The sequence below is a fragment of the Talpa occidentalis genome, unplaced genomic scaffold, assembly GCF_014898055.3.
Source record: "Talpa occidentalis isolate TD23 unplaced genomic scaffold, MPIMG_talOcc4v2.1 talOcc4.10, whole genome shotgun sequence".
Classification (NCBI taxonomy): Eukaryota; Metazoa; Chordata; class Mammalia; order Eulipotyphla; family Talpidae; genus Talpa; species Talpa occidentalis.
Genome location: NW_023600993.1, coordinates 90538635 through 90682813, shown reverse-complemented (window position 1 = coordinate 90682813; position 144179 = coordinate 90538635). Strand labels below are relative to the sequence as shown.

The 144179-nt window shown below is 42.2% G+C and overlaps 2 protein-coding genes across 7 annotated transcripts in view; one reads left to right on the top strand and one right to left on the bottom strand.

The window, feature by feature from the left end:
• Positions 1-10969, bottom strand: part of ATRN (attractin) — a 112618-nt gene extending 101649 nt beyond the window's left edge. For 2 of the 3 annotated variants that reach the window (XM_037498292.2, XM_054697514.1), the window contains exon 1: positions 10527-10968. In XM_037498292.2, the coding sequence (XP_037354189.1) occupies positions 10527-10906 (380 nt within the window). In that variant the 5' untranslated portion in view covers positions 10907-10968. Of the gene's footprint in view, positions 1-10526 lie in introns of all 3 variants that reach the window. The other variant, XM_054697521.1, reaches the window with a different exon arrangement.
• A 30451-nt stretch (positions 10970-41420) lies between these two features.
• Positions 41421-142865, top strand: DNAAF9 (dynein axonemal assembly factor 9). Of its 4 annotated transcripts, XM_037498252.2 has the most exons (37): positions 44970-45263; positions 53850-53929; positions 56300-56419; positions 59993-60117; positions 60832-60928; positions 62495-62601; positions 65730-65807; positions 67914-68012; positions 72485-72540; positions 74407-74542; positions 78563-78644; positions 79626-79659; positions 82708-82795; positions 84264-84340; positions 84809-84853; positions 85246-85291; positions 86610-86721; positions 87722-87792; positions 88721-88771; positions 89137-89224; positions 97766-97869; positions 101710-101856; positions 102892-102980; positions 103398-103499; positions 103771-103888; positions 104759-104847; positions 106386-106544; positions 110343-110468; positions 120118-120155; positions 125802-125937; positions 129623-129709; positions 134577-134683; positions 135066-135140; positions 135602-135807; positions 137443-137508; positions 138612-138705; positions 139260-142865. In XM_037498252.2, the coding sequence occupies exons 1-37, from the start codon at positions 45127-45129 to the stop codon at positions 139370-139372; spliced, it is 3585 nt and encodes a 1194-aa protein (XP_037354149.1). In that variant the 5' UTR covers positions 44970-45126; the 3' UTR covers positions 139373-142865. The 4 variants fall into 4 exon arrangements, with proteins under 4 accessions (XP_054553477.1, XP_037354141.1, XP_037354129.1 ...); XM_054697502.1 differs by lacking the exons at positions 44970-45263; positions 139260-142865 and adding an exon at positions 41421-43683 and having other exon boundaries at positions 138612-139242; XM_037498244.2 differs by lacking the exon at positions 139260-142865 and having other exon boundaries at positions 44967-45263; positions 82711-82795; positions 138612-139242.
• The last annotated feature ends 1314 nt before the right edge of the window (positions 142866-144179 follow it).

Sequence of the window (144179 nt, the reverse complement as noted above, 5' to 3'; positions counted from 1 at the left end):
GATCCCAAAATAAAACGTAACTTTTTATTTGTTTCAAATCATGCTTTTCCTCACACAGTTAATTTAAAGTACATTAAATAGCATTTATCACATATTAAGTCGATAAGACATATATAAAGATAAAGATAAAATCTTTATAAATATCAATACAAATTATATTAAAATGGGGCCTCCCTGGTGGCACAAGGGGTTAGGATGCAACTTATGAAGCTATCCACAGCCACTGAAGCATGAGTTTGATCCCCTGCCTCGGAGCTACCCACATGGCGCAGCAGACCTCTCCTGACTTGCCCACTGCTCCCCTCAGCAGTGTATTGCAGTCAATCTGCCTGTTCTGTTCCCCACTCTGTCTCTGGTGAATCCTCTCACACCCCACACCTCTGGCCTGTACCCTAGTTCTTGTTTGCATAAATAAATAAATCTTTTTAAAAATTATATTAAAACATATGTTATGATCCTTACTAAGAAATTACACTTTATTTAAAATCATAGTATCGGGGCCTCCCCGGTGGCGCAGCGGTTGAGCGCTGGGTTGAGCGCTGGGTTGCGAAGCTGCCCGCAGCCTCTGCAGCGCCGGTTCGATCCCCGGCTGCTCCCCGGCCACCGGAGGAGGGTCCCACATGGCACGCAGACCTCTCCTGCCTGCCCGCTGCACCCCTCAGCAGTGTACTTTGGTCCTTCTGCCTGCTCTGCTCCCGCTCTGGCTCTGGTGAATTCTCTCACCCTCCCGCGCTTCTGACTGTACCCAGTGCTTGTATAAATAAATAAATAAATAAATCTTTTTATAAATAAATAAAATCATAGTATCAAAAATTGATAATTTTAAAAAGATTTTTTCAAATTCCTGAGAGTCTATAAGATCATACATTTTTGTGAAAGAATTTGTGAATCAAAAAATATAGGAAAGGGGCCTCCCCTGGTGGCACAGCAGTTGAGCGCTGGGCTGCGAAGCTGCCCGCAGCCTCTGCAGCGCAGGTTCGATCCCTGGTTCCCCGAGAGGGTCCCACATGGCGCGACAGACCTCTCCTTCCTCACCTACTGCTCCTCTCAGCAGTGTATTTCGTCAGTCTGCCTGTTCTGTTCCCCGCTCTGGTTCTGGTGAATTCTCTCACCCTCCAGCACTTCTGACTGTACCCAGTGCTTGTATAAATAAAGAAAGAAATCTCTTTAAAAAAAAAAAAATAGGGGCCTCCCCGGTGGCGCAGCGGTTGAGCGCTGGGTTGCGAAGCTGCCCGCGGCCTCTGCGGTGCCGGTTCGATCCCCGGCTGCTCCCCGGCCACCGGAGGAGGGTCCCACATGGCGCGCAGAACTCTCCTGCCGCCCGCTGCTCCCCTCAGCAGTGTGCTTCAGTCCTTCTGCCTGCTCTGCTCCCTGCTCTGGCTCTGGTGAATTCTCTCACCCTCCCACGCTTCTGACTGTACCCAGTGCATGTATAAACAAACAAATAAAATAAATAAATAAAACATGCCTCTAAAAAAAATAAATAAATAAATAAAAGGACAGACTTCTTTAAAAAAAAAAAAAATAGGAAAGGCAGCTTTTCTCCCTGCCCTTCTTTGAGTATTAGATGTCTCTTTTTTTCCTTTCTCCTTTTCCTAATAAACTTGTCCTTTTAAAATATTAAAATACACACACACACACACACACACACACACGAAACCCTGGTCAAGAGAGGTGGCTTTTGTGTTTCTTAACAGCATGTGACACAATTTCAGCCCTAATGCTTATAGGTATATTAATAAACAGATTAGAAAATTCTTAATTAAAATATAAAAAGTACCAAGAGAAATTAATTGGAAAATTAGTTCAACTCAATACACTACACTGCTAATACCAAATTCTAAAAAAGCAGGCAATTCAATCATGATTAAAATTAACTTCTACAGGTGAAAGACGGAATTGAGTAAACAAATAAATAGCTAGAATGCCTTCACTTAAAGAATTAAAAACTTAAAGTATGAACTCAAACCAGGGTCTCAAGTGCTAGAAGTGGTTAAAGGGATATGACCAATAAAATGAGAAGGAAGAAAAAAGCAAGATAAACAACAGTCACCACCCAAGAAGGAAAATTTAGAAAAAGTCTGGCTAATTAAATAAGGGGCTAGTTTGAAAAGTAGAGGGAGAAAAAGGCAAAAAGAAGGAAGAAACTAAGAAAATAAAGGATTGAAATAGTATATAATATAAAGTCAGGAGTCACTTCTGCTACAATGCATTTGGGAAATTACTAAAAATGACCTAACAGTGTAAATGGGGAACATGAGTGTAAGTTTCATAACAGGTTAGTTAGTGGCTGATAAATTTTCAGATACAATTATTTCAAAAAGTACAACCAGTTTCACTTCACTTTGAAAGACAAGATGGTGTGACAAAAGAAAAATCATGATTTCTTTTGAACCACAGTACCAGATACTTACTTCTATATTTATTATTTTTTAAATTTCATTTATTTATGTGCAGAAGAACTGGGGTGTAGGACAAAGGTGAGGTGGTTGAGAGGATTCACCAGAGACAGACAGAGTGAGGAGCAAACAGGCAGGTTTACTGAAATACACTCATAAGGGGAGCAGCGGGCAAGACAGGAGAGGTCTGCTTTGCCATGTGGGTAGCTCCCTGGCCTGCGGAAAATCAAACTCAGACCCTAGAGGTCTGAGTTTTATTAAATCAATAAAAATTGTCTTGATCATAAGCATATTGTCTTTCTCCTACATATTTATCTGTGCTCAATACTGTTATAAATAAAAAGCATTTGCCTATCTTGGGAAACTTTCTCAGAGGTAACATTTAAATATCAAATATTCGCTTTCAAATATACCATAACTTTTGCAATTATATTGACATTCACACTCAATTTTTCTTTTTACTTAATAAAATATTTTCCCCTTTCAAATAAGTAAACTCTATCTTCCAGGAATCAGTCAAAACCTTTCAATGTCTACTATGTATTTTATAAAAAGTTAAGTTTTCACTCAGTATAACCAATTTCACACAATATAAATATATATATATTGTTGCTTCCTCCTGTAATTCTGTTTCTGCCATTACAAACTTAGGGCATGGACAGCTGCCATCACTGGGCTCTGCTAGATGGAAACCCCACACAGCACAGTGCTCACTGCAGCAACCTCCAAGAGCCAGCAGAACGCATTTCCACAGTGGATCCCTCACAGCTCCTCATTAATGACTCAGTGAATTCCTGATAAACTGCCATTACTTGATAGAAAATTTTCCAGACCATTCCCAATTTTCATCATCAACACTTACTGAGTATTCACCAAAGGACAAGTTCCAGGAATATGCACTGATGTCACTGTTCACCTGCCTGGCACTGGCTCATTTCAGGTAATGTTACATGAGTTTTCTTTCTCCGTCCATTGCTCCGCCTTTCTCAGTCCCCACCATATAGGGGAGCTGAACCTTCCTCCCCCCAAGCTCCAGAGCACATGCTCTACTCAAGTCTGACCAATCAGAACATTCCCATGATCCCAGTCACAGCAATTGCTTCAATAAAACACAAGAGACCAGTGACAATCACCCCTCCTTATTTACTACAAGCTCCTAAGGAAGAGTCATTCTTTTCCAGCAGAGGATGCTAAGTCAGTTTGACTTCACTTCTGGAGAAACCACATGAAAAGATTCTGCCTGAGAGGGAAGCCAGTAAAGACATGGAGCAAAGCTATGAGACAGCAGGAGAGACTAGCTGGTCGCCTGGCTCAGACACCCACGAAACCAACAACCCCTTGACTTTTCTGTCACAGAAACAAATACATCTTTTCCACTTTTTTCACTTAAGCTTGTCTGAGTTGGGTGTCTATCACTAAAAGAACTGTGACAAAAATCATATCAATAGAATTTACAGATAGACTGACAATTAGTGAGCCCTCAAAGGTGAAGCTAACTAAAGAGAGCTAAAAAAACAGGCACTGAGAACAGTCTTATCCCTGCTAGAGGTTGACAATCCCAGTTAAGCAGTATCAAAGAAACAAGACTATTGCTAGTGGTAAACTTTGGGTTCAGATCATGTGCCCGTCAAGATCAAAACATTGGGAGACTTGGCAGGAACATGTCAGGAATTTAGAACATGTTATCAACTCTAAAACGATAAGGCCCAAACTTGCTGGTATGGAATATAAAGACTTCGATGATCAGGTTCTCCCTGCCTCTGCATATTAGGAACTGTTTTATATTACAAAGGACAGGAAATCCAGTCCTAACTGGCTTAAGAAGAATATGGATTGCCCTTACCTCACAAAACCAAAAAGTACAGTTTCAGGAAAGGCTTGATCCAGACATTCAGGAAAGTCATGTGATCTCCAGTTCTATTTTTCTGCCATCCTCCCTCTTCTAGGAGTAACTCTGACTTCAGGTGGGCTCTGATCACAGCAGCAATGCTAGCTCTAAGAATTCTAGGGCTTACGAGCTCACCACATAGACGAAAACCCACAGAAAAGTTACTGGAAGTGAAGGGGAAGGGGTAAGGCTTTTACCATCTTGCAGTCTCATATCCTACTATGCATCTCTCACAGGTTATGCTTAAGTTGTGGATTCAGTTATGTCCTCTAAAGAGAGATGCTGAAGTCCTAAGTTCCAGTGTCTGTGAATGTGACCCTATTTGAAAACAAGGTCTTTGCAGATATAATCAAAATGAGGTCATGCTCATATATTCAGCATGCTGGGTGTCCTTATGAGAAAAGAGACACACAGACACACGCAGAGTACTGTGTGAGATGGAAGTGATGGAAGCAGAGACTGGAGTGATGAATTTACAAGCCAAGGACTGCTGGAAATTCCAGAAGCTGAGAGAGAGGCATAGAACAGATTCTCCCTTAGAGTGTTTGAAGAGAATATGACCCTGCCAATACCTTGATTTTAGAACTCTGAACTCCAGAACTGAGAGAGATTAAATTTCTGTGTGGTAAGCTACCCACTTTGTGGTACTTTGCTACAATCACCCCAGGAATCTCATATACTAAGTACAATAACCTATGATTCTTTGCACAAGTTTTCTGCTCCTTTGGGAATACCCTTCTCCTCTCAGATTTGCCCAGTATTTTCTTCCCTGTGATACCTTCCACCAGAGCCCCCCAAAGTGTTACTCTCCACCATAATGAGTCTAGCACCTGTATTTTTATTAGTAAATCCTAATTGCCTGTACACATAGCTACCTTTCCTTCAGAATTATAAGCTCCCCAAGGGGAAAGCAGGTTCTGACTCTTGATTCCTATGCAGCTGCCTAACTTCAAATCAGGGCACACTATCTAACTTGTAATAATCGTTCAGACACTATCTGTGAAACGAATGGGTTGATGAATCAACTCGAAAGGAGATAACAAATATGATTTGGAAGAATTAGCTGTTGTCGATCACAGAGAAGTGAAATGAGCCGCAGGGTACTATCTATTGATAGATAAGTAGCAAGGAAAAGAAAGAAGAGCGGGCTGGAAGAAGCATGCTGAATTTAGCAAGTATGCAGAAAAACTATAAAATAGGAGGATTTGATTAGGGAAAAAAGGGATGGGTATGAGCAGTGGAAGCCTTCTGCTAAGGGTCATTTTACAGATAGTAATAGTGTTTTTAAATAGTTTCTAAGCAAGACAGGTGACACGCGTTTTCAGAGCATTTATATGACAAAGGGTAGCATGGACTCCGGATGCGGAAAAGACCAGTTAGGGAACAAAAAAGGCATCTCAGCAATGAGGTGAAAGGCCAGATGCACCAAGACAGCAACAGGAAGACTGAAAAGAGGCAAATTTATCAAGACTCTAGAGAAGAAAGAGTATCAGAAAGAGTCAAGGATTGTTCCTAAATTTTACCTTTGGTTATTTCAAGTACAATCTGCAACTGAAATTAGGAAGGACAAAGGAAAAGACTTTTTTTTTTTCAATGAAGATAAGAAGTTTGGTCTTAAACACGGCTCAATACAAGGCATCAGTAAAACACCCCAATGAATGTTTTATTCCAATAAACAGGCCAGTAAATGTCCAATAAATATGTACGGTAAGAAAAAAAAAAAGATGTATGGCAAACAAAAGACGTGACAGATATGAAGTCATTTAGATAAAGATGGCTTTTTAATGTCAAAACGTATTGCAGAATTTCATTCCTTTATTCCATAAATAGGTTTTGTGCACTCTGTCCCAGGCGCTGATGGAGGCTCTGGGAATACCACAGTGAACAAAACAGATAAAAATCCCTGCCCTCATGGAAATTATATTCTTCTGGGGAAAATACACAAGCCTAAATATGATTCATTAACATAAATTTAGGCTGACTCTGATTAGTAATTAATTCAGGTTAACCCTGCTTAGTACTTACTGTAAGAAAAATTTTTACCTTTTTCTATTTTTTGTTTTTCAGAATTTTCATTTTGCTAGTTAGGAATGTATTTATATATGCAGTCCAGCAGCCAGACAGGTTCAGGTGATTTGTTTTTTAATGCTAGCTTTCGTGTTGTAACAAACCTATTTTCCCTCCTTTGTTTCTCAGTGTTAGTTAGAATTAGGTCAGTCCTCCCAAAGAATGTTCATACAGGGTGATGAACTCAGAATAAATCTGAGGCAAATGGTACAATGAAAAACATGGGTTTGGGAATTAGATAAGGCCTGAGTTCAAACCCCAATTTTTAATAAGTATGGGACCTTGGGCAACTTATTCAGTATCTCCATGCTTCAGTTTACCTATCTGTGAAATGGGACTACTAGCTTCACTCTAAGGAGTAAAAGAGAGATTTCTAAAAGGTACTAGATGCAACACCTCCAAAAAATGGAGAAATGCTGGAAAAATGGTGGCAGCTGCTGCTATGATGAGGTCTACTATTATGGCTGCAAGCGGTGAGCACAAAACACACTCAAAAAAATGCCTGCTGCTTCACTAGGTTACTCTATTCTATCCTCCCAAAAGTTTTGTATAGCAGGAACTTAAAAGAATTATCAATAAATGCATATTAATTTCACAAATGGGCTTGGTATTATGTTTATTCTCTAACTTGGAATGTCTCTATCCTCCAAAGAAAAATTTCAGTGGTGATGTCACAAAGAGAAAAAAAAAAAAAATCACTAAATGAGGAAGCTTCACATCAAAATGAATGAAAGCAGCAGTTCATAAGAAATCATCCATCAAAGATTCTATAGTTATTTTTATTAAACTGATGCCATTAACCTTATCTTCTGTGTATCTATCATTTTGGATAGAATTAAGTGATTTTCAATCTACTACACAATAATGCAAATTTTATACAACATCCTTAGAGTTGTCCAAGATTAAATGGCACAATGTATATGAAAACGTTTGACCAGCTTCCTGGTATAGAGCACACAATCAGTGACAACTTTAGTGAAACCTGGTCCTACATTTCTTTCGATTAGTAAAAAGACCTATAGCAGCAATTATATAACACAGGATTTATGGAACCAAGAAGCTCTAAAAACACACTAATTTGGTGTTGTTTCAAACAAGAACGGTATTCACTCTAATGTCTCTTAGTTTAATAACAGAGAGGTCTGTGAATTAAATCAAGATACATATCACTATAATCAAAATCAACATTTGTCTTTCTCTACAAAATTCAACTAAAAATGTGATGAAACCTTTTTTTATTTTTAAAGACTAGAGAACATAAATTCCTCTTACTTTCATTTTTAGAAAAGAAAATTCCAGAAGCCCACAAAACAAAATTTCATCATCAGGACCAAAGTCATAACTGTTTGTCCAGGAAAGAGCACTGACACCAACTCAAACTGACTCATACGGAATGCTCACAATAACCAGGGGAGCCCCTTCACTGACTCGTGACACCATCTGAGACAACCAGTGTCAGGACTGCCTGTTCCCCGCAACAAGTGGCTCTTCTCCAATCCTCTGGCCTGGCCATGTGGACATGCAGACCTGCTTCTCTCTCCCTGGCACTCTCCCTCATATGTAGATGATGCCAACACTTAACACCTGTAGATACCCTGAAAGCATCCCAATTTCAAAGTGTACAAAATTAAATTTATCTCAGATCTGCTCCTTCTGTGTACCGGTGTCTGTTACTAGCATATGCATCCTTTCAATCACTCAAGATTGGATCTAGTTTTCTTTCTCTCATCAACCCTCTCTCTTCTCAACAGCACACCAGTTCAAAGAAAGAGCTGTCTAATCCCTCACAGTACTACCTAGAGTCTATCCCTACTTCCTGACCCATGCCAATAGTTCCCACGTACTTGCTTACCATCTCTCATATTTAATATGAGAGATGAGTCTAACTTCTCTGAATATCACAGACAGATTGATCTTGATATGAATGTTCTTCCCCAATTTATAGGCCCCCACTGCCTGCCACTGCATCCCACATTTTCAGAACTTGAAGGACTCTCTTCTGACTCAATCATCCATTCACTTGTTCTAAGAAACTCCTCAAATTCAAAATGCTTTGACCTCACCTTCAAGGCCATTCCTGCTCTGGCTCCAATCTATATAAGGAGATGTCGTGAAAAGAATAAACTATGTCATGCCACTGCTCATGGGCTAAAGGTCAAAATTCTCAGGTGTGGCCCCCTGCCTATATGTCTAGACTTGCCATGACTTTCTTTGCTCTCTCTGCTCCTGCCACCTGCCCTTCGACCCAGCCTGTCTACGCAGCCTGCCACAATCCTTCTCATCACCAAACCTCTGTAAATGTTGGCCCCTCAACACTCAATCCCTCAAGCAGGTAATGCCATTGCACCCCTCAAATCTCAACTCAAAAGTCACTTATTCAGTCACTAAACTTACTACTCCAAACTCAGTAAAGTCCCACTGTCTCCTGCTCTTCACCTCCACAGCATTAAGCAAAACCATACTAAACTGGTTATTGGGTTTCTTATATCCCAGCTAGAATATAAGGTTCACAAGAGCAGCACTGTGACTTGTTTATCACTCAACCTAACTAAGAATAACATTCAACAAATACATGTAGATTAATGTAACCTGTAAATCACCTAACACCCTAAGTGAGTTTCAAGACCAATCCCACTACACATCGGTCAAGAAATCCCTTGATTTCTCCATGCATAATAATAATAAGCTCATCTTAAAGTTCTCTGACCTCACTGACATTAGGAGGCATTAGGCATTAGGACATTAGAAGAATCTACAATTCTACCATTACAAAGGTCTCTCAAAAAACATTCTTCCATATATCCTGCCACTAGGAATACTTTACTTTCTGGTCTCCACGATTTGTTTGTGTCCTTCCTTCCATCTAGAATCCCCCACCCCCAACTCCACATTTCTAAATGCTGCTTAACCTCAACTGCTCAAATCCAATGTCACCTTTTCCTCACAGTCTTCCTGGCATCTCCCTAGCCAGTCACAACTTCTCTACCCCTGAAATCTCCACAGGTTCTCCGTTGCCTCGTTCAGGTCTCAGATCAAATGTCACTTCAAATGAGAAGCTTCTTCTAAAGTTACCCACAGGTTATAATTCTCTATCAGACTATTCCCTTTTACTTTCTTGATACCATTTACTATTTTCTGAAATTAACTTGCTCGTTTCTTTCACTTATTTACTTGGTAACTGCCAGCTTTCCCCACTAGAATGTAAGATCCATGAGAACAGAGACGCTGTCTGTCTTGCTCTTCATATTTCCCCCCTCCTCCATATCTGACATCAAAAGTACTCAGTAAATACCTGTCAAAGGCAAGAATGAATCTGTAGCCCTTATGACCAGGGTTATTTGTATGTGTATCTTTCTCTTGCTATATCCCAAACTCCTGGTGCACTAGGCCAAAGTCTGGCTAATCTGTTTGTATTATCTAGATATTCTTGCACAACTGAAGCAAATAACAGATAACTACTAATTAATTAATGAATGATCGCTCCAAGCACTGCCCTAAACCCGGCCAACTCAGAATTCCATATTCTCCAGAAACCAGAGCAATGAGAAAGCTCCTTCTATGCCCTGTCCACAACCCACCCTCTTCCAATCTGTCACCTCCACCGAGCAAAAGGCTAGTTTCTTCCATTTCCTTCAACCAACCACCACTGGTTTTTCTAGCTCCAAAATCTCACAATCCTAGCCTTTCCCTTCTTTCTCCACCCCACAAATCAATTCCAGGGCCTTGTTTCTTCAGAGCACCCACTATCTCCAGCAGATGGGGAAACTCACCAGGTCCTAGGGAATTAGTGGATGTTAAAACGAAGTGTTTAAGTAAGACTGGCTCGCTCCCCTTGCATACTTTTTAACCGAAATAGGCCTCGTTTCAGAGACTAGCCTTGATACTCTTTGGGACCCTAAGCTTTCTCCCCTTGCAGCCCACCGCACCCAAACACCGTTGGGTTGCCCCAACCCTTGCCTCGCACCTTTCCATCTTCCAGTACAATAAGACCCCAGGGCAGAGAGCGAATGGTCCTCGAACACTGGGGGGCGGCCCTACAACCCTCCCCCCACTTTCTGTCCGGCATTCGCCTCCGGCCTGGAGATGCCTCCAGCGCGGGGCGGCTTCTGCCTCCCCTGGGCCCGACCTCCCAGCACCCCCAGCACCCCAGCACCCCCCCCCCCCGCACGCACCTGAAGCGGCCCCCGCAGTGCTGGCACTGCTCGCCCACCCAGCCGGCGGGGCACACGCACTGGCCGGTGCCGGGGTTGCAGCGGCCGCCGTTGACACAGGGCCGGTCACATTCCTTGGCCTCGGCCGCAGCAGAGCCCGACACCACCGCAGCGGCCGCCGCGGCCTCGGCAGCCCAGGGCAGCAGCAGCGGCGACGGCAGCAGCAGCGGCAGCAGCAGCAGCGGCAGCAGCCGCGGGAGGCGCAGCCCGGACCCCAGCCCCAGCCTCCCCGCCCCGATCGCGCCCCGATCCCGGCGCCGCTCGCCGTTCCTGCCCGTGGGCGCTGCCGCCGCCGCCGACCTCCGCCTCAGCCTCGCCTCAGTCGCCGCCGCCGCCACCATCTTCCCGGGGCTGAGACGGCGCCCCGCGAACACATACACACACCGCACGGCCGGCTCCGCTTCGCCTGGCCGTGCGGGGCGGGGCTGTGCGGACGGTGGCTCGCGCGGTCAATCCTGGGGGCGGGGCCAGGCGGCGTGGGCGGGGCCACGGCTGCGTGCGTGGGCGGGGCGCGGCGCGGCGTGCAGGCCCGGGGGCGGGGCTCTGAGCCGGGTGGGGCCCGCTGAGGGCCCTGCTTAGGTACCCAGGCGCGGTAGCGCGATCAGGTTTTTTTGGTCTTGGGTTTTTTTTAAAGATTTATTTATTTATGCATACAAGAGATGGGGTACAGGCCAGAGATCCTGGGGGTGAGAGGATTCACCAGAGACAGAGCGGGGAGCAGAACAGGCAGACAGAAACGCACTGCTGAGGGGAGCAGTGGGCGCGGCAGGAGAGGTCTGCGTGCCATGTGGGTAGCTCCCTGGCCGGCCGGGGATCGAACTTGTGCTGCAGACGCTGTGGATTGTTCATAGTGCGGTGCTTAACCTCTTGCACCACCAGGGAGGCCCTGTAGCGCGATCGTTTTTGCTCTTGGTGGAGAACCTCAGCGACCAGGTAGCTGCTCTGACGCACCCTCTTCGGGTTGAGTGCCAGGAGCTGGTCAGCCTGCTGGCCACGCCGGCAGCTGTGGGGCAGAAGGGGCCTAAGAGGCTGCATAGTGTGGTGCTCTGTGCGGTCTGGAAGGGGTGTTGACTTCCAGACTCAGTTTTGCCCTGTAAAACAGATAACGAAATAATTAGTGTGTGGACCTGGTGCATAGGCTGTGCACAATAAATGTCTAATAGATCCTATGAAGATTGCCCTCCAATCTTCTATGAAGAAAGGGCTGCAGGGCCTCCCTGGTGGCGCAGCGGTTGAGCGCTGGGTTGCGGAGCTGCCCGCGGCCTCTGCAGCGCCGGTTCGATCCCCGGCTGCTCCCCGGCCACCGGAGGAGGGTCCCGCATGGCGCGCAGACCTCTCCTGCCGCCCGCAGCTCCCCCAGCAGTGTACTTCGGTCCTTCTGCCTGCTCTGCTCCCCGCTCTGGCTCTGGTGAATTCTCTCACCCTCCCGCGCTTCTGACTGTGCCCAGTGCATGTATAAACAAAACAAAATAAATAAATAAATAAATAAATAAATAAATAAATAAATAAATAAATAAATAAACATGCCTCTATAAAATTAAAAAAAAAAAAGAAAGAAAGAAAGGGCTGCATAAAACTTACGAATTGGAGGAGCATCCTCAGCCCACACAGGTCTGGTCCTAGAGCCCTTCTTTCCAAGCTTGTCACTGTGGTGGTCCCAGTGAAACCAGCCTTCAAGCAGTGTAGCCTTGTGTGGTCCTTGATGCTGGGACCTGGACCTGGACCTGTGGTTTAGCCAATAGAAGACTATGGTGGAAGCCGCCTAGGTATTCACCCAAAGGACACAATCATTAATAGCTATTTACAATAGCTAAGCTATGGAAACAACCCAAATGCCCCAAAATAGATGACTGTATCAAGAAAACGTGGTACATATATGCAATGGAATATTACTCAGCAATCAAAAGAGATAAACTCATGCAATTTGCAGCAACATGGATGGAGCTGGAAGGGATCATGCTCAGCGAAATAAGCCTGAAAGAAAAAGAAAAATACCGGATGGTCTCACCCATAGCAGGAATTTAGAAAACCTAAATAAGGGACCAGGAAAAAGACTAATTATAATAAAAAAAAAATCACAATCAACAAACAACTATAAACCAGAGACACACTGGGGGGGTAGGGGAGAAGGGAGTAGGATCAACACACAAGGGTGGTGGGAATTGTATGGGGACTATAACCAAGATGAAAATGCATACATTGTGCAAAAATGAAAAATGATGTAAAAAATATATAAAATAAAAAAATTCAAAACATGAAAAAAGAAGAATATGGTGGAAGCGATTATGTGTGGTGCCAGGTCTGAGCTTTAAAACTCGACTTTGAGCTGTTACTTGTCCTGTGGTGTAACCCCTTTTCCACCTTGCTATAGAGACCATATGCAGAAAAGACCACAATTATCTCATGAACCTGGTGGATCCAACCTAGCTGAGGGGCCGTCATTGGGGTAAGAAGCCAGATAAGTTTTTCCAGCCATCTATGCTGTTCCTCAGTACCTAAAAAAAAAAAAAAAAAAAAGTCTTTCCTACCAGTGCCTTATCCAAAATCCTGAGAACTGATAAAATAACTGCTGGTTTAAGCTTTTAAGTTTTAGACAGGTTTGTTACTGAGCAACAGATAACCAGAACATTGAGTGACATAAACCTTGAGCTGTGAGAAATATTCATTTGGCACCTGCCTCAAAGTTTAGGCACCTTGCAGTCCCTGGGAAACAAGGATGGCCCCTCATATCTCTGTGGAGCCTCTCAGCTTTACCTTAGAGCACAGAATTCTAAGATTCTAGGATACCTGGGTCCTGACCTCCTCCCTCTGCATGCCCTTCAAACCTAGTGAGCTGAACTGCACAAAAGCCTCACCCTCAGGTCTCCACCCACACGTGCCTCCTGTTCCCACATGAAGCCTATTGTTGAGCCTAGTCCCTAGCATTCTGGTTTGTGGGCTTTGTCTTGTTTGCTGTGTCCTAATGGGACTGTGTAGGATGAGTTGAAAATCGAAGCTTACTCTAGGCTGGAGGAGAGTAAGATGGAGCCTTGCTCTGGCTTCAGGAGATACTGCTCCCCCTTTTTCTCCGGACCGGAAATGGAACTGAGGCTGTGATTGTTCATATGATTTTATCATCACTTAGGGGTAACAGAAAATGGCAGACATAATAGAATTCCATCTACTCTAAGACTGTCATGCTGTAAGGAAGTTCAGTTCCCATCTGTTCCAGAATGCCAGCAATCTGTTGTCTTAAGGACATTTTGAGGAACCTCAAGATAAGAATTTACACAAAAGTACAGGTATTGCAGGTGAAGTCTGTCTTCAGTGTGCCTTGCTCTAAGTTCATACTCTACATAACAGTCTTCACCAACTGCATGACCAAGAGGTTAGTATCCACTCAGACTGAAGTTTGAAGTTACCTCTGTTAATTGCCTTCGTTTCCCCCAAGAAACACATCCTTTTGATAAAAATTTCTCTTATAGGTAACAACCTGTGTTAGTTTCCTATGACTATTGTAATAAATTGCCACATGGTGGCATAAAATAACAGATTTATTTTCACAGTTTTGGAGACCACAAGTCCACAGTCAGGATGTCATCAGGGCCACACTCCCTCTGGAGATGTTAGGGGATACTTCTTCCTTGCCTATTCCAGGTTCTGGTGGCTGATGGCATTTCCTGGCTTTAGCCATGTCACTTCAATCCGTGCCTCCATCATCACATTGCTACTATTCTATATGGTCTTCTCTGTGTCTTTTTTAAAAAAAAAAATTTATTTATACATACAAGAGTTGGGGTACAGGCCAGAGATGCGAGGGGTGAGAAGATCCACCAAAGACAGAGTGGGGGACAGAAACAGGCAGACTGAGTAAAATACACTGCTGAGGGGAGCAGTGGGCGACGCAGGAGAGGTCTGCTGTGCCATGTGGGTTTTTCCTGGCAGGCCAGGGATGGAACTCATGCTGCAGAGGCTGTGGATTGCTTCATAGTGCGGTGCTTAACCCTTGCACCACCAGGGAGGTCTCCTTTGTGTGTCGTTTATAGAAATACTCGTCATTGGATTTAGGGCCCACCTAGATAATCCAGCATGAGCTCCTCATCTCAGAGTCCTTAATTATACTTACAGAGACCCTTTCTCCAAGTTTGTGGTAACACTTAGGGTTCTGGGGATTATGCTATAGACATATTTTGGGAGGAGCCATTATTCAGCCCACTACAAAACCCTATATGGGAAATCAACCCATTTACTTTATGAAGCCACTATTTATTGAGTGGCTTCGATATGCCAGAGATGGATCTAGGCTCTGGGGAGGCATCATATAGAAATCCCTGCCTTTCCTCACACCCATTAAGATGGCTACTAGTTTGAAAATGACAATAAATGGTGAGAATATGAAGAAATTAGAACCCTTATACACTATGAGTGGGAATGTAAAATGGTGCAGTCTCTGTGGAAAACAGTTTGGCCCTTCCTTAAAACATTTTATATATATATAATCTCCACAAGTAGTATTGCTGGATCATATGATAATTCTATCATATATATGTATATACATACATACATACATACATGCACACACACATAGATGTATCCAAAATAATTAAAAGCAGGATCTTAAACTGACTTATGTATACCCATGTTCACAGCAACATTATTGACAATAGCCAAGAAGTAAAAAGCAACCTAAATGTCCATTTGTGGATGAATGGATAAGCAAAATGTTGTATACAAATACAGTGGGATATTATTCAGTCTTAAAACAGAAAGAAATTCTGACAGATACTACCACAGGGATGAAACTTGCTAAGTGAATTTTTGCTAAGTGAAATAAATGCCAGTCACAAATAGATACTGTATGATTCCATTTATATGAGCTAACTAAAGTAGTCAAGTTCATAAAAACAAAGTGTAGAATGGTGGTTGCCAGGAGCTGGGGAAAGGAGAAAATGGTTTCTTTAAAGAGTATAGAGTTTCAGTTTTGCAAGATGAAAAAGTTGTGAGATCTGCTATACAACAATGTGAATATACTTAACACTACTGAACTATATGCACTTAAAATGGTTCAGATGGTAAATGTTACATTTTTTTTTTACCACAATTAAAAAGGTTTTAATTATTTTTCTAAATTCCTGACTTCATGGAACAACTAGGTATATGTTGTTTTGAATTCTCTACAGTTCAATGAATTTTCAAAGTAAACACACTCTTATAACCAACACCCAGGTCAAGAAATAAAGCATGACAGGACCTCTCTTGGCCCCTCCACTTGTTTTCTCCACAAGGAAAATTCTCTCTTCACTTCTTACACTATAGATTAATTTTGCCAGTTTTTTAACCTTATATAAATGGAACCCTACATTCCATTTGTGTGTGTGTGTATGGACTCTTTTATGTCTGCTTCCCTTCACTCAGCAATATGTTTGTGAGATTTATTCACAGTGTTGTATATAGTAGGTCATTTATTTTATTTATTTCACTAAATAAATATATACATGCGCCATAATATGACACTATTATACAGCTGATCAACAATTGGGCAGTTTTTAGTTTGAGGTTTCTGTAAATGATGATGCCATGGGCAGTCTTGGACTCCAGCACAGGTCTCTTGTGAACACACATTCACATATTTCTTTGGGTATATCCCAGAAGCATGCTGGTAAATGTTTAACAACCAGTTCACCATGAGGGAAGAACTCTTATGTATAGCATTTGTTGATTTTTATGGCACAAATACTCCCACCATGACCTATTTTAAGCTACCAACATGATGTCACTGAGTGTGGAGCTGGGAAGAGAGGCAGAGAATCTGTTCTCACAAGCCTGTGGGAACCAGCTCCAGCACTGTGTATGCCTGGGAGGTCTCCCAAGAAACAGATGCCAAAACAGAATTTGACACGCAAGAGACTTATTAGGGGAAATGTCTGAGAAGGATAAAGAAAAGGACAGAGGGAAAGGCAGGGAAGCTTTCAGATTATAATAAAAATTTGAGCTCTGAAGGAAAGAGGGCTTAGGGACTATAGTCAATAATATCATATTGTAAATTTGAACATTGCTGACAAAAGATGTTAAACAGATAGATTGTGGTGATCATTTTGCAATGTATAAAATTATCAAATCATTATGTTGTGCACCTGGAACTAATACAATGTATGTCAATTACATTTGGATTTAAAAAAAGAGTCTCAGATGGAACACAGTTGCAAGAAAGGAGTCCTGGAGTCTAAGTTACTAATGGGAGCAGCCCTGTATCTGGGAAGAATGGGCTGTGCTAGCATAAGCAGTGGTGGCCAGAGGAGAAGCCACTGGACTGCCTGCCATTCAGACTCCTCACAGCAGGAGCTCTAAGCAGAGATTTTTCATGGCCTCCATATCTGACAATATGGCCCCTCCTCTCCAAGGAGAAGAGTCCTCTCTTTAAGTCTTTCTTTTCACAACTTAGATGCACAATCTTGGTTTGGCTGACTTGTTTAGAAGCTGTTTAGGATTGGTTGTAATTATTAAATAAAGAAATTGTTAAAGAAATAAGAGTTGACCATCTTATATCCCCAACTGATGCCAGGTATCTTATTGATTACATGGAAAGAATAAAAAAAAAAAAAAAAAGGGAGTAAGTCAGAGACAGAAGTTGGAAAAGATCTTATAATCCAAAGTATAGTTAGCAGGGTCTCCCTGATGGCCTAGGGGTTAAGTCTCAGCACTATTAGAGATTGATCCCGGCCAGGGAGCTGACCCACATGGCATGGCAGGCCTCTCCTGTCTTGTGCACTGCTCCCCTTAGCAGTGTATTTCAGTAAATCTGGCTGTTCTGCTCCCTACTCTGTCTCTGGTGAATCCTCTCACCCCCTGCACCTCTGGCCCTCACCAGTTCTTCTATGCAAAAATAATAAAAATAATAATAAATATAAAAAAACCAAAGTACAGTTAAACAACTGAGCTAAGAATGATACAGTGTTTTTTTTAAATGTTCACATATTTTTTTATAGTCCTTTAAAAGGTGGAATTTCATTCTCTTCCCAAGAATATCGTCCAGACTTAGTGAGTTGCTTCTAGTAAGTAGAATGTTAAACTGTACTCTGTGACCTCTGAGGTGAGGTCAGACAAAGGATCCCCCATTTCCTCCCCCTCGCTTTGGAGGAAGTCAGCCAAGTCACATGGACACTTTTAAGCAACTTGTAAAGAATCCCAGTTCGAGGTCTTCTGCCCACAGTCAGTACAAACTTCCCTGACCTGTGTGTGAGCCAACTTGGAAGTCTACCCTTCAGCTGTAGTCAAGCCTGCAGATGATGGCAGCCCCAACAAACATCTTGACTGAGATCTCATGAAAGCCCCTGAGCCAGAACTCCCTAATTATGCTGTCCTTGAATTTCTGACCAACGGAAACTATGAAAGTAAAAAAATGGTCATGGTGGTAAGCCAGTAAGTTTATAGTAATTTCTTTCACAGCAATAGAACACTAATAAAGGCAACCAGAATTTGGATGCCGCTCTCCTGCCCACCTGTACGATGCAGGTGCCCCCCTTTTTCTCCTTTTTCCTAATAAACCTGACAATTTAAAATGTAAACTAATAAGATGTCACTGAGACAATAGGGGAACTCATTGAAGATGTCAGTTTCCTTGCTTCCTGTTTTAATTCGTAGAGCACATGTCTCCTCTCTCGGTCTCCCTCTAGGTCTACTGTCCTGGTGCTCCCGGAAACAGCATGTATATTTCTAATGTTTGCCCAAGATACTGACAGCTTCCAGTGTTGTGATCAGGTTTCTGATGCCCATCTCAGGTTGCTGTCGAGCCACTGGTGCCAACTTCCACCATCTGAGAACCACTGGCAGCACTGCAGGTCACATTACAATGACACGGCTCTTACATTCACTTGTTCTGTGACTGTGGCATTTCCCTCATGGGGAAGGAATGGCAAGTAACCCTGTGTGCAGAGCCATTTGACCGAAAGTCTGGCCTGTGACTAGAGGTGTGGTCCAGATTGCAGTGTTTACCAAGTTAAACAGGCTGAAGCCATATCAGCATATCAAAAATGGCTCAAGGAACAGGAAGAGGTTAGTTATGCTCCCCAAGTCAGGGCCAAGGACACTGATTGTGAACAAGGTTCAACGAGGACAGAAAGAAGGCCTGCAAGAGATCCATGAGCCCAGCCCCAGATTCGGGGCAGCTTTGCAGTCTGCCTGTGGCTGTGATCTGAGTTCCCCATCCTCAAGCTGGCTTGAATCCATCAGGCCCATTCTCCCCTATGCATTCAAAGGCTATAGCTTTTTTCACATGGAAAATTCCTACAGCATTACCAGGGCTTGACTCTGACTGATATTAACAAGGAAGCCTGAGCAAGAGTATATTCATTTAGGTTCCTTCAAGAAGCAGACGGGACCCCAGGAAACAGGTGGGGGAAGAAGGAAATGAGACAGAGAAGCGAAGCTGCACCATGTGGGTAACTCCCTGGCCATGCAGAGGCTGCAGATAGCTTCACAGTGCTGTGCTTAACCCTTTGTGCCACCAGGGAGGCCCTGACCATGTTGTATACTTAATAATTTTAGTAACCAGAGATATTCACATCCTAGACTTATACTATCCAATGTAATTTTTCAGTATAGATAATTAGAAAATGATATTTGATTTTTTTTTAAGAAAATACACCGTAAGTTTATCCTAATGTCCCAAATTCAAACTTAGGACTACAAAATTTTGCTTAACTCCTTTGATTTTCTATTTGTATCTCTTCTTAACTGAGAATCTTGATTCCAGATGTCATCAACATAAGGGCTTATTTTCTCTCTTATGATACTTATAATAATTTCTGATTGAGCTGTGCCAATAATATATTATTAAATATTAAATATGTTGAGTACCACCCTCACTCTGAAACCTTCAAATTTTGTAAATAAATTGTTCTCTGCTTGCATTTCCTCATTTGGGGGAATTGCTACTCTGCTACTATGATTTTAGGCAACCTGTCAGTCCAGGAACTTGACATCCCCTTCTATAGTCATGGGAAAGATTCCCAGATCATATGGAAGTTGACACTCCATGGGTCAACTTTGGCCAGTGCAAGATAAAAGACAGGAAGGAACTAACAAATAATCTTCTTTCCCTTCTACCCCTCAGTGGACCATTCCAAGGCATGATTGGCTTGTACAACTGTTAAGAAGACTCCAATGTAACTAAGTAACCGGGTGTTTGCTTAACATTCAGTGAGTGCAGTAATATGCCACCTTGCATTTGCTTTCCTTCCTCTAACTCTTTTCTTTGTTGCTTGGGGATTGTGCCTTCCATTTAGATCCTACTGTGAAATCTTTGGCTCTTGCTCTGTTCTCTAGGGAATCTAGGGAATCTAGAGAAAAGCAGTTTTCCAGGAATGAAGGTCGAAGAGTGGTGCTGGGAATTTCTCAGAAGGGTGAAAAGCAGTGCTAGGGATTTAGGTATCTAATAAGCACTCCCAGACAGGTATGGCTGACACTACCTTAAAGCATCCTTAGGCCTAGATCTCACATCCACAGGAAATGAACTGCTAAAGCCACGTGGAATTCAGAAGGGGCATCCATTCCAGGAGCCCTTTGTTTTTTGTTTTTTTTTAAGATTGATTTATTTATTTATGCATACAAGAGCTGGGGCACAAGCCAGAGATGCAGGGGCCAGAGGATCTACTACAGACAGAGTGGGAAACAGAACAGACAGATCAACTGAAATACACTGCTGAGGGGAACAGCTGGGGAGACAGGAGAGGTCTGCCTTGCCATGTGGGTTTCTCTCTGGCAGGCCGGGGATGGAACTCTTGCTGCAGAGGCTGTGGACTGCTCCATAGTGTGGAGCTTAACCCTTTGTGCCACCAGGGAGGCCCTCCAGGAACCGTTTAGATGTTGCTGCAGGACAATGAACAAGGGGGATCCACAAGGAAGAAGCCCAGAGGCAGGAAACTTGGGCTGAGCAAGTTAACTGCTGCCAAGGCAAAAAAGCACTGCTGTTCCTGCCTCACGGGGCGCTGGTGTGTGCTGTGCCGAGGTGACGACTGATGTTGTTCTCAGCCATGCCTGACTTGTCTCAAATGTTTTTATTGAATGAGAATTTTCTACCTATTTTTCCTACAGTTGGGTTGTTTTTTGTTTTTGTTTTTGTTTTGGCTGTTTGTGGATTGTTTTTCTTTCTTGTTTTTGAGCGTGTTGTTTATATGTTGCTGAGCCACATGGAGCTACATCTGCACCTGAAGAAGAAAGCAGCTGGCTCAGCACTGGAGGAAACCACCATCCCCTGCCCTGACCGTGCCCTGTCGCAGCAGACCTGGCATGATTCCCGCTCTTCTGTTTGGGGAAGGGCATCTTCAGTTTTTCACTCCCTGCACAGTCTTCTGCCTCCTATTGCGTTGGCATTACACTAAGGGCCCTCACCATGGCCTCCAGCAGCACTAGGCGCCCCTCATCCTTCATGCTTTTAGACAGGAGAAAAAAAGGGTGATTTTTTTTTTCTTTACATTTAAAAGGAGTGGTTTATTCTCTGTTCCTCTACTTTGGGTGGAAGTGACTTCTCTTTGACTTCACAGCTGGAAGGTGACTCCCATTGGCCATATTCTCTTGACCACAGATTGTGTGGGGTGATCATGTGATCCAGTGAGAGCCATTGATTACGGGACTTTTTTGGCAGCTCTCCTGCCTGCCTGTGACCATGCGGGTGCTTCTCTTTTTCTTTCTCCCTTTCCTAATAAACCACTCCTTTTAACATGTAAAAATATAATAATAATAATAATAAATGAACTCTTTTTCCCTTGGTCTAAATGAACGAAGGATGAGGGTCGCCTAGGGCTGCTGGAGGCCATCATGAGGACCCTTAGTATAATGCCAAGGCAATAGGAGGCAGGAGACTGTGGAGGGAGTGAAATGAGCATTAGTTGGCATTACCGAAGCTCTTGGTTCAAGCTCCACTCAAAGGCAGTCCTACCTTACAATACACGTCTTTGATTATGCAGCGAATGTACTGAATTCTCTTTTTCTGTTCAAATCAGTTTGGGTTGGGTTTTATAACACAAACAAAAGAGTTAAGACAGGCACAATGATGGCAAGCCTGCAGCTGCAGAAAAATATATTGTTGCCATGGGAAGAGACCCTGGGTGACAATTAAATCTACACATAAAGAAAGAATTAGAACTAAGAGATGGAGGGAGGAAGAGAGCAAACAATTGCTGTGGGCAACATCTAAGCTCCAGGATTCTTCCTGAAGCCTATTACTCCTTTGAGTTCTCAATTATTTGAACCAACAAATTCCTTTTTGTTTTTGTTTCTGGTTTTTTTGTTTGTTTTTTTGTTTTTGCTTACAAGAATAAGAGTTAAGGGCCTCCCCGGTGGCGCAGCGGTTGAGCTCTGGGTTGCGAAGCTTCTCGCAGCCTCTGCAGCGCCGGTTCCATCCCCGACTGCCGGGTGAGGGTCCCACATGGCGTGCAGACCTCTCCCGCCACCCGCTGCTCCCCTCAGCAGTGTGCTTCAGTCCTTCTGCCTGTTTTGCTCCCTGCTCTGGCTCTGGTGAATTCTCTCACCCAACTGTGCTTCTGACTGTACCCAGTGCTTATATAAATAAATAAATAAATCTTAAAAAAAAAAAAAAGAGTTAAGCTTTATTGTTTCAAAGGAAAGAGTTCTGACTAACACACCCTTCATACCTTTTTCTCATTTTTCCTTTGAATCATTTTATTTTATTTTTTCCTTGTTGAGATGATGGTACTCTTTATATATTTTGGACATTGTCTTGCATTGTTTGCTACAAATAGTTTATTTTGCTCTACCAGTTGTCTTTTACTTTGTTTATACAATTTCTCATTGCTGAAAGGTTGTAATTTTAAGGGGTCTAGACCAACAAACTTCTATCATTTGGGGATTTATTAAGCATTCTTCTTCTGATTGAAAATGGTGGAAACTCAACTAACCTATTTCACATAAAAAGACAATTTGTTGGCTAACAAAGTTAAGAATTCTAGAGGCTTGTCCTAAGCCACAACTAGAATTATAACTCCAGCTACATCATCAGGACCATTTCTCTCAGTCTATCAGTTCTCTGGGCTTCTTTCCCGTTGAAGCTTCTTTACTTTGTTAGAAACATGGCCCATATTCTTACTTGTTTCTAACATTACTTTTGTATTTATCCATCTATATGTTAAGCTAAACATCAGTTTATATTAATTTTCTGTATTTATATTTTAAGACCCATTCATTGTGCTAGTTTTCCATCAAGACCTTTCCAAGTAGAAACACATGACCTTCAATTCTGAGCAATTGGATGATATCCTTGACAGCCTCCTCCCTCCATTTTCTCATCTCATCTTTTATTCTCTTTCTCTCTCTCTCTTCCTCTGCCCCGACCCTTGTCGGAATTTAACTGATATTTCAAGGGTGTGATGGGAAAGTGCCTGTTTGCTCACACACCTACCCCTGCTTATCCCTCCTCTGCTTATAGGATGCTGGTTCTCAGGCTCCCTGATCCTCTGGGAGACCCTGGCAGCTGGTAAGAAGAGTGGAAGCAGGGAGTTACTCCCTTATTCTCTCTGCTTTGGGTGGTGTCTCTGGCAGGGCTGAACTTGTGAACACTGATATTGGACCCTATTTAATTTGGGTAAGAAGGCTAGAAAAATTGCTCATGTGTGAGGAGCAGCACACCACAGGACCCAAGAAGCCTTGCTTCCCATAGGAAATAATGTTATTCCTGCTGTAAACTGAGGGGGAAGTCCGTTAGAGGTTATTTAGTGGGTTATTAGCCTTGAATTTTAGGAAGTGCAATGGGCCTCCAGAGGAATGTACTCTCCAGTCTGCCCTTTGGTCTGTTGTTTTTTCCCTGGATAAACCCTATTTGTTTGTGGTCAACAGCTTCCTGGGAGTAGCCCACACGACTTCATTCCTGCTAAAGGACTCCAGCTCCTAGATTCCTATAACATCACCTGATACCTTCTTCTTCCAGCCTAGGCCTAGTAGCAGCTTCTCGCCACAGCTGGGTAGTCTCACCTGGCTCTTGTAAATTTTTTGCTCCATTTTGTTGAATTCTTTAAATTAATTTTCTTCTCTGAACTAATTTGCCTGGGATCTGCTTTCCTGTCTGGACTTTGATCCAAAAGGAAGACAGGGGCCTCCCTGGTGGAGCAAGGGGTTAAGACACAATCTGTGAAGCAATCCGCAGCCTCTGCAGCACAAGTTGGATCCCCTGGTCAGGGAGCTACCCACATGGCACAGCAGACCTCTCCTGTCTCGCCCACTGCTGCCCTCAGCAGTGTATTTCAGTACATCTGCCTGTTCTGCTCCCCACTCTGTCTCTGGTGAATCTTCTCAACCCCCCTAACACACACACCTCTGGCTTGTACCCCAGTTCTTGTATGCATAAATAAATAAATCTCTTAAAAAAAAAAAAAGGAAGACAGGAATTAGACTTCTTGGACCCTTTTTTTAATTAATTTTTTTTAAGATTTTTTTTTTTTTAATTTATACAAGAGCTGGGGTACAGTCCAGAGTCGCAGGAGGGTGAGAGGATTCACCAGAGACAATGTTGGGAGCTGAACAGAAGGACGGACCCAAAGCACTGCTGAGGGGAGCAGCGGGCGAGACAAGAAAGGTCTGCCTCGCCATGTGGGATTCTCCCTGGCCAGCCGGGAATCAAATTGGCACTGCAGAGGCTGTGGACAGCTTCACAGCACTGCGCTCAACCCACTACGACACCTGGGAGGCCCTGGACCCTTCTAATTATTGTATATTTTTCTCCTGTCTTACCTCCTTATCATTTTATCCTTTCTAGAGAGATTATTTTCAGTATCACTTTCCAAATTTTTAATTTTTAAAAAAGATTTGGCTGTAACATTTTAATTTCTCAAGGTTCTTTTCATGCTTATTAAATGTTTCTTCTTTAAATATAACATCCTCATGTCATCTTATGATATAAAATCTTCTTTAATCTCTCCAGGAACATCAATTTTTGTATATTTATTTTTAAAAAAAAAAGATTTATTTATTTATGCATACAAGAACTGGGGTACAGGCCAGAGGTGCCGGGGTGAGAGGATTCACCAGAGACAGAGTGGGGAACAGAACAGGCAGATTGAAACACACTGCTGAGGGGAGCAGCGGGCAAGACAGGAGAGGTCTGCTGCGCCATGTGGGTTGCTCCTTGTCCGGCCAGGGAACGAACTTGTGCTGCAGAGGCTGCGGATTGCTTCATAGTGTGGTGCTTAACCCTTTGTGCCACCAAGGAGGCCCAATTTTAGTATATTTAAAAAGTATTTTTGTTTTCTCATTGTCTCTATTTCTTCAAGGCCCATTTTTTCTGTTTGTTTAGGTTTCTGATTTCCATCTTAGCAATTTTCCATGCTACATGACCCATGGCTCTCTGTTCATATACAATATGAATTGAAGCTTTGTGTTTGTAGGTAAAAGTTTATTGATTGTGGCTTCATAGTAAGGGGGATGGGCAGTGACCTGGAAGCTTCATTGGGGGACCCACCCCAGTTTAAATTTCTCTAGGTATTCTCTAGGTTGGTCAATTTCTCTAAAGAAGGCTCTTCCTCTCTTCTACCTGGGAGAAGGGGGTGTCTATCTGAGTAGAAAGGAGAGAGTGGGTCTCTGTAGAATCAGCTGACTTGGAGCAGGTGATGATGCCAGGGTCCTCTGTTCAAATGCAGGCCTCTCTCAAATCCCCAGTGTCCACTCCAGTAGCCTCTCCCTCATCTGTGTCTGATCTCCCTAAGCTAAGAGCTTTGGGGCCCATTCTTTCCAAATGACAAACTCTAGTTTTCTGTTTGGGGGAAGGACTAAGATTTTCAACCATATTCTCGGTTTCCAGCATGAACCCTCACCCCAACTGCCGAGGGATGCGGTATTTTCAATCTCTGGGGTTCTGAGACACAAATTGGATTTCCTCTTTTTGTCTCACTCCTAACTACTTAGCAGAACTGAGAAAATGGAAAGCAATATTAAAGTGAAACTCTGAAACCAAGAAATTGTGAGCATTTATCAAAATTTTGTTTAACTCCTAAGGAAGGAGACAGCAGGCAGACAAAAAAATTGCTTTGCTAATGCTTGAAAAACTGGACTCTGTGTGTGTGTGTGTGTGTACAAACAGAATTTGTGTTCATGAAAGGACTTCCAAAGACAATTTACTAGGTAAGATTTATAACCAGTTAACTTCCCACTGGGCAATAAAATCCTGTGTTTACCTGTACAACCAGGCTATGAAACCATACAGCTTATTGGTTTGAAAAGTTAAACTATAACTACATAGGATGAAACTTCTGTTCTTACAATGCTGTGGATTCATTAGATACACTATGGCAATAGAATTGCATTCTCCAGGAAAGGAAGTTCTGCTTTCATTCAAACAGGGCTTGAGGTGCTTCCTGGCATACCAGGAATCTGTCAATCATAATTTTGCCATTTTCCAATTATGGGATCATTTCCTCTTCCTCTCCTATGCCAGGTAAGAATGTCTAAAATATTTTTAATATCACTAACCCAAGTTGCCTCAATGCCTATTAACCTTTGTCTTTGTGAGTTTTGTTATTTAGTGAGGTTTGGGGAGGAAGCAGGAGTAAAAGTTTGAGCTCAATTTCCCTTTTTGACCACACATTGCCTAAATGAGAAAATGTTCATCTACTGTTATATTTGAATCAAATCTTTTGAAGAAATAAAAGGTTTATTTTTTAGGTGGTGAAGATGAAGATATATGAACCAAATTCATCATCCCCAGCCTCAGAAACAACCACAATCACTTACTTATGTATTTATTTATTTACTTATTTACCTTTTAAAAGGACAGGTTTACTAGGAAAAGGAGAAAGAAAAAGACAGACAACTGCAGTCACAGGCAAGCAGGAGAGCTGCATCTCACCGGTGCCTATCATGTTTTTATACTTGCTTGCTGCAATGTACATAGTGTCATCTCAAGTATGTTTATTTTAATATGTATTAAAGGTATTGTGATGGTTAATTTTATGTGGCAGCTTGACTGGGTCATATATTTGGTTAAATAATATGGGCGTTTCTGGATGAAGTTATTATTTGAATCAGTAGACTGAGGAAAGCAAATTGACCTCCTTAATATGGATGACTGCACCAGCACTCCTGGTCCGCAGGCCTTTGGACTCAGCCTGGAACTATACCATTGGCTTTCTGGGTCCCCAGCTCACTGACAGCGAATTTTGGGATTCCTCAATTTCAAAATCTTTTTATACCCATGTCAATAGATATATGAAAAAATTATTATTCATGGCTTCCAATAAGAGAGATATAGGTTAAAATCACAATGCGATTCCACTTCATATTTAGAATGGCACATTTTATTTTAATTTTTTAAAGATTTATTTATTGATGCATACAAGAGCTGGGGTGTAGGCCTGTGAGAGGGGTGAGAGGATTCAGCAGAGACAGAGTGGGGAGCAGAACAGGTGGATCTACTGAAACACACTGCTGAGGGGAGCAGCGGGCAAGACAGGAGAGGTCTGCTATGCCATGTGGGTCAGCTCCCTGGCCGGGGATCAAACTTGTGCTGCAGTGGCTGCAGATAATTTCATAGTGCTGAGAATTAACCCCTTGTGCCACCAGGGAGGCCCCAGAATGGCACATTTTAAAGAGACCCCAACAAGTGCTGGAGAAGATGAGGAGAAAGAAGAACCCAATTACATTGTTGGTGGGGATGTAAACTGGTACAGCCTTTATGGACAGCAATCTGGATTTCCCTTTAAAAACTGAAAATAGAAATACTATATTACCCAGCAATCCCCTCTTGTGGATCTCTCCAAAGAACATGAAACCATCAATGCAAAAATTTGACATGCTCTACAGTGTTTATTGCAGCACTATTTTTTAAAAATATTTATTTATTTATGCAAACAAGAACTGGGATACAGGCCAGAGGTGGGGGGGGGGCGGTGAGAGGATTCACCAGAGACAGAGTGGGGAACAGAACAGGCAGACTGGCTGAAATAAACTGCTGAGGGGAGGAGTGGGCAAGACAGGAGAGGTCTGTTGTGCCATGTGGGTAGCTCTCTGTCTGACCAGGGCTTGAACTCATGCTGCAGAGGGTGCGGACAGCTTCATAGTGCTGTGCTTAACCCCTTGCGCCATCAGGGAGGCCCTATTGCAGCACTATTTATAATAGTGAGGTTACCGAACAGCCGAAATGCCCATCAAAAAGATATGGTATATTCACACCGTGGAGTACTGGTCAGCCAAAAGGAAAGATAAAATGCTGCCATTAACAACCAAATGGACGGAGTTTAAAGGAATTAAGTGTGGTAAAGCAGGTCACAATGACAAAGACAAAAATAGGACATGCTTTCATAGTAGACAATTTGACAAAATAAAATACAAAAACTAGTGGACATTAATAAACAAAGTGAGGGTACTTAGGTTAAGAGAGAGGGGAGCAAGAAAGAGGCAAGGGGACAAAAGTGACGGTGGTGAGAAAGAAATGAAAGAAGCTCTCTGCTCCAGGGATTCCACATGTACCTATTAAATGAATCAGATGATCAAAAAGACATACTACTTAGTCCTGTTGCTGTTGCATCTTTACTGAACAGGTACAGACTTCTTTTCTCCCATCATTATTCCCTAAACAATGCAATATAACAATTGTTTGCATGGTATTTACATAATATTAGCGGGGGTTTTTTGTATTAGTTTTTACAAGTAATCTAGAGATGATTTAAAGTATAAGATTTGGAGATGTATATGTGTATATGTGTATTAAATATATGTATGTGTGTATAGATGATTGTTATATATGTGGAGATATATATGTATATGTATGTATATGTATATGCATATGTATATGTATGTATAAAACGGTTTGGTCTTCTGGGGAACCCTGACTGATACAGGTATTTTTTTAAAAAAGATTTATTTTTATTTATGCATACAAGAGCTGGGTTACAGGCCAGAGAGGCATGGGGGGGTGGGAGGATCCACCAGAGACAGAGTGGGGATCAGAACAGGCAGACTGACTGAATTACACTGCTGAGGGGAGCAGCGGGCAAGACAGGAGAGGTCTTCTGCGTCATGTGGATTGCTTCCTTGCCGGTCTGGGGATTGAACTCGTGTTTCAGAGGCTATGGATAGCATCATAGGTTGAGTCTTAACCCCTTGCGCCACCAGGGAGGCCCTTAATACAGGTATCTTCTTGCAGGTATTCTTTTATAGCTCATTGAAATTTGTGTTTCTGAGATTTATCCATATTCATTTAGTTGTTTTATAACATTAGATGAATAGATCACACTTGATTCGTATTTCACATTTGATCCCCGATTGGTGTATATTCAGTCATCCTTCCCAAATTCTGCTATTACAATGTGCCATAAACACCTTTGAATTTTCTTCACATGTTCCCATATGAAAAAGTTCTTCAGAAATGGAATTGCTGGGTTGTAGAAACATATAACTATCTTCTACTCAAAGTGGTTATATAAATTTATACATCCACCAGAAGTTTTTGAGAATTCCCATTTTTTTCATATTCTGGCAGCACTGAAAAATGCAAACTTTTAAATTCTTTTTCCAAATTAATGAATGTGATGGTTTCTCATTATTTGGATTTTCTTTCCCTTCATTACTAATGATATTACGCATTTTTATGTACATCTATTGAGTTTCTTCATTTTTGAATTGCCAATTCTATTTCTCTGTGAATTTTTATATTGGGTTATTTGTCACTTTTATTGCTTTACAGGATTCTTTGATATGATCGTCAGTAATATTCATTGCAAATATTATCTCCTGGTGTGTGACTTGCTTTAAAAAAAACAGCAGTTTTGTTGAGAAATAATTCAACTACCATAAAATCTGCTCATTTATAGCACACAACTCATTGGGTTTTAGATATAGATTTGTGCAATAATCACTACAATCTAATTTTAGAACATGTTCATCACCCCCCAAAGAAATCCCATACTTATTAACAGTCACCATCAATTTCCTCTTTCTTCCAAGTCTCTGGAAACTACTAATATACTTTCTGTCTCTATAGATTTGCTTATTTTGGATCTTTCATAAAAATGGAATCACGCAGTATGTGGTTTTGACAACTGGCTTCTTTCACTTAGCATAAAGTTTACACGTTTCACCATGTTAGAGTAGGGATGGCTACATTGGTTATGCTACATGTCCTTGTACATAGTTTGCATTTTGATTTAATCGAATATGAAAGTCTTCATTATATTTTGGGTTTTTCTGTCTTATTTAAGAAATCCTCCCTTTCCCTACATCATAAAGACATTGTCTAATAATAAGTTTTTGTTTTTCATGTTTAAATCATCTGAAGTTCATTTTGTACTATGTAACATAGTCTTTTCTATGAAGAATAGAATAGGGGCCTCCCTGGTGGCTCAAGGGTTTAAGTCTCAGCACTATGAAGCTATCACCAGCCACTGCAGCAGGAGTTCAATCCCCGGCCCAGGAGCTGACCCACATAGCTCAGCAGACCTCTCCTGTGTCTCCTGCTGCTCCCCTCAGCAGCACATGTTCAGTCAATCCACCTGTTCTGCTCCCCATTCTGTCTGTACTGAATCCTCTAACCCCCCACAACTCTGGCTTACACCCAGCCCTTGTATGCATAAATAAATAAAATAAATCTTAAAAAAAAAAAAAACACCAAAGAGGGTCTCCCTGATGGCCCAAATGTTAAAGACAGTCCTATCAAGCTATGGCAACCAGTGCAGCATGAGTTCGATCCGCAGGCGGCCAGGGAGCTAACCCACATGGTGCAGCAGACCTCTCTTGCAATGCCCGCTGCTCCCCTCAGCAGTGTATTTCAGTAGATCTGCCTTTTCTGCTCCCCACTCTGTCTCCGGTGAATCCTCTCACCACCCCCACACCTCTGACCTATACTCCAGTTCTTGTATGCATAAATAAATAGATCTTAAAAAAAAAAAAAACAAAGAATAGAATAATCATTTTTTACAAAGGATAGTCAGTTGCCCAGGATTACTTTTTGTCCACCAATGCCTCCACTGTGTTGTGATTGCATGTTTATTCTACAACCAAGTCTCAGGGTGTTGTCTCTTCTGTGCCTGTTTAGATAGCTTCATAGTAAATCTTACTTACTAATAACTTTATATTAAATCCTGTCATTGACAGGGCAAGTTTCCTCTCCTTGTTCTTCTTTCCCTCTGATATTAATGATCATAGTTTTATAAGTTCCATTAAAAACATCCTATTAAGATTTTGTTGGAAATTACATTTAATTCATAGAGTAATTTGGGAAGAATCAAAATTTTAATGAGCATTTGAATAAACATGAAACATATTACTTCTTATTCCATCTATTTCTTTTTTTTTAAAGGATTTTTTAAAAATTTATTTATTTTTGCAAACAAGAACTGGGGTACAGGCCAGAGGCATGGGGGTTGAGAGAATTCACCAGAGACATAGTGGGGAACAGAACAGGCAGAATGACCAAAGTACACTGCTGAGGGGAGCCGTGGGCTGGCCAGGAGAGGTCTGCTGAGCCATGTGGGAAGGTCCCTGGCTGGCCTGGGGATGGAATTCGTGCTGCAGAGGGTGTGGACAGCTTCATAGGTTGCATCCCAACCCCTTGCGCCACCAGGGAGGCCCCTCCATCTATTTCTTTATAGTTCTCCCTCCCCCGCTCAGAAGTAGACCCTAAGATAAGCATTTGAGTGCAAGTAACTTATTTGGGAAGGAAGAACCAGTAAGATAATGGGGAAGAGATTCAGGGACTGGAAAGCAGTTAACGAGGTGAACAATCTCAAGCATGTTACCACTGTGGGCAATTGGAGCTTAGTCCTACTGAAGAACCCTGAGAAATGCTGTGGAATGTGTGCTCCAGAAGCACCCCAAGGGGTGAGAAGCAGGGATATTCATTCAACAGTTCCCTTCAGTCATTGATGAAGGGCTTCCAGCAAGCGTTCATTTCCCACCCTTTGCAACCTGACAACAGGGAAAGTGGGCCAGCAAGCAGGGAAATAAATGCCAAGAAGCACCAACAGTGTCTGCTAAACCACCAAAGGGTCTTTTGAAAATTCAGGTGTAAAATTCTCCCCTGGCTAAAGTCTTTTATGTTAAAGAAATGCAAATTAATGCCATGACTTACATGTTTCTGCCTACCAGCTACCCATTCCTTTCCTGCCTCACTCTACCACCTCCTTTCCCAGCAACCATCCTGAACCACTGTCCATCTGTTCCCTCAGCTGGAGTCACTCAAACTCCACATCTTGAATTTGTTGTTTTCTCTACCTCTAATGTCCCTTCCCTTATTCTCTTCCTAGAAGAACCCTTCTGGAAGATTTAATGGTTAGGAACAAGGGCACTAGAGAAAGATCAAGCTAGAATCAAAACCCAGTTCTGCTGTAGCTAGCATTTTATTTACTTTGCTTAGTGGGGAATGACAGATATCAGGATATAGACAGGAGAGTGTAAATCTGGGCAGGCCTGAGGGTTTTTGAGAGAAGATGATGGAACACTGGAGGAAAATAAAAGAAGTTCAAGGAAAACTCAGGAAATTGGCTATCTCAGCTGTGATATTTGGGGATGGGGGCAAGTCACTTAACCTTTCTGATGCTCACTTTCCTTATTTGCATCATAGAACTATACCTAATTCTAACTTTATAGAACTATTGTGAGAGTGTATTAGTTATCTATTCTTGCGTAACAATTGACTCCCAAACTAAGTACCTTATAACAAGAAAAAAAAAATTGTTGTCTTAAACAGGAATCAGGAATTCAGTTGCAGGTTATCTGATTGATTCAAGCACAGGGTCTCCAATGAGGCTGCAGTCAAAATGTCAGCTGGGGCTGTAATCATCTGAGGTATGACTGGAGCCAAACGATCTGTTTCAAAGATGACAGTCACATGGCAGGCAAGTTGGTGCTGGGTTTTGGCAGGAAGCCTCAGCTTCTCACCATACAGATCTCTTAATAGAGCTGCTTGAGTATCCTCACAGGACAGCTGCCTTTCTTTCTCTAGAGTGGGTGAGCTCTGCATGCATTGTTTATTTCCAAGCTTTGGACCTCACACATTGTGATTTCTGCCATACTCATATTTCTGTCAAATGATTCATTATGGGAGAGGGTTATACAAAGGCATGAATATAGGAGGTGAGGCTCATTGCAGAGGGAATGGGTGGTGGGGTTTTCTTGGAGGTTAGCTGCCATGAAAGTTTACGTAAGGTGCTTAGAACATAGTGTGCTTTCAAATAATAGCTTTTTGTCACCACTCATCTTTCAGACCTTCTTCACTAATGTCATTTCTGCTGAGAAGCCTTCCAGACCACTGTAGACAGTTTTGAAATAACCTTACTAAAAAAATCAAAAGTGAATCTGTTCAAGTTTTATCATTTGGTATTTTCAAATTGTGATTTGAAACATTGAGGGGAGACATCATCCCAGGTAAGGTCTCTTAGCTGGTCTGGACCTTCTTTCCTCCCCCTCTACCCACACCCCCAAACACCAAAGCTAATCTCATTCACATCTTAAATGAAAAAATAATACATTAGACTTCATGAAAAGGAATACAATCTGCTCCATAAAAGATACCCCTAAGAAAATGAAAATGCAACTCCCCCAGACTAGGGGGAAAGATTCTCAATGCACATATTCTGGAAAAGACTCATATTCAAAAGATAAAAGGAATTCCTTTAACTTAGCAGTAAAATACAAACAACCCAATTTTAAAGACTAGGAAAAAATACTTGAAAGGCACTTCACAACAGAAGACATTCAGATGTAAATAAGAACATGAAAAGGTGCCCAAAATAATTAATCATTAGGGAAATGCAAATTAAAACCACAATGGGATAGCACTACATACCCAAGAGAATGACTAAAGTTAAAGATTCACACTACTAAATGCTGATGAGGCTATATAGCAACTGGAATTCTCATATACTGCCGGTGGGAGTGGAAAATGGCACAACCACCTTGGAAAACTGTTTGGTGGTTTCTTAAAAATATAAAAATAAAAGTACCTTGTGACCTACCAATTCCACACCTAAGTACCTGAGAAAAATTAAAGCACATAGCCACACAAAGTCTTACAAATGAATGCTTATAGGAGTTGATACATAATAACTCCATACTGGAAACAATTCAAATGTCTATTAAGTAGAACATGGATAGATAAATGTTCAAGCTATGGAATACCATTATCAGTAAAAAGGAATAAACTATTGACAGGCAAAACAAGGTGAATGAATCTCAAAATCATTATGCTGATTTCATTTATATAAATTTCAAGAACAGACAAAACTAATCAGTGACCGTTAAAATCAAGTCAGTGGTTGTCTGGGATCTGGGGTGGGGAACTTGACTACATAGGGGCCCCAGGGAACTTCCTATGGTCATGGAAATGTTCTGTATCCTGATTAAGGATCAATGATTCTACAACTGTATATGTTTGTCAAAATTCATTGAACTGTACATTCTATTGTTAGGAAATTATACATCCATAAAAAAAGATTATTGGGGGGAAATCTTTTTTCCCAAAAAGTAAATTATTTACAGCATCTCTGATCATCCATAAGGATTGCCAGAGTTAGCAAATAAAAAGTAGGGGCCCAGTTAAATTTGAATTATATCTAGTCACTTATGCATCAGTACATTGATATTAAAGAAAAATATTGCATGGGACATATATTTTTAAAGTATTTGCTATTTATAGGAAATAAATTACACATACCTAAAATATATATCTTCCTTTATGTTTTTCTGATGATTTGGTTCTCTTTGTTTCTCAGTTTGTGTAATATGCTTGTAACATTCCTTATAATTAATATTCATTTTCTTTGCATTATATAGTTTCTACAATGGTCACATTTAACTTTTTTAGTTCTTTTGATAATGAATATTCATTAATGAGCAAATATGCTAACATCAGTGTTATGAGTCAGTGTACTGAACACGCACTGCACTGAAAACTGCTCTTCAAATATGGTTTGTTGAAGCACATGCAGTCTTTCATAGTATGATTTGCTTTTCCATTTCTCAATTTTACATTGCATCTCTTGGACAGTAACTTTTTTTTTTTAAAGATTTATTTATTTATTTATACAAGCACTGGATACATTCAGAAGCGCGGGAGGGTGAGAGAATTCACTAGAGCCAGAGCAGGGAACAGAACAGGCAGACTGACAAAATACACTGCTGAGGGGAGCAGCGGATGCGACAGGAGAGGTTTGTGCGCTATGTGGGACCCTCACCAGTGGCCGGGGATTGAACCAGCACTGCAGAGGCTGCTGCAGAGGCTACCAGCAGCTTCGCAGCCCAGCGCTCAACCGCTGCGCCACCAGGGGAGGCGCTTGGACAGTAACTGTTAAAGAGTTACTGTCTTTAACTGACAAAAAAAGAACATCAATTTTTATCCTTTCTTCCACATTACACATGGTGGTTCCACTTGTCCCCATACTAGAAGAGTATTTAATAATATCCATGGAAAAGAACAAAATTCCTCATAGGTAAAGTACATTCCAAAAGTATTCATGGCAAGTGCTTTAATAATTATCCATTTCAAATCATAATCTCTTTTTCTGTTCATAAGTCACATTGTCCTTTTAAAGAATAGCCTTGATACTTGAAGGAATCCATTTTTCTTCACCAATTACTCCTTCAGTGTATTCAACAGTTATCTTAAGCAATGGATTGCTTCAGTAACACTCTGTTTTCAATTGTATAATCCTAGTACTAAAGAGATATTGTAAACTATGAATAAGAATCCCTTTATGGGCTATTTTTAGAGTAAATAAGAATTGGGGGGACCTTTTCTTTACAATTAAAGTATGATTTTAGTGCTTCAAGTAAACTAAAAATTTTCTTAACTCCATTTGTTAAAAAGAGCCAACAGGTTTCTGAATGCAAGAGAAATGAAGAATACTGAATGCCAACAAACTCACAAAGATCCCTTAGTTACTCAGTTTGAACAATATAGATGCTGGTGTAAGAGAAAAATTTCATGACAATTACATCAAAGGCAGTTAAAAGAACATCAGATGCTGTTTGAGCAGCATATGCAAAAAATGTGTGCAGGACCATCAACAGCTTCCATGGAATCATGCTTTACATTACATAATGCTTTATAATAACTGAATGAATAATGTTTGCACCTTTACACAAATATCTACCAACATAATATTTGTATTACCTCAACCAAAAACAATATAAATTTCCTCATTAACTTTTTTTTAAAGATTTATTTACGCATACAAGAACTGGGGTACAGGCCAGAGGTGTGGGAGGTGAGAGGATTCACCAGAGACAGAGTGGGGAACAGAACAGGCAGACTGACTGAAATACAGTGCTGAGGGGGAGCAGTGGGTAAGTCAGGAGAGCTCTGCTGCACCATGTGGGCAGCTCCCTGGCCAGTGATGGAACTTGTGCTGCAGTGGCTGCGGTTGAGTCCCAACCCTTTGCACCACCAGGGAGGCCCTCTCATTAACTCTTAACAAGAGAATCTCTGCAAAAATTTGTTCCTTTCTGAAGCCTCATCTGGAGGGATTTTATTCTAAATGGGCTTAAAAGAAAGTCTTTTTATAATAAAATTATGCACAAAGGGAAGAAAGTTTTTTGTGTTGTGTTGCCATTACTTGCACCCATGATGAGGCATAAAAAGATGAGGCATTTAGAGCTTTAATAAACACTCCAAGAGTAAACTGAGTTATTAAATTTTTTAGTTATTGCAGTAGATTTTGTCCTGGCATTTGAAATTTTGCTTGTGATTTTGGCATTAGAAAATGTTTTTGATAGCACTACATTCAAAGAGTCATTTGTGCTGAAAGACTGATGACAATATATAGTGTGGGAGGCTGTCACAACTTCTTATTTTGTCTTCATCTAAATTTCTCTTAATCAAAAAATTTGTTGTTCAACTTTCTTTGGGAGAGTTGAAGATCACACATTTTTTAGATTTAGCTGTTAGTGTATTCTAATTTGTATATGACTTCCATCATTTTAAATATTGAATGATTGCCTGTATACTGCACAGAGAAAGAGCTTCAAAAGTTTTCCTGCATTTAATAAATGTCCATTGTTCAGGAATTACATCATGAAATTCACACTTGCAGTTTGGCATTTTGGGTTTCAAATATAGACAAATAAAAAATAGGGAACACAATTTATTCTCAACAAAGGTGCCAAAACAATTCAATGGACACAGAGGTCCCAAAACAATTCAACGGAAAAAGAGTAATCTGTTCAGGAAATGATGCTAAGACAACTGGATGGTGATATGCAAAAGAATGAAGTTGTACCTCTACCTCACATCAACTACAAATATTAACTCAAAATTGATTAAATACCTAAATGTACAAGCTCAAAATACTTATGTCACAGTAAAAAATATAGGAGTAAATCCTTGTGACTTTGGATCAGGCAATGGTTTCTTAGATATGAAACCAAAAACACAAGCAAGCAACAAAAGAAAAAATTATATATGTTGGTCAATGTCAAAATTCAAAAATTCATACTACAAAGGACTATCAGAATTTGAAGAGAAAAAATTTTGCAAATTATATATCTAGATTTATATAAAGTACTATTATCACTTAGTAATAAAAGACAGATAACCCAACTTAAAAAATGGCAAAAGTCCCTAACACTTTTCTTAAAAAGAGACACAAATGACTAAGAAGTACATGAAAAGATGCTCAACACCATTATCAGGGAAATGCAAACTTTGACCTTCGAGGATGACCACAATAAAAGAAATGGTTAGTAAGTGTTGGCAAGGATGTGGAAAAATTGTAACTCCCATACTGCGCCTGTGGGGATGTAAATGGTGCAGCTGCTTTGGGAAAGTTTGGAAATACCTCAACAGGTTAAAAATAGAGTAATAGTAAGACCCAACAATTCCATCCCTCCTTACATATGGAGGGAATTGAAAACACATGTCCACACAAAAACTTGTACACGAATGATGGTTCATGGCAGCATTAGCTGGAAAACATAGTAAAAAGTGAAAACCCAAGTGCCCCTCATCTGATAAATGGGTAAGAAAGATGTGACAGGCTCATGCAATGAAATGTTCTTCAACCATGAAATTCTGGTCCATAGATGAGTTTTGCAAACACTATGCTAAATGAAAAGTCAGTCACAAAGGACCGTTTACATCAAATGTTCAGAAAAGGCAAATTCATTGAAAAAAAGGATTAATGGTTGCTTAAGGTTGCAATGGTTGCGAAGAAAGGGGAGAATGACAGTTGAAAAGGTAAAAGTTCCTTGTTAGGGTGATGAATATGTTCTAAAACTGGTTTTGGTGGGACAGCACATGTGACACATGGGACAGCACATGTGACACATGGGACAGCACATGCATAGAATCATAAAAAAAATTTGATAATTGCAGCCATCACAAGAATAAAAAAGGTCATATTAAATCAATGTCATGGCTGCGTCACTGTGTTTGTCACGAGTCCAAAGTCATAACTAATCATACGTGGGAGTTGAATCTTAAGTGGGGTTGCTCATTATGATCTTGGGAAAATCTAACTGAATCCAATATCCAATGCAAAAAGAGTTGAATTCTTGTCTGCCTGCAGTAGAGACCTGGACTTGGAAGGAGCAGTCACCCTGAACAAAGCCTGAGCTGATTTTGCATAAAGTTTTGGGAAGCCTAGCGACCGGGGACCGAAGGGGGGCCTAGCACCGTTAGGGTGGTCACTGGAGTAGGCAGCAGAGGACAGACTTGCTGATAGGCTGTTGCCGAGAAGGGGGGAGCTGCCAGTGATTGGCTGAATTGGAGAAACTCGGGGCGGTCATGGATTTACTAACTTCCAGAAGCATAGTTACTGGAGTGAAGTTGTTGTTGACTGGCTGGTTTCACCAGCACAGCCCCTCAAGTGCGGCTGTCGCTGATTGGCTGACTTTGTACTGATGTGAGGTTATCTCTAAATAATGGACGTTATTTGTTCACGACTTGGAACTTAAGCCAAAAAAAAAAAAAAAAAAAAAAAAAAAAACCACCAAAAACTTTTCCTTTCTTAAAAATGAAAAACGAGTACTTTTCATGTATAGTCATTTCTTCTGGTCTTCCTTCAGCTAAACCTGGATATACTGTAGGGATTTTCACCTCCTGCTTCCATTTAAATGATTTAAGCGTCAATTACCTTGTTGGGAAAATGGCTGTAATTTTTGTAATTGGTGCAAAAAGATGAACACAAGACATTTAAGACACCCCGACACAGTCAACAGAGGACGCAGGACAAAAGCATCAAACACGAGCTGCCTGGCTCCCCTAACAATGAAGAAATCCCCCCATTTCACCCGCGACAACAGTGAGGCTCGGTGGGATTACGCTTCTGGCACACGGCCCCGCCGTCGGAAACGGGTCGAACCCTAATCTTAACAGTAACCGGCAGGGTTCCCCTGGGGGCCCCCCCGGGAGCCCCCCGCCTTGCCCGGCGCGGGGCGGGGCACTCACTGCTAATCTTAGGCCTGCTAGGCTCGGCTGGATGTTGGAAAGCGGGGTGGCTAAGCGGGTAAAAAAAAACAACAGCGAGGTCCCCGCCCCAGGAGATCCGAAGAAGCGAGTAGGATTCCCGGGACGTGCCCAGCCCCGGGTGCCCCGGGACCCCGACCGCGCCGGAGGGCCCGGCTGGAGGCCGGGGCCAGGGGGCGGGGCCGGGCGGGGTGGGCGGGGCCGGGGCGGGCTCAGGGAGCGAGGCCCCGCCCCGGGCGCGTGCTTGTGCGTGGCTGGGGGCGCCGCGGAGAATCGCGCTCCGCGATGCGGCGCCTGAGGACTGGGCCGAGCGGCGGCGCGTAGCCCTCGCCCTGGGGAGCGGCGCTCCCGCCGCCAGGCCCCGCCGCCGTGCGACGTGAGGGCGGCGGCCCCGCGGCCCTGCTCGCGTTCTCCCCCAGTCCCCGCACTCCCGACGCCCCCACCCGCGCTCCAGCCCGCGCCCGGCCCCGCCCCCGACGTGCCCCCGCGCGCCGCGCCCCCGCCCGCCCGCCCGCCCGGCACACCCCGCCGTCCGCCCCAGCGCCGCGGGCCTGCAGCCGCCCGCCGGGCCCGAGCGACCCCCGCGGGGGCACCGTCCTCCTTCGCCGCTCGCCGCCATGGACTTGTACCCCCCGCACCGGCTGGGGCTGTCCCGCGCGCGGTCGGCCGGCGGCCCCGGCCGCGGGGCGCCTCTGTCAGGTACGCGGGGCCGAGGCGAAGAGATGCTGCAGGGCCGGGGGGTGCGGGCTGTCGGGGTCCGGCGACGTCTTCCGCCGCTGGGCGTGGCCCGACATGGCGTCTTTGCGGGCGATTTTTCTCTGAACGGTTCCCTGAGGAACGTTTCTGCAGAACGGCGTCCTGTGTAGAGGTTCCCACAATGGCTCCCCTGTGGAGACCCCTCCTCTCGAGCGTTTTTCCCTGATTCCCCTATAGAGAACCCCACCGTGGCTTCCTAACGTGCCTTCCCCATGAGAATGTTCTCCCAGAACGGGCTGCCTATGGAAATTTGCCTCCACCCAGCAAACACAGTTGCTCCCCTGCATAGAATCCCCAAATGGGTTTCCCTAGAAACGGCTTATCTGTAACGCCCCCTATCTAGTAGGTCTCGGCTGGAACCTTTCCCTTGGCTGTGCCTTCCCTAAAGAGGATAGGATACTCTCCTGTCCTTCTCCCTCCCTCCCTCTCCCCCCATCACTCCCCGCTCCCACCCTCACCCCACCCCCAACTCTCGTTGTCTTCCCTGTGGCGTCTTGCCCACCTCCCTCTGCCCCAGCCTGCTTAGACTCTCCCTTTCTGCACAATGGGGAGCTCACGTTTGGGGAAGGTGTAGGTCATTAGGAACATGCAAGGGAAAACTAACTGGATAGATAGAAAAAGGAGGCCTAGAGCCCCCCCGAAAGCGGTACACCCCAGACCCCTGATCCTAGAGACGGTCCAGGGTGCCTCGGTAAGGGGAGGGTGATCTTGGTGGTGGGAGGGGGGAGGGGGGGTTAGTTTCCTGGTCCCCGTCCGATATCGGAAGATCATTTCTGATTTTTTGCTCCGTGTGCCTTTGAGGCTGACCTTGATATTCTGGGCTTTGTGTTTCAGCTGGTGTGGGGCTGCCAGTGGAGTGTGGAGGTTGGAATGATGGAGGAGTTGCGGCAGAGACCGTAGAGAGGAAGGGAGGAGAGAAATAAGCTTTGCTACTGCTAAACTGTCATTAAGCCAGAAGAGGGGTTTTTTTTGTTTTGCTTTTGCCTTTTGTCTCTTGTGACCCCATAGCAAGTCAAATATGGTATTGTTTCCTTGAAAAGAGGTTGTCAACTTACATAAAGGGGCTTTTTCTGTATCCTGGTTATGGTACTTGAGGCATTGTATTGGAAATTTTTTGTTTGCACAGCCTATCAGTTTTTTTGTTTTGTATTCTTTTAACTCAATCACATTTTTGGAGAGCAAGAACTCTTAGAGCCCAGTCCCTCTCTTCCTGTCATTTGTTTCCCTCCCCAGCAACTAATGCATGTTTGTTGAGTGAATAAAGGATGGGGTGGGGTTAAATACCTAGGGTTGCATTTGGGAATCCTAATTTGCTTCTAATTTGGCAGGTGATTTTGTTTGAAGTCCTGCACTGCCCTTCAGTGGAATTCCCTGTGGGCTTTACAGTTTCAAGAGTTTAGCTGCTTATGGTAACGTTTCTGGCAGTTTCACTGTTAGAAAATATTGAGCTTTATATAGAACAAAAACTGCACAGGATACTTTAGAATCTGGAGTAGCCATCCGTTAAATCTAGGCACTGTATAGACTTGGGGTTTATCCCAGATCATCTTGAGTTAAGGAATCTTTAATCTGAGACTTTTAGAGAAAAAAAAAAATCACACAACTTTTTTCCCCAGTAAAATCTATCTCTAAAAAATTACTGCCTTCCATGTTTGTAGTAGCTTGGCGGTGTGCTTTTTTCATTTTTTAATAGTAGTGTTTTTATGTTAAAGATGAATGTTAGCTGACTTTACTAACTGTACACTGATTCTTCCATCAAATGGTTTAAGTGAAATGTGTTAGCTTGCAGGCAAAGGGGAGTGGAGAATCCCAAGGCCTGGCTGTTCTATACCTTTGGTAAAAAAATTTGGTGCAAGTTCTTCTTCCTTTACATAACTGAGCAGGCTTTTCTCACCCATTCATGTTTTTCCCTGACTTTTGGCATTGAACATTGCTACCAGGATTGGACTCAGCACTTTCCAGTCACCCATATTTGGCTTCTTTCCTGTTCTCTCACTTCTGAGTTATGAAAGAGGCAGGCCTAACTGGTGAAGTTACATTCCTAAAGACCGATAGATAGTACTTTGTAAGTGTATGTTCTCTCCTATCAGTGGGTTTACTTTCACAGATCGAAAATAGAGATCAGGAGTTAGGACTGTTGCTTACAACGAGAAGTTTCTTTTTAAGGATGTGGTAGTGTTGGTACTGTCCATCAAATAGCTCTGGCGTCCATGTCTAGGGAATGTGTTAGAGTTGAACTTGCTTACCCCCTTGAAGTGGCATGGATTTTCCTTCTCAATTGTTTTTGGTGAGTGAAATGTACACAAAGATAATGTGTATCTTCTTTATGGTAAAAGCTTCTAGAGTGTCATTTCCCAATCTCTTTCCCTCTGTTGTGGTGACTATGGTACTCCTGATGGTGGCTAGTCTATCAGTTTAGAACCTAGAGCAATCTTCCAGGTGACCTACTTTTGATGTGTAGGGTGAGCAAGAAGTAAACCTTTGTTATTTCAGGTCACTGAGATTTTGGAATTATTACCAACTAGGTAGCTATATTGACTTGTACTGAGGAAATACAAGTGGAAATAACAAGTGAAACTTGTGGAAATAGCTAACGTATGCTTTCCTACTTTAAGTCTTCTTCTGCAGAGGAATCCATTCCTGCTTGGGAGTTTAACAGTTAAATTTCACTACCTCTTTATACAAATAATCCAACATATACCCATTGTTACATTATGGATTCAGGCAAATACGTTAGACCCCTGTCCTCAAAAGAGCTCATTTGTAAGTAGAGACAAAAACAGTAAAAATCATCACACAGAGTGTGGAGAAATAAGTACTGAGGAAGAAATAGGGCTGAAGGAAGAATGATGCAAGAAAGTATAGTCAGTTTTGGGCTCACATGCTGGAAGGGTGGAGTTTTCATTTACTGATATCAGGAATAGTGGGAGAATAACAGGTTTGTGGAAAAATAGAGCTCCGTTCTGGCCGTGTTCATTTTGAGTTGCCTAATGGATATCTAAGAGGAGATACTGAATAGGCAAGTAAGTTTGTTAGTCTGCAGTTCAGAAGAGAGATTGGGACTGGAGATGCCATCCATATGCTGATGATGTTCAGATTTTTATTTAAAGCAATGGGGCTTGTTAGAGATATAGGGAGTAAATGTAGACAGAAAAAAGAGGCCACATCTAACACCCTCGGTTATTCAGTGGTTAGAGGTAAGGATGATGAGAAGAGAAAAAAAATGGAGATGTCCCCCAAATTCTGAGAAGAAATGGTTTCTTATCTTTGAGGTAAGAAAAATCAAGGACAGTCTTGGAAAACCAAATGATAAATACTGTCATGACTGATGAAGACTAAGACTAGACTATTAGATTTGATACTGTGGAGGTTGTGGGTGACCTTGACAACAGTTTTTGGTGCAGTGGATTCAAGAGAAAGTAGAATAGGAATTGGACAGTGAGTATAATCAAAGTGATGCTGTTTCAAGGACTGTTATAAGGGAGAGCTGACTATTAGCACTATGGCTGGAAGGGCCCAAAGTATTAAGAGGGTTCTTGTTTTTAAGTAGACAGATATTAAATAGCATATTTTAAGTCATCAAAATAATGGAGTACAGAGAGCAAACTGATTGAAGAGAAAGGACAGTTGTAGGGGTGAAGTCCTTGAGTAGGTGAGAGGGAATGGGATCTAGGACATAAACGGACGTGTTGACTTCAGGGTAGATACGTGCGTGGATCGTTCATCTGCAGTGGGTTATATGGACCCAAATGCTGATATGTTGTTAAGTTGGTGGCAGGAGAAAGTACAAGTTCTCTTCCAATTATGTCTTTACTCTGTTAAAGAAGGACTTCTTCTGCTAATAATGAAGAGTGGGGAAGTGTTGGAAGTTTGAGGGGAAAGAAGTGATGGAAAGAAGAGCATGGGAATGAAGAGTCAAATAAGCAAACATGTTAGGATTGCCAGGCAGCACCAAGTGTCCTTTTGGTGTTGTCATAATTTAAGGTGAGCCGCAGTTATTAACATGGTTGTGTGTTTTTCCCTCATCTGTGTTGTGCTGCTTGGATGTCGGCACTGAAGGAGGGAGTGACTGAGGTGGGATGGGGGACAGCATTGCTGGAAAACAAGACTAAAGGACCTGAAGTGGAAGAATTATAGTGGAAGAATTATCTCAGAGCCTATTGAATTATCATGAATTAAGCTGGAGTAGTTAAAGCAAAAGAGACAGTGATGCAGAAGCCAAAATCCTTAGGGAATGGATAGGACTGAATGACCCAGATATCTGTAGTTGTAACAGGAGAGATATCATGTAGTTATTGTTTGGTAGCATGAAGAAATCATCCCTCCCCCCCCCAAAAAAAAAAAAAAAACCACAAACAAAACCAAAAACAACAGAGGGCATGAATTTCCAGATTAAAAGGACTCTCCAAGAAACCAATTAGTTATAAAAGTAGGTTTGTTAGTCTGGAGTTCAGAAGAGAGAAGCACTTTAATACAGCCTCACAGAGGCCAATTCACTCTTCCGGTGATGTTTGCTGGCTGATTGCCAATACTCACTCTCATTTGGTTTAACAGATCTATGGAAGTAATAATTGCTGTTGTGCAGATAGTCCTTGCCTTAAGAAAACTGAAAATGCAAAGCAAGACTATTATCTTGTATGTCTGAAAATGTAGTTTCACTCTCGAGTTTACTTGCTTGGATGCTAGCCCAGGAGCCCTGGTGTGGTGCTTATAGTAGAAAAAAAGGATTTGCCTAGTTAAGCTCTTCTGACCTTGTTTCTGACCCAGGGGTAGAAATCTAAGTTACCTGCTTTTTCACTTCTGCATGGGATGAACTAAGGACTCTTCCTTAGCAACTACCATGGCATAAATAGCACATAGTATCTTGACAATATTTCCTGCTCTGGGACTCTTCTCTGATGTTCTAACTTTTGGAGAGGGAGTAGTACATGAGATGCAGATGTGCTCAGTAGTTATATAGCTTAAATTAATAATGGTTTTGTCCTGAACTTTAAAAAAAAAAGAAAGAAAAAGCAGAGCTTGCAACTTGGGTGTTTTAAACTGTTATCTATGATTCTGAGCCCTAATTTGAGGAAAAGTCAGCTCATTTGGCACACTTTCTGTTTTCGCCGTATTATTTTGAAATTTAGATTTATAGATGAATGTGTTCTTGAAAACCCTTGGCCATCTTCCTCTAATGTTAACATCTTACATGTAACCATGGTACATTTACCAAAACTAAGAAATTAATATTGACTTAATAGTTTATTTAGTAAACTTTTGTTTACTTGGAGTTTAATAATCCAGACTTTATTTGGATTTCCCCAGGTTTTCTGCTAATGGTGTTTTTGTATACCAAGCTTCCATCAGGAATTCCACATGCATTTAGATTTGGTATGCTTTCAAAAATCAAAGAAGTGATGGAAAGTAATTGTACATGGTTTCTGAATGAAGACTTGTGAAACGGACTTTATAAAGAGCAGATTGTGTGAGGAAAATCTGGAGAGAAAGATGAAAATGGAAAATAAAATGTTGTTAAACTGGAATATAGTGAACAGACTTCCAAATAACATTTTCCACTTGTGGTGGGTAGCATTTTTTAAAGGTCTTGAATTTAGTTTGTAGAGTGTCTTATGTATCCCAATTCATAAAACAGGTGTGGACATGGATTGCAGTGGGGCACAAGTATTAACCATTTTAGATAAGTTCCTATAGTTAGGAACTATGTTTGGCAGCTGGTGAAAGATGCTTCACAATAATGACTTGGCTTTGGAGTTTCTTCTCTCTTGCAAACGATATCTACCTAGAGAAGCAGGCCAATTCTGGTGTAAAATCATTGGATAACCAAGACACTGCTATGAGAATAGTCACCTCTGTTCATGCTTTGCATTTCTGCTTCGCATTACCTGGCTTCATTTTCTTCCTTCTCCTTCCCCAAGGCAGAGAAGATGACTGTTGTAGCCCCAAGTCCACATTCTTCCTGTTTTGTGACCCTCGAGGCCATTTCTCTTCTCTCTCTAAAATAGGAGATCCCTGAGAAAGGACTCCTGTTGGCTTGCTCCTGGGTAAACCATGATTGGATGCTGTTGTTGAGAATAGGCACAAGGTATGTTACCAGGAAAGACAAATGGAAAGCATGTTGAGTACATTTCCAGTTGTTATCTGAAATTGGCATGATCCTAGTACTTGACAGTACAAATGCAGAAATCTTAAGTGAAACAATAGTCTATGAAAGCTAACAGTATGGTAAAACAACAGTACTGCTTCAAGCACAGGTAGAATTTGACCCAGAAATGCAAGAAATTAGGATTATGTATTAATGAAATTAAGACTAGTAGATGCCCCCAAAAAACTAAAGTTTGAACATTTGTTCCTGATTTAAACAAGTTAACTTAATAAGGTCTCAGCTTATATAAGCTATAGAAATAACCATCTACTGCCTTCATTATTGTAGTAGATGCTGAATTGGTCTCCCAGGTTCAGTTCTTCTCTACCTTTGATCAGTTTTCAATACAGCAAGTAGAGTGATCTTATTAAAATGTAGGTCAGCTCATATAAGTCATCCCTGCTCCCAAAAACAAAGTAAAGATTCAAATCATTCACCTTAGATTAGATTTTAACTAATCTGGTCTCTGCCCTTTGTTTCCTTTTATTTCCTACTGTTCGCTTCCTCATTTAGTCTGCTCCAGCCACAAATCTCAGAGACACTCTTGCATCAAGGCCTTTGCATTTGCTGCATAGCTTGCTCTCTTAGTCTTTCAGATCTTCATGGAAATCATTTTCTTGATGAAGCCTTTTCTGATCTCACAATCTCTTATCACTATATGACAAATGTGTTTGTTTATATTGTTTCTTCCCCTTCTGTATCCTTCCCACCCCCTTAAAATGTAAAATGTGAGTTCTAGGATCTTCATCCCAAAAGTTTTTGCCCTTTTGTTCATTGCTAGATCCCCAGTGCTCTGAATAAAAAGTTCAGAATGCATAGTAGGTACTCAATAAAAACTTGATATTAGTGAGTTGGAATAAAAGCTCACTAGATATTGAAAAGGAGGAGGTAAAACTGCTATGATTTCACTGCTTGGAAAACTTATGACAATAGATAAAACTATTAGAACTGATAAGAATTTAGCAAGTTGCTTGAAAAGTGTAGCAATTCAAGATGCCATTCAAAGTGGGAATAAAACTGGGCCTCCCTGGTGGTGCAAGGGGTTGAGACACAACCTATGAGGCTGTCCCCAGCCACTGCAGCATGAGTTTGAGCCCCAGCCAGGGAGCTACCCACGTGGCGCAGCAGACCTCTCCTGACTCGCCGGCTATTCCCCTAAGCAACGTATTTAAGTGGATCCGCTTGTTCTGCTACCCACTTTGTCCCTGGTGAATCCTCTCACCCCCTGCACCTCTGGGAACAAAACCGTAAAACAAAACTTATCTAGGAATCAACCTAATAAGGAATGTATGGGACCTATAGAAATAAAAATATGAAATTTGACAGAAGGATCTAACCAGGAAAGGAGTAGATGGATGGACACAGTGTTCCTGAGTAAGGGACTCAGTGTTGTCTAGATTCAGTAGGGTCACAATACAAATCCTCACAAAGAATTTTTGTGGAACTTGACAATCTGATTTTATACTTCATCTTAGAAAGCATTGGAAAGAAAGCCTTGGGATCTTTGAAACAATAATAAAAGGATTTTCTCTGTCGAGTATAAAAATAATCCATATACTGGAAAGTTTAATTGATAGCATACCTTAAAGCTCTAATTATATATTTTAAAGTGTGGTATTTCTTTTATTTTATTTTTTTATTTTTTTTAAAGATTTATTTATTTATACAAGCACTGGGTACAGTCAGAAGGGCGGGAGGGTGAGAGACTTCACCAGAGCCAGAGCGGGGAGCAGAGCAGGCAGGACTGAAGTACACTGCTGAGGGGAGCAGTGGGCGGCAGGAGAGGTCTGCGTGCCATGCGGGATCCTCCTCCAGTGGCCTCCAGTGGCCTGGGAGGACCCTCCTCCAGTGGCCGGGGAGCAGCCGGGGATCGAACCGGCGCTGCAGAGGCTGCGGGCAGCTTTGCAACCCAACGCTCAACCGTTGCGCCACCGGGGAGGCCCTGTGGTATTTCTTTTAAAAAAAAAAAATATTTATTCCTGCATACAAGAACCAGGGTACAGGCCAGAGGTGCGGGAGGGTGAAAGGATTCACTAGAGACAGAGCGGGGAACAGAACAGACAGACCGACCGAAATGCACTGCTGAGGGGAGCAGCGGGCGAGACAGGAGAGGTCTGCTACGCTGTGTGGGAATCTCACCGGCCGGCCAGATCGAACCTGTGCAGCAGAGGCTGTAAACAGCTTCACAGTGCTGTGCTCAACAGCCTGCGCTACCAGGGGAGGCCCTAAAGTATGCTATTTCTGTGAGAATAGAAAACTAGATCAAATAAAGATGAAATAATAGGATCCAACTGTCTGTGACAATTTAGTATGTGCTAAAAAGTGGCATTTCACATCAAAGGACTAAAGAATCAATATATGATCTTGGGAGAGTCATTTTTGGTTTTGGGGGAAGAATAAAGATCTAATTATGTATAACACACATATAATAAAAACAAAACATTGGTGTTATCTTAAGTAATAGCAAGCGGGGAAGACATAAAGCCCCTAGACACAGACAGATTTATTTCTATAACATTTTAAGATTTATGCATGAAAAACAAAGTCTAGAAATTTGAAGAAAACATTTGCAACATATGGCCAAAACACAACTTTTAAAATATAAAAGAGTATATAAATTATTCAGGAAAAAACCCCAAATGACGCAGTAGAATATGGCAAATAACATGAATATTCATGATAGAAAAGAGATATAAATGATTGGTAAACATTTGAGAACCTTCCTTGTGATTTGGGAAAATAAAAATTTGAACAATGACAATTCTAACAACTAGATTAACATTAGTTGAAGAGTGATATGTAGTTCAGAAAGTTGGGTGATAGATATTTTGGTATATTGGTGAATGTTTTAAGGAAACAATTTGGCAAGTTATGTCAAAATTTAAAATATAAGGACCTCTTAACCTGGCAGTGCTACTTTTAATTCTCTCCCTTACAAAAACTTTTGTACTTGTGCAAAGGTGGATGTGTATACTTGCTCATTAAAGCATTGTTTGCATTAGTAAGCAAAAAATATGTAAATCCTGAATGTTCGATCATAGTAGTTGGTAAAATAAAAACAAAAGAATACTGTACCGCAGTTGAATATGAGATTTAGTTCTATATACTAACTTGGAAAGATCTTAAGGTATAATGTTAAATGAAAAAAAGCCTGTGGCTAAGTAGTTATGTCTCTCATGAGTATGGTTTTGTATAAAAACAGTCATACCTTCCCCCAAAAAAACCTACCCATGCTGTATATTACTGAGAGATTCATATCAAATTGTTCACAGCATTTTTCTGTGATGAGGTGCATTGGATTGGTATGAGAATTCACTTTGTAAAATAGTCAAAGCACAAAGCATAAAGAATATAAGCAGAGTCAGTTTTTTTCATTTCCAGAGAACCAAAATAATGAAATACCAATAAACATGATATTATACCTGACTGTGTATAATAATTACCATTAATTGTTATAAAAGCAATGAACAGTGAATTAACTATTCCATATAAAATGGAAGATCAGAGAACATTGTTTAGAATTCAGAAATATTAAGTATGTTGCTGACGTGTCAAGAATTCAGTGAGGGGGCCTCCCTGGTGGTGCAGCAGTTGAGCACTGGGTTGCGAAGCTGCCCACAGCCTCTGCAGCGCCAATTCGATCCCCAGCCGCTCCCAAGCCACCGGAGGAGGGTCCCACACGGCACGTGGACCTCTCCTGCCGCCCGCTGCTCCCCTCAGCAGTGTGCTTCGGTTCTTCTGCCTGCTCTGCTCTCCGCTCTGGCTCTGGTGAATTCTCTCACCCTTCCGCGCTTCTGACTGTACCCAGTGCTTGTATAAATAAATAAATCTTTAAAAAAAAAAAAAAGAAGAAGAAATGAATGATACTAAAAAAAAAAAATTCAGGGAGGAGTAACAATCAGAAAAAGCTGAAGGGTCAGGTTCTGGAAGTGTTAATCTTTACTAAGCCTTGTGATCTTGAGTAAACTACTCATGTTTGGGTTTTTGTTTTTTTTTTAAGATTTATTTATTTATTTTATACAAGGATTGGGGTACAGGCTAGAAGCTCGGGAGGGTGAGAGAGAGAATTCACCAGAGCCAGAGTGGGAGAGCAGAACAGGCAGACAGACCAAAGACACAGCTGAGGGAAGCAGTGGGCGAGGCAGGAGAGGTCTGCTGCACCATGTGGGGTTCTCTCTGGCCATGGGGGGTGGGGGGTGGGGGGAGTGAAGGTGGGAATTGAACCAACGCTGCAGAGGCTGTGGACAGCTTCGCAGTGCGGCACTCAACCGCTGCGCCACCAGGGAGGCCCTTTGGGTCTTGATTTCTTCACCTTGTCATCTGTCTCGTCTAGATCCTGAGTCTGAATCCAAAGAAAGTCAGAAATAAAATATAATTTAGAGCAGCATAGTTGATGTAAACATTTGTGTTATTGGATCTGCCAAGCCTGAAGGAGGAACTTTGTGAAGTCATGGGTGACCACAGGCCACCCACACAGGAGGTGCCAGCCATGCTTCAGGAAGCTAGAAGGCAGTGCTGTTGCTAGGCTTGAAGTATATTTTTAAAGTGTATTAAAAAAAAAAATGAATGGATAGGCAACAGACTCATAGTGGTGCTTTCTTGGGATGATGCTTAATGAAGACAAGTTTTATATGTAATACTCCATTTTTCATCAACAAAGGAAAATTAATATTTTGTACACATAATTCAAGAAAGCACTAATAGAGAAAAGCAAATATGCCGCAACATGAATGCGGCTCATTCTGGATCTTGGGAGTACGGGCAGGTGATTGTGGTTTTCTTTATACTTACCAGGGTTATTTTTTAAAAGTTTTTTTTTAAATAGTTTTTTAATAGGTAAATATTTCAGCAAGTGACAAGTTTAATGGTTTAGTAACAAATAATAGGCCATTGCTGGTTAAAAATTAAATTTGGGAAGCAAGAAAATGTACAAAGCAAAAAAGAATTGAATTTAGTTCTACCCATTTGACATGAAAGTAAGAGATACTGTTTAGGGTAATGGTTCATTCTGAGAAGGGGGAAGTCTACTTTTTATATGCTTCCACTGTATTTGGCCAGTGTACTTGTGGAAAAGAAGCTCTTTTTGTTCTTGTTTTCAGTATTGTCTGGGCTCCCCTCAGCAGTAGAGGGGGGGCTTGTTTGTTTCGTGGTCACATGACCTATTCATGCTTTTTGTCACTGGCTGGTTATAAGTTTGAAAACCAAAGAGCTCTTGGTAACGTTGGCAGTCGGTCAGCCACTGTGCAAAGGGGTGGGAAGTGGGCCGAAGGACTAACTTGCTGAAATAGCTCTAGTGCAGAGAGTAATTGCAAGATCAGCCTTCCATTAAACGTGAAAAAGTAGGCAGGACACCTATTTCTCAGGGAAAGAAGTTTTCTGTCTTTGCTCTTGGTCTGTTCTGCATCTTCTAAAACCCTGAGTTATTTCATATGTCTCCCTTACCCTTAGTCTCAGAAATTTTATGAAAATGTTCAGACAGTACAGAAAAAAAGAAAATGAATACTCATGATACCTACCACTTAGATTCTTAACATTTTAAAACATTTTGTATATGTGCATTATTTTTTTCTTTTTCTTGTGCTTCTTTTCTGTTAAATCTTTTTCAAGATGCATATATCATGTCACTGCACTAAGTACTGCTTTGTGCATCTGTTTAAAAAACATTCTCCTACATAACCTCAATAACATTATCTCAAGAAAATTAACAGTAATTCTCTACTATCATCAAATACCCAGCCCAGTTTCACATATTTCCAGATGACAAGGATGTTATTTGGCCTGCTTTTTTTTTTTTAAATCCAAGTAAAGGTTCATACTTTGCATTTTGTTTTTATTAATCTTTAACTTTAGAAGAGTTCTCTTTCCTTTTTTTTTTAATTTGACATTGACTTTTTTAACTTAAAATTTTTAAAATTGTGTTAAAATACACATAACAAAATTTGCCATCTTAATCATTTTTAAGTGTATTTAGTGGTATTAAGTATATTCACATTCTTGTGCTACAACCACTATTACCCATATACAAAACTTTCATCTTACAAATGTGAAACTCTGTACCAATTCAGCACTAATTTCCCACTCCATCCTGCCTCTAGCAACCACTACTCTGTGTCTATGAATTTAACTATGCTAGGTATGTCATAATTTGTGCTTTTGTAACTTGTTTCACTTACTATAGTGTCTGCAAGGGTCACTCATGTTGAAACATTTTAGAAATTTCTTCCATTTTAAAGCCGAATGATATTCCATTGCATGTATATACTACATTTCAGTTATATATTCATCTATCCCACTTGAGTTGCTTCTACCTTTTGACTACTGTGAATAATGCTGCTATGCACAGGGTATACAAATATCTCTTCCAAGTCCCTGCTTTCCATTCCTTTGGGTATGTACTCAGAAGTAGAATTTCTGGATCATGTGGTAATTCTATTTTTAATTTTTTGAGGAGCTATCACAGTATTTCTCAAAGTGACTGCACTATTTTACATTCCCACCAGCAGTATTATGGGGTTCCAGTTTCTCCCCATCCTTGCTAATGCTTGTTATTTTGTTGTTAGGAACCATCCTAATTTCTGTGGGAGCAGTAGTATCATTGTGGTTTTGATTTGCATTTCTCTAATGATTAGTGAACATCTTTGCATGTGTTTATTGCCCATTTGTGTCTCTTCTTTGAAGGAATGTCTGTTCAATCTATTCCATAAATATATGGTTTTGTGATTTTTTTTCTTCTTTAATCTGTTGATGTGATGGATTACATTGATTGATTTACCAATAATGAATCAGCCGTGCATCCCAGGGATAAGCCCTTCTTGATCAATGTGTGTAATTCTTTTTATATGTTGCTGAATTCTATTTGCTAATATTAGGGGATTTTATATACATTTTTTTTCTGGGTATTCATCTGTAGGGATTTTAGGGGTAGGCACTGTCTTTGTTTTAGTATTAGGTGGAAATCTGTGAACATCTTGAAGGAAATTAGTGATAATAACCACTAAAATCGTGGAGCAGTTGGCTTGGAGCATGGGAACATCAGAAAGAATGGCAGGGAGGAGTGAGAGGGAGAATCCAGGGGGCGGAGATTGTATTGTTTCGCTGGATGATGTAGGTCAGTGTCCTGGAGCTTACTCAGTGACGGTGGGTATGAAGTCTGATTGTTATGGATGGAACAGTTCGTGTAGTTGGATTGTGGAGAATCTCAGTTAATAATGATGTGGTATGGCTGGGGATATGTTGATTATAGGGAAATCATTAAATATTGGAGAATTAAGGAATGAGTAGTGGCGGCAAATCCTATACATGTTGCTGATAAGGGAATAGGTAGAAGGATCCATCTTAAGTAGGAAACTGAGCCCCTCTCTCTGGAACTGCTGGGTTGGAGCAAGGGTTGGTATGGACAGAATGGAGTTCCTTAGAAGTGATATTAATATCTGGGAGTACCTCTTCTCACATTTTGTTTGGGAGAAGGGGGATAATTTTAAGGCCTAAGGAATAACAGATCTGCACAGAACTGAAAGTCCCCTCTGCTGAAACTCTACGCGGGTAGTTGTGATAAAAAACCGGAACTTTCCTAGGTTCCTAGACCAATTATTATTGTTTATCTGTTTGGTATTTTGTTTTTGTTTTTGACAGGTTTTTTCGGACCACAGGGCATAAATAAGTGTGAAAACTCTGATAATCCTCAAAAATGAGAAGTCATTATAGGTCTTTGGAGCATCTGCTGAGTCCCGGGCCTGTGCAGCATGGCCAAGAAAGGGCTTTGGCTCCTTCTGCTTTTGAGCGAGAGAACCATTGACCATCTAGTTTGTAATCAGCAGTTCATGTTCAGTCTTCAGACCAGTTGTGCATAATCACTTCTGGAAAGTAGAAGAGAAAGAAACTTTTCCCTGTTTTATAGTTCTGGCACCAAGCCTAGTCAAGATCAGTTTCCTGTCCTAACAATCACTCCTTCTCCTTATGCCTTCTTATTCTGGTACTCAGGGAGTATTTTCTGTTCTTGTTACAGCTGTAGCCGACTCCGCCATGTTCAGAGTATCCTGACCCAGAGCAGCAAGTCTCGGCCTGATGGGATTCTCTGCATCCTAGGTCAGTGCTTTTAAAAAGGTGGGACTGAGGGCTGGGGCAACTTGGCATCTGTTCACAGAAAGATTATATGGTGTCACTGTGAGATAAGCTGTGAATTAGTGTCTTTCTCCCAGCTCTTATTCCCCTGAAATCTCTTGCTGTTTTAATGAGGTCGGGAAAGGTGTGAGGAAGACAGGGATCCCCTGTGCAGAACAGGCACCTGGTACGTGTTATCTCACTGCTCCTCACAGAGACCTGACAATGGAGAAGCGTTATCCCTTATTTACAGAGGAAACAGACTCTAGGAGATACAGCAGACTTGCTTCAGATCATAGGGTGGCAAGAATGGTACATTTCTTTTTTAATATTTTTGTGAAAATATATCACATAATTTTAAAAATTGGGCACTACATTATTAATAATGAATAGAGCTTCCTGAGCATTCCAGATACCCAGTCCCGCTCCCTAGAGGTAACATTGTCAACTCTCTTTCTTTTTATTGAGAAACAAAAATGGGAACATGTTTTTGTTTAATTTTTTTGAATATATTATGCATAATGCTTTAACCTAATTTAAAAAAATTTTGACAGTTTATCTTGGCTTTTAATTACCAGATTGATCTCCTTTCCCTCATTTTTATTTATATCCATAATATAGAGTCTGAGAAATGGAATTGTTAGTCAGATGGTTTGGTTTGTCCGTCAACACCAATTTTTTTCTTAGAAGCAAATTGCTACCAATTTCTTTGTCCTTTCTCAGATATTCTGTGCACAGTTTTTTCACTTAACAATATTTGCATTTAAACTTAGATGTTATACAGAGTGGTTAAAAGCACGGACTCTGGAAATGGGTTTGAATCCTGGTTTCACTCACTTCACCTAGAGATTAATAAGTCTCCGTAGAGATATACTCTGACTGGAATTCCAGTCAGAGATTTCAGACACCTAAACAAAACTGACTAGATCCTCTCTTTAGATGCAGCCATCAGGAGGGTGGAGGCTCTCTTTGCTATGAATGTAACCTATGGAAAAAAATACCTATCACATATATTACTATTTCTGATAAGCCCCAACCTAGTGAAAATAGGCACCATAAAATTGATGAGGTGAACAACTTAAATATAGAATGCTAATGGTTTCTAAAAGAATCCACTTTGTAGGATATCATGAGACCAGAATATATGCATTTTTTTTTTTTTTAACAAAAGCACAAAAGTAGAAATTGATGTGTTTGGACTTGGGTATGAAAATGGAGGTAAAAGCTTAAACCTCTAGGACAAAGAGTTTTATGTGAAAGGGAAGCAAAAAATCAGTGAAAGACTCATGTATTTTTAAACAGCTCCTGAAGTTTAGTAAATTATATTCTTCCAGGTGATTAGAATTGCCATAGCATCTCACTGTTCACTGGATAATTGGTATAATCCAGCCTTCTAAACTCCTAGAGTACCCCTCTGAGCAACTCTGACTCAACAGACCTCCACATTAGAAATCTTCGATGGGCAGTCAGAGGCCCCTCTGCTCTGAATGACCACTATTTTCACTGGTCTGAGTGCCTATTGGCAGTCCTGTTTTCCAGGCTCCAGCCATATTTTCATTTTTGTGACTCCTCCTGCCTATACCCTTCCTCTTTGCATCATACAGACAGCTACCACTTGTCCTTGACATGTCCCTCTTGCCCAAAGCCATACCTCTGGGCCTTCACAGATACCCCAGAGCCAAGCAGATAAATTCCTGTGGCATTGAGAGGTGGTAGTGAAGGCATTATTGTTTAGTTTTTTTTTTTTTTCTTTGTCTCTGACCCAGCCCCATAGACTGTAAACTTCGTGAGGACCTTTGTGGGCATGTTTACCACACACTCCAGCAACCAATACAGTGCTGGACCTTGGGCTAGATAAATATTTGAAGTGATGAATGTTTGTGGTTCCATTTACTTCTCCTCTTCTCCACTTCTTTGGGTTCTTTATAACCCATCTTAATCTGTCTTTATTTGATCCCACATGTTTTGGTAAAGGTCTTTTTGAGAAGTTAATATTTTTCTGACCCTATTCCTATTCCAACTAGAAGTACACCAGCCCCTTTGCCAGCCGTAACAGGACTTGGACCATTTTGTCTGGTTCCTTCTATCTTCAAGAATTGCTTTTGAGGAATTAATAGCTACAATAATCTCTGCTATTTGACTCTCAACTATATGGATCTTGAATCCAAGTAAGGACACTTGATACTTAGACCTACTTCTTTCACAGAGAGGTGCTTAACTTGGTTTCTGGCACAAAACTGGCATGAGCTGCTGCCTTTAACTTAACCATCATAGTTTTGCTGAGTGGGGCAAATTATTGGGGCTCGTATGTTCTGTAGTGTAGTAGAGCTAATTTGCACTGCCTTTGCCTTGCAGGAATCGATAGCAGGTACAATGAAGGCTGCAGGGAATTGGCGAATTATCTTCTGTTTGGCTTGTACAATCAGAATACCAGTGATTTTGAGAAAACGGGATTTTCTGAAGAAGTTCTAGATGGTAAGTATATATTGGTAAACTGTGAGGTGGGTAGGTGATTTATTTCTTTGTGTCCTTATTTCATGGTTTTTTTCTGGAAAAATATGAGCAGATTTGCAATAACCTCAAGTCCAAGAAATATTTTGCTTCTTTATTAGTGAAAAATAATGTTTCTTCCTTGTGGCTATATTGAGTGATGTGCTCCTGTTCGGTTGCTGAGTGATAAGAGACAAGTGACAAATAATTTTCAGAATATGTTTACTGTGTAAATCAGCTTTAGGAAAAAAGTAAACATCATTGTTTGGCTGTATTTCTTCTTGGCAAAGAACTGGTTTTATCTGAATTGCCCACTGCTTCTATGTGCTGGGAGGTTCAGATTATGTGCTGCTGTTCTGTGAAAGCACTTTCACTTGCAAGTCAAGGATGAGCCTGCAGGCTTCTCCTACAAGGAAGACTTCTTGTGGATCTTCAGTTCAGAAATAAAGGCCCTTTGTCCTGCTTTGTCTTTGGGGATTGTTTTCTGTGTGACTTTCATTCATGACGATGCCCATGACTACAATGCAGGCTTTCTGCTTACATTCCCCTTTTCTCAGCTCTAAGACACTCAGCCTGTGTTGATGCTGCTGTGGGCTAATGCCCAGGAGCTAGCTCTGCTATCACATACTTAGGACCGTGACTTGTCTGCCAGACGGGTTCGGAGTCACAGGAATAGACAAAGCAAACTAAACAAGAAACAGACAGCTCTTGTAAAGCAGCTAGGGGATCCATGAAAGCAAACATTTTATGTTAAAATAATCTTTCTGTGGGCCTAGTGCAGTGGTTCCCAAGTGCGGACAGTTTCATCTCTCGGGACGTTGGCAGTATCTGAAGACATTTTTAGTTGTCACAACTGAGCAGGGGAGAAGTAGCCAGGGATGCTACTAAATACAATGCACAGGTTAGCCTCTGTAACAGAATTATCTGTTCTAAGCTGTCTGTAGTGATGAGGGTAAGTGTGTGTGTGGTCTGTTGTATGTGAAAATTCTTCAGTGGTGAAGCCCTTAGCAATATCAATCCTTACACATTGATTAAAGATTTCCTTTCTTGGGAAGTACAGAAATAGCGGACTGAAATTATTCCTTCTGTTAAATTTCTTTGAATTCAAATTTGACTTCAGATTTAATTTGAAAAATGCTTCCTTACCCTCCCTGTATGGCATCTATTAGTTTGGAAAAAATGCATCTTGGCAGCTCATTTAGAGAGCTCTAAAGAGACAGATTCTCATACTAGTCACATGTTTCACTGAAGGCAAATTTGCTAAGCACATTACAGTGCTTGCTGAAATTAAGGAAAGAGTTCAGATCTTCAAAGGTGTGGTTTTTTGGTCTTTATCTGTCACCATACACAATGGAGCTTATGAAATGAGCAATTTCTTCCAAATTAATGAATTCATTTTTAACTCCAAGTAGTTTGAAAGCTAAGATTGCTATATTTTTATTTCTATACTTCACCCTCTAAAATACATGAGAACAGACCACCATGATTTATTTTATTTTATTTTATTATTTTTTAAAGATTTATTATTTATTTATACAAGCACTGGGTACAGTCAGAAGCGCGGGAGGGTGAGAGAATTCACCAGAGCAGGGAGCAGAGCAGGCAGAAGGACCGAAGTACACTGCTGAGGGGAGCAGCAGGCGGCAGGAGAGGTCTGCGCGCCATGTGGGACCCTCCTCTGGTGACCGGGAGCGGCCGGGAAGCAAACCGGCGCTGCAGAGGCTGCGGGCAGCTTCGCAACCCAGCGCTCAACCACTGTGCCACCGGGGAGGCCCTATTTTATTTTTTTTTAAAGATTTATTTATTTATGCATACAAGAGCTGGGATACAGGCTAGAGATGCAGGGGGTGAGAGGATTCACCAGAGACAGAGTGGGGAACAGAACAGACAGACTGAGTGAAATACACGGCTGCTGAGAAGAACAGCGGGTGAGACAGGAGAGGTCTGCTGCACTGTGTGGGTAGCTCTCTGGTCAGCCAGGGATGGAACTCTTGCTTTAGAGGCTGCGGATTGCTTCATAGTGTGGTGCTTAACCCCTTGAGCCACCAGGGAGGCCCACCATGATTTATTTTAAAAGAAACTGCAAAAATAGTTTTTTACATGTTCATACAAATCTCTTCTTTGACTTACATACTCTGTTAAACTTTCTGTTAATAGAGTTTATTCATAGTGATGACATCAATTCTGTGAGATCCTGAGAATGCTTAATTAGGCTTAGTAGCTATTGCGATGTTTTTTATTTGACCCTAATTCTTGGAAGTATGTTACACACTAGTGTAGAGTGCAGTCTGCACAGGAAACCTTCAGGCGTTCCAGGTGACATCAGACTTCCTCAGCCAACAATCTTTTAGAGGGTCTGTGTGAGGAAAGCCAGCGTGAGTAGAGATGAGGGGAGGCCCCTTTCTCACCCCTTACCATCCTTGACTTTAGTGCTTACCTGAGAGTCCACGGTGTTTCCTGGAATACCTCGGGTCTCGCCAGGTGTGGAGCTCACAGTAGCTTGCATCATGGAACTTTATGTTAGAGGCTACCCAGCTATGTGGTCAGCTTTGGTCAGTATTCATTGGTCTATAATATGTTTTTGTAGAATGTGGTCTGTCATACCACGTTACTATATTGGCATTAACCCAAACCTGCTGCATCAGATGTTTGCCCATGCCCATGCCCTCCCTCACATGCAGCTACCTCCTGCCGCAACTTCCCTACCATCAGCTTGTTCCAGAGAGGCCTGATGACTATGGTTTCTGAGAAGCCCTAGAATGTAGCCTCTGTTTTTCTTCTGGAAGTAAGACTGCGTTCTTTCTCAGTGTTCAAGCTGTTTTAATGTTCCTGCCCCCTTCCATATGAGACTCTTTTGTTAGTTTACCTTTGTTTGCACCCTGGGGATTGCTTTATTTGTTTGTCTCACCAGCATTGATGATTATTCCTTAAATATGTGAGCTGATGACCTATTTATAGAAGCCATGTCCACTTGCCTTTACTTCCTTCCTCCCAGCCTTTCCTGTGTACAGAGTTCACCCCAGTACACAGTAACCCTCCCCAAAGCTGACAGGCAACAATGACCTCAGGCACACGATTGCTTTGAGCCAGATGAGCCAACAGCAAGAGCTTTAGACACTGGTGTCTCCAGGATAACCTGCAGTGGGTCCTTGGCTATGTTTGTTGCTGTTTTCTTCCTCCATGAGTTTAAGCTGTGGAGTTTCCATTTGGTATTTAGCTCTGCAGTGAAGCACACAGTTGAATTTAGTACCACAGATTTCACTCCGCTGATGTTGTGAAACACCCTGAAGGCTGCTCTTGTGACTTAACTCTGTGCCTGCATTGCCACAACTGGGGGCCACAGTGAGGGGAACATCTCATGAGGAATAGGAGATCCTGGTTGTCCACACCCAAGAATGTTCTATGGTCACTTTGAATCACATTGCCTAATTAAAGAATTTTCAGTTTAGAGTTTTGTTTCATTGTCTGTGAAGTAGTTTTATTGATTTTACTTATAGGGGCAGAAAATGTCTAAAGGAAATGCTTTTAATGATCTTGTGTTTTAATTTTTTCTTACAGATGTAATTATATTGATTAAATCAGATAGCGTCCATCTATACTGTAATCCTGTAAACTATCGCTATCTTTTACCCTATGTGGCACATTGGAGAAATCTGCATTTCCACTGCATGACTGAAAATGAGGTGAGGAGAAAAGCTAGAATAGACATTTATAGATACTCCAAAATTTTTTTTTCAGGAAAATATAAATCTGGAACAAGAATGCCCTAAAAAATCAAGATTGTAAAACCACCACAGAGGTTATTTAAAAGGAACATTTCATATTTCACTATGATCAATTGTAGGGGTAAGGAGACCAAAGGAACTGCTCAAACTGGGACCTGGCAGTAGGTTTGGGAACCTGCTTCATGTTCTGCTTCCTCACTATCAGCCTGGATCCATTCTCTCAGGGGTTCAGTGCCAAGGAACTTCAAAAACTGACATTTCTGTGTTTGGATTTCTTGGTGTCTGTTTCTGTTTTCCTTTGGGTCCTTTTCAAGGATTTGGCTGGAAATCAATTTGGGATTTGAGATTCAAGATTTCATGGATATTGTGACCCAATAGTACTCAAGAACCCTTCTCTCCTGAGCCTGGGGGGCGGGGGGGGGGATTTTTTAAGAACAAGTTGTATCTCTTGCATTTAGGTCTCTTATCTACTTTGAGATAATATTTGGTGTGTGGGGTAAGGAAATGATGAGTATTTCTGAGCAGCAAATACAAAAAACTGATTCAGAAACACCATTTTGCGACAGTCCTCTATAAATGTCATTTGGAACAGTTCTGATAAAATGCAGAGGAAATTGGGACTTTGTGTGATGACTCATCAAAGCCTGTTTTCTTTTCAATTTCCTTCTTTAGTATGAAGATGAAGAAGCTGCAGAAGAATTTAAAATTGCCAGTTTTGTGGATATGACTCGAGATTGTAGTAGAATTGGCATTCCTTACAGCTCCCAAGGTATCTTACAGTGAGCCATTTTAGAAGCGTACTTGGAGGCTGTGTGAGTCTAGTGTCCCACTACTTCTTTCACTGGAGGCTCTCTGCTGAGAAGCCCATTGATTTATTTTTACTAAAGGCAAAGAATTGAGCAGAAGGAAAATCGAAGACTTTCCTATGCAAGCTTGTATTTAGAACATACACCATGCCTATAATTAGATAGAAGAACTGATAAGAATTTACCATAGCTGTCATCTAGTCTATGCCACTTATTATATTAATACATAGGATGTAGATATGTGACCTTTGGTAGTAAAAAACAGTAATTCAGGTAGCTGTTAAAAATATACTCACATCGAGGTTCAAAAATGATGTGTAAAAATTTAGGATAAAATCAGCATGTTTAGCACTGCTTGTATCTTATTTGTTAAAATTTTGTACATTGAAAAAAGACTCTGCACATTGAAGCTATTGTTCTAAGAAAGGAAAATTTTTTTTTTAATATTAAATTTTATTTTTATATTCCCCCATACAATTGCAAACGCCCCATTCTGACCCCAATCCTTCCCCTCCCGCCCCCCACCCCCCAAAAAGTGTCTCTGGTTCGTAGTTTTTTGTTGATTTTGATTTTCACTTTCTTATATTCATTTTCCTGGTCCCTTAGTTAAGTTTTCTAGATTCCTGCTATGAGTGAGACCATCCGGTATTTTTCTTTTTCTTTTTGGCTTATTTCACTGAGCATGATCCCTTCCAGCGCCATCCATGTTGCTGCAAATTGCATGTGTTTATCTTTTTTGAATGCTGAGTAATATTCCATGGTATATATGTACCACATCTTCTTGATCCAGTCATCTATTTTTGGGCATTTGGGTTGTTTCCAAAGCTTAGCTATTGTAAACAGTGCTGCTATAAACATAGGGGTGCAGGTGCTCTTTGGAATTGATGTTTCTGTGTCCTTTGGGTAAATACCTAGGAGTGGAATTGCTGGATCATATGGAAGCTCTATGTTTAGTAGGTCCAGAAATCTCCACACAGCTCTCCATAGTGGTTGGACCAGTTTGCACTCCCACCAACAGTGCAGAAGAGTTCCTTTTTCTCCACATCCTCGCCAACATTTGTTGTTGCTAGTTTTTTTAATATGTGCCATTCTCACTGGTGTGAGATGGTATCTCATGGTAGTTTTGATTTGCATTTCAGAAAGGAAAATTTTTTACTTACTAATTTTCCCTTGAGGAAGTTGGCTGTGTTTCTTAAGGGAGAGGAGCCAACTTTGGGTCTGTTAATAATTATGGCCACTAAGTGATGCAAGTCAGATGTAATCGGCCACTAATTATTTACTTAGGAAACCAAAATGTGAAAATATAATCATAGAGAAATCTTAATTTATGTAACTTATTTATGGTTTGAATTTTCCTTGCTTTGCATTTTGTATTTTCTAGTTTTAATATCTAACCCATTTGATCTGTTTCAGTTTTCTTTTGTTAGATTAGGTATTGGTAAACTTGTGAGAATGGTGCCAGGCTAACCATACTAGTTAGACTTATAACCAGGGTGGTATTTGATATATGTTGTATTCTATTCCTTTAGGTCATTTGCAGATATTTGATATGTTTGTAGTGGAGAAATGGCCAATTGTACAGGCCTTTGCACTTGAGGGCATTGGAGGGGATGGATTTTTTACCATGAAATATGAGGTATGTATGAGAAGCAGTTTGCCTGTTTTTTGTCTGCCACTAGACTGATTTTATGAAGAGCCCACAAAGTGGGCATGCATCATAAAACTCTGAAAGGCTGGCAGTTACCTCCCAAGGGCATAGAGCAAGTTAGAAGAATTGAAACGGAAAATAGTTGCTGTTTAAGTCTAGTCCCCAAACTGAGCTCCAGTATGCTTTCTTTGTGGAGTTCTTCTCTCTCCTCTTTTCTCTTTCCATTTTCAGTTCACTGTTCTTCCAGTCTACTACTGTTGCACCCTAGGATGACTCCTTTTATGGTTTTTATCATCCAATGTTATACATTTATCACAAGCCCCATTCACCTACCAACCCACACCCAGTCTCTGCACTGGAAGGACTTTGAGAATAAGAATATTTTTGTTGTTGTTGTTTGTATCTCAGAAATTCATAAAAATTGAGAACTATCCAAGAGCAATGAAAGGGATAGTGCAGGTGGTGCAAGGGGTTAAGACACAACCTATGAAGCTATCTGCAGCCAACTGCAGCACAAATTTGATCCCCGGCCAGGAAGCTACCCACATGGCGCAATAGACCTCTCCTGACTCGCCCGCTGCTCTCCTCAGCAGTGTATTTCACTCAGTCTGCCTGTTCTGTTCCCCACTCTGTCTCTGGTGAATCCTCTCACACACACATCCCCACCTCTGGCCTGTACCCCAGTTCTTATATGCATAATAAAATAAATCTTTAAAAAAAAAGGGGACAATGCAGAATTTATGTACTATGTGCTAGAGGAATAAAGGGCTAATTTTTGTGGTAAGAACAGTGTCTTATTTCAGCATTATCTGCATCTCATAGTTCACCAATAAATATTCGTTCATTGGATTAATGAATCAGTCCGGGAGGAGGCCATCCAGAGTACACTTTAGGGAAGATGGCTTAATCATTAATACCATAGGCATTCACTTGCCTCCATAGGACCCCCACAGGGATGTTCCTCCCCCCAGCACAGGAAGTCAGGGAGAGGGAACATTGACATGCTAGAAGTGGGGAAATACTATCAGGAATAGAACAAATGGGACCTTTGGAAGCAAAGTGCAAGGCTAATTCCTACCCCTCCTGAGAAGTAGCAGCATCCCTAGGAAATGAGAGGACATTGCCTGACAGACCTTGAAATGTGGAGGAGCACAGGCTTTAGGGCCAGAGAGCTGAAGTGGTGTACGTGCCACTCTTCCTGCTCCAAAACCATAGTTTCTCATATTGACTCTAAGTAGGATTGTGGGGACTGGCCCTGAGAGGAAGTGATGCTCTCTAATTTACAAGAGTGTAGGACTTAAAGGAGGCAGGCCACAGAAGGTGGAGAGGAACCTTAAAATTTTTAGCATTAGTGATAATATTTATTTTAAATTGTGTAAGGTGAGCATTTATAGAATGCCTCATTTATGCCAGGCTCTGTTCTAAGTCAATATGAATTGACTTTATTTCTTATAGTAACCCTCTAACCTGAAGGGGAAAGCAGTGTGGCCAAGTCTAGGCTGTCTGGCTTCAGAATCCTGTGCTCTTACCCCACCCCCACCCCCAGCTAGATTAGCATTGGAAATCAGTGCCCTGGGAAGCTGCATGGTTAATGCAGCCCATCGTTAATGCACTCCTGCCTTAGGAAGAAAGTCATATCCAAAAGAAATAAAATCCCCTTCTGAAATACCTTTGTAAGGTAATGTAGATATTTACTCTAGGGTGGGGTGGCATGGGCAGTGATGAGGAAATAACACACGTGTAGTAAACGTTACTGTAAGTCTTCGCTCAAGATTCCTTTCTCCAAATCCTGCTTTCTCTGTCTGCTAATTTTCTCTCTCTCACATACTTTCCTTATGTCTCCATCTCATTCTCCCCACTCAGTGTTGTTCCTTACCCTGCCTTTCCCTGTCTTTCAAGGTAAGAAGCAATACTTGACTCTCATTCACATATTGAAGGCCTAATGAGTACTTGAACCTCCTTTGAAGGAGAACTACAGAGATTTATAATTTCACTTTTTAATTTGTTTTATTGCATGGACATACCCAGAAGAAAGTCACTGAGAGGATTTTTTTTTTTTTAAGATTATTTATGCATACAAAAGCAGGATTACAGGCCAGAGATGGGGGGGGGGGTCGGTGAGAGGATTTGCCAGAGACAGAGTGGGGAACAGAACAGGCAGACTGACTGAAATACAATGCTGAGGGGAGCAGCGGGCGAGACAGGAGAGGTCTGCTGCGCCATGTGGGTAGCTCCCTGGCAGGCCGGGGATGGAACTCATGCTGCAGAGACTGCAGATTGCTTCATAGTGTGGTGCTTCATAGGCTGGTGGGCCTTGCACTTCATAGGCTGGTGGGCCTTGCACCACCAGCGAGACCCCTGAGAGGATATTTTATCCCTAATATGGTAGGTGCCAGCATGAGAATGGTAGCCAAAGCCAAATAACTTTTACTTGGTATTTAGTGTGTGCCGAACTAGTTATGGGTGTAAGAGATCTCTTTTCTTCATGGGAAAGTGGACAGGGAAGTTCTTTTTCTAGGGCTTTCTTTTTTCACCTTCCTTCTTACTCTCCAGCATCTGTGACCTGGTAATTTATAAATTTATATCAAGTAGCTCCCCAAGGAAACAGTTTTAATAGCAAACATCTGGATAATGTTAGTAACCATGGAGCAACCATTCATTCACCTTTTTATGGACACAAGTTAAGATCTTCATATTGAAAGGTAGAGTAAGACTTATGAAAAGACAACAAAACATAAGCGACCGTAGTATGTTACATGCAAGAATAAATGCTTTTGAAAAAGATTTTTCTCCAGCAAATAAAAAGTGAGAAAATTATTTTTTTCTGTACTTTTAAAGAGTTCGTAAAAAGAAAAATGAGATAGTAGGCAGAGCCCATCATTAAAGAGATGTAAAGGTGTGTCAGATATCTTGAAAAGGTAATTTTCTTGAGTGGAACAGCATTTATTAATATATAAAGCATCTGTTACTATATAAAGGTTCTAATACAATTAATAATTTGATTTATTTTAATCATTGAGTTTTCACGAAGGTCATCATTTTTGAACCTCAGAAAAGAATCCTAATTGCCCTGATACTGTCTCCATTGTTTCAGTGTTTTTGTCCTTGTGTTGCAGTTGCAGGATGTGAGTTTGAATCTCTGGAATGTCTACAGCAAGATGGATGCTATGTCTCTGGAGAGTTTGCTTTCAGAAGTAAGGAGCCAACTTATTTTTAACTTTCAAACCCTACAGCCAGCTCAGTTATCCACTAATGATATATACTTTGAAGAAACACAAGATATGTTTTTAGTTTGGTTTATCAGAAATTGAATGATTTCTTTCCTGTATACTTTGAACTCCTTGGGCATGGAATGGGACCTGGAAAAGCTATTCTACTCAACTCTGAGGAAACCTCATCTGAGGCAAGACCAAGGCCACCTGCCTGGTCCAGAGTTTAGATTTTCACTTAAAAAAGTTCTTTCTGTTGGGCTCAACTTTCAGAAACAATATGGAAGGTGTCTTTTTGCACTGTTTCTCTGACGTGGAAAGATAAAAAAGATGGAATATGATGTAAAGAAATCAAGGATTAAGGCAAACTTTTTCTGTAAAGGTCTAGATATGATTATTTCAGGCTCTGTATGCTTTTCCTTTTTGTGGGAACTACTCATCAGTACCATTGTAGCCTGAGAGCAGCCAGGGACAATGCTGAAGTGATTGGGTGTGTCTGTGTTCTAAGGAAATTTTATTTATAAAAATATGTGGCCCACCCACAGAACATAATTTGCTGACTTCTGGATTAGAAGGTCAGAAATTAATTGTTCATCTGAACTTTGAAGAAAAAGTTAAGGTGGGTGGAGCAATTTGCAATAAGGATCAACAAACAAAACTAAAACTGTAGGAATAGGTACTGTGGTTAAGCAGCTCAGTAGTGTCTCTCAGTGGCCATGGATTGGTTTTGCATGGAAAAAGAGCAGCTTGTAGCCTTTTAATGAAAATGACTAATACCAAAACCCAACAACAAAGCAACCAAAAAACCCTCAAAAATGGAAAATACAGGACCAGTCTTACTGGTGAATATTAATGCCCATATTTTAAGTGAAATATTAGCAGACAGAACCCAATGTCACATTAAAAAAATATTTTATGATGAAGTAAGATTTATTAAGGGTTCAGTATTTATATGTTAAGATGCTCTATCTTATAGTCCACATAAGTGAAACCATTTGGTATTTGTGTTTCTCCTGACTTATTTTGCTTGGCATAATCCCTCCCAGTTCCATCCATGTTGTTGCAGATGGCAGGAGTTCATCTTTTTCTGTAACTCTGTAGTATTCCATGTGTGTGTGTGTGTGTGTGTGTGTTTCTCCACATACCATGTCTTCTTAATCCATTCGTATGTCATTAGGCACTTAGGTTATTTCCTTAGCACACTCAGTATACTGTCCTTGTATTTTCACTGTGGACCCAGCCTGCTGGAAGTACCCTAGCTCTCCGTAATGTTTCCCTCAGTCAAGGGTGTGTATCCCCACACTGTTCAACTCTTTCCTCCCTGGCACCACTGACTTAGTGGCTGCTCCAGTGGCAGTGCCTCAGTTGGTAGCGCAGCCTCCTATCCCAGACAACAGCCTCTAGGTGTCTCTCTGCATCCACCTCTTGTTCAGTGAAGAATGAATCTCCTCCATGTTCCTTCAGGTGCAGTGTACTTGGTCTCTGGTGTTCAGGTGTTCTAGTTTTCACCCCAAACCATAGGGTTCTCTGGGTACAATACCCTGTTGGTTAACCTAGATGATCGATCCCCTGGGGAGTGAAGCAAGGAACCTTTATTACTGCCCTTTTTTAAAAACATATTTACTGGAGTATAGTTTATATGCCATAAAATTTACCCATTTTATGTATACATTTTATACATTTATAAATTTATACATTTTATGTATAAATTTATAGAGTTGTATAGTCAACACCACAGTTGAGTTTTAGAACATTTTCATCAACCCATAAAATTTTCCATGTGCTCAATTGTAATCTGTCTCCCTGCCTTATTCAAGCTAATCTTTCTGCTCTATAAATTTACCTCTTCTGGGTATTTTATGTTTTCTATAAAGCCATATATCAGGTGGTCTTTTATAGCTGACTTCTTTCACTTGGCATAATATTTTTGAGATTCATCCCTGTGATAACCTGTGTATCTACTAATACATATTGTGATTACCTTTTAAGCAACATTTTTAAATTGGTCTGGTAATTTGAAATCAGATGCAGTTTTGGTTCTGGTTTTCTAAAGTATCTCCTTTATACATATCTTTTTCATTTTCTCCCTAGGATTTGGTGGCTTTTGAACATCAGTGGTCTAACTTCTTTGCTAATTTTGACACAGAAATTCCCTTCCTGCTGGAACTTTCTGAATCTCAGGCGGGTGAGGTATGTAAAGGAAGAGTCAAATAAACAAGAAAATTACATAATTTATTTATTGTTCCTTCTTTTGGTGTAGAGTAACTGGGTAGGCCAGAGGTGTGGGGGCAGTGGTGTGGAGAGAATTCACCAGAGATAGTAGAGAGCCGACAGGCAGATTTACTGACATACACTGCTAAGGGGAGCAGTGGGAAGACAGGAGAGATGTGTTGCACCATATGTGGGTCAGCTCCCTGGCCAGGGATTGAACTCAGGCCATAGTGGTGATCTCTCTGACACACACCAGGGAGGCCCAATTGTTCCTTTTTAAAAACTTTTTTCTTCAAAAAACAACACTACCAATCTTACTTTATGTCTGTTATCCTTTCCTTAAGCTTTGTTGTATGCTGTAAAGAAATTTTTAACCTCAGTGCAAACACTGATATAAAAAGTTGGCTTTTTTCTATGTCAGCTTCTTTTCAGGGATGCTCATTTTTTAGTGTGGTAGTCCTGTCAGTGAGGAATTTTAATGGGCCCCAGTTAAGTAAGTCTGGGAATAGTCTACCACATGTCATTAATACATCTTTGTCAGCTGAACCTTCAGGTAATGCCAACCTTTTTTTTCCAGGCAAACAGCAGTAGAGTTACCAGGTTTATGCTAAAACTCACTCCATGAGTAAATTGAGGTTATCTCAGTCAGGGACCAAGCCATAAGACAACCCCCAAAAGTGGTCAGTGAGAATGATAAAAAGAATGATCTTGGGTTTGTACTGTCAGTTCTCAGTTCTCCCTGGCCCCAATGGCCAAAACAAGCCCAACTTCTAATCCCTGCAGCTGGAATTGATACGTGTTGTCATGTATTTTGTAATTACATATGTCATAAAACCCACAATACATTGCTATTATTTTTATTTAAATTATCAATTATCTTAAAATACTTTGAAAAGATTTAAATGATAAAATAATCTTACATATTTACCCGTGTAGTTATTATTTCTGGTGTTCTTCAATCTTTTGTGTACATACAAATTTCTTGTTGGTATGATTTCCCTCTCCCCAGAGGATGTCTTTGATGAGAAATTCTTCAAGCTTTTATATGTCTGAAAATGAAATATTTTTACCTTTAATTTGGAAACAATTCTGCCATGTATAGAATTGTAGGTGGGTAGTTTTTTCAGTACCTGAAGGCTGTTGCACTTTTTCACTTGCCTTGTTTCTTCTATCATAACATTTTTTTTCTCTATCAACATTTTAGATTTTCTCTTTCATTACTGGTTTTCAGTAGTTTGTGTCTTGCTATAATTTTCATATTTCTTGGGCTTGGGTTTTTTGAGAGTCTTAGCTCTATAGATTTATAGGTTTTTTTTTTCCAAATTTGAAAAAAAATTGGGGAATTTTTGTCCATTGTATATTCAAATAAATTTTTCTGGCTCCCATTCCTCTCCTTTCCTTCAGAGACTCCAATTACCTCTCTGGCCACTTGAGGTTGTCTTACATCCAGTACCTTCTGTTTTTAGCTTCTTTTTCCTTGTGTTATTACTGTGGTTCTAAAAGTAAAAATCAGACCTCCCCCGGTGGCGCAGCAGTTGAGCGCTGGGTTGCGAAACTGCCCGCAGCCTCTGCAACGCCAGTTCAATCCCTGGCCGCTGGCGAGGGTCCACATGGTGTGACAGACCTCTCCTGCTGCGCCCACTGCTCCCCTCAGCAGTATATTTCGTCAGTCTGCCTGTTCTGTTCCCTGCTCTGGCTCTGGTGAATTCTCTCACCCTCCCGCGCTTCTGACTATACCCAGTGCTTGTATAAATAAATAAATCTTCAAAAAATAAATAAATAAAAGTAAAAATATTCAAAAAGTACACTCAGCAACACATCACTCCTTGCTTCTTCCTACTCCATTCTTCTTTCTAAATACTCCATTACCAGTAGGTAACAAATCTCTTCATTTTATACTTCATCTTTTCTGTTTATTTTGCACAATTGAGCAGATACATGTATCTCCTTATAATCTCTTTTTTAATTGAAAAGTAGCATACTCTATGCCGTCATTTCCATTTTGGTCACTTAACCTATCCTAGTGCTCGATCAAAGTCAGTTCATTGACATCTTGCTCATTCTTTGTTATAATTCATAGTACTCCATCGTGTGGCTCTATTTTCATCTATTAACTATTCTCCTATGTATGTATATGTAGAGTGTTATCAATATTTTACCATTGTGAACAGTGACATAATAAATACCTTTGTCCTTATGAATTTGCATATTGTTGGAGTTATATATACCTAGTAAAAAAGATTGCTGGGTCAGAAAATAAGTGTAGGGCCTCCCCGGTGGCGCAGCGATTGAGCGCTGGGTTGCGAAGCTGCCCGCAGCCTCTGCGGCGCTGGTTTGATCCCCAGCTGCTCCCCGGCCACCAGAGGAGGGTCCCGCATGGCGTGCAGACCTCTCCAGCCGCCCACTGCTCCCCTCAGCAGTGTACTTCTGTCCTGCCTGTTCTGCTCCCTGCTCTGGTGAATCCTCTCACCCTCCTGCACTTCTGACTGTACCCAGTGCATGTGTAAATAAATAAATAAATAAATCTTTTAAAAAAAGATATATTTTAAAAAAAAAAAAAAGAAGTGTATATGTAGTTGTGTTAGCTACTATCAAATCCTCTTCAAAGGATTGTACCAATTTTCATACCCATTAGCAGTATATGGGAGTACATATTCCTCCACAACCTCACTCATGAAATGTGTTGTTATACTTTTTAATTCTTGATACTACTATAGATGAGAAATGATATTTCAGTATTGTTTTTTTTTAACATTATACCTATTTTCTAATAGATACCTTCATCTTTTTTTTTTTTTTTAAATAGAGGCATGTTTTATTTATTTATTTGTTTGTTTGTTTGTTTGTTTTGTTTATACATGCACTGGGTACAGTCAGAAGCACGGGAGGGTGAGAGAATTCACCAGAGCCAGAGCGGGGAGCAGAGCAGGCAGAAGGACCAAAGTACACTGCTGAGGGGAGCAGCGGGCGGCAGGAGAGGTCTGCACGCCATGTGGGACCCTCCTCTGGTGGCCGGGGAGCAGCCGGGGATCGAACCGGCGCCGCAGAGGCCGCGGGCAGCTTCGCAAACCAGCGCTCAACCGCTGTGCCACCGGGGAGGCCCTATTTCAGTATTGTTTTAATTTGTATCTTTTTAATTATGACTAAATTTGAACATTTTTTGTATATTTGAGGGCCATTTTATAATTCCATCTTTTTCCCATTTTGTTTTATTTTTTTTAAAGATTTATTTATTTATACATACAAGAACAGGGGCACAGGCCAGAGGTGTGGGGGGTGAGAGGATCCAGCAGAGACAGAGTGGGGAACAGAACAGGCAGACTGACTGAAATACACTGCTGAGGGGAGCAACGGGTGAGTCAGGAGAGGTCTGCTGTGCCATGTGGAGTGCTCCCTGGCCAGTGGGGGGATTGAACTCGTGCTGCAGTGGCTGCGGATTGCTTCATAGGTTGTGTCTTAACCCTTTGCGCCACCGGGGAGGCCCTCTTTTTCCCATTTTAATATCAGTGCAGTATTATTAACTAGACTGTGGAGTATATTATTTACATAATCAGAAAAAAATATAGATGGGCTGTAAATATTTAAGGGCTGTAAATTTGCCTTTGGAAATTTTGAACTCTTTTGACATTTCCCTGCATATTAATTTTTGATTAATGGTTAGCCTAGTACTATGCAGGTCAAAGCTGAGTATTTCTGTGGTTTCCTGGGAAAATTATCAGTACACTTCTAAGTATACTAAGTATTCCTTGAATTCTTCCTCAGTGCTGATCTTAACTTAGTATAGTAGAATTGATATTCATTTATTGGAAATGTAGGGAAAAATTTTAATAGGAGAAAAAGTCTCACATGGTTAGTAACTTGGACCATAGGTAGTGATTAGTCCAATTTCCTTTCAGTAGGTAAAGTTTATAAAATTTAGGCCTCCCTGGTGGCTTAAGGGGGTTAAGTACTTACATAGCACTATCAAACTATTGGCAGTCACTGCAGCACGAATTCAATCCCCTATCAGGGAGCTACACCACTCGGCACAGCTGACATCTCCTGTCTCACCCGCTGCTCCCCTCAACAATGTATTTCAATCAATCTGCCTGTTCTGCTTCCCACTCTGTCTCTGGTGAATCTTCTCACCCCGCACCTCTGGCCTTACACCCCAGTTATTGTATGCATAAATAAATAAACCTTTAAAAAATTTATAAAATTTGACAAAAATTTCTTTACCTTCATTTTTCTGTTTTTCTTTTACAGTCTTTTGTCTTTTTTTCTTTGCTGACTGCCGCCCAAAATTCATGTTGCTGCATATCACATGTGTTCATCCATGTTCTTATAATAATCCACAAACTGCTACCCTTCTCTCCCCTCTCAATCTCTCCATACCCCCCCACACACACAAGGAGATTTTATGATGGTTTTAGAAGTTATCTTAATATATACAATTTTTGCTTCTTCTTTAGCCATTCAGAAGTTATTTCAGTCATGGGATGATTTCCAGCCATATAACTGAAAACAGGTAAGGTTCTTGGGGAAGAAAGGTGAATGGTAATAGAGAAAATGGAGTTGACGGGGGAGTGGATGTGGGGAAGCATCTAAGTCCAGAAGTCAGAGTTAGGAAAATATGGATTGACTTAAGTCATCTCAGAGTAAGCAATCCATATTCTGTATAATAGTCTGTTTCGTTGCTTTTATATTTCTAAAATAGTTTTAAAATTCATAGTAAACTAGCTTTTAAAATATAGCATCTCCCTAAAATAAAATAAAATGAAATACTGTCTCCTGATGAAATCTAAAAAAAGAAATGTTTTTATTCTGTCCCTAGCCCAGTGAAAGGAAAGGAAGCAGAGTGTCCAGGGACTGGGCAGGGAGCAACATTAGTTTGTGGGGAGTAAAAGGGATTGAGCATAAAGTTCCAGCCCAGTGAAAGATTAGGGGAATAGTGAAGGTCCCTGTGTTATTTTCTTTGTTTCCTTCAGTAATACTCTTGTCATGATAATTAGCAGTGCCTTTCAAAAAATAGCTCCTCTGTTGGATTAGATGAGAGTAGTCTTTCCTCACTAGTTCCCCTCCCATCTAGTAGGGCGATAAGCCAGTTTGGGACTCAGAGTCATCTTTTTCTGCCGAAAGTGTCACTTACCTTGAATTACACTTCAGAATTAAAATCAGAAACGTGAAATCAGTAACAGGAAAAGAAACATTGCAGGTGTCTAGCAAGACAGTGATAGTGGCATGGACTAGGATTGTGACCTTATGAATGGAAGGAAATGGACAATAGAGTGAAATTTGGAAGACTGATTGGATTTAGAGGATGAGGGAGCAGAAGTCAGGGAAGCTTCAGGTTCAGTCCCTGGATGTATAATGAGACCATTTATTTACTGTAGCAACTGGAAAGGGAATAATTTTAGGGGCAAGATCTTGAGATAAGAGAAGAAAGGAGAGAGCAGACAACTGAAGGTAAAACCCTAGGAATATTAAAGCTGACCATCAATCTGTGACTTTGAGGGGACGGGAGAATCAAGGTGGGGAGTGTGAGTAAGGGGAAGCACAGTGGACTGTGATGGAAGACTTTGAGAACTTTGATGGTGGGAGTGCTTTGGTGATTCTACGTAAAAGGAGATGTAAAATATAGCAATTAAAAAAAAAAAACCCAGAATATTCAGAGGCCCCAGTAAAAGAGAAAGATGACTGACAAAAAAGAGACTGAGGAGCAACAATTCTTGCAGGGGAGGGTATCCTTCTGAGAGATCTAGAAAGGGCAAGCTGAAGACTGGCCATTGGATTTGCTATATGCTACATGACTGAGGAGGGGGTTAATTGAAGTAGGCTGAGAAGTAAGCAGGAAGAGAAAAAGCAGAATTAAAGAGAGAAATCCAGCCAAGAAAGGAGGGAAGAAGGAAAAGGATGTGGAGGTAGGTAGGTGTATTGATGAGAATATTTTCAGCCCTATTTTCCACTTCCCCAACAGCTACCCAGGAATGGCTAATAGCTCTGCTGTCTGTGTGTTTTCTGGGTGTCACAACTGCTATCATTCCTTAAAATATGTATTTATTAAAATGCTGTTTTATAAAACTGGGCTTTAGCTCCATCTGTGCATCAGGGATAGCAAATTTACAGAACCTTCTTTTCAAGAAGTGAGGCAAGCTGAGAATATATGCCTGGCATGGATTTTGTTATGTCCCTAAATGACTGATTTCTGTGGGTCAGTAGGAGAAATCAGGCATCTGGTGTCCCTTCCCAACCAATAAGGAAATTAGGTAGATTGTACTGACTACTCTGCTCACACTGCAAAAAGATGATTTTAAAAAACTGGAGCACTCCCTCACTAGGAAGTTTCTCTAGCCAGGAACCTCTTTCCTAATCACATGTTTTGATTTGACACTAGCCCTAATAGGCAGCCATTCGTTCTCTTTGGTAACCATTCCACACGTGAAAACCTGAATGCTGGCAACTTTAACTTCCCCTCTGAAGGGCACCTGGTACGCAACACTGGTCCCAGCGGGAGCTTTGCCAAGCACATGGTGAGTAGCTTGACTGCTTGGTGCTTAATTTGTTTTATGATTAAATAGGGAGGAGGGGAACTGGGGAAAAGAACTTTTTCCAATTAGTGTGTTGATTTAACCTTGAACTTGATTTAACCTTGAACTTGTTTGGGGGTGAAAAGATGTAATTGGAAAACGCGTGTATTTTTACACCGGCACACCTAAGAGATACTGTAGGTTTGGTGCCAAAAAGCAAATATTGGTTTTTTTTTTTTAATTTATTTATTTATACAAGAACCGGGGTACAGACCAGATGCGCAAGATGGGAGAGGATTCACCAGAGACAGAGCGGGGAACAGAACAGGCAGACTGATGAAATACACTGCTGAGGGGAACAGCAGGCACAGCAGACCTCTTCTGTTGTGCCATGTGGGACCCTCGCTGGCTGGCCTGGATCGAACCGGTTCTGCAGAGGCTGCGGCCAGCTTCACAGCACTGCACTCAACCACCTGCGCCACCAGGGGAGGCCCCATAAAGCAAATACTGTGATAAAGCAAGTCACATGCATTTTTTAGTTTCTCAGTGCATATAAAAGTTATATGCACTATGTACCTTAATCTGTGAAGTGTGCTACAGCATCATCTAAAAAATGTATAGATCTTAATTAAAAAATACTTTTTCCTAAAAAGTGCTAACCCCATCTGAACCTTCAGTGAGTTATATTCTTTTTGCTGGTAGAGGATCATGTAGAAAAGAAACCACAGTTACCTGTGAGGCTCTCTGAAGTGAGTCACAATAAAATGAGCTGCTATGTCTATGCAAGTACCAGGTATGATTTGAAAACATTTTGTCTACTTTCTTAAATATTTGAAGGAAAATATTTGAAGGGTTAAAAAAAAATTCACAGACTAAACTCTTAAATTGTCAGAATAGGATCATCTGTAGATTAAGAATCTTAAATTAACTCAAAACGGACAGTCACTCTAAGCCAGTTGTTATACCTTGAGTAATTACGTTTCAAGGCATAATCCTTGAGGATCACTGTGTTTTTATCAAGGATACTAGGGAGAAGATTTTTGCACTGGATATATTGTCTGCTACATTCTTTTAAAGGAAACATTAAACAGGAATACGAGAGTCTAATGATTGTAAAAATAATTTTTAAGTATTTTCAAAATGTCCCTGAAAGGCAGGAAAGCTGGGGAGATGGGTACTATTATTTTTCAGTTTAGATTTGGGGAAACTGAGCCCCAAATCTGTCTGGACTGAAACACCAGACTGGGTCCAAGACAGTTAGGATGAAGGACTGTTTGAACAGATGTCCTATTGGGATCTTCCTACCAGAAAAGGGAAGGCTCGGGCCTCATTTTAAAGATACACCTGTTCCTCTTCCCTCCCTTTTTCCAAAACCACTCCTGTCTTGGAATTCACAAAGAATTCCACTGATCCAGCAATTCCACTCCTAGGTATTTACCCAAAGGACACAGAAACATCAATTCCAAAGAGCACCTGCACCCCTATGTTTATAGCAGCACAATTTACAATAGCTAAGCTTTGGAAACAACCCAAATGCCCAAAAATAGACGACTGGATCAAGAAGATGTGGTACATATACACCATGGAATATTACTCAGCATTCAAAAAAGATAAACACATGCAATTTGCAGCAACATGGATGGCGCTGGAAGGGATCATGCTCAGTGAAATAAGACAGAAAGAAAAAGAAAAATACCGGATGGTCTCACTCACAGCAGGAATCTAGAAAACTTAAATAAGGGACCAGGAAAAAGAATAACTATAAGAAAGTAAAAATCAAAATCAACAAACAACTATGAACCAGAGACACACTATGTGGGATGGGGGGCAAGGAGAGGAGGGATTGGGGTCAAAATAAGGGGGTTGCAATTGTATGGGGAATATAAAAATAAAATACATATTAAAAAAAAAAGAATTCCAAATGGCATAGGCTTTTTTGTGTCATTTACTTGTTGATTGAATATACCGAGTGAGTCAAAACTAAAGGAGACAATCTGATTGCTGCTTCTGGGAACATGGAGTAAACATACTTTTCCCTCTTCCTCCCACTAAGTACAACTAAAAACACTGGGCATTACATATTAGACTAACATAGGAAAACTGAAAAGGGGAGAAGGAAAACTAGCCTAACGACCTCAGGGCCAAAGAACAAAATGCCACTAAGTCTTCTGATGTTTCTTTTTGCCTATATTTTCCAAACTGGGCACTAAAGAAGCTTGTAACCTGGAAATGTCAATAGGCACAGACGTTCAAAGCCCCAAGGAAAACCTGCTGTCGCTAGCCACTTAACAGACTAAGATTTAATTATGACATTATAGAATCTTTTCACTCCCTTACCTTACCACTCCAACAGGTCTTCAATATAATAATAGGGGATTACTGCTAAATGAGCTTCAAAGTGCAGACTATCTAAAGATAAATTCTTATGAAAATACAAATAAAACAGAAAGACAAATGCAGTATTACTGGAGGAATTTTAAGCCCCCTGGCCTCTGCAGATAGAGAATGCATTGAACAACACGACCCATCTCCCAGCCAGATTAACATAAAACCTGATACATCATGTCTGTGAAAAAAAAAACATGCTAAAAGGCAAGAAAAAAACAGTTTGAAGAGACAGTACAACCATCAGAACCAGATTCTCGATATGATTCATTTTCAGATGTTTCAGATAGGAACTTAAAATAATTACGATTAATATGTTAAAGACTAATGGGTAGACAACATGTAAGAACAGATAGATAATTAATGTAAGCATAAAGATGGAAACTGCTAATCCAAAGGAAATGCTGGAAATCAAAAATGAAGAGGAGGAATATCCAAGAACTGTGCAACAATTTCAAAGAGAATAACATATCTGTAATGAGAATATTAGGAGAAGAAAGGAAATAAGGAACACCAGAAATATCTAAGGTAATAATGGGCAAGAAGTTTTAGAAATTAAAGACAAATCGCAGATCCAGGAAACTCAGAGAACACTAAACAGAATAAATACTGGAATATCTATTCCTGGGCTTAATCACATTCAAAAAGATTATAATTACAAGATCAAAGACAGAAAAATCTTGAAAAAGCCAGAGGGAAAACATCCCTATAAAAGAGCAAGACTGGAAATTACAGTAGACTTATTATTAAAAGCCATGAGTACAAGAAGAGAATGGAGTGATACAGATAAAGCACTGAAAGATCTAGCAAAGTTATCTAAAAGGAATGGGTGGGAAGAGCAGAGAAGAAATAAAGAAACATTTAAAAAGCTCATCAGGCATTAAAAAAAAATTTTTATAGACCAGATTGACTCACTTGCTAACCCTACGCACCAAAATAAACTCCAAATGGATTGAAGATTTAGATATAAGACCTGCAACAATAAAATACATCGAAGAAAACAAAGTTTCTGTATAGCAGAATATATAAGATGATTAAAAAGATAGCCTGTTGAATGGAGAAAATATACAATATGTAACTGATAATGGATTAATAGGCAAGATGTATTTATTTATTTTTAGATTTATTTTTATTTATTTATATAAGCACTGGGTATAGTCGGAAGCGCGGGAGGGTGAGAGGATTCACCAGAGCCAGAGCAGGGAGCAGAGCAGGCAGAAGGACCAAAGTACACTGCTGTGGGGAGCAGCGGGCGGCAGGAGAGGTCTGCGCGCCATGTGGGACCCTCCTCCGGTGGCTGGGGAGCAGCCGGGGATCAAACCGGCGCCGCAGAGGCTGCGGGCAGCTTCGCAACCCAGTGCTCAACCGCTGCGCCACTGGGGAGGCCTGGCAAGATGTATTTAAAAAAATACAATGCAAGAAGTAAAAAGAAAACAATAAATGGGCAGCAAAGATGAAGAGACAGTTCACCAAAGAGGATATCTAGAAGGCCAAAAGACATGAAAACTGTTCATTGCCGCTTCTAATAAGAGAAATGCAGGTTAAAAGCACAGTGAGATACTTCTCACACCTGTGAGAATGGCACTTACTTTTAACTTTGATTGTTGCTCCTTTTTTGTTGTGTTTTCTGACATCCAGGTAGTACAGTGTGTCTCACCAAAGGGACCCCTTGCTTGTTCAAGAACATACTTTTTTGGAGCTACCCACAGTCCTTATTTGGGTAAGTCCTTATAAGTCATCCTCTCATCAACTTATCAAAGAGAAACATATAGACAGTTTCTTTTCCAAAAACCAGCAGTCGACTCCAATTTACTGCTTTGCTCAGAAGCTCCTCATGCTCAGGTTGTAGGTCTTTGACTTCCTCTCTGACCGCAAATTGATATGCCTAATGCATTTCTCACAGTGTATTTCAGGAAGAAAAAGTATCAGTGTATATTAAGTCTACTCATGTGTTAAGACCATGTACTCTATGTGAAAAAAGTAAAAATGAGTAAGTTCGAGATGGAGCTAGGAGAAGGCTTGGGCTGTGGTGGGAGTTAGGGTGACTTATCCAGGTGCCTGCCTGAGTTTTTCTGTGAGGAGAGTAAAGAAAGGCCATGGCAGAAAGGTATCCAGGCCTGCGGCGGTTCACAGAAACAAGGGTTCTATGCTACTGGCCCTTCCAGAATGGCTGACTAAGCCTGTTCTTCCTGAACGAGTCAGAAGCTACAGATATTCAGGGAGACATGGAGAAGAACCTCTGGAATGAGTGACGGTCTCAGCACTTTCCACAGAGTAAATAAGAAACCAGGTTTTCTCCTGGATGTTGTAAACTGGGAAGCTCTAAAATAGACTTTGAGTCAGGTAATTCAGGAGATGAAGAATGAGGCTGAACTGAACCTGCTTACTTATAATATCGAGTTAAAAACAGATTAAAAGAAAGGCAAAAACATTCCAGAACCTATGATTCTGCACACCTTCTCTGGTGTTTAATTGCAATGCTGAGTGGGTTGCTAAAGTGGGAAGTGTCAAGAGTGAAGATCCAGGAGGATATTGGGAAAAGCTAGGTTTTACTGTTCTTTGTTCTTGTATGGTATCTTAAAAGAAAAACGTAGTTCTTCATATCTCCTTCAAATGAAATAGAAAAATTCTAACTTCTTTGTAAAGGGTTTGCATCCCCTGTGATCTTCTCACAGTCTTAATACATGGTCCTTTTTCACAGATGACAACAAGCTACCCAAGAAAACTGAACAAATGTAAGTTCACATTTCTATTTTTCTTTCTCAAAGTTGAGTTATTCAAAGGTGTGACTATCCTGTCTACCTCCTTTCACGATCAGCAATGGGTGGGACATCTGGCTTATGAAGTGAGCACAGCTGTGTAGTTACTGAGGCAGTTCCCAGTCCATGTCTCTCAGCTTGGAGTCCAGGCCAGGGACCCTGCCAGCTTTGCCATCTGTTCTTCTCTGCAGATCTTAGAAACATCCTTCCTGCATGCCCATGCATTTAAGTGGCACAACTCTTCTTAATGTATTGTCTACGTAGTGCATGTTTTCTTAGGGCTTTCCTAAATGTAGAATACTCTAAAACCCGGTGGGAGAATCTTTGTGTAACCCCATCTGGTCTGAGGAGTGTTTCCTCTGGATTTGACTCTCAGGCAGCTGGAATAGACCTATAATATGAACACGAACTGTGCAACCTTAGAAAGGTCCTAGTTTGACTCCTGTCCCCCACATACAGCAAGGTACAAACTTATTAATGCTTGTATTAATCTGCTTGACTGCCATAACGAAATACAGCATACAGATTGATTTATTTTCTCATAATTCTGAAAGCTGGAAGTTCAAGATTAAGGTTCATTTGGTTTCTGGTGAGGCCTCTCCTCTTGAGGTGCAGATCTCTTGTCATCTTGTCCACACTTGGCCTTTCTTCACTTGGAGAGAGAGATCTTTAGTGTTTCTTCCCCTCCTTAAAAGGACACCTGTAGTAGTAATTTAGGCGCCACCCTTATAGCCTCATTTGACTTTGAGTACCTCCTTGAAAGCCCCTATCTCTACATGTGGTCACATTGAGGTGTAGAGGTTCAACATGAATTTGGGGAGAACATAATTCAGTCCATAACAATGCTAGAATTACTGAATTCCAAAGAGAAATTTTCCTTCAGAAATATGAAAACAGTAAATTCTATTATCTAATAAAATATCCCAGCATAAGCTAGAGGGGTCTAGACTAGTGCTTCTCAAGGGCTGGCAGTGACAGGCCACAAAGAATCATCTAAGGATCTCTTTTAAAGTGTAGGTTTACCAGGCTATAGTAATTTCCAGAACTACTGAATCAGAATCTCAAAATCAAATTTAAATCAGAATCTAAATCTGAGATAGGACCCATGGAGCTATATTAGAAAAAAGTATAATGTGAATGATAGAATCATACTGCAGAAAAATTGGAAGATGAAGAAAAGAAAATCGGCCCTAATTCCTCTTCTCTGATACTACCCATTAGTATATTAATGTGTGTCTTTCTGGGTTTTTAAAAATTATTTTATACAGCAGTATGATCCACACATAGAGTGGGTCCCTTCTTTATGGGTCTCAGGCCTTCCATCAAGGCCTTTTATGAGTCAGTAGCCAGGTGGTGAGTGTATTGCACTCTTGTCTAAGGTTCTGTATAAGAGAAGGCCAAGCAGGGGAGAACTGACCAATGCTGGTGCTGAGTAATATTTAGAGCAAGCTGGGGGTTGAGTGGGAGAGAAATATCTTTATGTCTTTGAGGTTGGCTTCTATAAAGCTTCACCCCTACTGTCAGATGAGGATTTTGGTCTCATGTGGAAGTGACCAAGCTCATTGGCATTGTTACTGCCAGGATGCACCCCTCTGCCCTAACAATCTTCAGGATATGTTGATCCTTGGAAATACTACTTTGTTACGTATACTTTTTCTCTCCCTTTTTCTTCTACCCAACTCACATTTCTTGCCTGCATTGTAGAGGTGTAGTATGAGAGCCAAGGAAGAAATTGGAGGAGATAGCGTTGTGATAGGGCACAGTGGAAAAGCACCAGGCCGAGAACAGACCTGAGTTTGAGTCTGCCAGTATTTTCTGTGACCTGACAATTGAGTCCCCCTCCAGAGGTCCTACATGCTTCTGTAAAATGAGAGGGTTAGACCAGATTTTTCTGTGTTCCTTCTTGCTTTCAAACTTCTGTCACAAGTCTGTGGCCATACCAATCTGAACGTCCCCAATTGCATTAAACTCCTGTCACCTTCCTTTACCTGTTACAGTATTCTTACAGATTTAAAAAGATATATGCTTAGGTGAGGCTTTTATCAGTTCCTTGCCAGGCACCTCCCTTTCAGGGCCTTGTGGATGGTTTCTTCTCTATCTAATTATCCTAATAAGATCCCAGGATTCTTCCCCTAAACAGGGGATCTTAACCAAGGGCAGTCTTACTACTCCTGCCGTTTCCCCTAGCCCCAGGGACATTTGGCAATGTCTGGAGACATTTTGGTTGTCAGAGCTAGAAGATACTACTGGCCTTCAATGGATAGAGACCAGGGGTGCTGCTAAACATCCTATAATGCACAGGACAGACCCCGCCTCAAAGAATTATCTGGCCCAGAATGCCAAGTAAGAAACCCTGCCCTAAAGAGAATCAGACTCAGATTTTCTAGGGATGTTCATGGTAGTCCCGGTATGGCATAGGAAAGAACCTTCCTGAAATGACTTTGGGAAGTAAGAAGTCAGAGAGAAAGAGCAAGATTATGGGTGTGGGAGAAGGGAGAGAGCCCCTCAGAAACCTCTGTTCTTAAGATCAGGCAAACTGCTTGGACATGTCCAGCAGCTGTTAATATGAATGTAGTGGAACCCAACTTCCCAACCAGGTAATCTCTTTTGGCCCCTGAGATCTGCCACCCGAGATTCCAGCAGCCCCAGTCTTTATTACAAGCAGGCCTGAGGTGGAGATGACAGGGAGGTGTGGTGGGGTCAGTCCCTAGAAAAGGGGCAAGTCTGTGTCATGGCCCTGAAAGGATCAGGTTCCCTGGGGGCTGCTCCTGCACACAGCATGGCCAGGGGCACACACCACTTTTCTCTCTGGATCATGACTTTTCTTATCATGAATTAGCAAGAATAAAGTATAAATCAGATGGAGCACATGGCTTTTTAAAGGTTTAGAAATCAGTCAGTTCCATTTATCACTTTCCTCATTCTATTTAAAGATCAGCTTCTAAGGGAATGTCATTTATGTGCATGCAGCTTTTGGTGAAACCTTGTGATGCTGTAGTTAACCCTTTTTTTTTGTTTCTAAAGTAGGCTCTTGTCTCAGGTATATGCTGCTGTTATTGAGGCTGTTTTGGCTGGCATTGCATGTTATGCTAAAACTTCCAGTCTAACAAAGGTAATTTAAATACCACATTTCTCTCTTTGTACTAGTAATTATTTTAATGTAAGACTTCCTATGCATCTGTTTTTTCCTTTGGGCATTTTGTAGTACTCAGTTTTGTGTGAGCCTGGGCCTCATGGCTGGTGCGCTGGCACCAGACAGAGATGCCTCAGAGAACTCTGAGCTTGTGCTGCCTGTGACCGAGCTGCGGTTGTCTTCTGAATGACAGCTCATCAGCACTTCTTTGTAGACATCTGGATGTGTTTAAAAAAAAAAAATCACTCCATCGCATACTGTTTTACTTAATAGTTTTTTTTAAGGTTTTAAAAGTTAAAAAAAATGGAGCTTCCTTGGTGACACAAGGGGTTAAGTCTTAGCACTATCAAGCTATTGGCTGTCATTACAGCATGAGTTTGATCCTTCGGCCAGGGAGCTGACCCACATGGCACAGCAGACCTCTATCTCGCCACTGCTCCCCGCAGCAGTGTGTTTCAGTAGATCTGCCTATTCTGTTCCCCACTCTGCCTCTGGTGAATCCTCTCACTCCCCCACATCTCTGTCCAACACCCCAGTTCTTGTATGCATAAATAAATTTTTTTTAAAGTTGAAAAATACAGGTTCTACTATGAATTTTAATAAAGTTAGGAAAAGCTTGTTTTGAGCTACATGGTTTGATTTCCTATAATTCAGTGTAAAAAAAAAAACAGCTAAAGATGAGAAGATCTGACTTGCCTTTCCTAGACAAGCACGTGTTCTTGTTCTCTGACCATTATCTTCCTTGCTGTTTTGCGGTTAACCTGCCCTGCTGAGTTGCATTCCTATATCTGACTCAATAAGGAGATGAGAAGAGTCGGCTTGATGCCTCCCAATGCCAATAGGACCTTTCCTGAAGGAAGCCATTTGACATTAGAAAGGTTGTGTATGATGTAGCTATGACAGAGACTGTAGCTATGGTCACCAGCTCCTTGCCATCTCACCTTCTCATTGAACTTGAATCTCTGGTACTGAAGTGGGTTTTCTCTATCCTTTAGCTGAAAACATGTAAAACAAAATCAGTTTTACTGATCCTTCAATATCAGTTTTCACACCTTTGTGTTTTACTCATCTTCTGTGACTCTAGCTATTTGAGTAGAATAAATTCTGTGGGCAGTAGTCCCTCCCCCAGCACCAGGGTCAAGGGGAAAAAGAAGGCACTTTCCTAGATCTCACAATGGCACCATCCTAGCTGGTCACATCTCACTGGCAGATCAAGTTCTAGTGTCCACTTGCCTGAATAACATGTTTCCTGTGAACCCAGCCTGAAGAAACAGGCACCTATTTTTCTTAATACAGTGTTTTCACTTAAATCAATTTATATCGTCCAAGTGATCATGTAGATGAAAGGGTAAGTGTTCTCCTGGCCAAGTGTTAGCGGGGGCTCCTCTGTCAGTGATGTGTTCTCTTGTGAATGTTAATTGTCCCTGTTTTGTGATTGTTTTTCCAGGCCAAGGAGGAGGCAGAACAGGCCCTGGGATCTGGGTTAGATTCCTTTGAGTTGATGCAGTTTAAGGCAGCCCTACGGTAAGCAGTGACTTATATTTCCTGCAATTATTTTAAAGTTTGTTTTTTAAAGACCTTTTTCTTTCTTGTATGTTATATTCTGCCTTACCTTTGAGAAAATGTGCCAGTAAAACCATAGAAGAAGAATCATTCATGATCAGGGCTTTATTTGAAAGGCCAAGGAGCCAAAGGTAGAGGAACCCTAAGGCTGAATGGGAGACAGATTAATACCAGAACCTCCAAGACTGACAAACTCCAGTTCAGAGGATAGAAAGGTGAAGCTGGGGACATGAATGTTAAGGCCATTAGGGTCAGAGGCCCTGATCATATGAAGACAGTCACTGATGAGAAGAGGCTTACTCCGGGCCTCATCTTGCTTGCACATGGTAGAAACTGTGAGTCTGGCCATTTCTCAAGGTCTAGACGGCCTAGGAATTTGGTTTCTTGGCATCACACACTGACTTATATTTTGTTGTTTTTGGTCTACAGTTCCAAGATGTCTTTTCATATACATGCTGTGAATAATCAGGGAAGGTAAGTATATGATTGTATTGCATCCACATTTGGGGCAAGTTTAATGAGCAAAAAGAAAAGAGAGGTTACCTTATAACTGCTGGCAGGGATGACTTCTCACAGTTCCACATCTGGCAGTGGCATCACTCCAGGGTTGGGGCCAAGACTAGCAAACACTGCCTGTGCTAAGCTGAGCCCCTCTACCTTTAGTGCTTCCAACTGAAAGACTCAGGAATGGGGATGGAGGGTGGCCATTATTTCATCCAAGTAACGTACATACTTACTTTGCATACATGAAGCTCTGATTTGTAAATCCCCACGAGAAACCTGGGTCTGTGGGTTGCTGCTGAGTTGGAGTGGCGGGGGAGAAAAAAAGAGTATTGTGGGGGAAAAAAATCCTATTTCTTTTCTAGAATTGTGCCTCTGGACAGTGAGGATAGCTTATACTTTGTGAAAACGGTAAGCAAATTTGTTACACGTCAGCTGACAAGTAATGGTCCTTAGAGAGACATGTACATGGGTGAGGTAGGAGTCTTGTGCAGCCTGTCCCTTAACTGAGGAAACTGGTTTATTCTCAGGACTGTCCCAGTAACAGCCTTGTTGAGCCTGTGCCAGACCCATCATGTCCCTGCTCCATGCTTAGACTCGCCCAGGTCCAGAGTTTTAGCTGAGGGTGGGAGGAGGGGTTGGGGAAGTTTTCCCCCATGTGACTGAGGTTGCTCTGACCTCGTGTGGGTATGTGAACTGAGGGCAAGCGACCTCCACACAAAACGATGAATTTTCAGTGGCTTCTCTGTGTTTTAACACCTATGTTGATGCCCTTAACAGAACCTGTAAAAATAAACAGACAAATAAAACTGGGGCCTCAGTCTCCAGTGGAGTATTCAGAGCAGAGCTTTCTGACCCATGTGCAAAGGGCACGTTGATGGGCTACGGGGATGGTTTCAAGATGCCGAAATACTGGTCCCTGGGGTAGGATGGCATTGCCTTGGAAAATCAGTTTCTAAGTTTCTTGTTTTACCCCATCTTCCATTTTACCCCACTGCATCCTAATGTGAAGAAGCTCTCTGCGTGTTTCCTCCTCTTCCCACCATGTGTGTGGTTGGGCATGTAAATGGTAGCTATTCTGGCAGTGGGGTCTTCTCTGTTACTTTTGTTACTTGCTCCATTCCTCCTTTCCTCAAGGCTTTGCTTACCAGGCCCCCCAGCCTTTCCAGGGCAGACCATCTCCCAATCCCAGGTCGCTGTGTACCAGTGTAGCTGGAGTGAGGAATAAGGAACAATACTAGGCATTGGGAAAAAAAAAGTCTCCAAGTCCAGTTCTCCACATAGAGCCCCATCCCTTCTCCACAAAGTCACTTCACTGAGTGCCCTCAAACTGCATCAAATTAGCAAATCTCCGGAGAAGAACATGGGGAGAGAATGGTGGACATCTAGCCAGCATTCTGGTTGTATGTGTGGACAGACTCAAGTTATGCCTGAGTCTATTCTGTGGCTACTGCCTAGGCCATAATTTCAGTGAGCTTTTGGTCATAGGAAGCTGGTTGGGCTGGTGTGGGTAACTTAGCCAAATGCATGCCTGCTGCCTGGGTGGTCCTGAAGTCAGCTCCCAGTTCTGAGATGGATTTCTGGATAATGGGTCTTCCTTTCTAAAACTTTCCAGTTCTCTGTTGCTGTGTATCTTAAAGCAAGATTTTGTGATCTGTTTCTTAGGGAGTCTCGCCCTGAAAATTTATGACTATCAACTGGTCTAACTCTGGTTTTTCATTTGAAACAGGCTTGTATGACTGTCTATGACATTCCTGACTTGCTGGGAGGAAGAGGATGCTTAGGCTCTGTGGTCTTCTCAGAATCATTTTTGACATCTCAGATCTTGGTTAAAGAAAAAGGTAAGTGTATGCCATCTTTGGAAAGCAAAACTTGAACATTTTATGTTTTTGACAAAATAAACCTTAGCTAAGTCAAAGGTCAACAGTAAACTGGTAAAAAAAAAACTAGAACACTTATAATAAAGGAAATATATCCAGATTTATGAAGAGCTTTTGCAAATTAATAAGAAAAACACAAGCTATTCAGTGGTAGAACGAGCAAAAATTATGAACAGGCAGTTCACCAGAGTAGAAAAATAATTATATACATATTTATGTATCTGTCTATATCTCTTCACATGCACATATATACGAATATGTAAACCCTAACTAGTAGTCAAGAAGCCACTTAAAATAGTGATGAGATCAGTTCCTCCTCTCTCTCCACCCCCATTATGTTGGCAAAAAAGTGACAATACCCTGTTGTGGTAGGAGAACCTGATAATGTTCTGTTTGATGTACACCTGTACTACTTTGATAAAAAATTGAAAGTATGGCCTCCTTGGTGGTGCAGGCGCCACACTGTGAAGCTGTTCACAGCCTCTGCAGTGCAGGTTCAATCCCAGCCAGCCCATGAGACTCCCACATGGCGAAGCAGACCTCTCCTGTCTCGCCCGCTGCTCCCCTCAGCAATGTATTTCGTCATTCTGCCTGTTCTGTTCCCTGTTCTGTCTCTGGCGAATCCTTTCACCCTCCCACGCATCTGGCCTGTACCCCAGCACCTTGTACAAATAAAATAAATCTTAAAAAAAAAAAATTAAAAGTAATACCAAAAGGACTAGTCCCCAGAAGTCTTCATGTAGATGTTTCTATTTGTTGTAAAAAATGATAAAGTTAATCATGAGAAAGCCATTCTTCAGCCCCTCATTATTATCCCTGTTCCCAGATACCTAAGTTTTCATTTTCTGACTCTTTGCCAACAAGAGAAGCCTGAAAATTTCAGAAGAGTATTGGCAATCTGGGCCTGCAAGGTAGACTTAGGTGGTGGACGGTAACCTGCATCTCTGTGGTCTTCCTACAGATGGCACTGTTACTACAGAAACCAGCTCCATAGTCCTGACAGCCGCCATCCCCAGATTCTGCTCCTGGCTGGTTAGTGTCATTATCAGGCAGAAGTGGACATAAACATGGAGAAATCAAGAACATTTGAGGAAGAGCTTCTTCATTGGGTACCTTAGCGGGGTGTCAGATCCTGAACTAGCTGTTGTTCAGGAATGGTAGTTTTTAATCTTAGTTCTTTCTTGTACAAACAAATCTAGTTTAACTCTTTCATATTGTTGGAAAAGTTCCAAAAGAAAAGAACTAAATTACTTGGGTCCCTCTTAAATTGTGGAAGGAAGAAATTAAAACCTCATTTTACAGATAATGAGCAGGCTTAGAAATGGACCAACCTGGCCAACGTCACATAGAAAAATAAAGAATGAATTGTATAGCTCCCTTCTCTGTTGCAGAATGGTGGTTGTTGAATTTTTACAGCAGTGTCTCTACATGTAGAAAGGTCCCATCTTCATCGGTGGAACTTAGTCTGAAACTCCTGGTGCCTTGGGACCCAGAAAGTCTTAATAGCAGTGAATCTACTAATGGGCTACCTATTGTAGAATCTGTTTGTATTCTGTTTCTCAATTCTGATGTGGATAGGGAAAAATAAAAGTCATCTTCTGGTAAAACATGTTCAAATGAGAACACACTGAAAATATTTTAGAATGTTCTCTTTCTTTTATCCCTAAAATACAGTCCTTATTTTCTGAAGTGAAATGTAAGTGGAGACTAATACATCCTCTCTGCATATCATAGGCTCATTTAAGTGAATCTCAGGTCCTAGTAAGTGAGCCTCCTGTGACCCTGGAGCCTAAGCTTTAATGACCAAGAGCCAGTTTCCAGTTGTCAGGGCCTAAGAGTCCTGGATTTGGTGGAAGAACTGCCCGATTAAGTCTTCTGGAAATATCTGAACCTAGGGAAAACTAGTTGAGTTTTGCCCTTGAAGTAGTAACCTAAAAATCCATACTCCTTTTGGAAACAGGTGGAAGATAATGAAGTAAAATTGTCTGAGCAAACCCAGCAAGCAGTGAAGGTAAGTAGCCTTCTTATTCTTAATGTTAACATCACCTCCAAATAAAATGTAACAGTTTATATTAGTATTTCATCCTAGAGCTAACTTAAAGGATTTGTACCATTGTCTCAATTCCCTTTTGAGAATTCTTCCTCTTTACACTAGAGCTCTGAGAGAGAGAGAGAGAAAGAGAATCTTAACATTCTTTTTCTGAGCACAAGTCAGGGATGCCAGCAAAGAGCCAGGCATTGCCAAGGCCGTGGAAGAAGTCGGGTATCTGAGACTAACTCAGCAGCTTTTGTAGATGGACAAACTTGGGTGGAACTTTTGATTCCATAAATATTTATGCTGTGAATCACCTGCTCTTTGTGTTTGTTTTTTTAAAGGGGGATGAATGTTTCCTGGGCAGTTTTCTAACAGGCGGAGAAGGAGCATATCTTTATTCCAGCAACCCACAGTCCTGGCCTGAGGAAGGTGAGCAGCTATGATTTTTCTATTCTAGGCTGTATCTGGGTCCCTCCTTTGCACGTATCCATGTGGTTGTTTTGACTAATTGCACATTTCATATTTGAAAAGCCTTGTTGTGTAGAATTGTTTTCTTTTAGCTTTTCTCCTTTGACCCACCCATTTTGCAGATGAGGAAACTTGTGCTAAGAAGGGCCGGCCCCAGAACTCCACCTGGTCCTCAGTTGCTGCCGAGGGTTGCCCTCAGCATGGGTTCCAGTCCCAACATCAAACAGAAATGGACCTAAACAAAATCTGGATTAATTTTCTATCACTCTGTAACATGACCACAAATTTAATAGCTTAAAACAACATGCATTTATTGCCTCGCAATTCTGTAGGTCGGAACTCCAGGAAGGTGGGACTCAAATCATGCTTTAGGGTCTCATAAAGCTGATGTTAAAACATCAGTCCAGGGCCTCCCTGGTGGTGCAGCGGTTGAGTGTTGGGTTGCGAAGCTGCCTGTGGCCTCTGCGGCACCGGTTCGATCCCTGGCTGCTCCCCAGCCACCGGAGGAGGGTCCCGCATGGCCTGCAGACCTCTCCTGCCGCCCGCTGCTCCCCTCAGCAGTGTACTTCAGTCCTTCTGCCTGCTCTGCTCCCCGTTCTGGCTCTGGTGAATTCTCTCACCCTCCCGCGCTTCTGACTGTACCCAGTGCATGTATAAACAAAACAAACAAATAAATAAATAAATAAAACATGCCTCTATTAAAAAAAAAAACAAAAAAAAAAACATCAGTCCAGGATTATCTGGAGGCTCTGGAGAAGAACCAGCTCCCAAGCTCTTCCAGGATGTTGGTGGAGTTCAGTTACGTGGGACTGTAGGACTGAGGGCCCCCATTTTATGGCTGTCAGCTAGAACATTTTTAGTGTCTCCCAAAGGTCCTTTCCCTTTGACCCCCTGCATCTCAGCAGTGAAGAACCTCCCTTGCCTTGAATCTCTCTCACACTTCTAATCTCTTCGAATTCTTCTGCTACCAACCAGAGAAAACTCTGCTTACAGAGAACTAGTCTGATTCAAAGGGGCCCACTCATATCATCTCCTTTTTGCCTTATAACAACATTACATGTATACAGGAGTAACATCAGGAGATGAAGGTCATATGGGACATGTGAAATTTGTACCTACCACAGTCTCTTCTGCCCCAGCAGTTCATGTCCCTCCCACATGTAAGATACAATCATACCCCCACCCCCTTCCCCAAGGTCCTCATCCTATGAAGGTAACAGGTCAAAGTCTTAAATCTCATCAACTCAAAAATCTAAAATCTCGTCATCAATATCATAAATCAGGTATAGATGAAGCTTTCATTTACTCCATTAAGTACAGCTCCTGGACACAATTCTTTCCCATCTGTGAATTAAAGAGACAAGTTATCTGCCCCCAACCATCCCAGCATATAAGATGGTGCTGGCATAGGATAATGGTTACAGACAGCCAGGTTCAATAAGGTGGGAAACTGAAGACAAAAGGGACTTACCAGCTCAAGGCAGTTGTTTGTTTTTTTTTTTTTTAAGATTTTATTTATTTATTTTTACAAGAACCGGGGTACAGGCCTGATGTGCGGGAGGGTGAGAGGATTCACCAGAGACAGAGCGGGAAACAGAACAGGTGGACTGACAAAATACACTGCTGAGGGGAGCAGTGGGCGCGACAGGAAAGGTCTGCAGCGCCATGTGGGACCCTCGCCAGCTGGCCAGGATCGAACAGGCGCTGCAGAGGCTGTGGACAGCTTCACAGCCCTGCACTCAACCGCCTGAGCCACCAGGGGAGGCCCCCAAGGCAGTTTTGAAATTCAGGTGAGCAAACTCCAGTTCAGGATTAGGTTTCAAGACCTGGAAGTAGTCCCCCTTGGCCCGTAGATCTGCCCACTGGGCTCTTGGTTTGCCTTCTAAACTCTTAGTTTTGCCCCGTGGGCTCTTGTTTTCACCTCAGTTATCCTTCCTTTTTCATGAAGGTGGTACTTTGTCTGTGGCTAAATAACTTTTCAGACTGCTGCTTTCCACTAGAATTCGGAGGGTCTGCTAGTCTGCTTTCATTTCAGACTCTGTCCCTTTCAGTTCAAGTTGGCAGTGTTTCTGCTGATATAAATTATCAAGAGCCTTGATAGTCTTATATGGATTTAGTGGGGATTCTTTCCACGTTCCTTTTTGGTTTCCTCAAAATAACACTTTCTTATGAGTTCTGTTCTTTCCCTGTTGGACATAGCCTTTTTGTGGAGGAGGGGTTGTGACTTACTCCATAAATTCTTCAACCTCTGCTAAGCAAATCCTCTTTCTGGGTAACTTATTCTTGAAAATATTCTGTCTGGTGGCAAATTCTTTTCCCTATTCTAAGATCATTGGTTCAGCTTCAACTCTTTCATTCACATAGAAAACAAAGCACAAAGAGTTCTGGCTTTCAGTCTACAAAATGCTGGGGTGGTTACAGCTTATGTTATCAGGCCTGTACTGTGGCCTCTGCATTTCCAACCAGGCACTTAGGAACTATTCTCTGAAGGCAAGGGAGTGTACGGCAGTGCTGCCAGCCTTGGCAAGATTGTATAGTGTTTGAAAACAGTAGACACAATACAGAGGGGGTTGTGCTCTGTCATAGTTGAGCCAGTTGTAATATTTAGCAAGGGTATTTGCCAAAATTGATTTGCACCTTTTAAGCAAATAGCCTTGTTAGAAAAATAATCTTCCATTGTATTGAGTTATCCAACAAGGTTCACTGTATCCTGAGGTCTTTACATAAGAATAAAGGGCAGAGCCAGGGGTTTCTGGGGCCTTGTTAGTCATACTCTTTGAGAGTTTTGATTTCAGACTTTCTTAGTTCCTAAGGGAAATGTAGTCAAATTAGGAGATGGTTTGCTGAAGCAGGAAAATTAAACAGGAGCAGAGAATTTAAGTAAGAATTCTCTCTGGTTATATTTCTTAAGTGTTTCACCACTTTGGGACTCATGTCAGTTTTGTGGGACTTGCAGTTTACACTACTTGAATACTCTCTTAAGGAAAAGTAATAATACAAATGATTCACGCTCTTCTCAGGGCCTTGGAAGGGGACTTGAACAGGTAAGGCGTCCTGATACTTAAGTTCATTTATATCTTGATGAATTTGCCTCTGGTTTATTTATTTTTTTTAAAAGATTTATTTATTTATTTATACAAGCACTGGGTACAGTCAGAAGCGCGGGAGGGTAAGATAATTCACCAGAGCCAGAGCAGGGAGCAGAGCAGGCAGATGGACGAAGTACACTGCTGAGAGGAGCAGCGGGGCGCGGCAGGAGAGGTCTGCGAGCCATGTGGGACCCTCGCCCAGCGGCTGGGGATCGAACCGGTGCTGCAGAGACTGCAGGCAGCTTTGCAGCCCAGCGCTCAACCGCTGCACCACCAGGGAGACCCAATTTGCCTCTGGTTTAGACTGTGGTGACCTTGAAATCTATCTGTGGCATCCCCTGAAGGCATTTAAAAAGCTCTTGGGCATGCACTGTTATGATTGAGCTTCACATCCAGTGTCCCATCAAGATAGACTCTTGCCTGTCATAGTGCAAGGTAGTGGTAGTCCATGTCCTCTGATTTTCAGCAGAAAGTGCAGAGAATTGCATAAGGATAAGAAAAATAGTACTACTTTTACTTTGAAATACTTGCAATTCAGCAACCTTTCCCTTTCCCCAGTTACTAACATGTACTATCACAGGTTTCTTCTTAGGAAACTTCCCTTTCATTCTTGCCCCTTCACTTCTATGTAACCAAGAATGTGTGCCCTTCACTTCCCACTCTGCTGATGTTGGTCAGGCAGGCTGCCCCGCACCTAATCCTCAGTAGCATGTTTTAGACTTTCACCACATCTGCCTATATCCCAAACTGTGTAATCCAAGTAGAATCATACTTGCTGTGTTCTTCTTAGACTTACTTTTTTTTTTAATTTTATATATTTTTTAATTTTTTATATATTTCTTACATCATTTTCATTTTGCACAATGTATGCATTTTCATCTTAGTTATTATATTCCCCATACAATTGCACACCCCTTATTTTGATCCCAGTCCCTCCTCTCTCCCCCTCAACCCCCTGTAGTGTGTCTCTGGTTTATAGTTGCCTGTTGATTTTTATTTTTTATTATACTTATTCTTTTTCCTGATCCCTTATTTAGGTTTTCTAAACTCCTGCTATGAGTGAGACCATCCTAATTTTATATATTTTTTTACATCATTTTTCATTTTTTGCACAACGTATGCATTTTCATGTTGGTTATTTTTTTTGCTGAATGTTCTGTTCCTAAGATTTGTCCACATTGTTCTATGTAACCATATAGTTCATTGTAACCATACAATGTTCTATGTAACCATATAGTTCATTCACTTTTGTGGCTTCATAGCTTCCTTTGTATGAAAATGAGCTGTTTATCCTTTTGATTCTTAATGGACATTTGGGTTGTTTATAATCTTTTGATATTGTATAAAATACTTTCGTGAACACTGTTACACTTCTCTCCATACACATAGCACTGGGAGGATTCCTTACAACATGTCTTTTTTGCTGCATATAGAACCATAATTGCCATCTGTTGTCTCCCCTGATTTTACTGCTACATTTCTGCCAGGTCTGCCACTTCTGCCTGCCAGCGTTCACCTCTCTGGCTAGTTAGGATTTTGATCTTTCCCAAATGTTTGCCACTTTGCCATCATTTTTACATCCCTTAGTATAGATTTTTCTGTGTTATTCCTGCCTTCTGCAGGCCTGCCCCTCTCCCTCATAAGACTTACGTACTGGGCCTCCCCTGTGGCACAGTGGGTTGAGCGCAGCGCTGTGAAGCTGTCCACAGCCACTGCAGCACCAGTTCGATTCCCGGCCAGCCAGGGAGAAACCCACATGGCAAGGCAGACCTCTCCTGCCTCACCCGCTGCTCCCCTCAGCAGTGTCTTTGGTACGTCTGCCTGTTCTGTTCCCCTCTCTGTCTCTCACCCTCCCGCACATCTGGCCTGTACCCCAGTTCTTGTATAAATAAGTAAATCTAAAAAAAATAAAATAAAAAAATTAAAGACCTTTGTGCCATGTTGCTGAAGGGAAGTTGTGAACAGCCCCAGGCCAGAACACCAGATTTCTACTGTTCTCACCAAGCTTCAATATTTCTCAAATGCTTCTCAGTTTTGTTCATTCCCAGATCCCTTAACAATTATTTTTGGCCATTAGTTCAGTTTCATTTTGCTGCTTTCGAGGTAGTGTATTTGCCAGCCTCCTCAAAGCCACTTCAAAAGTCCCACCTCTCGGGATTTTTGAAAGATATTTTCACTTGGCAAAAATTCCAGGTTGACAGTTTGTTTTTGTACTTCAAAGATATCCCATACTTCTGTCTTGTCATTTGCATGATTCTTGGTAGAAATCTGTTGCCATCCTTATCTTTGCTCCTTTCACTGTGAGGAATCTTTTTCACTCTGGCTACTTTGATCTTTTATTCCTCTTATCACTAATGGTAAGCGATGACTTTTATGTGTTTTCATGTTGTTTTCTTCATGTTGCTTGTACTTGATTCATTTAGCTTCTTGGAATGATGGATGTATAGTTTTCCTCAAATTTAAAAAAATTTGGCCAGTATTTCTTTAGTATTTCTCTTCATTTAGGAAACCCCAGTTACATATATTTGGGCTGCCTGAAGTTGTTCCACAATCTTTTCTCTCTGTGTTATTTTGCAGTTTCTATTTCTGTGTATTTTTACTTATAAACTTTTCTTCTGCATTGTTGTTAATGTTAACATTTATAAAGTAGAACAGAGTGCCAAGTGGTGAGCCAGGTTCAACAAGAGGCCTAGAGAACAATTGAAGTAGAGAAATTTATTATAAGTGCTAGAAGAAGTACATGCAAGCAAGCCTCAAGGGGCTAAACAGGAAGGTCAGCCAGGGTTTAGGTGGAGAGAGGAGCAGGGCTTTAGGACACATATCTTTATTAGGGTCTGTTGCTAAAATTCCCAGGTTAAGACCAGATTGATCAATTCAAATCAAAAGAGTAGGATTTTTTTCTTCAAGATTTATTTATTTATGCATACAAAAACTGGGGTGTAGGCCAGAAGTGCAGGGTCAGGGGAGTGAGAGGATTCACCAGAGACAGAGTGGGGAGCAGAACAGGCAGACTGACTGAAATACACTGTTGAGGGGAGCAGCAGCAAGACAGGAGAGGTCTGCTGTGCCATGTGGGTCACCTCCCTGATAGGGGATAGAACTCATGCTGCAGTGGCTGCAGATTGCTTCATAGTGCTGAGACTCAATCCCTTGCACTACCAGTGAGGCCCCTAAAGAGTAGGATTTTTGATAAGTTCCACAGGGATCTTACCTAAGGGGTACACAGGGAAGGCAGGGAAACTGTTGATCACAAGGAATATTGGGGAAGTCATATCAAAAATTTATATTCGCTTGTTATTCTGTGGGCTCTTATCTAGGGCTTGAGCTTTTATGCAGGGGGCCCATGTCAGATTAAAGTTCCTGCAAGCCACTTGGGCAAACTAGGTGAATGCAGAAGCAGTAGTACTTTGGAGTACTAAACTCTCGGCATTTATCTAATGTCATTAATTTCATCGGATGTATTGTTCTCCTCGGATGTTATATTTTTCATATCTAGAAGTTTGATTTAGCTATTTTTTTTACGTCTTTCATTTCTCTGGTTAATATGCAAATCTTTCTTCTAGCTTGTTGAACATGTGGGATGAGTTATATTAATAGTGTTAATATACATTTTTTTCTAGTACTGTTATCTGGGCTTTTAAACTTTATTTGGAAGGAGCAACTTTTAATTTAGACCTAATTTTAACCCACAACTGAGGCAGTCCTTCTGAGTTCTCTGCCTGGCATCCCTGTGAAATATGAGGTTTTCCACTGTGGCTGGTAGGAATGGGCAGAATGTCTGGTACAAGGTGTGGATAGATGTTCATTGTTTTCCATATGAAAAACAGGCTGTTGTTTCTTTTTCTGCACTGTTTACTGAAAAGGCACTCCTTTCTCCTTTGAATTGTCTTTGCACCTTTGTTGAATAGCAGTTGACCATTATCTGCTATTCCCTGCAGGCTTCAATAAATGGTTGGCACTTGGGCAGCTTACTCATTCTCCCTGAAGTGATTTATAGCTTCTATAGTGTTTCCGTTCCACTACTGAATAGAGGTTATTCAGAAGTGAGGAACAGGGGTGCCAGCCTATTAATACATGGGGCAGTGAACTCATCCAGAGACTCTGGTGACCAAGCTGACTTTCACCTTCCAGTGGTCATCGCTGTCTGCTGCCTTCATTCTGCATCATCCACATGTTCCCTTGTGTCCACATGTGCCGTATGTAGAGGGGTACTTTTAAAGAGAATGTTCTCTGCAGCATTGAGCACAAATGAACTGTACAGCTGCATCTTACCTACAGCATGGGCTACTAGGGAACAGAATGTTGACAGAAGTAAGCACGTCACAGAAGAGCACATTTACTAGGATTCTGTCTTATAAAGGTACAGCAGATAAGATAATATACATAGATACCATGAGTATAATAAAACTGTCCAGAATGTTGGTTCCCTCCATGTCCCACACATCTTGCTTTTATGAACTATAGAACCACAGACCCCCAGCATCTGTAGAAACCACTTATTGCTAACTCAGATGCTCCTTCACTGGGCATAAGGATCCTTAGGCTCCCTTCACCAGACACTGGTGCTCCTTCTTAGGACTTAAGAGAAAGATGTGGTCCCTTTAGAGATGAATCAGCCTCTACCAAAAAAGGAAATATCTACAAACTCAGTAATGAAGGAGACATACCTAAAGTCATTTTAGTGTGTTTCCTTGGAAGAACCATAAGGAAATGTGAAGTTTGCCTCTTCCCATCAGTTAATAACTATCCACTGTTTTTTGTTTGTTTGTTTGTTTGTTTTTGTTTTATTTATTTTTTTAATTTAAATTTTATTTTTATATTCCCCATACAATTACAACCCCCTTATTTTTACCCCAAGCCCTCCTTTCACCGCCCCCCCACCCCCCATAGAGTGTCTCTTGTTCATAGTTATTTGTTGATTTTGATATTTTCTTTCTTATAGTTATTCTTTTTCCTGGTCCCTTATTTAAGTTTTCTGGATTCCTGCTATGAGTGAGACCATCTGGTATTTTTCTTTTTCTTTCTGGCTTATTTCACTGACAATGATCCCTTCCAGCGCCATCCATGTTGCTGCAAATTCCATGTGTTTATCTTTTTTGAATGCTGAGTAATATTCCATTGTGTATATGTACCACATCTTCTTGATCCAGTCATCTATTTTTGGGCATTTTAAGTCTTACGTAAAAACTGTCTAATACTTCATTTCTCTTCGAGGCTCCAGGAGGGAACATTGACTTCTCCAGAGCACAGGGCTAAGCATAAAAATCATGTAACTTAAGTTCTACAGACATTGATCTCTAGTTACCTCTCTAGCATGTCTCATACCTCCAGGAATGACAATGGAATCTGACCCCTCCCTTCCCACCCCGAGGATGTGACTCTCCATGTCTGACTGGCTCTTTTTCCCTTCCAGGGAAAGTGCATTTCTTCTCTAGTGGCCTTCTGTTTTCTCACCGTCATCATGGAAGTATCATCATTTCCAAGGATCACATGAATTCCATTTCGTTCTATGATGGGGTAAGTGTTTTACCAATTGCTGACTTTGATGTTCAGTAAGATACCCTTCTGGGAATGGAGGCATCACTCTCCCAGATTTCAAACTATACTCCAAAACCATAATAATCAAAACTTCATGGTATTGGAACCAGAACAGACACATGGCCCAATGGAACCGAATAGAAAACCCAGAAATAAACCCACAGATCTATGGTCAACTAATCTTTGACAAAGGAGCAAAGAATATGCACTGGAGCAAAGGAAGTTTGTTCAATAAATGGTGCTGGGAAAACTGGGTTGCTACATGCAAAAGAATGAAGCTTGACTACTACCTCACACCATGTACAAAAACCAATTCAAAATGGATTAAAGAACTAGACATAAGACCTGAAACCATAAAATACATAGAAGGAAATATAGGCGAAACACTAAATGACATGCACCTCAAAGACATCTTTACAGACTCATCACCCAAAGCAGTGATAGTGAAGGCAAAGATCAACACCTGGGACTACATCAAATTAAAGAGCTTCTGCACAGCAAAAGAGACAATAACCAAAACAAAGAGAAACCCCACCGACTGGGAGAAAATTTTTGCACCCAACACTAATGATAAAGGACTGATCACAAAAATCTACAAAGAGCTGATGAGACTCAACAAAAACAAAGAAAATAATCCAGTCAAAAAATGGGCAGAAGAGCTAAAAAGAAACTTCTCCGAAGAGGAAATACAAATGGCCAACAGGCATATGAAAAAATGTTCAACGTCACTTGCAATCTGGGAAATGCAAATCAAAACTACAATGAGATACCATCTCACACCAGTGAGAATGGCACATACTAAAAAAACTAGCAACAACAAATGTTGGCGAGGATGTGGAGAGAAAGGAACTCTCCTGCATTGCTGGTGGGAGTGCAAAATGGTCCAACCACTATGGAAAGCTGTGTGGAGGTTCCTCAACCTACTAAAGATAGAGCTTCCATATGATCCAGCAATTCCACTCCTAGGTATTTACCCAAAGGACACAGAAACATTAATTCCAAAGAGCACCTGCACCTCTATGTTTATAGCAGCACAATTTACAACAGCTAAGCTTTGGAAACAACCCAAATGCCCAAAAATAGATGACTGGATCAAGAAGATGTGGTACATATACACAATGGAATATTACTCACCATTCAAAAAAGATAAACACATGCAATTTGCAGCAACATGGATGGCACTGGAAGGGATCATGGTCAGTGAAATAAGCCAGAAAGAAAAAGAAAAATACTGGATGGTCTCACTTATAACAGGAATCTAGAAAACCTAAATATAGACCAGGAAAAAGAATAACTATAAGAAAGAAAAAAATCAAAATCAGCAAACAACTATGAACCAGAGACACTCTTGGTGGGGGGAGGAAGGAGGGCTTGGGGTCAAAATCGGGGTTGCAATTGTATGGGGAATATAAAAATTAAAAAAAAAATTAAAAAATTAAAGGTGGACCCTAAAAAAAAAAAAATACTCTCTGAAGGGAAAGCCATGAGTCAGGATGTCTGGAATCAGAACTGTGCTTGAGACAGGCAGGAAAGTCATGGAGAAACTGCTCAGGTCTCTTGTAAGCCTTGTCAACCTTGTCAAGGGCTTTGCTAGAAAGGGCTTCTGGGTCAGAAATCCCAGCAGCTACCCAGTCCCATTAACTCATCCCACAGGGGACTAGAAACTAGGCTGAAGAAGGCCTTCAATGGTACCTCAGAAATGACCTCCTAGGGACATCAAAAAAAAGTAAAATAATTAGGAATAAATTTAATCAAGGAAGTTAAAAACTTGTAAACCGGAAGCTATGAAACATTGCTAAAGATAGAAAGAGGACTTAAATAAGACATATATATGTTCATGGATTGGAAGATTTATTTTTGTTAAGACAACAGAAAAAATTCATTGTAGTTCATACCAAAGTCATAATTGTAATTGTTGTAGAGATAGAAAAACTCATCCTAAAATTCATATGGAATCTCAGGGGACTCACAAATAGCCAAAACAATCTTGGAAATTTTTCTTGAATTCAGGGTTGTTCAAGAACAATCTAGGGCCTCCCCAGTGGCGCAGCGGTTGAGCGCTGGGTTGCGAAGCTGCCTGCGGCCTCTGCGGCACCGGTTCGATCCCCGGCTGCTCCCCGGCCACTGGAGGAGGGTCCCACATGGCATGCAGACCTCTCCTGCCGCCGCTGCTCCCCTCAGTAGTGTACTTCGGTCCTTCTGCCTGCTCTGCTCCCTGCTCTGACTCTGGTGAATTCTCTCACCCTCCCGCGCTTCTGACTGTACCCAGTGCATGTACAAACAAACAAACAAACAATAAATAAATAAATAAAGATACATGCCTCTTTAAAAAAAAAAAAAAAAAAGAACAATCTAATTGTTCTTGAAGAATTAACACATCCTCATTTCAAAACTTACTATAAAGCGATAGTAATCAAAACAATGTGGAGTTGGCCTAAGATCAGGCGTGTAGACCAATGTTGAATAAAAAAGAAAGCTCAGAAATAAACCCTTGACAAAAAAAAAAGAAATAAGAAATAAACCCTTGTATGTATGGTCAAATGATTTTTGTGAAGACCATTCAATGAGGAGAGGAGAGCCTTTTCATTTTTTTTCTCTCTTTATTGACGTAACATTGGTTGACAACTCTGTATGTGATTTAAGGGAAAAGGTTCATCCCTCCTCAGATGTATTTTGCCATACCACTCCAACCATCAAAGCACACATCATCCTTTCCCTAGACCACTTGACCCCCTCCATCCTTTTCTCAGATATGACCCCAAAAACACAGGTTAAAAAAGAAAAATATGGGGGCCTCCCTAGTGTCGCAAGGGGTTACGCAAAGCACTATGAAGCTGTCCACAGCTTTTGCAGCATGAGTTTGATCCCCGGCAAGGGAGCTGACCCACATGGTGCAGCAGATCTCTCATGTCTCACCTGTTGTTCCCCTTAGCAGTGTATTTCAGTACATCTGCCTGTTCTGCTCCCCACTCTGTCTCTGGTGAATCCTCTCACCTCCCCCCACACCTCTGGCTTACACCCCAGCTCTTGTATGCATAAATAAATAAATCTTTAAGGAAAAAAAATATGTATAAATTGTATTTCATCAAAATTGAAACTTCCAATGTTGGGGCAGAGGTTGTGGGGGAGAGGGGGAATTAAAAACTTCTGTTCATTGAAGGACACAGTGGGACAACCTATACAGGATGGGAGAAAATACTCACAAATCATATATCTGAAAAGGGATTAATACCCTAGAAAGAATTTTGAGATAAAATGTTCAGATTAGGAGAAAAAGACACCTATATTTTCCTATGTCATCTGTAAGTGGTAATAGAAAAATACATCTATTGGGCCTCCCCTGGTGCTGCAGCTTCCCGCAGCCTCTGCGGCACAGGTTCGATCCCTGGCTGCCAGCGAGGGTCCCACATGGTGCAACAGACCTCTCCTGCCGTGCCCACTGCTCCCCTCAGCAGTGTATTTCGTCAGTCTGCCTGCTCTGTTCCCCGCTCTGTCTCTGGTGAATTCTCTCACCCTCCCGCGCTTCTGACTGTATAAATAAATAAATAAATAAATAAATAAATAAATATTTGTATAAATAAATAAATCTTAAAAAAAAATAAATAAATCTTAGTATAAATAAATAAATAAATAAAAATAATAAATAAATCTTGTATAAATAAATAAATCTTAAAAAAAAGCATCTATAATTAAATCCCAGTAAACCACATAATGTGAAAATAATTACACTGAATTCATCATACATATTTTGACAGCATTTGTGCGGTTGGTATCATGCAAATTACTTTTCTCACCACTGTTCCCTCTTTCTCTCTTTAGGATTCCACCAGTATTGTTGCTGCCCTTCTGATAGACTTCAAAAGCTCATTGCTTCCCCATCTCCCAGTTCAATTCCATGGATCAAGCAATTTTCTGATGATTGCACTTTTCCCCAAATCAAAGATATACCAAGCATTTTACACAGAGGTAATATCAATCATTTTTTAGCAAAATAACTACTGTTTTTTACCCTAGCAATTTTAAGGCAGTGTCTCAAGGCTAATAATGAGGTGATGAAGAGTTGGAAGGGATGATGGGGTAACTGCTTCTAATCCCTTTGGGTACTAGAATGGTGCTCTTACCATTGCAGGGTGAGAGCCTAAAGCAACTGAACAAAAAGACTTCTAGCTTCTAAGAAAAACCTTTGTTCCGTTTAAATCCTAATTAGACTCGTTTTCCTTTTAGCTCCTTTATTGAATTGTTGGGCCCTACCTACTGGATCAGAGCCGTGTACCCCACCCAGGCTTTCCCTCATAGTTCACAGACCCTGCCCTTTGAATAGTCCTGTCTGGCAGGCTGCATGCACATTATAGGCACTCAGCACAGCTGTATGAATGAGGTGACTTAGCAAAAATTGTATGACCTACTTTGAGACCAAACACTAGTCAAAGTCAAACACATGCCTACCCTCATGACTAGTAGAAATGTTTGGAGTGGTGTGACAGTGTTGCTCCCTCAAAACAAATTTGCAGAACATGGAGGAGATAACACTGGCTTGGCTGTAGAGTGGCATCTCAGGCCAGTCTGTATGTGTCTCATTGCCTACTGGTCCTTCCTACCTCCTTGTGCTTGTCCTTTCAGTCTAGGGACCTAGAAACGGCCCATTAGATTCTCTTCTGCCTTTAGACAGGAGTTGCTTGAACTATTTCTTCTCTCTGGCCCTAGTACCTGGGAAGACCGTTTCCCTGCTGCCAGAACAGTGTTATTGGACACCATCCTCTATGCTTCCTGGCCTCTGAAGGAGCAGAATCCCTGGGAGAGGAACTCAGAAAGAAATTCTGGTTTTGAAAAATACAGAACAGAATTGCTTCGGGCATCTATTTTTGAAGCAAACTTGTTTGTTATGATGGTTTTTCTCAGTACTGACAGTCTAGATTTTCAACAACCATCAAATCCCCATGTGGATTCCATATCCTGTTGTTGGGTTTAAAGTGTTCTTTGCTCAAATTCTGTTTTGTTTAGGTCTTCTCCCCTTGGCAACAGCAGGCTAACTCAGTGCTCTCTTTAAAAGTGATCCAGGGAGATGGATTATCTGTGGAACAAAAGAGATTGTAAGTGACTGCCTTCAGTGTTTGTGCTTGCTTCCCTAAGCTGTGTGTCTGCTCTCTGCAGGATGGCTTGTTATGTAACATAGGGGTCTTGGCTTCTGAAAGGGCCGACCTATCATTTCAGTGCTGCCAACCTGCAGGTAGCCAGTGACCTTGGGGAAATAGAAGTCAAAAGAGATAAAGCCCACCATGAATAAGAAGTGCCATGTATTACCAAGGGGTTCAGGCCAAACTTCCTGTGTGGCCACACCAGTCATCATACACTAACACCACATTTTTGTTTAAGTCAGCGGTTGCTTGTTTTGAAATTGCTGATTCTGTCACGGAACTCTGGCTTGCAAGCATCAGAATGAGTTAAGTTAAAGTATGTGTGTGCTGTAGGGAGGTAGAGTTCTAATATATGAACTTTTGATAATCTAGACACTCCAGTGCACAGAAACTCTTCAGTGTCCTCAGCCATTCTGCTGGGGAGAAACGGAGTCCCCTTAAGCTGCTCTCAGCCAAACTCCCAGAATTGGACTGGTAAGCTCTGGTTTTCTGTTTATAAGTATTTAATGGCCTAGCTTTTAAAATGTCAGAAAACTTGGTGTTACTCTTTTCTAAGTTTTTTTTTTCTTTATAGGTTTTCAGGGATCTGTAAAGATAGTAGTGACACACCATGTACAATTTTATTCTCTAAGGGGAATCTCTCTAAGGTTTATTTTTCAGCAATTGAATAAGTTTTTCATGTGAATAGGCACATTCAGGTGAGGCTGGTAATGGTAACATAATAGCTTTGTCATTGTTTTTCTAGGTTTCTCCAGCATTTTGCCATCAGCAGCATTAGTCAGGAGCCTGTAATGAGGGTCCATCTTCCTGTCCTGCTGCAGCAAGCTGAAATCAACCCTCCTCACAGAGTAGAAAACGAAAAGGTAGAGGAGCCCACCAAATATGCTGGGAATTCATAGGCAGATAATCCTGATACCCTGCCCTTGGATCTTTGGTGTCAGTTAACAAAAGTAATTCAGGCGGAGTCCCTTTATAAGACTCTCCACCTCCTTGGATACTGATGTAACAATATACATGAAACCTGCGCTGTACAATGACTGTGTACAGGTGTCTGCATTAACCCTGGCCAAGCTGGGATTGATGAAACCCTGGCATCTTGCTGTTCCCACCCCCTTGCTTCTTCAAACTCTTGCTCAGTGATCTCATGTCATTGGCTCTTTCTGGTTGTGACAAGGACTTACCTGGCAGTGGATGACACACTGAGCTTAATAAGGAAAGGGCCTTATTAGTCAGGCCTTGCTGGCATCATTAGGGTAAGATGATACTTTATAAACACTGTCTTCCCAAGAGTGGATATTAATCCTCTCCCCTCCTCTTGACCCCTCCCATTTCTTTGGAACTGTATGTTGTAATATACTCAAAGAAGTCATTTATTACCAAGCAATTCTAGACAACAGCTGCAAAAGAAAATAAAAGCACTAAACAATTGGAAACATCATTTTCTCCTAAGGCAAGAGTTTAAAAAGCCTGAAAATGATCATGTTATATTTTATTTAAAAGGTGCTATAGCAGTCACCTTAAAGTAAGAAGGTAGCTGACTGTAAGCAAGCATGCTGTGATTTGAGAGACGGAGTGCTGAAAAATAGAACCAAGATGGGGAAATTTGGATAGGAGGATAAAGAAAAAGTCAGTCAAACCCAGAGAACCTAGTCCAGAAGTCACCTCTTTTAACCTCTCACACAGTGCTGCCTCTCAGCTGAATCGCAAAGCCATGCCACTTTTCTTCCTCGTAGATAATTATCAGCATTGTAACCGGCCTCCCTGGTTGTCGCGCTAGTGAACTCTGTGCTTTTCTGGTCACTCTGCATAAAGAATATGGCAGGTTAGTATGGCTGCTGCCCTTGCTTTGGGGAAAGGAATTCTGTGCGTGGAACTGCCTGGGTACTGGGACACCTTCACCATGTACTGACCTTTGGTGAACCTGGTCTATACAGTAAATACCCATCTATGCATTCATTTGACACATTTGTCCTGAGCCCTTCCTGTGTGCCAGGCACCATTCTAAGTGTGGGGAAATACATCTGAGAACAAACCAGACAGAAAATCTCATGGAGCTTACATTCTAGTTTGGAAAAACTGACAAGTGACCTGAAATGAAGAAATGGAAGATAATGGAGAAAATAAATGAGAGGATAGTGAGAGTGCTGGGTTGGGGAAGGGATTCCAGTTTAAATTGGGTGCTCAGGGAAGAATTCACTGAGAAGGAGACATTGAGCAAAGGCCTGAGGAAATTTGGGGAATGAACCCTCTGGATGTCTAGGAAAGAACATTGTAGCAGCAAGACCAGGACAGAGACCTGGGAGTGGGCCTACTTAGCAGGGCAATTCATGACCACAGGGGTTAGAAGAACTTTGGAGCTGGTGGATGTGTCATGATCCTCTCCTGACCATAAGGGAACTGCAGAAGTTCAGGTGCAGCTGGGCCATGTTGGCTCAGGTGCGCCTGAGGAAATCATTTACGCACTTCCACCTGGATGGTGGACTATTCAACAATCCTTGCTGACGGATCCAGGCATTTACTATCTAGTTGGTCTAAAAGTAACACATCCTGTGGGAGGTCATAGAGAAATTAAGAAAGTGGAAATTGACTAACAAGTTGGGAATTTAGGGTAGGAGATTGGGGGGTTGAGTAAATGAATTTTGGAGAAATATTGTATTAAGAACTAAATAGGTAGCTGGTTCCTCTCCCATTTCCATTACTGCTATTCTATAAACAGGCTGAATCCTTCACCCTGTCCATTTCTGTTTCCTTTTTTTTTTTTTTTAAAGATTTATTTATTTTTATACAAGAGCTGGGGTACAGGCCAGAGGCGCGGAAGGGTGAGAGTATTCACCAGAGACAGAGCAGGGAGGGGAACAGGCAGATGACAGAAATACACTGCTGAGGGGAGCAGCGGGCTCGACAGGAGAGGGCTGGCACACCATGTGGGATTCTCGCCGGCCGGCCAGGATCGAACCCACACTACAGAGGCTGCGGACAGCTTCATAGCGTGGTGCTCAACCTGCTGCGCCACCAGGGAGGCTCCCATTTCTGATTCTTAGAAAAAAATTGCCTCGCACCAGATTGAAGCCATTGTATTGAATGGTGCTTCAGAAAGTGACTGGTCAGAAGTTGCTCTCAGCGCTGAAGTCTAGTGGCAAGACCCTGTCAAAAGCTGTGATAGATGTGGCTTCAGGATATGGGGCTCCCAACCAACCAGTGCCCTCTTCCTTTTTCTTTGGTGCCAGGATTGCTTTCTCCTGTACAGATCACTGGGCAAAATGTCTGGGTGAACACTGGTCAAAAGTAAATCCACTGGCTGAGCCCACAGGGCAGGTCATCAGGTGGCCCCCAAGCTAAAATTGCACTTGCTATTTCTAGGTGGATGGTGTACCGCCAAGTCATGGACAGCTCCGAGTGTTTTCATGCTGCGCACTTCCAGAGATACCTTTCAAGCGCCCTGGAGGCCCAACAGAACCGCTCTGCCCGCCAGTCAGTCTATATCCGAAAGAAGACCAGACTGCTGGTGATATTACAAGGGTGAGCACAGGAAGTCTTCTTGGGACAGAGGAGTAGGGTGATGACTTTGCTGTTACTATTATTTATTGCTATTCATGTGTGGCTAATCTGGGGTACAGAACAACCTCCACATATGCATGAGCAGTGTCTGTGCTACACAGATGGAAATTAGATGAGCAAGGATTCCTGTTGCCTTCCTGTGGCCTAGACTGCGGTAACTTGCACACAGGTTTTTAGTTTGGTTTCAACATCATCATATCTCTAAAAGGTGGGGGATTAGGAGGAGGTTTTCTGGACAAACTTCTTTTATAAGTTCCCATAACAATAGAGGCCCCAAAACCTCTTTCTTTACCATCTAGGCAAGGGATCTTCATGTGTTTCATCCTCCTATGGAGTTGCAGTGCCAGCCCCCATGCTGCAATCTCCAACCCCAGGTAGCTGGCTCAGTGGGGTTTCCTGGGCCTCTCAGTGAGGAGTGTGGTAAGTTCAGTTGGCAAGGAGCTCCTTGTCAAGATTGACAGAATGTGTAACACTGCTCCAGGAACTCTGGCTGCAAGCATCTTCCCTTGACCTATTCTAAGGGCTTCCAAGGAAGGAGGCCCAACACCACCCTGAGTCCACAGGAGAACGTGGCCAGGTCAGGAATACATGGGCTGTGCTCTTTACTGGTGTCATTATGCTTGGTAATAAAGAAGCTTCTGGCATTTTCACAAAGTGCTTTTGTGTTATGCTACATTTTTTGTGCTAGTAATAATGAGTATTTTCAATTGCTAATTGTTTCCAGTAAAGAATAGGCCCAGATCCAAAGTTCTGTAGGGTGATGGTGAGCATTGAAGGAAGACCAGCCAGTGGTCCTGAAGCAGGAGGAGGCGGGAGTGTACACACCTACCAGGCCTTCGATCTTCAGATCTTTTCTCACACCTGCCAGGGGCTTCCCTTCTGTCGACTGTATTGTCCTACTTGTGGACTGAGGTCATGGAAGCCTCAGAGAAAGAGTCTGGGCTTGAAGTTACTTGTTTTTTTCTGGTTTTCCATCACTTCTAATGGTCAAAGGAAAGGAATGGATTGGCCCAACACCATCATTAGGATGCATCAACTCTGCCAGAGTTGAGAATCATTGGAGATGTGGACCTGGAGTCAAAACTGGCAACTTGACGTGCAGCTGAGGTCTGTCTTCCATCACTTCAAGGAATGTTGATATTCCTTGTCTCTGACTCTACGATTCAGTAAAAATTTTGGCTTTCCTGGCTGCTCTGGACCAGGCTCTGGACCGCCATGGTAGTGTATGGTTCACCCACATTTGTAATCTCACACCAAGCCTCTGCCCACTTGCAACCGTAGTATGCTAGGGACCTCAGGACCACAAATAAATTTCCTGAATGACTCAAGTCGAGCTTGAGTATATCTAGTTGAGAATATCGACTAATTGCTATGGGTCTTGTTAAAAAAACTACTTTTATAACTGAGCCCACTCTCGCAACTTAGCAGGAACACACGAACCCGCCTTTGTAGCATGTCCATCAGCATATCCATCTCCTTGGGGCTGGACTTGGGAGCCCAGTATTGAGGTTGCTGGTAAAAGGACATAGCCAAGGCTTCTCAAGTTGATGACCTTTTTCCCTGACTGAGACATTTATCTTCATATATAGGAGTCTTTGAGGGGAAACCTGTAGTTTTTCTTTTGCCCCTGGAGGGACCTGGTCCCATTATGATTTATTACAGCAGAGAGGGTAATGGTGTTGAGCTTGGACATCAAGTGGAGCTATTAGTTGTTTTAAAAGTTGAATTAGTATGTTTTGAATTTATAAAATTTCAGAAACAAAGGACAGATTAGTGATTTCCAGGAGTTAGGGATGGGGGGGTGGTGCAGGCAAGGGGTGGGTGTAGTTATAAAAGGGCAACATGAGGGATCCTTGTGGTATTGAAACTATTCAGTGCTTGACTGTGGTGGTGGCTATGGGAAGCTATACAAGTGCCTAGTATGTGCACATACACAAATAAGTAAACTCCAAGAAATTTTGAATTTTCAAAATTAATTTTAAGGAATTTGAGGGGCTGTATTTGTTTATATTCTGGATTGTTGTAAACTCATTCTTTATCTACATTTAAAATAAAGTATCTCTCAAAACAAAAATTGAATTAATGTAAAACAGGTGGCCAAATTTTAGGCTTAAATTGCAAACATAACACAGAGCCAAAGGACACTTGAATGGATTATCTGTTGTTTTAGAGGAAAGAAAGATAGAATCCTGCTGGTTTTTTGTTTTGTTGTTATTTTTAATAGAGAGTGCTGACAAAAGAGAAGCAAACATGAAGGTTTTTGCCTTCGTCATGCAGCTTAGCAGTTTAGCTAAAGTGACCTGGTACAGGCTCTGACGGCTGGAGTCATGGCTTCCTCTGCAACCTCATTCTGTCTTGAGGTCACACTGAGGATGATTGTCAGACAGAGACTGAGAAGAGTGGGCGAACCTAACTGGGGCCCCCTTAGCAAATAAATTGAATGTCCAAGGGCCTCCACTGCAGAACCCAGCGATGTTACCTAGATGCCTTGGCCTCACAGAGGAGCCCGGGGCCTATTTTTCAGTCTAACCTTTTCCCATTAAAATTAATGAAGATTAATGGAATGCTCCAAAAACCTGGGACTTCCCCACTCTCTATATAGGACATTCTACTGTATTAAAATTACCCAAATCCTCAGGATTGGTTTATAAATCTTTAAATTCTTTTCTACCTCAAGAAATGAGAGTGTCTACCCCTCATATAAAACATGGAGGGTAAAAGCCCCTAAACGTTTTCTTAGAAGAGCGGAAAAGCTAATGCTGAAGAACAAAACTGGGACACTTAGTCACGAGAATTAAGTCCATCAGATAGGACAACAAAGAGATTTGAAGCAGTATATGAGTGTCACCCACTTAACAGGTGTATAGCTGTAAAGACCCGGCAGTGACTGTGGTATGGGGGCTCTTCCGGCATTCAGGCCCACCTGGATACTGCAGAACCTTCATTATTACAGAGCCAGTGGGACAAACCCTGTGTGGTCATACACACTATGCGCAAGCAGTGGGGGAAGCCTTGGAGAGAATCAGGGAGCAGAAGACTCTGACTACCAGGCCCTGTGGGGGAGATCTTCAACATAGCATACCTTGTTCTCGGTAGAAGTACTGCTGGTTGGTCAGCACTGAGGCAGACCTGGGAGTGGGGTTCTAATATTGTAATCTGGGATAAAGCCAAGTGCTGTTTTACAGATGAGTTGCTTGTAGGAACTCAGAAAATACCTCAAATAAATTGTTCCTATACCCCAGCCACCCCACTGGCTCTCAGAGGCACAGGCTAGGACTCAGGCCCATATGTTAAGCAAGGCTGCCCATCGAACTTGCCTTCTTTCCATAGAACGGACCTTTTAGTGATAGCTAGGTCAATCAGAACAATGTCCTCCACACATAAAGTAGCCTCTCTTAAAGTGGCCATGAGTCTGTGCAGGGTGATTGCTAGTTCACTCGTCTCCTCTTGCAGTTATGAGGACTAATGAACCTTGGAAATTCAGGAACACGGTGGACAGCAGGGGTTCTAAATCATGAAGTGGAAGCTCTTTTTGCCCACTTATATCTGTGCAGGCATCTTGTCCTTTCTTTTTCCTAATAAACCTGTCCTTCTAAAATGTGGAAAAAAAAAAAAATCACGAGGTGGAGTGACCCCAAGGAATCCAATTGCATATTTCCCCTTTTGTTTTTTCTCCCACCATTCCTCACTTAGCCACTCAGTATGTCTTTTGCCATGCTACAGTCCCAGTCAGTAAACTGTTTCCCTTTTTGCCTCCAGCTACACTGATGTCATTGACGTTGTCCAGGCCCTGCAGACCCATCCAGACTCAAACGTCAAGTCCTCCTTCACCATTGGTGCCATCACGGTGTGTGTGGAGCCCCTAAGCTGTTACATGGAGCACAGGTGGGTACTTGGGACCATCTCTAGCCACAGGATGTGGTTTAAGTGTAAAGAAAGCAGTTTTCTTCTACCTGCCACAAGATGCTTCTTTATATGTGTTTGTCTTTTGGAGTGCATCAGTCCTCATTTAATGTTAACATGCTGGGTCTTCAGAAAGACCCCTTTGGATTGAAAGCCTCTCTCCACTTTATTTTGTGCCTTGAGATATTGCACTTCTAGGTCAGTGAGACTTGAAATAGCTTCTCCCAAAAAGAAAGAATGGTAGTCTTTCATTTTCCTCTTGACTGCTAGAGAAGGGCCTTGTCCCAAGGCACTTGGAATATCTCAGAGATACTTTTGCATGTGGATAAGCCACCGAAAAACCGTCTTACCTCACTTATGACACTCGTTTTCATTACTAACATTTTTTTTTTTACTTTGGAAGTAACAAAACAGTAACAAAGAAAATTGGGTGATAACTCAATGTATTTATAATTTTTGTGAATTACTTTATGATCCTTTTAGTGCATGTTTCTTTACAGTTGTGGTGCGCATAATTTTACATACTTTTTCTTAGATTAACACAAACATTATGTAAGTTAGCATATTCTACTATTCTCTCAAGTTTTTATTTAAAGGTGAATTAGTAGTAAGAAGAGGTTTCATATGTTTCACATGCAGCTAGGTACTACCGGAGACACTACCATGAAGAGAAGTAGGGAAAGGTAGCAATTAGCTAACAATAAATGAAGGTTATACTTCAAAAATTGAAATGTATCACAGTGATACTAACATATTTATTGGTTATATAACCATTATGTGTATGGATGGACCTAGTTGTCTTAACCATTTCCCCACTGTTACTAACATTGAATGTCTCCAGCTCTTCCCTATTATAAATAATGCTGTCGGAACCTCTTTATCCATATAGATTTTTCAGATTTCAGATAATTTCCTTAGACTAGATACCTGAAAGATATTAATTGCACAGTTGGTTTTTTCATCCTTTATTCACATTTCCAAATTGCTTTTTGAGTGTGCTTTTACAGTTTATACTGCCCCAGCAGTATCTGAAAGTACCTATTTGTCATTACAGCACCCTTCACTAGGGAAGAGTTGTGAGCATTTCATTGCCCCTTCATGGAGCTATTTGACTTGCAAATGCTTTCGCCTAGTGGAGTTAACCCACATCTATAATCACGTGGTCTTTCTGGCTAATTGATCGCTCCTTAGATCTTCATTTGAAAAACTCCCTTCATGAGTTTCAAGTTGATATCTTCAGACTTCTCATATAAATTACATTAGAGTTTACTTCCCTAATCACCTCTATGTCCCAAGACATGTCTTCATTATTTCTCCCTTCTCTTCACCTGTGACCTGGGTTCTGCTTCCCCATAAAAAAGCCAAGGTAGTCTTTTTCCCCTTCTGACATATGTTAGGCAAGTGATGCTGAGCATCATGTTACATCACATTTGGACTTTCGTATTGACTTTTAAATGCCACTCTTTCTACTATTCTGTCTCTCAAGTTTTTATTTAAAGGTGAATTAATAGTAAGAAGAGGTTTCATTTATGATTAGGTATTACCAGAGACACACTACCATAAAGAAAAATAGGGAAAGGCAGTAATTAGCAAACAATACATAAAGGTTATGCTCCAAAAGAATTAGCCCAGACAAGTACTCTTCTGTAGTGTCAGAAAAATATGAAGGGAAGAGAAACTAACAGGGTTGTGGGGCGAGCTTAATAAGGAAGAGATATAAAAAAGGTCTGGGGAAATGGGTAAGAGGGATCTTCTTGGGGTGATGGAAATGTTCTAAAATTGAATTGTGGGATGGTTGACAACTATAAATTTACTGAAAAAAATCATTGAGCTGTGCACTTAAAATGAATAAATTTTATGCCATGTAAGTTATACCCCAATAAAGCTGTTAAATAGAAAAGAAAGATGGGGGGAATGAGTTTATTTAATAAAAGCAGGTAGAAACTGAACTTTAGAGCCCTAGGGAGAAAATAAAGATTATAGTAAAATCACTATGAAAATGAAAATCTGTCCAAGCAGTGAGAAATAATCGCTGCTAATACTTAAGTCTGTGTCAGAGTTTCAAGCATGAGAAAATGAAAAAAATGAAGAGAAAATAGACAAAGAAATGAAAACCACTAGAGGAATTATAGGATACAGATTTAGCCTTTGTTTGTATAGAAACCATTTCTATGCTTAGGAAATACTAAGTGCTGATGAAATATCTGTTGAATATGTAGGTGCCACCAACATGTGAGCAATAAGTTTCCCTAAAGGAAATTTAAACTCGTTAATTAATAACAAATATATGCAAGAACTGAAGATAATCTTTTTAAATATAGAAATAAGATTAAAATTGTGTGAATTATGACTGATACATAAAATATAAGTAACAAAATCAAGATTAAGTAATACAAATTGTGAGTACATCCTTCTTTTTTCATATTGGGAGCTCAAAAATATCAATAAATCAAAATTACTGATTTCTCAAATTATACATATTACTGACAAATTTTCAAATTTACTCTGACTTCCAGAAAGTAATTGACTATAGTGATTTACTAATGCTCCATTGATAAACTATTTATTAGCCCATGCACGTAGGCTACAGGACTGTTCTATTGCATGGGGGTGCACATGGACTAAAATAAGAGAATTATGGGACCTAGATCAAGAATGGAAAGTTGGGCCTCCCTGGTGATGCAGGGGTTAAGTGCCACACTATGAAACAGTCCGCAGCTTCTGCAGCATGAGTTCCATCCCCAGCCAGCCAGGGAGCTACCCACATGGTGCAGCAGACCTCTCCTGTCTCACCCGCCCACTGCTCCCCTCAGCAGTGTGTTTCAGTCAGTCTGCCTGTTCTGTTCCCCACTCTGTCTCTGGTGAATTCTCTCACTCCCCGCATCTCTGGCCTATACCCCAGCTCTTGTATGCATAAATAAATAAATCTTTTTTTTTTTTCATTTTATGTAATTCTTATATCGTTTTTCATTTTTGCACAATATATGCATTTTCATTTTGGTTATATTCCCCATTCAGTTCCCACCCCCCTTATTTTGACCCTAATCCTTTCTTTCCTCCCCACACCCCCGTCCCATTAGTGTGTCTCTGGTCTACAGTTGCTTGTTGATTTTTATTTTTTCTTTATTATAATTAGTCTTTTTCCTGGTCCCTTATTTAGGTTTTCTAAATTCCTGCGATGAGTGAGACCATCCGGTATTTTTCTTTTTCTTTCTGGCTTATTTCACTGAGCATGGTCCCTTCCAGCTCCATCCATGTTGCTGCAAATTGCATGAGTTTATCTTTTTGATTGTTGAGTAATATTCCATCGTATATATGTACCACATCTTCTTGATCCAGTCATCTTATTTTTGGGCATTTGAGTTGTTTCCATAGCTTAACTATTATAAATAGTGCTGTTATAAACATAGGAGTGCAGGTGTCCTTTTGAATTAATGTTTCTGTGTCCTTTGGGTAAATAGCTAGGAGTGAAATTGCTGGATCATATGGAAGCTCTATCTTTAGTAGGTTGAGGAATCTCCACACAGCTTTCCATAGTGGCTAGACCATTTTGCACTCCCACTAGCAGTGCAGGAGAGTTCCTTTTTCTCCATATCTTCACCAACATTTGTTGTTGCTAGTTTTAAAAAAAAAAAAGAATGGAAAGTTATTAAATTATTTGTTACTAGGTTAAGTTATGCCCATTCCACTAAAAAAATTAAGCGACCACTCTTCAGCCCATGTGCTAAAAATAGAGAGAGAGAAATGCTTACATGGTCAACTGTGGTAAAAGCAAAAGCAGCCCTTCCCATCGGGAACTGGAGAGTTGAATCTGTTTCTCATCCTTCGAATTTGGTCTTGGGCATCTGCCTTGCTTTGGCCACTGGGACATCAAGAAGCATGAAAAAATAAGCAGTGATTTGAAAAGCATTTACACATTGGGGCTTGCCCACTCTTGCTTCTGGTGGCTGAGACCACTGTCTGAAGAAGCCTGGATAAGACTGTGAGAGGGGGAGAGATCATGTGGAGAAAGAGGCCTAGCCACCCCATTTCTGCTATCAGAGCTGAGACCCCCATTTAGGCCTGTGAGACCATCTTAGATGATCAGCCCCAGCTGAGCTACCCCAGGCCAAAATAACTGCCCACCAAATCAGGCAAAATAATTAATCATCATTATTTTAAGCCACTTGGTTTATTACAAAGCAACAAGGTAGGGATATTTATACACTGTTGGTAAGAATGTAAAATGATACCATCTCTTTGGAGACACAGTTGGTCATTCCAGTACTAGAATTTTATTATACAATTATATTTGTACTGATGGACAATGATAGTTACGGGAGTATTTGTTTCAGGCAGAATTCTTAATTCCAAATAGTAGAGCATACTCCAGTATGTTTAAATGGGAAAGGATTTACTGAAGGGCATTAAAAAGCTTGCTGAGTCTCCGGGAGGCCCAGAGTTTCAGCCAGTACTGAGTAAACAGTCAGGAGCAACACGCAAACCTCCCATAAGGTGGAAAAGGGGGATATTTCAACTACTTCCTCTGCCAGAAAATGGGGTCTGCTTACCATACATTCCCTCACTGACCTTCCTCACTGCCAGTTGGAGTCTTGTGGTCCATCTGATTGGTAGAAATTAGGTCACATAGAATGCATGCATTTTCCTGCCTTTTGCAAGAGGAATTGTCTTCCCGAGCCTAGGCCTAAGAAAGGTGTTTCAGAAGGCCCTAGGAAGCCTGAAAAATGGCAAATGTGCTCTGCATTGTTCAAAAACAACACTGTTGACAATATCGAACAGAACCAGAAATAATCCAAATGTGCATTAGTAAGACACTGGTTAAATTTTGTAAGGTCGGGCCTCCCTGGTGGCGCAAGGGGTTAAGACGCAACCTATGAAGCTGTCCGCAGCCACTGCAGTGCGAGTTTGATCCCCGGCCAGAGAGCTACCTAGATGGTGCAGCAGACCTCTCCGGACTCACCCGCTGCTCCCTCAGCAGTGTATTTCAGTCAGTCTGCCTGTTCTGTTCCCTACTCTGTCTCTGGTGAATCCTCTTACACACACACACCCCCACACCTCTGGCCTGTACCCCAGTTCTTGTATGCATAAATAAATAAATCTTTTTTAAAAATCTGTATTAAAAAAAATGTTTGTAATGCCCCTATAATGGAATGTATGCAGGATTTTTTAAAAATTAAGTAGATTTTTATGTGCTAACATGGGAAAATATTCACAATATTTTGTGAAGTGAGAAAAGCAAATTGCCAAAACTATGTGTTTTTTTTTTGTGTGTGTGTGTGTGGGACCCTCGCCGGTGGCCGGGGATGGAACTGGTACTGCAGAGGCTGCAGGCAGCCTCGCAACCCAGCGCTCAATTGCTGCGCCACCAGGGGAGGCCCTATGTATTTTTTTAATGTTTAATTATATATGCATAGGAAATATTTAGAAGGATATATACCAAAATGTTAATAGTGGTTTCAACTTGTGGGAAATGGCCAGGTCCTTGGAAACAAATGTTAGATGATGGGGAAACCATTTCAAATTTTATACTATGTATCTACATTGCTTATTTATTTATTTATTTATTTATTTTTTTAAAAGATTTATTTATTCATTCATTTTTTAAATTTATTTATACAAGCACTGGGTACGGTCAGAAGCGCGGGAGGGTGAGAGAATTCCCCAGAGCCAGAGCGGGGAGGAGAGCAGGCAGAAGGACTGAAGTACACTGCTGAGGGGAGCAGCGGGCGGCAGGAGAGGTCCACGCGCCATGTGGGACCCTCCTCCGGTGGTCGGGGAGCAGCCGGAGAACGAACCAGCGCTGCAGAGGCTGCGGGCAGCCTCGCAACCCAGCGCTCAACCGCTGCGCCACCGGGGAGGCCCTGTATATTGCTTTTTTAATGGATGATAGCTTCATTTAAATATAACTCATTTACCATAAAAGTATACAGTTCCGTTACTCCTGATTACTTCCTCCTCCAAACTCATGGCAACTGCCAGTCTACTTTCTGTTTCTGTGGATTTGTTTACTTTAAACATTTCATACAAATGGAATCATATAACTTATGGCCTTTTGTGTCTGACATCTTTCACTTAGTATAGTGTTTTCAAGGTTCATCCATGTTTTAGCATATACCAGTACTTCATTCCTTTTTATAACCAAATAATATTCCACTGTATGAAGATCTTACATCTTATTTGTCCATTTATCAGTTGATGAATGTTTGAATTGCTTACACCTTTGTCTTATAAATAATACTATAATAAATATTTGCGTGCAAGAGCTAATGTGGTTATTCTACATATTTGGATGTGGTAACTATAGATTTATCTTTCTAAGCAACTGAAGACTATTATCCAAAGCAACTATACTGTTTACATCTCTATCAGCTGTGGATGAGGGTACAAATTTTTCCATATCTTCACCAATACTTAGTATTGCTTTTTTATTTTTTTTTTATTTTTTTTTTTTTATAGAGGCATGTTTTATTTATTTATTTGTTTGTTTGTTTTGTTTATACATGCACTGGGTACAGTCAGAAGCGCGGGAGGGTGAGAGAATTCACCAGAGCCAGAGCGGGGAGCAGAGCAGGCAGAAGGACAGAAGTACACTGCTGAGGGGAGCAGCGGGCGGCAGGAGAGGTCTGCCGGGCCATGTGGGACCCTCTTCTGGTGGCCGGGGAGCAGCTGGGGATCGAACCGGCGCCTCCGAGGCCGCGGGCAGCTTCGCAACCCAGCGCTCAACCGCTGAGCCACCGGGGAGGCCCCAGTATTGCTTTTTTATTATAGCTGTCTTGGTGTGAAATGATATTTCATTGTGGTTTTGATTTACATTCCCCTAATACTAATGATGTTGAACGACTTCTCATTTGCTTATTGGCCACTTGTATGTCTCACTTGTTGCGATGTCCATTCACGTTCTTTGCCCACGTTTTGATTGGGTTTTCTTTTTTTGATAATAGAGTTCTTCATATATTCTGAATCCAAGTCCTTTATCAACTATTTGATTTGCAAAATTTTTCTCCTGTTCTGTGGTTTATCTTTTATTTTCTTGATACTGTCCTCTGTCTGCATTTTTGTGTCTGTGCACACAGAATTTGTGAGCCCCTTATTTTTAATCCTATTAGGTCAGTATTCTCATTTATTGATTGACAAGAATTTTAAATTACTAAATCAAAGTAAATCAGGTACTTACTCATTTTCACACTACCATATCTGTCTTCTCTGGCATAGTGATGCTTTACCCTCCAATTAATCTTAAAAATGCCCCCTTTAGGGGCCTCCCTGTGGTGCAAGGGGTTAAATCTCAGCACTATCAAGCTATTGGCAGCCACTGCAACACAACCTTGATCCCCTGCCAGGGAGCTAACCCATGAACCCACATGGCGCAGCAGACCTCTCCTGTCTCACCTGCTGTTCAGCAGTGTATCTCAGTAGATCCGCCCATTCTGCTCCCCACTCTGTCTCTGCTGAATCCTCTCACTCCCTGTACCTCTGGCCTACACCCCAGCTCTTGTATGCATAAATAAATAAAATAAATCTTTAAAAAAAATCCCCCCTTTAACGTAGGCATCATTACCATGGGAGCTGATGCTCATAAATTTAAATAATTTTCCAAATGCCACACCGATTGCATGTATAATTATGATATAAAGTAAAAAGTGTCATGATAAAAGATGAATACCATTTTACAAGAATCATAAGGCAGCAACAGTAATTTCTAATTGAATTAGGGAAGAAAGCCAACACCTGAATTTAAAAGACGGGGATGCCAAAGATGCCAAGATAGGAGAAATTGCATTTCGTATTAGGAAATCTCATAAATGTCCAAGTCCATGTGTCTAGATCCTAAAGTCAGCAACTTAATAACCCATTTCCATCAGATTTATTTTTTAAAGATTTATTTATGCATACAAGAGCTGGGGTACAGACCAGAGGTGCGGGGAGTGAGAGGATTAACCAGTGACAGAGTGCAGAGCAGAACAGGCAGATCTACTGAAATACACTGCTGAGGGAGCAGCGGGCAAGACAGAAGAGGTCTGCTGCACCATGTGGGTAGCTCCCTGGCCAGGGATCGAATTCATGCTGCAGTGGCTGGGGATAGCTTCATAGTGCTAAGACTTAACTCTTTGCGCCACCAGGGAGGCCCCTCCATCAGAGATTTATAACATGAGAGTCCAACCTATGACTAGATAAGATGCCTTCAGGGGGAACTTTGCTCATCATTGTCTGATGTCTGGTGTGAATTCCTACATCTGGTGGGGTGCAGTGAGGAAACAGCTGGGCCCTGAGAAGGACCTGAAGGGCAGGTGCTCCAGTCACAGGCGCTCAATGGGAAGGACACTTTCCAGAAATATATTCTATGTACAGTGGGCCATTCAGTAGACTGTGAGTGCAGAGAAGTCAGTGACCCATCTCCATCAGAGATTTATTTTTTAAAGATTTATTTATTTATGCATACAAGAATGGTGTGACTGTCACTTCCCATGATCCAGGACTCTCGACTTTGCTCAGGGCACATAGGGGTTCCTCCTTGGACTCCTTCAGAAGCCATGAGGGAGTAGGACAAGAGAACCAGAGTCACAACCCAAGGTGGTTTTCATCCAGCTCACTCATCCACCAAATTTGATTCCAGATGATATGTGTCTGGCTGTTTTCAGAAATCAAATAAAAAGATGGGGACTTGCTACCCTTAGGGAAATTTGAGGAGAGAAATTACACCGGTGTTTTAAACAGTACTAATACCTGCCAGCCAGCCCAACAACAATTTAGAAAGATGGTTTTAGCAAGCACCTCACTTGTAGTGGAAGAAAACACAGGAGCTCTGGTGCCAGAAAGACCCAAGTCCTTTTATAAACCCTAGTCCCTTTATAAACCCTAGCACTTCCTAGCTGTGTGCAAGACCTAGAGCAAAGAAGCACTTAGCCTACTAGCCATGATAAACCCCTTCTTAACTTGTAAGTACCCAGGACACAGAATGGATGTGAGAACAGAACAAGATTGTAATGTAAACAGCCTCCACAGTGCCCAGCTTATAGTAGAAACTCAATAAAAGGCAGCTGTTCTCACTAGTGTTAATTTTCTTCCCCGAGAAAAATGCTGATGTTTTAGGAACTCTAAAGCACAGTCACCCACACTTACTTCATTTGTGATCCAATCAATTTTCTGTGTTTTATTCACCATTTGAACTCAGAAGGGGAGCCAGGCTTCCAAGGTGCACATAAAGGGCATGGCAACTTTGGTGCTACAGGCCCCTGACAGGCAAGTGCATTGCTCCTCACTTTCCCTTGAGAGTTCCCCTTTATAGGACAGTGTTTCTTTCAAAACAAAACGAAAACGCAGTTCTCTTTCTCCATTTCCCCTTGTCTAAAGAACTTGCCCTGCCCCCATCATCCCCCCTTTTTCAACATTCTACTAAGAGTTGACCACAAAGGTACTTCTATTTCTGTGGAGTTCCTGGCTCAGAGCGCTCTGCCTAAAAGCTCTGAAAACCTTCTGTATAGCCATGACTATCCTTAATGCTCAGTGCTGCCTGCCACTTGCCCCATACTTAGTCACCTTGTATATCAATGATATTCATGTTTTTTGTGGGAAATAACTAATGACAAATCAGACACTAATGGTTTCAAAATGTTTCTCTTTCCTTCCCCAGATTTCTCTTTCCTAAGTGTCTTGACCAATGTTCACAAGGTAAGCAATATGCTTTACTTCCTGCTTGCATGCCTTTCAAATTCTGTGTAAATGTAACAGGCTTATCTTTTTGCTCTGACCTACCATTCTGAAATCTAAAACAAAATTGGTCCAGGGGAAACTTTAACATCTTTCACTTTTATCATATTTGATAAGCAGATTACTTCCAAAGAGTTGTCTCTTAATGATGATCAGTTGCCCTGTCAACACCCCTTCTGATCTGGGCTTAAGCCTGCCCTGGAAATATGAATGGACTAAATAGGTACTCCTAGCCCCTGCATTGGCAAGATCGTGATGCATTTCTCCTGTCCCTTGAGTACAGAGTATGGCCCAGTAGGGCCTTCTCTCTTAGTTCCCTCCTTTCCACACCTCCTTGATAACATTTGAAAAATCTACCCATCCTCTCTATACTCTATCTTGCATTTTCCTACAATCTGGCAACCCTGGAAGCAGCACTTTTTAGTCATATTAATTATGGTACCTGAAGACCCAGAATAAATTCTGAAGTTGCTGCAGTAGTGATAAAATGCTCATTGTTGTCAGAAGACATGGGTCTGGACTTCCTGAACACCCCAGCAAGTAGAAATGAGACAGAAGAAAATAACTGACGTGTCCCCAGCACAGTTTTGCCCTACTGATCCCATTGATCATCCAGAGGAGTGAAGACAAGAGAGCATCCCAGAGCTGCTGTCTTGTGAAACAGCTGAGCTGGGTGCTGCACAGAGCAGGAGGCGCTGCAGCTGGAGGGAGGGATTTGTGTTGGACTGTTCTGCCAGGGAGTCTCATGTTTAGCTTTTAGACTCTGTTGCTTTCCAGACATTGCAGCCCAGAAGCAGAGTATATGGAGATTGGTTGGGTCTACCACAGTATACAACCCAGGTAGATTCAGGACATTTTATGGTGGTTGGGTCAATAGAATCTGGTGACAGACTAGCTGTAGGGCATAAATTGGAACTTCTAGGTTCCTAACTTCAAAGATTGGGGAGGTCGATAGTACCTATCCTTGGAATAGAAAGCAGAGAATACATAGGTCCAGGAAATAACCAAGGAGAACCCTCTGGTCCTCCTTGATTTGGAAATCATGGTCAAAGTCAAAGGTATCAACTATAGTCAGTCTCTTGTCCCATGTGCTTTTTACCACCTTAGGGTACCTTGGTTCCTTGGCACTTTCTCCCTCTTTGCCCCTCTGCTTTTTTTTTTTGCGTGTGGGAAAAGCACAGACAGTTGGGTTACCCTAGTAAAGAGCCTTGAGGAAGTATGCTGTCCTCACTATCCATAAACGGTGACCAAAATTATAACAAGAGGAAAGTCCTTTTAGACCAAGACAGACTGCATTCTCTTGGCACTGTCCTTCCAATTCATCATCCAAAAGCAACTTGTATCAAATTCTGTGCTTATATAAAGGAAGGGATATGATCAGATGGGAGCAGATGACCTTGAGGCCACGTGCTGTTTTCTGAACTCTGAGAGGCTTGTAAAATGACAGTGCCTTGATAAATAATTTCCCTTTGCATTTGGGCCTGTGGTTCTTATGGATTGATCTGACCTGGCTCACCATAGACATGGGCTGTCTGGAGAAGAAAGAGAAAAAAAAGGCAAATATATCTTTTTTCCTCAGAGATTTGGTGGCTCTCTTGGATGTGGGATCCACCACCAGTAGACAAACACTTCATGTCCCAAGGGGCCATATTGCCTTCCTTTGCTCCTGTTCGTGAGTCAGACTCCCTGGTATGTTGCTTTTACAAAAGAGGATTATTTTACGATGAGAAAAGGACTATGTCTCAGCCTCAAAATGATGTGTATTATAGAAATCCCAGGATTAGGACGTAATCTCACTGCCTAAATAGCAAGCAAGGCTCATTATAATGCTGGCTTGGAGGCAGAGTAGAGATATTTTACTTCCTTGCTCTGCTTTTAGAAGCACCTATCCATAGACAAAAGTAGTAGTATTTTATATACAGAAAAGTTTGTTTTCTCCTAGGCTGATGGAAGCCTTTAGCCTGGACTGGGATGGTTAGACCAATTTCAGGGATGTTTCTCTGCTCTTGAGAATGGACCACCAAGGCCAGGCTGCCTACTTACTCATAGCCCAGACTGGTGAGCCATGGCCAAATGTGGATACCGACTCCTAACACAGAATAAAACTGCTGGCCCAAGCAAGAGGAAATTCTGCTGTGGCCTCTTCACCCTCTGCTCCAGAAACTGCAGTACCTGCCTCAAAGATGGCATTTCCTCTTGGCAGGTGGCAGTTTGCATAGCTGGCCTAAGGAATGTTGGGGATAATCCTTTTGCTTATTTCCCTGTAAAGCAAAGCCCCTTTTATCTGTCCCATTCCTGACCTAGAATTCCAGGCCCATAGAGTTTGTCTGTATGGTACTCATGAGGCAGACAGGACTTTGGACAAGATATCTGTCAGAAATTAAGACCCCCAGTCTGCCTAAGCAAGCCAGGCCCATGCTTGTGACCTTGGGGCACACTGCTCAGCTTGGCATATTTGCACTAGTCTGACACTATGGTTTCTTTTGCCCAAGCTGATACTAAACTGAGTCCTAGGACTTTTATAGGTCTTCACTTGGCCTTTCTCGGCTCTGCACCATCCACCACTGTTCTTGCCTTCCACCCCTGAGTATTTCATGGACCTCTTACTGGGTCCTACTCCTGCTTCTGCCATCTCTGGAATGTGCTGCGTGTTTTAGAATCCTGCCTGCTTCCCCACTGTGCCACATTCTGAGCCTGGCCTCCTACCCTTGCCTTATACTCAGTTTCCAGAAGCCCCAGTCACTTCTGGTGGCTGCATATAGGTGTGGGATTCTGGCATTAGGGCTTTCCAAGGTGTCCTCACTGCTCTCTGGCAGCCTCCAAGGTGACCTTTCTAAATTGGAATAGCAGCACAGGCATTGCTAGTGTTAACTTTATTAGGAAGCTACTCTGACACTGCTGAGGATGGTCTGTCTTAATTTTAAAGCTTCTGAACAGAAAGGGTATGTGAGGAACCTTTTAAAAATAAACAAGGGCCTCCCTGGTGGTGCATGGGATTAAGTCTCAGCACTGGGCATCTATCGGCAACCACTGCAGTACAAGGTCAATCCCAGGCAGGGAGCTGACCCATATGGTGCAGCAGACCTCTCCTGTTTCACCCGCTGCTCCCCCTCAGCAGTGTATTTCAGTAGATTCGCCTGTTCTTTTTCCTGACTCTGTCTCTGGTGAATCCTCTTACCACCACCACCACCCCCGTACTTCTGGCCTGCACCCCAGCTCTTGTATGCAAAAAATAAATCTTTTAAAAAATAAAATTAAGCAAATCACTGATATAGTTTCCATTTGAATTCCTTTGCCATGTACTGCTACCACAACTAAATCATACATAGAGGTTTTGAGAGTGGGAGAAGCTCTTAAGAAAACCTGACTCTGTCTGTTCCTATACACTTGTATATGGTTAGCTGGAGGAAGCATGCTCAAAATCTGGTTTGTATCTGAGGAAGAGAACTGGGTCTCAGGGTACCAGAGGGGAGAGGCAGAAACTTACTGATTATCCTTTCATACCTTATGATTTTGTACCAAAAATATGCATATGCTTCATATTGTAGGGGCCTTTTCAGATAGCTGGCTGATGAATGAGATTTGCTGAAACTTGTAAGTGGGAAAAAATTTTGGCATGCAGTTTCCCACAACTTACTAAGGCAACTGCCTGGGAGGTCAGGTTGCATGTATCTTTTATTACACTTGATTCAGTCATTTATTTATACAGCAAATCTTTATCCAATGCCTGCTCTAATCCAATCTTGGGGGATTAGGGAATTTTTTGGAAGAGGCACTATACAAATTATACCCTAAGGAAGGAGTTGCCCAAACAAAAAGGAATGAAAGGGTGACTCCAGGCAGATGAACAGCAAGAGTGAAGACCTGATGGTGACCAGAACACTCCAGGGCACTGAGGAAGTGCAGCCCAGTAGACAGGCCAAGAAGTTTGGTACTAGACAGTTTTTGTATTTAAAAATTTATTGTTGATCATTAATATTTTTATTTTTTTTTTGTTTTTATTTATTTATTAATTTGTTTGTTTGTTTATACATACACTGGGTACAGTCAGAAGTGCGGGAGGGTGAGAGAATTCACCAGAGCCAGAGCAGGGAGCAGAGCAGGCAGAAGGACCGAAGTACACTGCTGAGGGGAGCAGCGGGCGGCAGGAGAGGTCTGCACGCCATGCGGGACCCTCCTCCGGTGGCGGGGAGCAGCTGGGGATCGAACTGGCGCCGCAGAGGCCACGGGCAGCTTCGCAACCCAGCGCTCAACCGCTGCGCCACCGGGGAGGCCCCTCATTAATATTTTTAAAGGGTCCCTATCTTTTTTTTTAAATTTTTTTTAAAATTTATTTTCTTTTTTTTTTAAGTTATTTATTTATTTGTTTGTTTGTTTACTTATACAAGCACTGGGTACAGTCAGAAGCACGGGAGGGTGAGAGAATTCACCAGAGCCAGAGCAGGGAGCAGAGCAGGCAGTAGGACCCAAGTACACTGCTGAGGGGAGCAGCGGGCGGCAGGAGAGGTCTGCGCGCCATGTGGGACCCTCCTCCGGTGGCCGGGGAGCAGCCAGGGATCGAACCAGCGCTGCAGAGGCCGCGGGCAGCTTCACAACCCAGCGCAACCCAGCGCTCAACCGCTGCGCCACTGGGGAGACCCAAAGGGTCCCTATCTTTTGAAGATACACTGAAATATTTTGTATGGGATAAAATTCATCCAGTGTGGGAGGAGAGGAAAAGTGAAAAAGCTGGGTGTGGTATGAAAGGAATATAGTTAGCCAAGTTAACCAAGTGTCAGTCATCATGAAGCCAGATGATGGGCACATGGGAGTTCATTACACTATTTTTCCTACTTTTGGATATGCTTGTAATTTTCACAGTGTTAAGCAGTGAATAGAAGAGGTTGCATAACAAAAGTGCAAGTGATCTTAGAGTTGAAATGGTATATACACTATGATCATAACTGTTAAAATAGGAATGGGGGCATGGGAGAGGCATTATAATTAAGTTAGCAAAGGGGGTGACATAACTTCCCTGATTCCTATATTCTCTGTTATCTTATGGCTTTTACTAATATATTTTCACAAAAAAGTTGGGAGTGATTACGGCCATCTCTACAACCTCTCATTATATGGGCCCCTCTTCCTTAGTCTTTATGTGAATATCTTTATAAGGCCTTACTTGGAATTGTGGGTCTGTGTGTGTGACTCCTCCTTCGCTGTGCACTCTTTGAGAATCTAATGGATAGCAACTGACATATGGTTAGTGCTTGCTAAATGTCTGTGCTCTGAATTGATAAAGGTCAGGGGCATGACTGATTAGGTTAAATACAGGGGATGCGGAAAGGGTCTTTTATTGAAGAAGCTCCATTATCCACTAGAAAGCAGATTAAGAAGATAGAGGCATTTCAGAAATGAGGCACCTGCAGAATTGAGACCATTTACCCCAAGTGATGGTAATGACAGAAAGGGGAACAGAATGATGGCTATGAGGGTGAGAGTTGTCTACACGAGGGACATACTGGAAAGGATGATCAGGAGAGGGAGCAAGAGCCCATGTTTTTATGTGAGCCCTCAACCCCAGTCAGGACACTGAAGACTGGACCATTCATTCTGTTTATTCCCCAGGCCTAGTGAGTAACGTGGTCTTCACCAGTCACACCACAGAGCAGAGACACCCTCTTCTTGTCCAGCTGCAGAGCCTCATCAGGGCAGCGAATCCTACTGCAGCCTTCATTCTTGCAGAAAATGGGATCGTCACCAGGTAAACCTACCAAGTTCTCTTTACTCTGCATGTCCAACCACTTTTTCAGATACAGAACTCTGGCTATAACCCACAGAATCTTTCTACTGTGTCTAAGATCTAAGCAGTTGTTGAAGTGCTTTTGATGCTATATGTAAAAATCACCAAGAGGACCCCATGTGTCACTATCCCCTACTGTTCTGGGATACCCATTCACATTCTCATCCTTTAATAGATGGAAGTCAAGACTAAATGTTTCTTGTTTTAAGATGTGAGAGATATGGCACAGAAAAAATAGATGTTACCTTTTTACTCCCTAAAGTTAGGTCCAAATTACAAGATGAAATTAGAGAATGAGTGATTGTGTGTGTGTGTGTGTGTGTGTGTGTGTGTGTTTAAAAAACTATCTGATCGGGGCCTCCCCGGTGGCGCAGCGGTTGAGAGCTGGGTTGCAAAGCTGCCCGCAGCCTCTGCAGTGCTGGTTCGATCCCCGGCTGCTCCCCAGCCACTGGAGGAGGGTCCCACATGGCGCGCAGACCTCTCCTGCCGCCCGCTGCTCCCCTCAGCTGTGTACTTCGGTCCTTCTGCCTGATCTGCTTCTGACTATCCAGTGCTTGCATAAATAAATAAATAAATCTTTTAAAAAAAAAAAAAAACTATCTGATCATAATCATCTTGTTTGCTCAAAAAAGATGCTAAAAGGTGCCTACTTTTAAAGGTTTATTTATTTATTTATACATACTAGAACTGGGATGTAGGCCAGAGGTGCAGGGGAAAGGGGAGGGGTGAGAGGATTCACCAGAGACAGAGTGGGGAGCAGAACAGGCAGATCTACTGAAATACACTGCCCCGAGGGGAGCAGTGGGGAGACTGGATCTCCTGTGTCAGGTAGGTTAGCTCCCTAGCCGGGGATTGAACTCGTGCTGCAGTGGCTGCTAATAGCTTCGTAGTGCTGAGACTTAACCCTTTGTGCCACCAGGGAGGCCCAAAGGTGTCTACTTTTAATATGGTTTTTACTTGTAAGTAATGGGAATATTTTATATTTCAACAATTAAATCTATAAGGAGGGAAAAATTAAACATAAACAAGACAGTGAATCCATCTATATATATAACAAAAAAAATTGTGGGAACCCTGATTCATTTTCGAAAATCTTTTCAAAAATTTCTTGGAACCCTGATTCCAACCAATATGAATGATTAGAGAAGTGAGATTGTAAATACGGAATAGGAAAGGGGAGTGGAAAACCTGCAAATACAGGATTTGAATTGGAGGACATTATGAACTCGTTATATTTAAAAATATTATTTCCGGGGCCTCCCTGGTGGAGCAAGGGGTTAATCACCGCTCTGTGAAGCAATCTGCAGCCTCTGCAGCATAATTTCGATCCCCGGACTGCCAGCGAGCAATCCACATGGCGCAGCAGACCTCTCCTGTCGCGCCCACTGCTCCCCTCAGCAGTGTACTTCAGTCAATCTGCCTGTTCTGTCCCCCCACTCTGTCTCTGGTGAATTCTCTCATGCTCTGCATCTCTAGCCTGTGCCCCAGATCTTGTGTGCATAAATAAATAAATCTTTAAAAAAAAAATGTTATTTCCCTGCTTTTTCCATTGAAGGGGTCCAGAAATACAAATACTTCAGTAGCAATAAACACCCAAACCTCTAGATCTTGGTTTCTAAGTACCAATCCCCATTGTAAGATACCAGTGAAAGGATAAGGCGAGCCTGGCACATTTTATAGCATATAAGTGAGGAAGTGCTTAAAGATTAGTGGCAGCTTAAGAAGCTCCCATTAGCCAAATTTGGGACAATGTGAGCATAAGTGAGAGCAATGATGATAATGGATTATAGCGCAAGGAGTGAAATGAGTCCATTGTAATTTTTTTTTTTTTCAAATAGGCAGGGCAGGGCCATCCAGGAGGCTCAGGGGTTAAAGACACAGCACTATCAAGCCACTGCCAGCACGAGTTTGATCCCTGGCTCTGCCAGGGAGCTAATTCACATGGAGCAGCAGACCTCTCCTGTCTTGCCCACTGCTCTCCACCCTGTCTCTGGTGAATCCTCTCACCCGCCCACTCCTGCACCTCTGGCGTACACTCCAGTTCTTGTATGCATACATAAATAAATCTTTTTAAAAAATAAAATGGGCAGGGCAGAAAACTGAGACTATTCTCTGCAGAAAAATGCTTAATAATATGCTTAATGAATAAATAAATGCTTCATAAATAAACATTTATGAAGTAGAAAGTCACCATTTTGTAACCTTCAGTGTATATTTGATTTAGACAAGGATGATCAGTAGATGCTAAAAGCAGTGGGTGACAGATTATTGTGGAAAGGGACATTCACAATCTCGAAGTGTCACTTCATAGATGACTGTTCACAAAGAGGGAAAGTACCTTCACAATGGCAAGGTCACTGATCAAGTGATCAGACTTAGCAAGAACACTACAGAAAAACTGACATCATGTGCCTCCTTCATGTGATGCTGTAGGAGACACAACATTACCTGGCTGTTAATCTTGCCAAAAATGTTTAACTGAATCTAATCATAAGGAAACAATCAAACCTACCCATGTTGCGGGATACATGACAGCTTACTGACTCATAGCCTTCAAAAGAGTCAATGCTATGAGAAACAACCAAAACAGTTGGAGGAATTGTTCCAGATTAAAAGAAAATAAAGATTGCAACTATAACGTGCAATCTTTGATTGGCTCCTATACACCTTCTCCCAAAAAAAAGGAGGAAATTAAAAAATGGATGTAGGGCCTCCCCGATGGCGCAGCGGTTGAGCGCTGGGCTGCGAAGCTGCCCGCAGCCTCTGCAGCGCCGGTTCGATCCCCGGCTGCTCCCTGGCCACCGGAGGAGGGTCCCACATGGTGCACAGACCTCTCCTGCTGCCCGCTGCTCCCCTCAGCAGTGTACTTCAGTCCTTCTGCCTGCTCTGCTCCCCGCTCTGGCTCTGGTGAATTCTCTCACCCTCCTGTGCTTCTGACTGTACCCAGTGCTTATATAAATAAATAAATCTAAAAAAAAAAAAAAAAAAAGGATGTATATTAGGTCAAACCTCCCCAACATTAATGTGTGCAGGAATCTCTAAGGGGCTTTATTAAATTGTGGCACTGGATCTCGAGTGAGGCCTGTGAGTCTGCATTTCTGGCAAGCTCCCAGGTGATGCCAGTACTGCTAGCATACACAATGAAGTTCCTTGGATGTCACAGTAATATCATGGTTCTGTGAGAGAATGTCCTTGTTCTGAAGAAGTGCACTGAAAGGGGCCTCCCTGGTCACCTAGGGGTGAAGTCTCAGCGCTATCACCCCTATGGCCTGGATTCCATCCCCAACCAGTTTGGTGACCCACATATGCCACAGCAGACCCCTCCTGTCTCACCCATTGCTCCCCTCAGCAGTGTATTTCAATAAATCTGCCTGTTCTGCTCCCCACTCTGTCTCTGGTGAATCCTCTTACCTGCCACACTTCTGGCCTTCTACTAAATAAAATTTTTTTTTAAAAAAAGAGAAGTGCACTGAAGTATTTAGAGGTGAAATAACATGAACATACAGCCTACTTACATGTGGTTTGACAGGAAGAAATACATGCATGTGTGCTTGTATGTGATTATAGAGGATAAGGGGAGGAGGCAGAATGGTAGCTTAAGATACATAGTCCTAATTAACCTGGGCTTTTCTGTGTATTTTCCAAGGAATGAAGATATTGAGCTGATTCTCTCAGAAAATAGTTTTTCAAGTCCGCCGATGCTACGATCTCGATATTTAATGTACCCTGGCTGGCAAGTATCATCAGTGAAAAGTAGTTAAGATTTCTTTGTATACCCAATGATTTCTTTAACAACAGTGAAAGGGGGAAAAAAGTAAAAATACCATGTGCACTCTGCAAGTTTGACAGTGGCAACAGAACAGCCTGCCATGTCCCTGCACCTGGTCTTACCATGTCTTGGTCTTTCCAGGAGCCCAGTGCTCCAAGTCTTGAGCTCCAAATTAGGACTTTTGCTGGTTGTTGGTGGGGGCAGGGTGTGGAGGTGAGGGATCATCATGTGAGCACCAAGCATAATGATGTCCTGTGTTTCCTCCAGCCTCTAGTGAGGATGAGGTGGCTAGTGTGAAACCAAGGATTTATACCTTCCCAGGTGAGAGAGTCAGTCCTAAGAATACTGTCAGTCCTCTAGGTTCCTGACTGATAGGTTGGTTCCCTGTGTCTCTTGTCCATACAGTGTCTTTTCTCTCCTGGCTGCCTCCCAGCCAATGAACCTCGCCTCCAGAGGGGAGCGGACGAGTAAAGAGAGTGCAGAGTACACTGTAATCATACCACACCAGCATCACTTGCGTGTTTACTGTGTACTAGACATTGCTCTAAGACTGCACTCTCCAGTATGGTAAGAAGTGCATTGGTCACATTGGTCTATTTGCTAAAATGTAAATTAATAAAAATTAAATAAAATGAAAAATTTCAGTCTTTCAGCCACATAAGCCGCACTTCAAATGCTCAGTAGTCACATGTGGCTAATAGTTACCACATTGGACAGTACAGAGGCGGAACGTTTCCATCATCTCAGAAAGTTTTGTTGGACAGTGCCACTCTGCAGGTTCTAGATATGTATCCTTAATCCTCAAACCAAGCCTTTGAGGCGGGTTCCATTATTTTCTCCATTTTAGGGATAACTGAAATAGCAAGTTAAGTGACTTGACCAGAGTCACACAGCTAGTAAATGAAAACTTTATTTTAACCCCAGGACATGTGGCTCCAAAGCCTGTACTCTTAACCACCATTTTGTCCTGTCCCTGTATAGAATGGGTAACTAGTAACTATTCTGTTGGAGTTTCAGAGGAACACAATCAGTAAAGCTTAGCCAAAATTAATCTCTCATGTTGATGTGGGATATCTTTATTATCCTTACTCACTTCCCCTAGGCACCTCTTTACTTCCTCCACAACACCCCTTTCATCACCAGTATGTTGTACCAACAAAAAAACTGGAATTTACTATGCTTTAAAAAAACAAACAGGGTAATACATAAAATTGGAGGTTTTCAGGCACATTTTTAGAGGGGACCTCCAATTTGCTTGCTTAAACAGTTGGTAAATAGACCATTTATTAACCTGAGCAAGACAGCGATATATTAACTAAAAAGAAATGGAACTTCTGGGCTGAAACCCTCCTCTTCAGTATCTACAGCTACTAATCCTTTGCTGCCCACACCTCCAGGTGTGATTCTAAGACTCCACCTGGTGCCTAGGGAAGCAACCCTTCTCCATTCCATACTGACTCATTCTGGCCATGGTATAAGTGAACCTGGCTCAGGGCACAGACTTTCCTGGAGGCAGGCTGATCCAGGAGAGAGCAGGTATGAGAGGTTCATTAGAGAGCTCTGTGAGTGAGTTTGAAACATTCCCTTTATCTGGAAGATCAGTCCTTGTAGAGAATCAGAAATGGTGGGGCCTTAAAATCACCCTACAGGCACTCCCTTCTGAGATCATGCCTAAGAATCAGATTATTTAATCTTAGCAATATGGCAGTCATCAGATTCCTACTCATCCTGTGTATTACTCTCCTCCCACCTTGTAGTGAACAGGTTTTTGTTCCATGATGTGTTCAGCTCAGTGATGTACAGACTTAGCCATTGCCCTCCCACAGTCCTCTATTCTCATAGACCTCACTCTGCCTTCCTTGGTAGAAGGACTTGTTTCTAGTCTGAGAGAAAACCTTGTGTTTGTCCTTGGTCCCTCCAAATTTCTTCAAGGACTTGGGCTTTGAGCAGAGCAGTCAGAGAAGCCCTTGATATCCACATAACTTGTTTAGATAGGGAGAGAATGAAAAGAATGTCAATCTCAAAACTATTATACCATCAATTTTATTTTAAATAAATCACAAAGAATAAAATAATTTCAACAATATAAAATCAAAATTACAGTACTATTTTAAAATAAGGAAAACTAACAAAAAATGCAGTAGACTGGAGGAAAATGTTTGTATCAAATGTGGCAAAGGGTTAATATACTTGGGCAGCTCGTTTAGATATTGAAGAAAAGTAAATCAGTCCGTATAGATGGAGACAGTTGATTTAAGAGTGTAAATGGCAACCATGGCAACAGAATTCAAGTCACTAATATTCAGAAACATTAAACAGTGGCTCACTGCTGTTTTTGACAAGCACCTCTTACACTTCACCAAAAATATAGATGCTTTCATTACTGGGAGAACTGTTGTGAAGCTGGTATACTCACCTACTAGTGGGATTGGTGTAAGTTATTACCTGTGATGGCTATACCCTCTTCTGGACTGAATTCTGATCTTAGAGATTCATCTCAAGGAAGTATCTCAGAAGGAAGAATGACAAAACCATAACTTTGGAAGCCTGGTAATGGGAGTTCATTATACTGTCCTCTACCTTTGCATATTTGAAATTTTGCATAAGAAGTATTTTTTATTTTATTTTATTTTTAAAGATTTTATTTATTTATACAAGCACTGGGTACAGTCAGAAGCATGGGAGGGTGAGAGGATTCACCAGAGCCAGAGCAGGGAGAGAACAGGCAGACTGACGAAGTACACTGCTGAGGGGAGCAGCAGGTGAGACAGGAGAGGTCTGCCGTGCCATGTGGGACCCTCGCCTGCGGCCGGGGATCGAACTGGCGCTGCAGAGGCTGCAGGCAGCTTCGCAGTCCAGCGCTCAACCTCTGCGCCACCGGGGAAGCCCAGTAGTTAATTTTTTAAATGCTCCAAATAATGGTTGTGTTTTTATGAGTGTGTGGCAAGCATTATAACTCAAAATTGGGGAAAAAAAATCAATTTCAGTACATTGAGCTCCGTAGAGACACTGAGAGTCACTAGGCACTGGGCAACACTGTGCCTTGCTGAGGAAAAATAATTAAAAATGGACAAAAGGAGATCCTGGGACGTCGAGAGGCAGAATGTCATCAGATGTGTTTTTAGTGCAGTTTTGCCAGGAAGAGCACAAGAAACAGCACCCAGATGTGTCACTCAACTTCTTGGAATTTTGTAAGAAGTGCTCAGGTAGAAAGCCATGTCTGCTAAAGAGAAAGGAAAGCTTGATGACATGGCAAAGGTGGGCAAGGCCCATTATGGAAGAGAAATGAAAACATATACCTTCCTAAAGGGAAAACAAGAAAGGAAGTTCAAGGATCCTGATGCTCCCCAAGGCCTCCATTACCCTTTTCTTGTTTTGCTCTGAGTATAGCAAAAAAAAAAAAAAAACAACAAAACCAAAGGAGAACATCCTGGCCTATCCATTTGGTGATGCTGCAAAGAAACTGAAACTAACACTACTGCAGATGAGAAGCAGCCCTATGAAAAGAAGGCCACTAAGCTAAAGGAAAATTACAAAAAGGATATTACTACATACCGGTCTAAAGGAAAACCTGTCAAGGCCAAAAAAGGAGTCATCTAGGCTGAAAAAGCAAGAAAGAGGAGGAAGATGAAGAAGATAATAATGATGAATAGTTGGTTTGGTTCTGGTGCATTTTTTTTTCCTTGCCTATAAAGCTTTTAACACTCTGTATGCAACTCACTCCTTTTAAAGAAACAAAAATGAAGTGTAGGTCTGCATAAGATTTGTTTTTAAACTGTAGACTGTCTTTTTTTTGTTTAGTTAATACACCACGGAAAGTGTGCTTAGACATCCCTGGCCTGGTGGTATTTTTCAGTAGCCCCTAACCTTGCCTGGCTCACTAGAGAGATTGTAAATTGGCCTGGGAATGTAGAGCATGTTCTGTTGGTGCACAGCACAAATGAGTTATGTATATTTGGTAATGGTAGTTTTTCATCTTCAGTTGTCTCTGATGCAGTTTATATGAAAAATTGTTCTGTTAAGTGAATGCCACTCTGTAATTGAAAAAAAAAATAAGTTGCAACTGTTTTGTTGAAATTCTGAATGCTTCTAAGTAAACACAATTTTTTATTACTTAAAAAAAAAGAAAACCCATCAGTTCCTTATGGAGAGAGAGTACACATACAAATATATGGTCTGGTAAGCTGCCATCAACAAGATGGTGGGCAATAGTTGGAACCCTGAAGGGAGCAAGAGGAGATCCTGAGGAAGAACTCCCTGGGTACTAGGCTTCAAAGATAAATGAGTGGCCTCCCTGGTGGCACAAGGGGTTAGGACACAGCACTATGAAGCTATCTGCAGTCACTGCAGCACAAGTTCGATCCCTAGCCAGGGAGGTGACCCACATAGTGCAGCAGACCTCTCCTGTCTTGCCCACTGCTCCCCTCTGCAGTGTATCTCAATAGATCCACCTGTTCTGTACCCCAGTCTGTCTCTGGTGAATCCTCTCACCCCCTGCCCCGCCCCTCTTGCCTGCACCACAGCTCTTGTATGCATCAATAAATCTTTAAAAAAAAAAACCCACCAAAGATAGATGAGGTCTTTGACTTCGAAGAACAGCTAGTCTAAAGGCGGTAAGACCTGCATTCTCAGAAAGCCCTGTTCTAAAGAGGCAAACATGTTTCTTCCCAGTCTCACTCACCACTTACAAATAAGCGTTTTGTACCCAAAATGGCATACAAGTAAGGGAGAATTCAAATACAATGGTAAGTTTAGTTCAACCCAAAGTTGTCCTTATAATAACTCTCCAAGTCCCAATTACTTGTACTTAACATGTTTGAAATCTCTTAAGGTATGAAGGTAAATTTGATGCTGGATCCGTCTTTCCACTAATGGTTCAGATCTGTGTATGGTTTGGTCGTCCCTTGGAGAAGAACCGCTTTGTGGCCAAGTGTAAAGGTAATTCCTTGACTGGAACATATCACAGAAGAATAAGTAGACTGGTAAATAGTGCTCCAGAGTAGTCCCTGCTTCCTGCCCCAGTTTAGTATTCTGTGTGTGGTCTCCAGTCTGAAAGCAGGCAGGAGGATTTAAGAACCCAGAAGACCCTATCCCTGATCTTGGGTGGCCATAGGGTTTGATTGCTCCTTGATTGAAAGTTTCCCCCTCTCCTGGGGAGAGTGGCAGAGCCACTGGGGAGAAACTGCTGGAGGGAATAGAACCTGTGAAGCCTGGATCCTAGAGCAAGGCCTTCCCTGTCCCTAACTCATGGTAGCTGTGCTGCCCTTAACTTGGCCTCTGCTCCCAGGTGGGTGACAGCCTTTTGTTCTTTCTCCACCAGCAATTCAGTCCTCCATTAAGCCAAGTCCTTTCTCTGGAAACATCTACCATATCCTGGGCAAAGTGAAGTTTTCAGGTAATTGTGGGGTTGCATTGGTGAGCCCTACATTGTGGAGTGCTCACGTCTCATGATTCACATCCATAGCTTCCACTGGTGCCCTGCAGACAATGGCTGCCTCTCAGATGCTCAGAAACCCTCCCTTTTGAATCTTACACCATTGGGCTCTTGCATTTACCCCTCTCTGCCAGAGACCCACCTTTCTATGGGTTCTCCTGGTCTGCAGTGAAGGACCAAGCCTACTTCCCCTCATGGCCTGCCCTCTAGCTCCTAGATTTCATTTGCAGTCACCTTCTGGGTTAGAAATGGGCATTGCTCTCCCTCTTTTACTTCATCCTTTCCAGCCTGCAGCTAGTCGTGTCAATTTTCCTTCCTGCATGTGTCTCATGAGTTCAACCCTGGCCACCTGCACTGTTGCAGTCTTAGTGTGACCTTACCCTTTTGGGTCAGGATCTCAGGAGTAACATGTTCTCCTGCAGACTCTGAGAGGACCATGGAGGTCTGCCACAACACTCTGGCCAACTCCTTGAGCATCATTCCAGTATTGGAGGGACCCACTCCACCGCCTGACTCCAGAAGCACAACTCAAGACAGCAGTGGACAGCAGGAGTGCTACCTCGTGTTCATTGGCTGCTCCCTGAAAGAAGAGAGTGTCAAGGACTGGCTACGTCAGTCAGCCAAGCAGGTAGTTTCTGAAGCTAAAGTAGACCTGGCACAAATATAACCAGCACACCTTGGGGAAGCTAATGGCCCTATGGTAGAAGCCCCCCACTGCTTCACTGGTACCTCCCCACTGGTCTTCCCCTCATGGGGTTGGCCAGTGCTTTCAGGGACACTTGAGAGTGGGAGGCAGCCCACTTAAGGCCGATTTGTTTTAATAACCATTTCCAGGTTTTTTTTCTTTGGTTTTTTTTTAAAGATTATTTATGCATACAAGAGCTGGGGTACAGGTCAGAGATGTGGGGGGTGAGAGGATTCACCAGAGACAGAGAAGGGAACAGAACAGGCAGATTGACTGAAATGCACTGCTGAGGGGAGCAGTGGGAGAGTCAGGAGAGGTCTGCTGCGCCATGTGCGTTGCTCCCTGGCCAGCTGCGGGGATCGAACTCGTGCTGCAGAGGCTGAGGATTGCTTCATAGTACGGTGCTTAACACCTTGTGCCACCAGGAGGCCCCCCATTTCCAGTTTTATTCCCAAGGCAGACTAGAGTTATTAAGTGGCTACCTAGTACCTAGGTAAGACCTAGTTGTTCCATGTGGACCCTGGGTTAAGCCGGTGTTTAAAATTCAAAATGGGGCCTCCCCTGGTGGCGTAGTGGTTGAGCGCTGGGCTGCGAAGCTACCTGCAGCCTCTGCAGTGCAGGTTCAGTCCCTGGCCGCCAGCGAGGGTCCCACATGGCACAACAGACCTCTCCTGTCTCACCCGCTGCTCCCCTCAGCAGTGTATTTCGTCAGTCTGCATGTTCTGTTCCCCGCTCTGGCTCTGGTGAATTCTCTCACCCTCCTGCACTTCTGTCTGTACCCAGTGCTTGTATAAATAAAATAAATAAATCTTTAAAAAATAAATAAATAAAACTCAAGATGTCTTTCCTGACTGATCCCAATACAAACACTGTCCTCTATTCTGAGCCCAGAATCTTCCTGTGCTTGAGTTCATTCTCTCTCTAGAAAGGAAACAAAGATATGCTTAGAGCTATTTGCAAACCAAGACTCCCAGGCCTGGAGGGCTGTGAGCATAGGGCCCTGGAGACAGGAACTTGGGGAGAGGCATCTCACACAAGCATCTTTAGCTCAAGACCACAAAGAAAATGAAAACAAACTGGACTTAAAGACCTCCAATATACTGCAGGCTTGGGGTACTAATTCTCTCAGCACAGCCTCAAGGGTTTAAGCTCATCCAGAACTCTAAAATAGAGTTAGATGGTGTCTAGGCCCTTCATAGGGTCCTTTCTTTCATACTGGGAATTGGCTGTCTGCAGGCTATATATTTCTTAAACAGAATAATCTCCTGCATGATCACCTAAATGGCACTTGGCTGTGGACCTCTGGTTGTCCCTTTGCTCCATGTCTGTCACTGGTAGCACTTAGGATTAAGATCTGCAAAGAGGCAACATGCATCCTGGCATGCAAGCTCTGTGATGGAAGGTGGTCTTCCCAAAGGGCACACAGGCAGGATATTTTGTCTAGGCCATGTCAGCATTTGTGCTTCCCCTCAGCTGGGATCTTAATCATGTAACTGGCCCTTGGCCCTGAGCCCGCCCCTGTGTTGTGTATATCATCAGCTCTGATGAGACCTGACTCCTCCTTCTATTTCTGCACAGAAGCCTCAGAGGAAAGCCCTGAAAACCAGGGGGATGCTGACCCAGCAAGAGATCAGGAACATCCACGTGAGTACTCTGCACAGGGGGCCTAAACTCTTCCCAAGGTTGTCCTTCTGGGCTTGCACAGCTCCTGTCTTTCAGGATGACATGAGTAAGGGGACAGTGGTAGGGCATGCTGGAGGCCTTGCTTTCTGTCAGGTCACAGAGGGAAGCTGAGTAAAGAAAAACCTCAATTCATCTGACCTTGCAGCCTCAGTGAGGAAGAGGGTGGGGTGACCTCCGGTGTGAGCTGGGTGTGAAATCAAGGAGAACCAGTGCCTGTGGGAGGAACTGCTGACACGGAGCCCTGCTTTGCCACTCTGTTCAAACAAGCAACTAACTGCACAAGTCCTTTTCTCCTCCCACTCCTCTATCCTAGATAAACCACAATTAAACCAGTGATAGCCCAGTATAAAACTGTCTCAATCCAGAAACTGCTCATAGGCAGTGGGGAAATCCTGAGGCCAGAACAAGAAACCCCTTGATGAGCCCTTCAAATCTGAGGACTCTACCCCAGTCCTTATCCCCACTGTGGACTTGTCCTGACAGATTTGGTGGTAAAGGCTAAAGGGCACAGAAGTCCCAGCCCCAGCAGAGGCTGTGCCAGCCAGTCCTAGGAATAAGCAGGTGGGACAGGAGTCTGAGACTTCAGGAGCACCTGCTTTGGACTTGAGGAACATCTGCAGGGTGTTCCTGGGGAGGATAACATGGGCACTTCAGAAGACAATCCTAATGTACATTTCCCAGAAGCAAACCTTGAATAAAGATTTGAGTGCAGGGAGCTTATTTTGGAAGTGATTCTAGAAGATACTAGTAGGGAAGTGGGAAAGTAAGGGAGAAGGGAAGGGGAGACAGCCAACAAAGGGTGTGTTATCAAACCAGTACCACTGTGGGCAACTGGAGCTTAATCTTATTAGGGACTCCTGACTTCCTCCTGGGGAGGTGGGGAACCTCCGTCAGTCATTGCTTGAGGGCTGCTGGCAGGGAGGTGTTAATTCCCTGGCACATCTAGCCTTTCACTGGGCACAGTGGGGCTGTCTGACTAAGGCAATAGACTTGTTTGTTTTTAATGAATGAGCAAGTGATAGAAAGTGGTTAGATAACTCTAACAGGACTCTTTTTTCCTACAGGTAAAACGCCACCTGGACCCCCTACCTGCAGGCTATTTTTATAATGGCACCCAGTTTGTTAACTTCTTTGGTGACAAGACTGATTTTCACCCACGTATCCTTGGAATCTGGGGAAGTGTGAACCCCTGGAACAGGCCAGATTCTGGGAAGACACAAGAAGGCACAGAGAGGCAGACTTTTCATTCTGGCCTCTTAAAGTCATTAAAATCAGATATCTCCTTCATTTATTGATATCTTGATATTACTCTGTGAGCTGTAGTTTATTTTTTAAAACATTTTAAAAGGACAGGTTTAGTAGGAAAAGGCAAAAGAAAGCGTCTCACCTGCCTGGTCATAGGCGGACAGAGAGCTGCTGCTGCTGCTGCTAATGAGTTTAGATACAGCTGTGGTGGCATCTTGAGTTCTGTAGTCGCGGTTCATAATTTACAGGTTAGAGATTGGGCCTGAAAAGGTGAGTCGGGGTGCTGCTGTGTGCAGAGGGGCTCAGGAAGGGTGCATCAGTTCTGGTCTTGTCTGGTCTGTGGTACTGCCGGTCAGGTACCCTGTGTGGACTGGACACTCAGTGTCCCCCCACCTCACTGCCCACAGATCCTGGGCAGTCCCTCTTGTCCTCAAGGCTCAGTGCTATCTTCCTTAATGAGATGGCAGTCATGGACCAGTTCATGAATGACTACGTGGAAGAAGCCAACCGGGAAATTGAAAAATATAATCGGGAGCTGGAGCAGCAGGAATATCACGACCTCTTTGAGCAGAGGCCCTAAAGGAAGATTGCAGAGTGTCCACCCTGGAGATGGACAAAATGGGTGTCTTAACCCCAGTCTCCTGGAGGGACCATCATTTGTTCTCCTTGGCCTTTGTGTGCTGACTTGAGTGCATGTCGTCTTTATTCTCTATCCAGCTCTGAGAACATCACCTGCACCACTGATTGGGGGGGGGGGGTTAGGGAATGACTATCCTGTGTGCACTGGGAGACCAGGACCTCTGGGTCTCTGGTGTCGCATCTCTGAGCTCTTGAGGCACTGTATGAGTGGGAGACGCAATTGGATTGCACAGAGGAGCTGCTGGGGCAGGACAGAACCCTGGCTGCCCAATCTCTGTCTGCCCTTGGGTAGCTAGGTCACCACAGGCCACACGCCTCAGACATAGCCCCAGGAGAGTACTCCTCCCAGTGAAGTCCCTGCCTCCCTGCTCAGGCCCCTTCCTTGAAGGAGCTAGCCCCTACAGCCTGGGGGTGGAGAACACAAGCCCCAGCCACAGAGCCAGCAGCTTGGGCTGAGATCAACAGCTGCTTCTAAAATGAGACCATTTTCCTAGCAGACTAAACTGAGGGAAGGCATGTTGTTTTCCAGAAGTGTGTGGCTTCTGAATTGACATAAGCAGTCCCCTTTGGGATTGGGCTTGAGCTCCCTAGTGGCATCACTCTGGTTTGCCTAATTCAGGGACAAGTGCAGACCTGCTGCTCAGGCCTCTTGCTAGTGCTTTGCCTGCATTTGAGAAGAGTTCTGCAGCTCGTTAGTCTTAGGCCCAGGCTATAATCGCTCATGGATTCCTTGAAGGGAGTTCAGTCTCTAGCTCTCAACCCTCCCTTCAGCTTAGCCAGGGAAGGTCTGGTTTTCAGGCACACTTCAGGAAACACATGCTCCTCAAGCATTGTTCTTGGTCATGGACTTTTTGGCTGCTGAGGACCAGAAATTTCAAAGAATTCCAATATCCAAATTAGAATTCCTTCCAGGGGCTTTGTATTCAGCTGGGCCATAAAGCAGAAGTGTGTCCCATGCCTGACCTCCAGAATTAGTGGGAGAGGAGGTCGCAAGTACTGATATTTAGGTGATGTCTGTTAGGACTTTAGCGCCTTAGCTGCCTAGATTGTAAATGCTTTCTGAATTTCACATATTTTTTGCATGCCTTAGGAAAAAGCACATAGGCAAAACCAGCAAAGTTTCTAGTAATGTAAAGGGGTGTTTGAGAAAGGCCCCTGAAGCAGAGGACAGACAGGAAGGATGGAGCACAGGTATTGTGTGTGTGCCTGGTCATGCAGAGGCCTGCATGCAAGTAGCAGAGCAGAGGAGAAGGCTTGTCAGTAAAATGTATTAGACACAACAGTTTTATTTAAAGCCAAATGAACAAAACTCCAAATACCATTGAATAAGAAATCTTGTGTGAAGAAAGGCTTCTGAAAAGGCCCGTGTGCTCCAGTCCCAGCACCCAAAGGTGTTGGTGACAAGGGCCCAGCTGTGGCATCCAGTGTGGTTGCCCCTCACTTCTGGCTGGCCAGAGGCTGAATCTGCAGCGCCTGCCTCTGCCTCAGAATCAATAACATAGATCTTAAGTGCAATTGATTAAATAAGCAATGAGTTACTGTAGCTTCCTTTAGCTCTACCGAGCTCTTTCTAAAAACTCATACTTGAGCAGCCTTAGAAAAGGGGGGTGGGGTGGGGATAGGGGGAACCATAGGCCATTTCCTCTAGGTTGCTGTGAAGTTGTAAGTGAATGCTCCAGATCTAGGGGCTGGAGCCATTACCTGGCTGCTGCACAAAAGAGTTTTTAAAGAGGGGTCGGAGCCCGCCCGTAAAAGCGGGTCTTTTCCCACTGCGTGGGGCTGTATACTACGTGGTGGTCTTGGTTTCTGATCGTTTTATTCATAGAAATGCTCTCTCACCAATCTGCCCCACGGTCCTAATTCCTCTCCTCTCAGAGGGAAAACTGTGATTACCTCAACTTGAATATGAAACTGTGATTGAGAAAAATCAAAACGTTATAAAGTTTCAAAGCTAAAACAAAACTGGCTGAGGCCTCCATAGGTGCTCCTCAGCCTGCGCAGGAGTCTGAGAGGGGCACATTGGCGAAAGGGCATTCCTCAGGGCACACATGGTGCCCCTGGTGAAGAGACACACTAGTAGTGTGCAATGTCAGCTCTTTGAGGACTGAAGCCAGGAGGATGCCTCCTCCTTCCTGGCACTGCCCCTTCCGGAACCTGAGGGCCCTCTGTCTTCTGACTGAGAAGACCATCCACTTGATTCCTCCAGTGGGTGCTCCCGGTGGAGGGCAGGGTTTTAGGCTGTCTCCAGGCGTAGGGCCATGACACCATGTTTTAGATTTGACCTTAAAGGTGGATGTACCAGGGACCCAGCAACGATATCAGGTGAAGGTTCCCAGGACAGGCAGAAGTCCTCCAGGGGCTTACATGCTTTTTGCCAACTTTCCTATTAGCAGCTTCAGTTTTATACCACCCAGAATGAGTGTGATAATGTTGAAGTCGCTGAAGTTATGGGTTCTTTTACGTTTTGATGTGGGATTTTTCTTTTTGTAATTGGAAGGAGGCGGTAGAAATTGGAGAAAAGGGGATTACCCAAGGAAGGGGTCCCAGGCAAGAAGTCGAGTTGGCTCCTTGGAGTCCTGGGGGCTCTGTGACCTGAGCCATGGACAGTGGGTCCTGCAGGTCACAAGAAAAATTTCCTCCTAAATTTCATTAGGATTTTGGAGAATTTTTGCACAGTAATAAGCTCTGGGTTGCTCTTGGAGCTTCTCAAAAGGGAAATGTTAAACTCAAAGATTATAAACAAAATATATGAAGTATTTCAGCTGTGTTGCTGACCTAGTTGGATAGTTTTACCTCAAAAAGTAGGTGAGAAATGACTTCCTTATTGTCCCAGGTTGTCAACTACTAATGACATAAGAGCTCACTTACGTGCCAAAATTCACTTTTATAATAGTTTTTCAGTGCTTTAATATTTGTAACTTAAATTTTAAAACATTTACAAACACTACTGTAACTTCAGTGAAACTGAATTGTGTGATTGAAGCTTTTTGCTTATAGTATTTATTACACTACTTCAGTAAATATATAAAAGTAGCTTTCAATTTATTTTTATATTATTTTACATGTTTTTACCTGCAGTTGTGTGTTCATTTACCTTGGTAACTGAGTTGTAATGCTAAGGACCAATAAACTATCACTGAACAAGCAAGGCCTGCTGCTTACCTGTCCCTGTAGACTGGGAGAACCTGAGTTTTCCCAAGAGGGGCTGGTGAGAAGGCTGGCCTCTGGGACTCTGTCTCTCCCGGGGTACCTCTGCAGGCGCTGCTGTGAGAAGGATCCTTGGGGCTCACATTCCCCTCCCCAAGCCCTAGAGCAGCCTTTGAAGAATAAAATTCACTTGAAATCACCCTGGGTTGGCGGTGGGCACTTTCTGGGGGTCCCAGAGGAGCCAAGGAGAGGCTTGCATGAGCACCATATGAGATGCTGGGGGGCAGGGTGTGCAGAGGTATGGGGGGGTGCCCCCCAGACTCCAGAGAAAAAGTCCACCCTTACAACAAGGTCCCTGTGCTAAGCCGCTATGCGCCCAGGTGCCAGACTTTGGGGCTCCCCTGTGGGTTCACGGCCAGGCTGAGATGTCAACCATTGCTTTACAGGCTGATCAGCTCTTGTAACCCAGGACACAGCTCTGCAAGGCGGCCGCTCCTCCCGCTTTACAAATGGGGGACAACCAGGGCTCGAAGGGTCCAGTAAGTGCCCCTACCAGCATTGGCTCCGAAACCTCCCTCCATAGCTCCCACCCGGGCACTTGCGGGCACTCCTAGGGCGAGGTTGACCGAGCGCCTGAGCCCCAAAGGAGCCTTGCGGGTTTCACTCCGTAGGCAAGTGGTGCCGGACGCCCCGAGCCTGCGGGCTCCCTTCCTGCCGCAGGTGGCGTCCGCAGCCGGGCGGGCGCGGCTCACATCCCACGCCGGTGCTGGGAGGAGGACCCTGGCGCTTGGAGAAAGGGCAGAATAGGGAGGGGCGCCACATGAGGCCCCCAGTTCTTAGAGACCCTGCTTCCAGTCCCAGGCTCAGCGCAATGGCCTCCGGACAAGGGAAGTCCCCCACTGGGAAGATGTGGGAGCCGGGCCAAGGGGGAGGGTGCAGCCACTACAGGCAGCCTCTCTCCGAGTGGTGGTGGTCTTGGGTTTGGAGGTTCTATGTGATCACTTAGCAATGTACAAACCAAAGGCAAGGCAGCATCCTAGGGGAGGGCAGAACTGGAGGCGCACGGGTTGGCAGCCGGCAGCCCCCCACCCCCAACCTCTTTCCCCAGCCCCCTGCCTCCCGTCCTGCTGGGCCAGGTATTAACTTCTTGCACTTCTGGGAAACCGGAGATTTGAGGATAGCCTGCAAAGAATTGCTACCAGGCTGGGCGATTTTTGAGAGATAGGAGGACTTAAAGGAACCTATAAGTTCTTTATGGGAAGGGGACTCATTCCCACTGGAGCAACAGTAGTGGCGGGGACAGGTGTCTGACTGACCTAGCCAAGGCCACTGCACTTCTAAGGGCCCCCAGCAGCAGGCTCATTGAGAAGCTGGGTCTCCTAAAGAAGGGCTTGCTCCCCTGGACCAGCATTGCACACCCTCCTGGCTGGTTCTGTTTTGAGCTTTTGTTACAGACACTTACTTGATTTTTTTAAGTTTTTTGCTTTCTATTTGTCTTTTTTTAATACAAGTGATACAACAAGCACTGTTTTTCTGTTGTGGCGTAGTGACTTTTAACCAAGGGAAGAAGCACTTTAAGTCGAAAACATCCTGTCCACCAA

Bases quoted from the DNA above. Each gene is read 5' to 3' on its own strand.
- DNAAF9 (XM_037498232.2), top strand. From the start codon at position 45,127: ATGAAGACTTGTGAAACGGACTTTATAAAGAGCAGATTGTGTGAGGAA. The intron at 89,225-97,765 runs GTGAGCAGCTAT...TTTCCCTTCCAG, and splicing joins ACAGTCCTGGCCTGAGGAAG to GGAAAGTGCATTTCTTCTCT. The intron at 102,981-103,397 runs GTAAGTGACTGC...TTGATAATCTAG, and splicing joins TCTGTGGAACAAAAGAGATT to ACACTCCAGTGCACAGAAAC.